Genomic DNA, 144,179 nt, shown 5'->3' on the forward strand with positions numbered 1-144,179 from the left:
AAGGAAAAGATACTTGACATTGGAAAACTCTAGCAAACGAACTATACGATCTTGTGCTATGTTTAGGATTGGGTCTTGTCCATCACATCATTCTCCTAATGATGTGATCTCGTTATCAATGACATCCAATGTCCATAGTCAGGAAACCATGACTATCTGTTGATCAACGAGCTAGTCAACTAGAGGCTTACTAGGGACATGTTGGTGTCTATTATTCACACGTGTATTACGATTTCCGGATAATACATTTATAGCATGAATAAAGACAATTATCATGAACAAAGAAATATAATAATAATGCTTTTATTATTGCCTCTAGGGCATATTTCCAACAGTCTCCCACTTGCACTAGAGTCAATAATCTAGTTACATTGTGATGAATCGAACACCCATGGAATTCTGGTGTTGATCATGTTTTGCTCTAGGGAGAGGTTTAGTCAACGGATCTGCTACATTCAGGTCTGTATGTACTTTACAAATCTCTATGTCTCCATCTTGAACATTTTCACGAATGGAGTTGAAGCGACACTTGATGTGCCTTGTCTTCTTGTGAAACCTGGGCTCCTTTGCAAGAGCAATAGCTCCAGTGTTGTCACAGAAGATCTTGATTGGCCCCGACGCATTGGGTATGACTCCTAGGTCGGTGATGAACTCCTTCACCCAAATTGCTTCATGTGCTGCCTCCGAGGTTGCCATGTACTCCGCTTCACATGTAGATCCCGCCACGACGCTCTGCTTGCAACTGCACCAGCTTACTGCCCCACCATTAAAAATATACACGTATCCGGTTTGTGACTTTGAGTCATCCAGATCTGTGTCGAAGCTAGCATCGACGTAACCCTTTACGACGAGCTCTTCGTCACCTCCATAAACGAGAAACATTTCCTTAGTCCTTTTCAGGTACTTCAGGATATTCTTGACCAATGTCCAGTGTTCCTTGCCGGGATTACTTTGGTACCTTCCTACCAAACTTACGGCAAGGTTTACATCAGGTCTGGTACACAGCATGGCATACATAATAGAACCTATGGCTGAGGCATAGGGGATGACAATCATCTCTTCTATATCTTCTGCCGTGGTCGGACATTGAGCCGAGCTCAATTTCACACCTTGTAACACATGCAAGAACCCCTTCTTAGAATGATCCATATTGAATTTCTTCAATATCTTATCAAGGTATGTGCTTTGTGAAAGACCTATGAGGCGTCTTGATCTATCTCTATAGATCTTGATGCCTAATATATAAGCAGCTTCACCAAGGTCCTTCATTGAAAAACTTTTATTCAAGTAGGCCCTAATGCCGTCCAAGAGTTCTATATCATTTCCCATCAAAAGTATGTCATCTACATATAATATGAGAAATGCTACAGAGCTCCCACTCACTTTCTTGTAAACGCAGGCTTCTCCATAAGTCTGCGTAAACCCAAACGCTTTGATCATCTCATCAAAGCGAATGTTCCAACTCCGAGATGCTTGCACCAGCCCATAAATCGAGCGTTGGAGCTTGCACACCTTGTCAGCATTCTTAGGATCGACAAAACCTTCCAGCTGCATCATATACAATTCTTCCTTAAGGAAACCATTAAGGAATGCCGTTTTGACGTCCATCTGCCATATCTCATAATCATAAAATGCGGCAATTGCTAACATGATTCGGACGGACTTCAGCTTCGCTACCGGTGAGAAAGTCTCATCGTAGTCAACCCCTTGAACTTGTCGATAACCCTCGACAAGCCGAGCTTTATAGATGGTCACATTACCATCCGCGTCTGTCTTCTTCTTAAAGATCCATTTATTTTCTATGGCTCGCCGTTCAACGGGCAAGTCAGTCAAAGTCCATACTTCGTTTTCATACATGGATCCTATCTCGGATTTCATGGCTTCTAGCCATTTGTCGGAATCCGGGCCCGCCATCGCTTCTTCATAGTTCGAAGGTTCATCGTTGTCTAACAACATGATTTCCAAGACAGGGTTGCCGTACCACTCTGGTGCGGAACGTGTCCTTGTGGACCTTCGAATTTCAGTAGGAGCTTGATCAGAAGTATCTTGATCATCATCAATAACTTCCTCTCTAGTCGGTGCAGGCACCTCAGGAACATTTTCTTGAGTTGCGCCATTTTCCGGTTCAAGAGGTAATACTTCATAAAGTTCTACTTTCCTCCCACTTACTTCTTTCGAGAGAAACTCTTTCTCTAGAAAAGACCCATTCTTGGCAACAAAGATCTTGCCTTCGGATCTGAGGTAGAAGATATACCCAATAGTTTCTTTAGGGTATCCTATGAAGACGCATTTTTCCGATTTGCGTTCGAGCTTTTCAGGTTGAAGTTTCCTGACATAAGCATCGCATCCCCAAACTTTTAGAAACGACAGCTTAGGTTTCTTCCCAAACCATAATTCAAACGGTGTCGTCTCAACGGATTTCGACGGTGCCCTATTTAAAGTGAATGCGGCAGTCTCTAAAGCATAGCCCCAAAAAGATAGTGGTAAATTGGCAAGAGACATCATAGATCGCACCATATCTAATAGAGTGCGATTACGATGTTCAGACATACCATTACGCTGAGGTGTTCCAGGCGGCGTGAGTTGTGAAACTATTCCACATTTTCTTAAGTGTGTACCAAACTCGTGACTCAAGTATTCTCCTCCACGATCTGATCGCAGGAACTTGATTTTCCTGTCACGTTGATTTTCAACTTCACTCTGAAATTCCTTGAACTTTTCAAAGGGCTCAGACTTGTGTTTCATTAAGTAGACATACCCATATCTACTCAAGTCATCAGTGAGGGTGAGAACATAACGATAGCCACCGCGAGCCTCAACACTCATTGGACCGCACACATCAGTATGTATGATTTCCAATAAGTTGGTTGCTCGCTCCATTGTTCCTGAGAATGGAGTCTTGGTCATTTTACCCATGAGGCATGGTTCGCACGTGTCAAATGATTCATAATCAAGAGACTCTAAAAGTCCATCAGCATGGAGCTTCTTCATGCGTTTGACACCTATGTGACCAAGGCGGCAGTGCCACAAGTATGTGGGACTATCATTATCAATCTTACATCTTTTGGTACTTACACTATGAATATGTGTAGCATTACGCTCGAGATTCATAAAGAATAAACCATTCACCATCTGAGCATGACCATAAAACATATCTCTCATATAAATAGAACAACCATTATTCTCGGATTTAAATGAGTAGCCATCTCGAATTAAACGAGATCCTGATACAATGTTCATGCTCAAACTTGGCACTAAATAACAATTATTGAGGTTCAAAACTAATCCCGTAGGTAAATGTAGAGGTAGCGTGCCGACGGCGATCACATCGACCTTGGAACCATTCCCGACGTGCATCGTCACCTCGTCCTTCGCCAGTCTCCGTTTATTCCGCAGCTCCTGTTTTGAGTTACAAATGTGAGCAACCGCACCGGTATCAAATACCCAGGAGCTACTACGGGTACTGGTAAGGTACACATCAATTACATGTATATCACATATACCTTTAGTTTTGCCGGCCTTCTTGTCCGCTAAGTATTTGGGGCAGTTCCGCTTCCAGTGACCACTTTCCTTGCAATAAAAGCACTCAGTCTCGGGCTTGGGTCCATTCTTTGGCTTCTTCCCGGCAGCTTGCTTGTCGGGCGCAGCAACTCCCTTGCCGTCCTTCTTGAAGTTCTTTTTACCCTTGCCCTTCTTGAACTTAGTGGTTTTATTGACCATCAACACTTGATGTTCCTTCTTGACTTCTACCTCTGCTGATTTCAGCATAGCTAATACTTCAGGAATGGTATTTTCCATCCCCTGCATATTGAAGTTCATCACAAAGCTCTTGTAGCTTGGTGGAAGCGACTGGAGGATTCTGTCAATGACCGCGTCATCTAGGAGATTAACTCCCAACTGAGTCAAGCGGTTATGTAACCCAGACATAGTGAGTATGTGCTCACTGACAGAACTATTTTCCTCCATCTTACAGCTGAAGAATTTGTCGGAGACTTCATATCTCTCGACTCGGGCATGAGCGTGAAAAACCATTTTCAGCTCTTCGAACATCTCATATGCTCCATGTCTCTCAAAACGCTTTTGGAGCCCCGGCTCTAAGCTGTAAAGCATGCCGCACTGAACGAGGGAGTAGTCATCGGTACGTGCCTGCCAAGCGTTCATAACGTCTTGTTCTGCAGGGAGAACAGGTGCATCACCTAGCGGTGCTTGTAGGACATAATCTTTCTTGGCAGCTATGAGGATGATCCTCAGGTTCCGGACCCAGTCCGTGTAGTTGCTGCCATCGTCTTTCAGCTTGGTTTTCTCTAGGAACGCGTTGAAGTTGAGGACTACGTTGGCCATTTGATCTACAAGACATACTGTAAAATATTTAGACTAAGTTCATGATAATTAAGTTCATCTAATCAAATTATAATGAACTCCCACTTAGATAGACACCCCTCTTCTAGTCATCTAAGTATAACATGATCCGAGTTAGCTAGGCCGTGTCCGATCATCACGTGAGACGGACTAGTCAACGTCGGTGAACATCTTCATGTTGATCGTATCTTCTATACGACTCATGCTCGACCTTTCGGTCTTCTGTGTTCCGAGGCCATGTCTATGCACATGCTAGGCTCGTCAAGTCAACCTAAGTGTATTGCGTGTGTAAATCTGTCTTACACCCGTTGTATGTGAACATAAGGATCTATCACACCCGATCATCACGTGGTGCTTCGAAACGACGAACTTTAGCAACGGTGCACAGTTAGGGGGAACACTTTCTTGAAATTATTATGAGGGATCATCTTATTTACTACCGTCGTTCTAAGCAAACAAGATGCAAAACATGATAAACATCACATGCAATCAAATAATAATAGTGACATGATATGGCCAATATCACATAGCTCCTTTGATCTCCATCTTGGGGCTCCATGATCATCTTGTCATCGTCATACTCATCGACATGTAAGTTGTGATTCCTATTACAATAGCATGAACATCTCATACATCACATATAGATCATTCATCATTCATTTTGGCCATATCATATCACAAAGCACTTGCTGCAAAAACAAGTTAGACGTCCTCTAATTGTTGTTGCAAGTTTTACGTGGCTGAAGTAGGGTTCTAGCAAGAATGTTTTCTTACCTACGTGAAAGCCACAACATGATTTTTCAACTTCTATTTACCCTTCATAAGGACCCTTTTCATCGAATCCGCTCCAACTAAAGTAGGAGAGACAGACACCCGCCAGCCACCTTATGCAACTTGTGCATGTTAGTCGGTGGAACCGGTCTCACGTAAGCGTACGTGTAAGGTTGGTCCAGGCCGCTTCATCCCACAATACAGTTGAAGCAAGATAAGACTAGTAGCGGCAAGAAAGTTGACAACATCTACGCCCACAAAAAATTGTGTTCTACTCGCGCAAGAAGAACTACGCATAGACCTAGCTCATGATGCCACTGTTGGGGAACGTTGCAGAAAACAAAAATTTTCCTACGGTTTCACCAAGATCCATCTAGGAGTTCATCTAGCAACGAATGATTAGATGCATCTACGTACCTTGTAGATCACGAGCGGAAGCGTTCAAAGAACGTGGATGAGGGAGTCGTACTCGACGTGATTCGAATCACCGAAGATCCTAGCACCGAACGGACGGCACCTCCGCGTTCAACACACGTACGGAACAGCCACGTCTCCTTCTTCTTGATCCAGCAAGGGGAAAGGAGAGGTTGAGGGAGATGGCACCAGCAGCAGCACGACGGCGTGGTGATGATGGAGCTGCAGTACTCCGGCAGGGCTTCGCCAAGCACTATGGAGGAGGAGGAGGTGTTGGAGAGGGAGAAGGAGGCAACCAAAGGCGTGGGATGAAAGCCCTCCTTCCCCCACTATATATAGGAGGGCCAAGGGGGGGGGCGCCGGCCCTAGGAGATCCAATCTCCTAGGGGGGTGCGGCCAAGGGGGAGGAATCCCTCCTCCCCAAGGCACCTAGGAGGTGCCTTCCCCTCCTAGGACTCTTCCTCCTTGAAACCCTAGGCGCATGGGCCTCTTGGGGCTGGTGCCCTTGGCCCATGTAGGCCAAGGCGCACCCCCTACAGCCCATGTGGCCCCCCGGGACAGGTGGCCCCACCCGGTGGGCCCCCGGGACCCTTCCGGTGGTCCCGGTACAATACCGATAACCCCGAAACTTGTCCCGATGGCCAAAATAGTACTTCCTATATATAATTCTTTACCTCCGGACCATTCCGGAACTCCTCGTGACATCCGGGATCTCATCCGGGACTCCGAACAACATTCGGGTTACTGCATATACATATCCCTACAACCCTAGCGTCACCGAACCTTAAGTGTGTAGACCCTACGGGTTCGGGAGACATGTAGACATGACCGAGATCGCTCTCCGGTCAATAACCAACAGCGGGATCTGGATACCCATGTTGGCTCCCACATGCTCCTCGATGATCTCATCGGATGAACCACGATGTCGAGGATTCAAACAACCCCGTATACAATTCCCTTTGTCAATCGGTATGTTACTTGCTCGAGATCCGATCGTCGGTATCCCAATACCTCGTTCAATCTCGTTACCAGCAAGTCACTTTACTCGTACCGTAATGCATGATCCCGTGACCAAACACTTGGTCACTTTGAGCTCATTATGATGATGCATTACTGAGTGGGCCCGGTGATACCTCTCCGTCATACAGAGTGACAAATCCCCGTCTTGATCCATGTCAACCCAACAGACACTTTCGGAGATACCCGTAGTATACCTTTATAGTCACCCAGTTACGTTGTGACGTTTGGCACACCCAAAGCACTCCTACGGTATCCGGGAGTTACACGATCTCATGGTCTAAGGAAAAGATACTTGACATTGGAAAACTCTAGCAAACGAACTATACGATCTTGTGCTATGTTTAGGATTGGGTCTTGTCCATCACATCATTCTCCTAATGATGTGACCTCGTTATCAATGACATCCAATGTCCATAGTCAGGAAACCATGACTATCTGTTGATCAACGAGCTAGTCAACTAGAGGCTTACTAGGGACATGTTGGTGTCTATTATTCACACGTGTATTACGATTTCCGGATAATACAGTTATAGCATGAATAAAGACAATTATCATGAACAAAGAAATATAATAATAATGCTTTTATTATTGCATCTAGGGCATATTTCCAACATCAAGCTCAGGCCGCCTTGCTGCAGCAGTTCACCCAGGAGTTCCTGTCGACGCGAGCCGCCATCCGGGTGAGTCCTTCATTCTTGGCCGCTTTGATCTCTTGATTTCTTCCGTGGGGGCGCGTCAGCGCACCCACTGGGTGTAGTCCCCGAGATTCGGGCCGACTGCTGCGCAGTCGGGTCGGATCTTTCTTGACGACTACCTTATTTTTGCTTCCTGTCTGAACTTCCAGGAATATCATAATTCCCGCGCTGCCGCCTTCAACTCCCAGGCTCGGGAGTTGAGTCGGAGGACCGACGACCTGGCCGACAGCCGAAGTAAGTGCTTGATCTTGTCCGTCTTCCTGTGGGGGCGCGTCAGCGCACCCACTGGGTGTAGTCCCCGAGATTCAGGCCGGCTGCTGAGCAGTCGGGTCGGATCTTCCTTGGTGACTTTTTCCTTATTGGTTTTTCTTTTTCTTTGTCTTCAGGGGCCAACGCCGACTTGAGGAAGGAGCTCGGCGAAGCGCAGGCCGCCCTTCATACCAAGGATGCTGAGTACGCAGCCTTGGTCCAGGAGCGTGACCGCCTGGCGAAGAAGCTGGCCGACCAAGAGGGGAGCCACAAGGCGGCCCTGCAGAAAGCGCAGGATAGCGAGGCCGCTCTGAAGGCAGAGTTTGAGACCGAGGCGGCAAGCTGGGCTGAGACCCTGCGAGCGCTGGATGAAGGCTTCGGCCGCATCGAGGACTTGATCGACGGTAAGCCACCTTCCTCTCTCCTCTCCTGCCCCTTATCGCCTGGGTCTTGGACTAACTTGTGCTGCTGCCTATTTTCTTGTGCAGACTACTTTCCCGGCTACTCCACCTTCGCCGCCCAAACCATCGAGGCCCATCGCGAGGCGCACCGTCAGGCGGGGGCCAACATCGCGTCGGACGCGAACCGGACGCTTGAGGAGCAGCTCTTGGCTGTCCAGGCGCGGCTGCAGCCGGCTCATCGGATGCTTCGCCGGCTCCAACGTGCCGGGGCGCAGGTGTTGGCCGCCCTCTGGCCCGGCGAGGCGATTCCCCGCACCCCTAGCCGGACTGCCGACTGGCTGGAGGTCGCAGTCGGTCGCTTTGAGGCTTGGAAGGCGTCGGCGGCCCGTCTCGGAGCTGGGCGGGCGTTGGAGTTCGTTCGGGCTTGGTACCCAGGGCTGAACCTGGACCAGCTGCGCACTTGGCGGCTGGAGGCCGACACGGAGCTGGAGGAGGTGCGGCCGGCTATCGCCCAGCGTGCTTCGACGATCGCCGAGTGCACCGACATCAGCGTTTTTGCCCCTGAAATTAATGATGACGGCGTTGCCAAGCCGGAGGAGTGGTTCGGGCTGAACCCGGCGGTGGGCGAGGACTCGGCAGAGGAGATCGCCTCCAGCGACGAGGGCGAGGATGACGAAGAAGAGGACGTGAAGACGTCGAGCCGGCTGGTGGAACAACCGGCCGGCCTCAGGCCAACCGTGCCTCCAGCAACGAGGCGCGTGGAAGCGCGCCCTCTGCGGGAGGCGGTGATCAAGCCGAGGTCCGCTAGCCGGCCGCTCCTTCAGCCGGCACAACCGTCTCTGCCGACCAGCCCGGCTCGTCGGTCGCTCCGCCAGCTTGACCTGCCGTCCTTCTTTTCCTGTTTGTTGTCTTTTGAACAATCTTTATTAAGCTTTCGCAGTTCCACCCACTGGGGGTGTATCCAAACTATGTTGAATGCTGGCCTCTCGGAGGTCTTTTATGTAAATATTTTTATGTGCATGTTTGGTTTCCATTCGCGTATGCTTTTTATCCTTAGGCTTTTTCCTTTGCCGCCTTCCCTCTTTGGGGAGGCAAGTACTCGAGCTTTTTTGGATTGAAGTGAAGTGAATGGAAACCGGCCGGCCGGCCGCTCTGGTAGCCGGTCGGCGGTGGGAGGAAAAACCGGCTTTTGTTATATTAGTCCGTTAGTCCCTAGCTGTTTTTCGTGTGGGCATCCTTTCCTGCTTTTGACTCTTGCCAGCCGGACAGCCGGTTCTTCGAATTGTGACTTTGGCAAGAGCTAAGCCTGGGTGTCGGCACACTACTTGTCTGACCGCGGGTAGGACTTCTAATATAACTCCAGTCGGCCAGTCCCCGGGCCGACTAGTCGAACCCGGTGCCGGACGGAACAAGTAAATGAAATGACAAGGTCATAAGCATGATACTTTTCATTCATAGATAAAAGATGGCAGTCCCCGAGCTCTCCTCGGGGGGCCTATTGTCTTGTACTTAGTAGAAAAGTTAGCGTGATACATACTGCATTTCAACTGTAAAATCTTCGAAGGAGGTTGGCGTTTCATGGTCGTTCCGACTCCTTGCCGGAGTCGTCTCTCTTGCGTGCCTTCGGCTTCTGCGCGTCGATCAGGTAGTAGGAGTCGTTGCCTAGAGCTCTGTTGATGACGAAGGGGCCCTCCCAAAGGGCCGAGAGCTTGTGCTGGACGGCTGTTCACTGGATCAGCCGAAGCACAAGATCGCCCTCTTGGAAAGATTTTGGCCTGACCTTCCGACTGTGGTAGCGGCGCAAACCCTGCTGGTAGATGGCAGACCGGCTGAGGGCTAATAGCCGGCCTTCTTCCAGCAGGTCGACGCCGTCTTCTCGTGCTTCCTTGGCCTCCGCTTCCGTGTACATGGTTACTCGAGGCGAGTCGAACTCGATGTCAGTTGGGATGACCGCCTTGGCACCATACACAAGGAAGAAAGGGGTGAAGCCGGTTGACTTGTTTGGTGTAGTGCGCAGACTCCAGAGGACAGCCGGCAGCTCATCGAGCCAACAGCCGGCTGAACGCTCCAGAGGTACGACCAGTCGGGGCTTGATGCCGGAGAGGATGAGGCCGTTGGCTCGCTCGAACTGGCCGTTTGACTGCGGGTGGGCGATGGACGCTAAGTCCAGCCGGATACCTTGGGCTGCGCAGAAACGCGCCAAGGCTCCTTTGGCAAAATTCGTGCCATTGTCGGTGATGATGCTGTGTGGCACGCCGTACCGAGTTGTTATGTCTGCGATGAATGTCACAGCAGTTGGCCCATTCAGCTTCTTGATCGGCTTTGCCTCAATCCACTTGGTGAATTTGTCCACGGCGACGAGAAAATGCGTCATGCCACCGCGCGCCGTCTTGAATGGCCCCACCATGTCCAGTCCCCAAATGGCAAAGGGCCAGGTGAGGGGAATGGTCTTGAGTGCCGAAGCCGGCATGTGTTGCTTGGAGCTGAAGAGTTGGCACCCTTTGCAATATTTGACTAATTCTTTGGCGTCATTCAAAGCAGTCGGCCAGAAGAAACCATGGCGGAAAGCTTTGGCGACGAGTGATCTTGAAGCTGCATGGTGGCCGCATTCTCCTTGGTGAATGTCTGTGAGGATTGCGATGCCCTTCTCTTGCTCGACGCACCGTTGGAGGACTCCAGTGACACTGCGCTTGACGAGTTCTCTGTTGACGATTGTGTATGCTCCGGCTCGACGTTGGACTTGTCTTGCCTCTGTTTCGTCAGCCGGCAGATCTTGGTTTACTAGGAAGTTGAGGATGGACTGAGCCCATGAAGGAGCCGCGACTTCTCCTACTGCCAATGTGGCTACTGCCACCAGGGTGGGCGGGCTGGGTGGTGAAATGCTGGAGTCGGCCGCCGGCTGTTGTGCTGGTGCAGTCCCCGAGCCGGGTGTGGCAGTCCCCGCGCCGGTTGCCGAAGTCCCCGGGCCGACTACTGAAGTCCCGGAGTCGCCTGCTTGGTTCTTCGAGCCGGACCCGGCCGCGTCGGGGTCAGGCGGTACGAAGATGGAATCGGACTCTGGAGACGGCTTGATGGACGGCTTGAGGAGGCGTTGTAGAGCGACGCCGGTTGGTATTGCTTGCCGAGTGGAGCCTATTCGAGCTAGGGCATCGGCTGGCTCGTTGTCGGCTGACGGTACGTGAAGGAACTCGCATCCTTCAAAGTATCCGCTGAGTTGTTGAACCAGGAAGCGGTAGCTTGCCATATTTGCGTCCTTGGCGTCCCAGTCGCCGGATGATTGCTGAACCACCAAGTCTGAGTCGCCATAACATAGGATCCGGCGGATGCCAAGTTCTTTGGCAAGCCGGAGCCCGTGTATGAGCGCCTCGTACTCGGCTACGTTGTTGGAGGTGGCAAAGTGAATCTGCAGCGTGTATCTGAGCTTGTCGCCTTTGGGAGAGGTAAGGACGACGCCGGCTCCCAAACCGGTGCGCATCTTGGACCCGTCGAAGTGCATGCGCCAATGGGTGGAGTCGGGAGCCGGTGGCAGGTACTGGGTCTCGGCCCAGTCGACGAGGAAGTCGGCCAGTGCTTGGGACTTGATGGCGGTGCGGGGCTGGTAGAAGATCGTGTAAGGGGCCAGCTAGATGGCCCATTTCGCCACCCGGCCGGATGCGTCCCGGCTGCCTATGATCTCGGCCAGCGGGGCGGTGCATACGACCGTGATGGGATGCTCTTGGAAGTAGGGCTTCAGCTTCTTGGCGGTGAAGTACACACCGTAACACATCTTCTGGTAGTGCGGGTAGTTCTGCTTTGAAGCGGACAGCACCTCGCTCAAATAATACACCAGCCTCTGGACCGGCTGGGCTCGGCCTTCTTCTGGGCGTTGGACTACGATGACGGTGCTGACCACCCGGCTGGTTGCGGCAATGTAAAGGAGCATGGGATCTTTCTCAGTCGGCGCCGCTAGGACAGGCGGCGTGGCCAGCATCTTCTTCAGCTCGCGAAAAGCTTGGTCGGCCTGGTCGTTCCACTCGAAGTGAGTGCTCTTCTTCATGAGGCGGTAGAGGGGGAGAGCTTTCTCTCCGAGCCGGCTGATGAAGCGGTTCAAGGAGGCCAAGCATCCGGTGAACTTTTGGATGTCTCGAAGCTTGGTGGGGATCGCCATTCTCTCGATGGCCTTGATCTTCACCGGGTTGCATTCGATGCCGCGTTCGGAGACCAGGAAGCCTAGGAGCTGGCCGGCTGGCACTCCGAACACGCATTTCTCGGGGTTGAGCTTGATTTGGAACCGGCGTAGGTTCTCAAATGTTTCCTTGAGGTCTCCCAACAAGGTGTCACGCTTCTCCGTCTTCACCACAATGTCGTCCACGTAGACGTGAGCGTTTCTGCCGAGTTGCTTGAGGAGGCACTTCTGCATGCAACGCTGAAAACTGGCACCGGCATTTCTTAAGCCGAATGTCATAGTCAGGTAGCAGAAGGCTCCAAATGGCGTGATGAAGGCGGTCTTCAGGCGGTCGTCCGGATCTAGCTTTATCTGGTGATATCCTGAGTAAGCATCCAAGAAACTCAACAGCTCGCATCCGGCCGTGGAGTCTATCACTTGGTCAATCCTCGGCAGGGCAAAGGGATCTTTGGGGCAGGCCTTGTTGAGGCTCGTGTAGTCTATACACATGTGCCACTTGTTGTTCTTCTTTAGCACAAGGACCGGGTTGGCGAGCCACTCTGGAAAGAAAACTTCCATGATGAAGCCGGCTGCCAGAAGCCGGGCTATCTCCTCTCCCACAATCCTGCGTTTCTCCTCTGACAGTCGGCGAAGTGGTTGTTTGACTGGCTTTGCGTCTTCTCGGACATGTAGTTTGTGCTCGGCGAATTCCTTCGGAACACCCGGCATGTCCTTGGGGGACCATGCAAAGATGTCCCGATTCTCACGGAGGAAATCGGCGAGCTCGCCTTCCTATTTGCTGCTCAGGCTTGCCCCGATGACGGCAAACCTCTCTAGGTGCTCTGGGTCAAGAGGTATCTTCTTCGTCTCCTTGGCCAGCTGGAAAGATCCTTGAGCATCATGCTCCTTGGGATCGGGGGACACGGCCGACTGCGTGCCGGCTATGGCCACGACTCGGTCCAACATCTTCTTTTCTTCGGCAATCACAAGAGACTCGGCCAGCCGGCTGCCGGCTGCTGCGCACTCAGAGGACTTCTTGTAATCACCGGCTACGGTGATGACGCCTTTGGTGCTTGGTATCTTCATCTTGAGGTATGCATAGTGGGGAACTGCCATGAATTTGGCCAAGGCGGGCCGGCCAAGCAATGCATGGTAAGGGCTTTCCAGGTCAACCACTTCAAACCAGACCGCTTCCCGGCGGAAATGCTCCTTGTCCCCAAAAAGTACATCAATCTTGATCTTGCCAATGGGGGCGCAGGACAGGCCGGGTACGATGCCATGGAACACTGTCCGTGTAGGCATGAGCTGTTTCGTCCTGACATTTAGCTTCTCCAGGGTGTCACGGTACAGGATGTTGATGCTGCTCCCGCCGTCTATCAGCACGCGGGAGAAGCGGGCTGCGCGTCTATCCGTCGCGAGGGTGGCTTCCAGGACTAGCGCATAAGAGCCGGGAGACGGCATCACCTCAGGATGGTCGGCTCGGCTCCAGCTGATGGGTTTTTCTGACCAATGCATGTGTCCGGTGGGGTTGGCAGCAACCACGCCGACTTCCTGGTGCTCTCGGCGTTTGCTGCGCCGGTCTTCGGGCTGGCTTGTAAAGACGATGTAGGTTGCCTGCTCGTCGGGGAATTCGTCGTGCATGGCTCCGACTGCAGGCCGAGCGGCCGGAGGCGGCGGAGCCGGAGGCGGCGGGCCGGTAGGCGGAGGCGGCGCGAGCCCCTCGCCTTTGGAGATTCGGGTGAGCCAATGGCACTTCCGGGTTGTGTGGTTGGACGGCTTCGCGCCGCTGTGGAACTTGCACGGGGCGTCGAGAGTTTGCTCGTAGGAGAAAGCCGGCTGCCAAGCCGGCCTGCCGCCCTTGGGTTTCTTGGGCGCGGGCCGCCCTTCGGGTGGCACGTCTTCAACTGTGGCCACCTGCCGACTAGCGGGAGGCGGCGCGGGGCCCTTGCGCTTGTGGTCGTTCGAGTGTGGGCGTCGGCCGGAATCCCCAGCGGGCGTCTTGGGCGCCGGGTTGAGTACTTTTCCGGACGCGTCTGCCCGAAGCTCGGTCTTCATCGAAGAGTCGGCGGTGGCGTACTTGTCCGCTATGTCCAGAACCTCGTCGAGGGTAGTCGGCTCGTCGCAGAGGAGCTTGTGCTTGAGGAGGGTGCCTTCTCGGCATCCGGCTGTGAAGTATTCTATGGCTTGCACCTCCTGCACCCCTTCGCAAGAATTGCGGAGCTCGGCCCAACGCGTGAGGTAGTTGCGAGTGGACTCGGCCGGGCCCTGTACGCACAGGGAGAGCTGCCTGGGCTTGGGGGCCCGCTTGTAGGTGCTGGTGAAGTTGCGGATGAAAGCTTCGGTGAAATCTAGCCAGCTGTTGATGCTGAGAGGCTTGAGGATGTTGTGCCAGGTCCGCGCCGTGCCTTGCAGCATGAGGGGCACGTACTTCACGGCAATGCGCCGGTTGCCGTTGGCTATGCTGACCGCCGTGGAGTAGTCGATCAACCAATCTTCCGGCTTCACGGAGCCGTTGTACTTGGGCGTGTCTCTTGGGAGTGAGAACCCTTTGGGGAAAGGCTCGTCGCGGATGCGGGGGCCGAAACAAGGCGGGCTGACATCGTCTTCTTCTTCCAGCGCCAGGGATCGCGCCAGGCGGTCAATCCGATGGCGGGCGTCATTCTCGCCGACTCCTTCGCGGCGACCTAGTCGGCCGCTGAGAGTCGGGTGTGCCACTAGCGGCGGGGTGGGATATCTCTCTCCACGGGGTTGAGGCGGAGGCGGGTTGCCCCGCCATTCCATGGCTCGGGGATGGCCGTCCGCGTCTCGCTCGATGGAGATTCAGGTCCGGCTTCGGCTGGCCGCCGGCTCTTTCTCGCGCCGCGCACGGGCGTTGCTCGTAGTCGGTGTCCGGGACGTCGCACCGTGATCTCGGCGCGGGGGAGGGCTTCCCGCGCGGGCGTCGGCTTCGTGCCGCCGTGCGGCCGCGTCAATCAGTTGCTGGATGCGCCGGGTCATGTGGGGGAGGTCTTCAGCCTCCAAGCCGTCCAACTCGTCTACGGCCGCCTGGGCGGCACGCAAGTTCTCGAGCGGAGTGGCATAGACCGGGTGGTCGACCCCCAGCGTGTCAGCGATGACGGCGCCCGTTTCTTGACAAGGCTGGCCCGGCTTGGCCCGCCTGGGGCCAGCGTGCCGAAGGCGGCGCGGTCAGCTTTGCGCTGGTAGGCCTCTGTGAGGCGTCCCACGGAAGCCAGCCTCCGGCCCTCTGCAAGGAGGGCGAGGCGGCGTGCCTCCAGTGCTTCGTCGTCGGCATTAGCCGGGAGGGGGGTGGACAAGTCGTGGGCCGCCGCGTGCGGGGCGTCGTGGGCGCTCTCGTCGGCCGGGCCGCCGTGGCCGACGACCATCACTTCGGTGGTGACAGTATCACGGCCGTCGGTCCGAGGAAGCGGGTCGTTGTAGATCGCGACGTTGGTGGGGAAGGTGTCGAAGGAGGCCGTGTCGGAGTCGACAGGCATCGGGTCGGTGGAGCCAACCGACTCCAGATCCACAGCGGGCTCGTTGGAGACATGGAGCTGGCCGAGGAGGTTGGCGAGGTGGTCGGTGCCCGCATCGAAGGCGAGCTCGTCGGAGATGAGGGTTTCGTCGAGGAGATTGGCGAGGCTGCTCGCCGCACAGATGCTGGTGACGCCCTGCAGCGCATCGTGGCAAGCGCCATCGGGCATGCTGGGCTGGCTACGCTCGCTGGGGAGGAAGAGGGTTCCCGTCCAGAACAGGTCTCCGGATGACGGTGCACCTGGCCCCACGGTGGGCGCCAAATATCGGGTGGTAGGTGCGACATATGCCAACGGGTGGCTTATCATTGTGGGAGCCAGTAAGACGTCGCCGGTGCCTGGAAACGGGATGAGGCGAAGACATGCACGCCGGCGAATCTTACCCGGCTTCGGGGCTCTCCGCGGAGATAACACCCCTACTGCTGCTTTGCGGGGTCTCCGCATGATCACTAGATGGACAAGTAGCTACACAATGCTCCTTGAGCTGTTCGGTGGGAAGAGGAAGAAGGCCGCGGCTAGCTTGCTTCTTCTCCTTGCGTGGTGTCTAAAACTAGCTGTGGGTCGAACCCTTTGCATGGGTGCCCCAGGGGGTTTATATAGGCCTACCCCCCGGGGGTACAATGGTAATCCGACTGGGCGCGGGGCCCAGCCGTCTGTGACTGCGCTCGCCGGCTTCTGTGCCGACTGCTGGGGCCCGCCGGCTGCCAACTCCTTGGCGACAGACAAGCCCCACTGCCAAGGGTCTTGTCGGTGGCTGGTTACTGTTGCCTCAACCTGATGACGAGGGCTTCGTCAAGGTAAGCGTGGCTACAGTGCCGCCGTCCTGTGGGCGATCACTGTAGGCTTACCGCGTCTTGTCTCCCTAATGGGCCGTCTTCTTCGAGGGGGAAGCGAGCCGGCTGCGGGGAGCCGGCCCCGTCTCGGGCCGACTGGGGGAGGCCCGGCCGCCTTCGGGCATCTCTCTGCCTGAAGGGGCCCACCGCTCGTGGGCCGCGCTGGCAGCCCGTCGTGGGTGACATCAGGGTCAACATGGCAACAGTGCCGCGCCGGACGGGTCATGGCCACTCCGTACGGTGCATTGTGCCAGGTGTGCTCCGTGATTCGGGGGTGGCAGGCTTTACTGTAGCCACGCCCTGTCTCATCGCCGTTAGGTGGATGCAAACTTTGAGGGTACGGTCTCGACCGCTTTATGGGAGCCGGCTTCTTGGAGTCGGCCTCCTCGTGGCCGGCTTCTTGGAGTCGGCCTCCTCGCGGCCGGCTTCTTGGAGTCGGCCTCCCATGGCTTTCTTTATGAGGGCTAAAGTCGGGCTGCCTTCCGAAAGCCGACCTGGGTGACAGCCAGCAAGGGGAAGGCGTCCCCATGTCTTGGATTCTTGAGGGCCGGGCGGGCTCGTAATTTTTTCAGAAGGGCCAGGGGAAGCCGGCTAGGCTACCCATGGCTATTAACTGAACCCGATCGAGCGATTCCTTCGCTACTGCTGCTAACTGAAGCCGATCGATTGGATGAACAGTGAGCGTTGTGTGGGGGGGGGGGGTTGGATGAACAGTGAGTGGTGGCGTTGCCTCTGGATGAACAGGACACCGTGGTGTGGAGGGCTAGATGAACAGTAGACGGTGGAGGGGTGGTTGAACAGGACCCCGTGGTGTGGAGGGCTGGATGAACAGTAGATGGTGGAGGGGTGCCCGTGGAGGGGTGGTTGAACAGTAGTCGGTGGAGTAGTGCGCGGTGGAGGCTGGATGAACAGGAGCCCGTGGAGGCTGGAGGAGGTCGACGGTAGCCTGTGGAGGCTGGAGGAGGTCGACGGTGGAGATGAACAGTATCCCGTGGAGTCCCGTTTTGCGGTACGCAACACCCCTCCCGATCAATAGGACCCCTGTTTCGACCATAGCGCTCCAACATAAGTCCGTTTCCTCCGTTTTGCGGTACGCCACACCCCTCCCGATCAACAGGACCCCCGTTTCGACCGTAGGAGGTCCGTTTCCTCCGTTTTGCGGTACACCAGACCCCTCCCGATGAACAAGATCCCGTTTCGAACGTGGCCGGTCGAACACAAGGCCGTTTCCTCCGTTTTGTGGTACGCCAGGCCTCGTTTCCATCGCCTGTTCCGTCCAAGCCCTCCCGATGAACACGACCACGCATTCCGTTCTGACCCAGCCGGTTGGCTCCCACGCGTTCCGTTGCCTCCCGATGAACACGACGCATTCCGTTGCCTCCCCATGAACACGCCACATTCCGTTGCCTCCCCATGAACACGACGACGACGTTGTTTCTCCGTTCCGACCCAGCCATGTACACGAGCCCTGGCCGTACGTATGCGCGAGTAGGCGTTCGAGACCCTGCCCGTATGTACGTATGTGGCCGTATTTTATTTCTTGCACCCTGTCCGCTGTATGTACGTGTACATGCTACGTGCGCGCCTCTACTACGACACGTACACGCCTCTACTACGACACGTGCGCGCCTCTACATCGACCAGTATATATGTACGTACACGTTCGCGACCAGAATGACAACGCTACATACGCTTCGACCAGGTGGGTCCCGACTGTCAGGCACTTCCTTGTCTGCGGAGATGTAGCTGGTGGGTCCCAGCAGTCAGGGGGGCGAATCATTTTGTTTTTGTTTTTTTTGCCCGGACACAGTTCCTTGCATGCGAAGGTGTAGCTGCTGGGTCCCAGTAGTCAGGGGGGAATCGTTTTGTTTTTTTGCCCAGACGCACTTCCTTGCGTGCGAAGATGTAGATGGTGGGTCCCAGCAGTCAGGGGGGCGAATCATTTTTTCGGACGCACTTCCTTGCGTGCGAAGATGTAGCTTGTGGGTCGCAGCAGTCAGGGGGGCGAATCGTTTTTTTCGAACGCACTTCCTTGCGTGCGAAGATGTAGCTGGTGGGTCCCAGCAATCAGGGGGAAACGTTTTTTTCACGAAATACGATGGCCCGTCCGGTGGGTCCCCGCTATCAGGTGGAGGAATAATTATTTTGCGCGTAATAAGGAGGCACTTCCTTGCTGCGTCCGTGGACCCAGCTGTCAGCCTCTCCATGTACAGTCCACGTCCGATGGAAGCCATTCCTTGACCATGTTTACCACGCCGCGCCGAGAGCACCAGGGCGGTGGACGACAGCGAGGCCTAGGAAGGGGATGACGCGGAGCCGGGGAAGACGCGGCAGTGGATGCCCACGCGTAGAGGAGTATGAGGGTTCACTCGTCCGGCCGCGGTGTGAGGCTGCCGTCGCCGCAGAATAACAGGGGGTGTGGGTGCGTAGAGGGATGGCCTGGCCAACGGTGGGAGTAGTAGGGGGCGGTGAGGCCTCCGCGGCATCACAACCGGCCATGGGCGGCAGTAGCAGGCGGCACGACCGGCGCTGCTTTGGGCGGCTGGAGCAAGAAGACCAGAGGTTGAAGAAGCACTACGACCGTTGGATGGACATCGTACGGTCACTGGAGCTAGAATCGTTCATATATTGACTAAAGTTGACAAAGGCCTCCGTCCTAGTCAACTTAGTAGGCCCACAAGTCAGCCTCCCACCAAGGTGGGTCCCAGCTAGCAGGGGGTATTCATTTTTTTGTGCGTAATAAGGAGGCACTTCCGGTGGGTCCGAGCTGATAGTGGGGGGAACGTTTTTTTCGCGAAATACGGTGGCCTGTCCTATGGGTCCCAGCAGTCAGGGGGAAACGTTTTTTTGCGAAATACTATGGCCCGTCCAGTGGGTCCTTGCTGTTAGGTGGAGGAATAATTATTTTCTGTGTAATAAGGAGGCACCTCCTTGCGGCTGCCGTGGACCCAACTGTCAGCCTCTCCACGTACAGTACTCTTCCGGTGGAAGTTGGTCGTTGACCACATTGACCACGCCGCGCCGAGAGCACCACAACGGTGGATGACGGCGAGGCCTAGGAAGGGGACGACGCGGAGCCGGGGAAGACGCGACAGTGGAAGCCCGCGCGAAGAGGAGTACGAGGGTTCACCGGTTCGGCTGCGGTGTGAGGCTGCCGTCACCGCAGAATAACAGGGGGTGTGGGTGAGTAGAGGGATGCCCTGGCCAGCAGTGGGAGTAGTAGGGGGCGCTGAGGCCTGCAATGCAGCACATCCGGCCACGGGAGGCGGGAGTAGGCGGTCCCGCCGGCGCTGCTTTGGCGGCTGGAGCAAGAAGATCAGAGATTGAAGAAACACGACGGCCGTTGGATTGACATTCAACGGTTACGTCTGCTAGAATCGTTTGTTGACGTATATAATAATTAAAAAAAATATTGCATACGCGTCAACTAAACAGGCCCACAAGTCAGACCACTCCCTCTTTTTAAATAATTTTTATATAGCTCATGGCAACTTCTTATGCAATTTATTGCAGTCGTTTTTTTGGTTGGCCAGGGCCAATTTCGCATATTTCTGTGTGTTCCAAACTATTTTTAATACCGAAATGTCGAGCCAGATTTAAAGTACTTTGAATATATATTTAAATTAGGTTAATGCCCAATGAAATAGGAATCTGAAAATGTGATTTTTTAGAAATTATAAAGTAATTACCAATTTGTCATCTGTTTTTATATTTACAACCCATTTCATATTACTTTCAAGATTTGCAGGCATCTTGAAAGAGTTGCAGCCCATCAGGGTGTAGAAAAATAAGTAGGCCTGGATTGGGTATTCTTCAGAAAAAATAAACTGGGCTCATTTTCACAAAGAAAAAATAGCTGGGCTGGTCACATGGTGAACATAAAATATAAGCCTGGGCTAGACGGGCCACAACCCAGTTCAAACCCTGCTCCGTCTCAACAATACCAAACAAAAAAAATACTGCTCGAGTAGCTACGTCCCAGGTGTCAGCCGATCTTGTGCTCTTCTCTTGTCTATTGACTATATACGCTCACAATGTCGGGGGCCCAGATGTTAGGAAAACACTAGGAGGAAGCATTTTATTTTTCCATACGCTGACATGGTGGGCCCCTACTGTCATCCTCTCCACGTACTTTTGCTAATTCCTGTTGTTTGTTGACCATGTTGACAACACGAGTGCACCAAAGCGCGCGGAGGACGTCGGCATTAACGATTTAGGAGACGGTGGGGCGGCAATGTGTGCGCTGAGGCGCAGCCAGCCGTGGGAGGCGGAAGCAGGCGGCCCCGCCGACGTTGGTTTGGTTTTGGCGGCTGGAGGAAGACAGGACTGAAGAAACACGACAGACTGTAAAAGCAGCAGGAGTACTTAACAACCTTAACTGAAACCAGCAGGGGCACTTAACAACCAAAGCTGAAAGCAGTATAAGTACTTATACAGGTTCAACCATACAAAGCACACCTCGAACAGTGCTAATTTGCCTACAGTTTACCAAGGGTGAGGCCGCCAAGCCCCAGGACAAGGCCCAGGTGCCACCCTGCGCATCCACAACCTTCTGAAAGCGTCTTCATCTCACAACGTGGTCAATAAACAGGATATTCGCTTTAGAGCCATGGAAAAGCATGAACATAATCTTTTGTCCTATTCTCCAAGATGGACGGGCCTTCATAATTTGAGACCACCCATGAATAAGTATCTTTTCACCTCCAAGTGGAATTGAGTAGGTCGACATAAACATCATGTTGTGACCAAGCGCAAGTCTGACCCGACCATGGTCAGGCATCTGTATAGGAACAATAGAACTCGGCAGTTCCTGTTTCAAGAAGATCACAGCTGTAAAACTGTGTATAAGCAATAGTTTATGAACAATGTATATAACAGAAAACAACTCATACCATAAGTTTCTTGACACAGTTGGACCTGTTCAATGAGTGCAGCAATGGCACACATATCCCACGTGGCCTTCCACCATTGAAACGCCCCACAAGGACCTCAAGACGATCAATAAAGTGTAGGAACTTGTGGATGTCGATCCAGTCAACTTTAGTGCCATTAGTAACAGCCGAGTTATTACAGAGTAACAAACGAGCAGACTGCTTAACTCTGAAAAAACCTACACGTGCCACCAATTATAAGAAAATATTAGTTAGAAGTAGCATCTTCGTGAGAGATTCGTTGCTACTTCTAAAGTTAAATTGTGATTAGTTAGACAGAATAGGTGGATTAAGAAGTAATCGAGGCAACAAGCAAGAACCAGATACAAAACTAACATGGATGAACAATTGGAACGACATCGGGGTGGAAGATCGCAGTGAAGATGAGACCAGGTTCTGCTATTTCCATCAACATTCGTGCGCCAACTTTCAGTCCGTAACACTTGAGAAAGTTTATCCAAGTTCAACCATAAAAAAACAGCGATCTTCTTGGTTCATGAACCCCACCCGGAACTTATATCCATGGCTTGTCTTCACTGTGACCATTAAACTAGTGTATTCAGTTATGGCAAGGCCGAGCATCTTGAGTACATGTGTTCTGGCAGAGCAAATAATACACTGCAGGAAAAATAATATGAGAACACAGCATGTTCAAAAAAACCCCACCCTCCCGGATAGAAAAGAGGATTCTAGGAACATACTGTGCGTGTTTCAAAATGCTGTGTTAGGATGAGAAGGAACAAGTGTGGCGTCTCGCCGAGGGCACAGAAACCTGTAGGGTACTCGCACTTTGGGCACTGCAAATGAAACACACTAGATTCAGTAGGAAGAAAAATGCATCAACGGCGGCGGCTGCCATCCTAGCATTACCTGCGACCAAGGGACTTGGATTTATCGGGGATGGATGAAGAATTTGTACCTAGTTCTCCATGAGAAAACCCTATGCAATCGCCGAGAGGGGGTTTTCTCTGAACAAGCAGACGAGGGAGAAGGGGATTCAGGCCTAGTGAAATATTGCCGCTTCGTCCGTGCAGCTTACTGCTAAAGCTTGAAAGGGGGGTTGTGATTTGATGGCTCATTGGACATTACTGCGGCGCTACAACCGAGGTGTGTCTACCGTGAAGTTGTGCACTCTAATTTGTGCATATGGCACGTGGACCCCGTTGCCGGTTGCCCCACATATCAGCGAAAGGAAGTAGAAAGACAGGAGTAACTAGTTACACATAAATATATTTTTTGACAGAGAGATACTCCCTCTGTAAAGAAATATACAAATCTTTTATATCACAGTCTCACCTTACCGAGAAATATACTCCCTCTGCAACACACGGGCATTATGGGGGTTCAGCTTTTTTTATGGGGGTTCAGCTGAGAATATAATACTCAGACATGCTCATGGTTCTGGACTTTGGGCCGCAGGCCGACCCTGCATGTTTGGGGGCCCATGTGTTCTACCTCAGTGCTTTTCATATTGCAAGTGATCGGTACGGCGCTGGTTTTAGATGCCGTCGCAAGGCGAATACACAAAATTGAATAAAGCACGATAGCTGTTGGAATGAAATCGAACGACGGTTCCTAACCAGCAATCAGAGTTGCAATTCTATCAATGATATACCATGTGATAAATAATACTGTCGTACTACTTATACACACAGGACACTTGTTTCACCATGCCAGATTATTACATCACAATCTCTCGGAGGATAGATCAGTTCGGCAGTTGTGTGCTGCTACTGAAGAATTTCAAAGTTGATTTGGACCAGCTCTCCTTGCCGAGAAAGTTCGGTTTTGACATCATCCCCTACCGCGAGATATGATTTAGATTTGAACCTTGACCATCCTTTAGCATCAATCATCATGCGACCATCCTTTGTACTTACCGTATATTGAGCAGGTTCATTCACACCAAGGCTGTGCATGGTAAGAGAAACTTGGACGGGTCGCCCGGATTGTTGAACAACTCCCTCATTGCTCTAAGAATTCTCTGTTTGCAAACAAGAAGACATACCCAAACAGTTAGATCAACATAGTGAATCATGTGAAACAACATGGAAAGAAAAAAGAACGAAGCACTTGGGCGGCAAATGCTTACCAAGAAGGTGGACATGTCGGTTTTTGTAAGGACTTTGGTATATGAAGTGTGAACTGCAGCCCAGTCTGTTGCCAGTGCAACTGCACGGGCCGGAGCAGATGCAAGTGCAGGTGCCGAAGCCGCCGCTGCTGCTGGAGATGGTGCTCCTTGTAGAGCTGGTGACGGTGTCGATGCCCGATCCTCTGGTAGATCAGACTGATCCGCTGACGCGGTCGGTGCCCAATCCTCAGCTGGATCAGACTGAGCTGCTGCCGCTGTCAGTGCTAGAGCAACTGCCGGTGCTTGATCAGTGCGAGACAGCGGCGATCGTGTCTGGTCTGCTATGATCAGCTTTCTAACTTGACTAGGATCCGTGACCGTGATCCAGTTTTTTTCTTCATTTCTTTTAAACACGAGAAGGACTAATTGTGGTGTTTTTGTTAAACCAAACCGCAGTTCATCATAGGGATTCAGCTTGTACTCAGACAACAGACTGATCCAATTTTATCCAGTAATATAAGTGATGGACAGTGCCTTCATTACTGACAGGACATAAGAAGTGAAACGTGCAAAAATAGCCATCATAGAGCAAACCAAATGGTTTATTCTGTGATGAATGTCACATGGCAAAACCTGCATCGTAAAATTGCAGGAAAAGAAAGAAAACATGACATTAAATCAATAAGATTTAGACAGTAAATCAATAAGATTTACTTGATGTGACACGAGTGAATCCTTACCAGGAAATCACTATGTTGAAGTACTAAACAGAAGATTGATCGTCCAACTACGCGTGGCATGCAGGGGCCCCCCTACTCCCCCAAGCAGGACAGTCCAAAGGTCGTGACAAATCGTATGGACCAAACATCCATGGGACTGGAAATCCTGGTGGGTGCGATAAACCCTGCAATGCATACAGATATTGGAGTGTAACCATAATTGATAAACCGTCCTCACAAAAAATATGATCTGGATACTCAAAATATACAGACTGAATTGAGTGGACAGACATTAACATAGACCATTCTCAGGACTGACCACACACCAAAAGCGGCAGTACTAATAAACAATACAGGGTTCACAAACACAAATCAAGTACTGAACAATAGTACTTACTACAGACAAGCAAAGTTGCACTAACTAAACTCTGCAGACTATTTCTTGCCACCGACCTACGGGATGAACCCCACATAACTGACTAGGCCATGGACTTCGTGTGAGATGTCTACATGCACCATCACCATCTTGTCAACATTGGAGAAGCTAATAGGGTGGTATTTCCACTCATAAACATGATGATGAAGACAGGCCGCATCGGATTTGTCGGGAAGCTTTACAAGAACCACACCCTTCGTAATCGAAGGCACAACCAGGAAATTGTTGTGGTCAAGTATAGCCTAGAGAACACGCCTGCCAACAATGCTACAGGAAAACACTAGTTCAGGACACGTGGCGATAAGGACACAACAACTGGATAGTTCAGCAGTAGAACTCATCATCAGGTCTTCCAGTTCACACGGCATGACTTTGAGAACTTCATCTCCACCACGGACCTGGTTCTTATTCAAACAGAAACCATATTTTATTACTACCTCCGTTCAGAAATATAAGATGATTTTCGATATTATACTCCATATATGACTACATATACGCACAGAAATGAGTGAACAAAGACACTAGAACATGTCTTCAAAGGCATGAGAGCAGAGGGATTACATGCAATATCCATAACACAAGTTATTGAGGCAAATATACCCTCTTAAAAGGTAGCATTGATGTTCATAAAGTACTCCCTCCGTCCCAAAGTTCTTGTCTTAGATTTGTCTAGATACGGATGTATCAAGTCACATTTTAGTATTAGATACATCTGTATCTAGACAAATCTAAGACAAGAAATTTGGGACAGAGGGAGTAGTTGAAAGTAATCTATAAGAAATCAGTGTCAACCTCTCGCATGTTTTGGTCAAAAGAGGAATTTAAAACCGTCATTTGGCACACTAAAATCACATGCAAGATCACCCAGAAAGTTGTACTACCAGTACTAGTACTGCATGTTAGATGGAAAAACACGATCAAGATCGAGAAAAAGATCGTCAACAAGAGACATTACCTGGACTTGCTTAATGAGGGATCCCGGAGAGGGGGGCTTGGACAGGGCGATGGCTTTGAGCTTGTCTGCGGTAGTCTCGGCGGGGTGCTTGCGCTTCTTCGTACCATGAGCCTCGACGGTTTTGGCCAGAGCCATAGACATCACGTCGGCCGGTGCTCCGGCGTCCATCCAAGAGAGGAAGCTGAGAGAGAAGAGTGAAAGGAGGAACAAGATGAGGGAGAAGCGAAGCAAGTGGGGGTTTTCTTCAAGAGAGGAAGCTGAGAGAGAAGAGTGAAATGATGGTTGCTTTGTCCGTCCAACTTACTGCTGGAAAGGAGGGGGTTTTGTGATTTGACGGCTCATTGGGCATTACCGCGGCGGTTCGATCGGGGTAGTCTACCATCACTCTACTACGGAGTAATTTAGTGCATGGCTGGTGGACCCAGGTGATGGCTGTCCCACACGTTGGTGAAAGTGAGTAATTTAGTGCATGGCTAGAGGAGGATGCGCACAGTAGAGCATGTCCACTGTTTTTCTGAAGAAGAAAATGATTACAGCAAGCGTTTCCACTCTTACGACGGAGAAGTGCGAAACACGGCAGCCACTTGAACATACACATTGCTCCTACTACTAGGCATGTGCAGTGGTTCATATGTCAGTAGTACACAATCTTGTTGCTAGTGTAGTAAGATATGACGATAACAAATGATGTTGTGCGGATGTCAACTACTCCTATATGTAACATAGTACCGCCTTTTCTACTGTCCGGTCGAGAATGAACGGTGAGATCAATGTTAACAGAACTAGGTCCACAGCGCACGAAGAGTACGGTGCTATAGTACTCCACAAAACATGAACCATATGAAGCACGAATAGTGTTAGGCAGGGTGTATGAAGGGTGCATGGGATGGGAGCAAAAGTTCCTTTCTCGACCCACTTTTGGGTGTTTGGCAGAGTGCATGAAGGGTGCATGAGTCCACACTAGTAGGTTGACAAAAATACACGAAGAGGAAACAACTATATTGAGATGAGAATGCAACCAAACACACCCACATGCTTTGTGCTACAGTGACTGATCTGCACCATATGAGTTTGATTCAACGGTCATGTTGCGCCGAGACATGGACATGCCCATGCAGAGGGCGCCTAAGCACCACCGAAGTCCCTCTGCTTCTCGAGGCACACGATGTTGGTGATGCAGGGTGCAACCGCCCGCAGAGCCCGCTCCCGGTCGACGGGAGCCAGTGTCAGGCGCCTCACCTCGGACTCCGTGATCTGTTGCGCCGCCATGGCACCAGGTAGAAGCAATGGGGAGAGGAAGCAAAGGGGGCGAAACGGCTGAAAGGCAATGCAATCTACGGGAAGGCGGAGGGAGCGGGGAATCTTTTGGTTTTCACCACGGTAAAACACCAGTCGACGACTTCCCACATCAGGGAGCAGTGGGTTTTTATAGGCGGAGTCATTGTGACTAATTGCTACCGCGCCTGCTCCCGTCAATCAAAAAATTAAAAATCCTGCCGCGCCTGCTCCCGTCAATCAAAAAAATTAAAAATCCTGCCGCACCCAAACACCAGAGCAATGCCGCGGTGGATATTTAAATTTACCTGCCGGCAAGTAGATAAAAAAGGGGTGAAAAAACAAATGTGGCGGCAGCCTAGCTAATCGGTCGAACTAGACCAACTAGCTAGCCACCGTGCATCATTGATGTACTCGGCGGGAAAGGTGGTCTTTCGTGATTTGATGACTCATTTACATGCTTCGGCGCTACGACCGAGGAGGACCCAGAAAACGCGCGGTAGGGCATCCCACATCAGGAAGAATATATGCGTGCACCACCCGGGAGGACCCCAAAACCGCGCGGTAGGGTGTGCCACGTCTCAGCACGGAGGAAAAATGTGCGTGTAAAAATATACTGTATCAGACGTAGTACCTATGGTTCGACCTCGGGACCCAGCCAGTCGGTCGAAAACACCCCACTAGCCACACGGCTTCATCATGCAAACGTGGCACGGAGGATAGATGGGTTAGCTCCGTCTCGACCAGCCACAACGTCTCTTGTTCTAGGAAATTCTTCTATTTTCCAAGCTTTTTTTAGTTGTAATAACACCACGGCAAGCTAGCGCTGCTCTTCGTGTGTGCCCGTGCAAAGGTTAGACGATGGAGAGAAGAGAGATTGAGATCGCAGACCTGGGACCCACCAGTAAGTGAGACAACGGTCATGCACGTCTTGACGAGGCACTCCCTCTACTCTACTCAACACAAGTACTGTATAAAATCAAGTTATGGGACAAAGCCGACAACCTTTCATTTTTTCAGGCTATCGACTTACGCTTTGTAGTCCAGGTTGCCAGTTTGAATCTCGTCTTTTCAGATTTGTTAGTTTTAGGTCCAAATTTGATTAATGACAAGTGGGACCCCCGTGTGTTGTTCGATATTTCAGTGTAGGATGGTTTTTTTGAACAAACACTTTGCGCGATTAGACACGTAACGACACAAGTTACACGTTTTTTGCAAGTTTACGAACAAAAATGACAGCAGCATAGAATATCACATCCACCCCGCAGCTTAGATACTATGGTGATACGAGTTTTTACACCGTTGGAAGTGAGATCCAATGGCTTGGGAGTAGTCTTTGTAATTATGCGCAATTTCCAAACTCTCCAAAGGTTTTTTGCAAATAAAACATTCAGGCCTCGTGTGTGCCGCTGCATCTTCGATCCAACGGCTCCCCGGTGCTCATATTAATTAGGTGCTCCCCGTAGCTTAATTACCCGCTACGGTGATATGAGCATCTAGGTCGTATGATCAGTGATCAGATGGCACATCCGTAGTACTTGTACTTTCTGCGCATTTCCCAAACTCTATCAGCCGTATATTGCAAAAACATTCAAACCTCCTACTGTGGGCCGTTAGATCTCAGTGAACTCGTATCACCATAGAATCTACGGTGCGGGAGCACCTCATACTCTCTCGTGCGAGAAAACATAAGGTTCTATCGCAGCTTGGATGCTACGGTGATACGAGCTTGGAGGTCGTTTGATCTGAGATCCAATTGCATCTGAGTAGTCTTTGTGCTTGTAAGTAGTGGCCGAACTCTTTTGGGGCTTTTCTGCAAAAAAACATTCAAACCACCGAGGAGGTGTTGGGTCACAAATTCAACGCCTCCAAAGAGCTTGTATCACCAAAGCATCTAAGATGTGGTAGCACATGATATTCTTACATACAGGAGAATATGATGTCCTCCTTCATCTTAGATGCTACGGTGATACGAGCTTCGAGGTCGTTGGATATGGGATCAAAGGGCATCTAAGTAGTTTTTGTACAAATTGTGTGCAATTCTCAAACTCATCAAGGTTTCCTGCAAAAATATTAAGACACATCATGTGAGCTGCTATATCTCAGATCTACAAGCTCCAAGCAACTCGTATCGGCATATAGCATCTAAGGTATGGGGGCACATGATATTCTCCCGGGGAGGAGGGGTGCACAACCAATCGGTGGTTGGGAGGGTGGGGACAAATATAATCTAAACAACCCTAAACAGAGTTCCACAATTTTATCTAAGGTCGAGGGGTTGACCCCCGACAATCATAGCTCTGCCTAAACACAACATTTGCATGTACTGTAGTACTAGACTTAATATTCATGTTTCAGTTTCATGTTCATTTTAAATATTGAACTGAGGACCATGGATGTCTTACATTTTACTCTCTTCGTTCCTAAATATTAGTCTTTTTTAGAGGCTTCAAATGGACTAGCACATACATATGTATATAGACAAATTTTAGAGTCTAGATTCACTCATTTTGCTCCGTATGTAGTCACTTTTTGAACTCTCTAAAAGACTAATATTTAGGAATAGGAGGAGTATTTTTGAATTCGTGTCATACATGCATGGTTTGGAAAAATAGACACACTATACTTATTGGATTGTTGTTGTGTTCGTGCGTGTGTGTCTCTGTGTGTGTGTGTGGTCATATGCTTGATACATACAAAGTTTTCTCACCTCCATATTGTTCATCTTTTAAATTTGAATTTGCATTGGAAAACTTACTAGGGATACCATGAAATGTGAAATCCACGTTGAGATCACTATATCACAAACTCACTCTAATTCAACAACTCGTCATAAATCAATTACCACGTTGAGATTAGTATTTGCAAGGAAAATACGGGTATTGTAATACACATAGATTCGTTCGGCAATTTAAAAGGTTCCTTTCGTATTCTCGAATGGTAGGACCCAACGGCGTACCAGCCAGACCTTGGCTTGTGTTGATCCTAAAAAAACCGGGCTCGTGTCCTTCGGTGGCGTGCATGGTACGCACATTAGGCAACCCCAACCAGTCAAGCCTCAGCATTTCAAGTCGAAATATCTGGCAGCCAGAATTCCAGCCCTAGGAAATTCCCCTCATGTCCCCGGTCCATAATGACTACCGATGAACAACAGAGGGATGCTTTAGTAACTAGACAACGTTACCTACCGTGCCGAGCACGGTTCAATTCCCTCGGTCGCCGCTCGTCAAGGTCACCCGTCAACTGCATTACCTAGTACTACTACTACTACACCAGGATGAGCACAGAATTGAGCCCGTTTGTTCGTGCCTAGTACTTGAGTTAATATATCAGGCAATGCACTGGTACGGAGGGATTATCCTTTTACTCTGCATATATAACTTGTCTGAAGTCTAACTAAGCAAAATGTTTGACCAAATCCTTTCTTAAGAAATACAACGTGACAGATGTACGGCTTGAAAATTTATTGCATGATGCAGGTTATGATATTGTTTCGAATCCTGGATCTTAAATTTCAGAAAATCCAAAAGTGAGCATAAATTCTTGAAACTAAGCATGGTCACGTGATATGGCACAAATATTACTTCGTAAGTTTTTTCTTCAATTTGAGACAAGCTGCTTATGACAAGTTGCACAAATGAAGAGCCAAGGTATTTTGGAACAAAGACCTGTCACGTTAAGGCGAACGCTTTCACTATTGAAACCGTGGGCATTTACGTGCCGCCATGAGTCCCCGCTTCTCATCGGCAGGTGCCGTCCGAGCAAGCATGTGAGTCGACAGGAGGCGTGCGAGCAGGCCGCTGCGCCGGCTGTCAGGGAGGCGTGCGAGCAGACCACTGTGCAGGCTCACCGGGAGGCGAGCCCTTTGACCCGGCTCCGCTGCCCACCGTCGTCCCAACTGCTCCCACTTTTAATGTCGCCGGCGCCACAGTTTAAAATCAACCCCGCACTACCCGGTATCGCTACAATCCTCTCTCTTCCTCTCCGATTCTCCTGTCGTCTACCTCCAACTAGCCAAACCTAAACGTACGCCATGCCACATCACGATGGTCTACCATTAGTGTTCCAGTTTCCTGAGGAAGACACCCAGCCGGAGTCTCAAGAACATAAGGCGCTTTGGGACGAGCTTGAACTGGCCTTGCGGGAAGACGCCGCGCCTGTCCCCGCTCCCGTTCCAGCTCCCGTAGCACCGACTGCGCCAGCGCCCATCCCCGTGGTATTGATGGGCTGGGAGCCACACATTGTCGCCGAGCTTGATCCCACGGGGTACCACAAGGTCCCTGCCGACTTTCACGCGCCCGTGCACCTGTCAGCGCATGCGCCTGCGCGTGCACTGATGCGCACGCCCGTGCTGGTGCCCGTGCAGCTGCCAGCGCCTGCGCCTGCGCGTGCACTAACGTGCGCGCCCGTGCCGGTGCCCGTGCACACGAATGTCTCCGCCGCGCTGTTGACAGCGCCTGGCCCCGCGCGGGTGCCAGTGCCCCCCTCAGTGGCATGGATGGCCGCCGTCGACCGCTTCCTTGCACCAACGCCAGTCGCCTCCTCCCGCCAGTTGACTCTCTCCGAAGTCCAGAACATTTTGGCCTTCCTTGAAGCTAGGACAACGTCCAGGAGTACGCCAACAACGGTGCAAGACGCCGCCGTCGCCGTTGGTCAGTGGCCCGACGACACACAGAGCACGGCAGAAGAGCCGCTTCCCACCGCGAGACGCCCCCGTCGCCGCCGCGTATTCTAAATTTTCCATGAAAAACGTTCAGATTGCCATGCTTAAAATCCAAACATTTATCATTTCCATTTATTTTATATCGATCCTCGTATAATTTAAAGTCGGAGTCAGACTGAACAAAATGTATGGTTTGATCGATTGAATGTTCTGCTAGAGCCGTATCAAATTAAATATAAAACATCATCAAGCCACATGTATTCTTTGTCATCCAACGTCCTAGACTGCTTCAATCTCGAGCGCTCAACACGTTTAGCGTGCAGTTAATTTCATGCCAAAAATAGTGCTAATCACATGACAACACGCAAATAATATCCTAATAGTTAATATCCGCATGCACTTAATATACTTCCAAATTAACGTGCATTGCACGTACACACTGACTAGTGCTGCTAGTACGTGAAACTGGTGCGGTGACTTGTGAACGCGTCTAGATATGGTCAACGGCAACATCGCCCGCGAGTTCTTCCTGTTTACCCGTGCGCCTAAACGCAGAAGGGGAGGAAAGAGAGAGAGAGCACACATGGAACCCACCAGTAAGTGAAGGTGAATAGTACTAAAAATAATATTACATGTTATCCATTAATTAGGCTATGGTAATATAAAAACATTATGTGAACAAAGGGGGTACAACAAACATTGCTATTCTACGTATGTTGCCTATTGACGTGCGGCTTGAAGGCCCGGTCGCATGTTCGATCCTCGTCCTTTATTTTTTAATTTGTATATGGGTCCAAATTTGTTTCATGACATGTGGGCCCCTCGGTGTGTAGCTTTTAGCACTTTAATTTGTGGGTCGAAATTTGTTCCATTCCAAGTGGACTATCGGTGTGTAGTTTTGTAGTTTATTTATAATAATTAAAGAGAACAACATATTTTTTTCAACAATACCATGGTGCGACGTTGAAGGCGAGAAATGACGTGCGAGAGAGCGATGACCGAGCCAGAGGGAAATCAACTAGGGGAGTTGCGTGGGTTGCAACGGTGTTTGGAGTAGTTGTGGGCCGAATGCTATGAAAATACAATCTAAACCGACCGGAATAAATGCCTACACAAATTAATCCAAGGTTGGAGTGCGCCTCGCAATGTAAATAGCTCCGGCTTTGCGAGGGATGGAGAGGTAGTAGCTTCAACGCGTGGAAGATATGGTGTGAGAAAGCGAGGTCAATCGAGAGACATATAGATAGAGAGACAAAGTGAGTGTGGTCCGACATTCATTGAACAAATATATATGCTCTGGAGAGATATTGTCCGATTGAGCTTTTTGGCAAGGGTGAGGGCTATAAGATAGAGCTTGAGAGATGATCCAGTCACATACGTGTAGATATATTTTGTGCATGGGAGGAAGCAAGGTCAACCAATCACATAGGGTCGCTGAGGGAGTCCTGGATTAGGGGGTGTTCGGGTAGCCGGACTATACCTTCAGCCGAACTCCTGGACTATGAAGATACTTCATCCCGTGTCCGGATGGGACTTTCCTTGGCGTGGAAGGCAAGCTTGGCGATGCGGATATTCAAGATCTCCTACCATTGTAACCGACTCTATGTAACCCTAACCCTATCTGGTGTCTATATAAACCGGAGGGTTGTAGTCCGTAGGCAATCAACTCCATACACAACAATCATACCATAGGCTAGCTTCTAGGGTTTAGCCTCCTTGATCTCATGGTAGATCTACTCTTGTACTACCCATATCATCAATATTAATCAAGGAGGAGTAGGGTATTACCTCCATCGAGAGGGCCCGAACCTGGGTAAAAAACATCTTGTCCCTTGTCTCCTGTTACCATCCGGCCTTGACGCACAGTTCGGGACCCCCTACCCGAGATCCACCGGTTTTGACACCGACATTGGTGCTTTCATTGAGAGTTCCTTTGTGCCGTCACAATCAGGAAGGATGCCTCCTCCGGTCTTTAAAGACGGCGCCGTTGCTAAGGGAGCCTTGGCTGTCGGCCAAACCCTCCGGCTAGGTGGTTTCCTCATGACCGCATGTTCGGCTGTTGCGCTGACGGTGACCTCTCGGGTCATCAAAAGCAACCTACATGTCAGCTCGGAGCTCGTCGAGCAGCTAGATCCAATGGAGCTCTCTTCCGTAAACGAGCTCTTGGATCACATCGCCGCCCTGGGGGTCGCTACGGATTACGACCAGGTTGGGCTTAAACCCGATCTAAGAGAAATTAACTCTCCCCAAGTCACCCACCACGTTGCCGTGGTAGAGGCGCAGTGCGGCGACCCTTCATCTATTTTAAGGACTAGCTACGTCCGAATTCCCGACTCCTCCAAGTCGGATACCCATGGAGAGGAGGATGTAACTCAAGACCTGAGCTTAGGATCAGGCAACAGGCTAGATTCGTTGGACAACATCCAAGAATCCGAACTTCAGAGTTCGGAAACTCTTCGGCCTTCGAATATTGGATTGGGCGAGGTTTCAGATTCAACGACACCCGCCCACCCGAACATAAGCGATCTCTCCCAAATCAGGCAGAGGCCCGAGGAAACAGTACATCATTACTGGGCCAGATTCCTCCTGGTTATGAACAGGATAAAGGATTGCCGCGAGGGAGACGCAATCTCAATTTTCTGCAGTAATTGCACGGACGAGGGAATCCTTAACGCCATAAGTCGTCGTGATATTACATGCTTCACTGACTTGGCATCCATAGTACAAAAATACTGTGCGATGGAAAGCGCCTGGAAAACTGAAATAAAGTTTTGGGATAATCCGGCCTTGAATAGTAATCCCGTCCGAACTAAGAGGGTGCATCATCATAGGACACCCGGGATAAACACCAAAAAACCAAAACCCTCTACAGGGCATGGAACCGTACTGGAAAGGTGGCTTGATGGACCCTGTAGAATTCACAGTACAGAGGACGCCACACCAACTCACAGCCTTAGAGCATGTTGGATACTCCGACAGGTGGCCAAAATTGGCGAGGACCTCTTAATTCTGGAGGCCGCAGAAAGCCAGCCCGAGGACACCAGTACCGTTCTCACAGTCTTCGAGACTTTCGCATCAAACAATATGCGAAAAAGAACACTCCGCAGCCTCGCCGAAGTCTATCAAGTTGCAACAATAAATCCATGGAGCGACACTACTATTACCTTCAACGCAAGTGATGAACCTAGATTCCGAACAGCCCGAGCACCAGCCGCATTGGTCCTCAGTCCCATAGTGGACGGCTTTCGCCTCACCAAGGTGCTCATGGATGGAGGCAGCGGACTGAACCTCATTCATGAGGAAACCCTTCAAAAAATGGAAATAGACTGGAACCGCATCAAGCGAAGCAGCACAACCTTTAGAGGAATAATCCCCAGTCGGGAAGCGCGCTGCATAGGAAAAATCACACTAGATGTGGTGTTCGGCACGCCGGATAATTACAGGTCCGAAGAAGTCACGTTTCAGGTGGCCCCGTTTAAGAGCAGATATAACGCTTTACTAGGGCGAGAAGCATTCACAATCTTCCAAGCAATACCCCATTACGGGTACATGAAGCTTAAGATGCTCGGGCCGAATGGAATTATCACTCTAGCTAGTGATCCAGACATAGCACTCCGTGCCGAAAACAAGACGGCCGCATTAGCCCTTGAGGCGCTATCCGAAGCCTTAGTGGCCGAGGAACTGACTGTGCTGCGCTCCACGGTTAACAGGGATGATGTGATACTTGATAAGAGATCCAAATCCACATCCTTTAAGCCAGCCAACGAAATAGTCAAATTCCAGGTCCATCCAACGGACCCCAATAAAACAGCTTCAATCGGGGCACGACTAATCCCTGATGCAGACGCCGCACTACGAGAGTTCCTACGAGAGAACCGGGACATCTTCGCCTGGCACCCTTCAGACATGCCAGGGATCCCACGCAGGCTGGCCGAACACAACTTAAATATCCTAAAAGGATTTAAACCTGTCAAACAAGCCCTTCGGCGTTTTTCCGAACCCAAGAGACAGGCTATGGGAGAGGAGCTAGCCAAGCTATTGGAGGCCGGATTCATCAGAGACATAAAACATCCGGACTGGCTAGCAAACCTGGTGATGGTACTAAAGAAGGACAAATCCTGGCGCCCGTGTGTCGACTTTAAATACCTTAACAAGGCTTGCCCAAAGGATCCCTTCCCCCTCCCCCGCATCGACCAAATTATCGATGCCACCGCAGGACACGATTTGTTGTGTTTCCTCGACGCATACTCCGGTTACCATCAAATCAAGATGGCAGAATCAGACCAAGCTGCAACAGCATTCATCATACCATACGGCCCATTCTGCTTCAACACAATGCCCTTCGGGCTAAAAAACGCCGGCGCAACATATCAGCGCATGATCCAGACATGTCTGGCAAATCAGATCGGCAAAACAGTGGAGGCGTATGTGGACGATGTGGTCGTCAAATCAAGACATGTCGAATCTCTAGTAGACGACTTGAGGCTTACATTCGATAACCTCCGAAAATATGACATCAAGCTCAACCCAGAAAAATGCGTCTTCGGCGTTCCAGCCGGAAAGCTCTTGGGCTTCATTGTATCAGGTAGAGGAATTGAAGCAAATCCAGCCAAGATCCGAGCTTTGTCACAATTGGATATCCCAAAGGACCTCAAACAAATACAAAAATTAACCGGATGCGTGGCGGCTTTAAGCCGCTTCATCTCCCGCTTGGGAGAAAAGGCACTACCCCTCTATCGCCTCCTTCGACGCACCGAACACTTTGAGTGGATGGATGCCGCCACGGCCGGACTTGATGAAATAAAAGCCATATTGGCAACAAACCCAGTCCTGGCCGCGCCGAACACCGGCGAACCAATGTTATTGTACATTGCAGCAACACATCAAGTTGTCAGCGCAGTACTCGTTGTCGAGCGGGAAACGGATGGACACAAATTCCCCCTTCAAAGGCCGGTCTACTACGTATCCACCGTCCTCACTCCATGCAAATCACGGTACCCGCATTATCAAAAGATTGCATACACGGTATTCATGGCATCCCGGAAGCTACGACACTACTTTCAAGAGTGTTCCATAACAGTAGCCTTGGAAGTACCACTCAACGATATTATCAACAACCGCGACGCAACGGGCCGGATTGCAAAATGGGCCATCGAGCTTCTCCCGTTCGTTATAACCTATAAGCCACGGCGAGCTATTAAATCGCAAGTTTTGGCCGACTTCGTCGCAGAATGGACGGAGGCCGAGCTCCCTAAAGAGTACGGCACATATTCAAACTGGATTATGCATTTCGACGGCTCCAAAATGTTGGCCGGACTGGGGGCTGGCGTCGTCCTGACGTCCCCCACAGGAGACACAGTCCAATATGTGCTCCAGATCATGTACATGGATTCCAACAATGCAGCCGAATATGAGGCCCTCCTACATGGCCTCCGGATAGCAGTATCCATGGGTATCCAGCGCCTAGAGGTACGCGTGGATTCAAACCTCGCGATATCCCAAATAAATGGAGACTTCGACACCGAGGACCCAAAAATGGCAGCTTACCGCAATGCCGTCCTAAAAATGTCAGCTCGGTTCGAAGGGCTGGAGTTTCACCATATAGCCCGAGAAAACAATCAAGCAGCGGACGCCCTGGCACGCATCGGAGCAAGACGCGATGCAGTCCCCCCCCCAACATCTTTTTGGAAAGATTGTTCAAGCCATCCGTAGCATGGGAGGGGGAACCCGCAAATAACAGCCCGGACCCAGCCGCACCACTCGACGCCGAACAATCTGACACAATTGGAGGCTCTACCAATGAAATTACACCTTCAGCCCACGTAATAATGGCGGTCATCGCCCCGTGGACAGAACCATTCCTAGCCTACCTTACTAGGCAGGAACTCCCGGAGGACCAAAACGAGGCCCGCTGCATAGTGCGGCGATCTAAAGCCTATAGAGTCCATGAGGGAGAGCTTTATAAGAAAAGCACTACCGAAGTCCTTCAAAGGTGCATCTCTGAAGAGGAAGGGCGGAACCTTCTGGCTGAAATTCATGCCGGACTCGGTGGTCACCACGCCGCTGCTCGGTCCCTTGTTAGCAAGGCTTTCCGTACAGGGTTTTATTGGCCGACGGCCTGGGCAGACGCTCAGGACCTAGTCCAACGATGCGCTGGTTGCCAACTTTTTGCCAACCAAAGCCATATGCCACCCACCGCACTCCAAACTATACCCATCACCTGGCCTTTTGCGGTCTGGGGGCTTGACATGGTCGGACCCCTTAAAGGTGGGACCGATAGGAAAAAATACTTACTGGTCATGGTGGATAAATTCACCAAATGGATAGAAGCCAAGCCTGTTAAAAAGGCCGAATCCGGACCTGTGATAGACTTCATATCCGGGGTTGTACACCGTTATGGCGTCCCCCACAGCATCATAACCGATAACGGTACAAACTTTACCGCCGACGAGGTAAAACTCTGGTGCAAAAACATGGGCATCAAGCTCGATTATGCTTCCGTCTATCACCCACAAACCAACGGCCAGGTCGAACGTGCAAATGGTCTTATCATGAGCGGCATTAAACCTAGACTGGTGCGGTCCCTCAAGGAATCTAACACGCACTGGGTAGAGGAGCTCGACTCCGTGCTATGGGGGCTGCGGACCACGCCAAATCGCACCACCGGATACACACCATTTTTTATGGTGTACGGCGCAGAGGCAGTTCTGCCCTGCGACATAATTCATGACTCACCTAGAGTGCGCATGTACGAAGAAAGAGAAGCCGAGCTCGATCGGCAGGACAACTTGGACGCCCTGGAGGAGGAGTGTGACGTGGCAAAAGCCCGTTCCGCATTTTATCAACAGCAGGCCCAAAGATATCAAAGCAGAGAAGTACGGGCCAAAAATTACAATGTTGGCGAACTAGTTCTACGCCTGCCGGATAAGAAAAAGGACAAACTCAAGCCCAAGTGGGAAGGTCCATTCATAATCGACCAAGTCCTGACTGGCGGGGCGTACCGCCTGCGAGATGCTTTGGATAACCGACTCGAGCCAAACCCGTGGAACGCCACCCGTCTCCGAAGATTCTTTGCCTAGCGCCGGACTCTGTGTTCGTCTCCTTCCTCTGTCCATTTTTTGCATTTTTCTGTCTTACATTTCTCTCCTTCCCTTCTTTTCTTTTATAGCCCTTAAAGGCTCATCTAGTGACGCGCCACTCGCGCTCATTAAACCTGGGGGTTTCTTTAACAGAAGCTTATTTATACGGGCTTCACGCCCAACACATGCGTCAAACTTCCGCATGTACCTTTTTTTTCACCATTATATGCATCGATATGACTTAAGTTTTGGCCAAGCTGGGTTGCCTGGCTCCTGTGCTTACCCCTACGTTCCCGATTGTTCGGCTAGGCGGTAAAGGGAGCACCTCTGCGATTATTACTGCCGGGTCAGCCGGATGTGTACCTCAGACTGGGTGAAGCCGAAAGCTAGCATTCTTAAGGGAATATTCGGTCAGTGAGATAAAAGATGATCTTTTTACTCATTCTATGCGCCCCCAGATGCTTTTTTCTGCGTCTTTTTACGCAGTCCGGACATGCACTTTAGGGCATGCCTCCCAGCGAAAGGAACCCCTAACGGAACTATTCTCTCTGGAAGATGTTTCTTACTAACCATGTAATATAACATAACTAGTTGGGCACTTGTCTGATAAAGCACTAATGACCCCTACGTCTGGTCTCCACGCATACCACGGTTCTTATATAACCGCTATGGTATTCGGACACACTCCGGACCGTCAGGTCCCGAGGTTGAAGCGAAAAGGTCGGCAACGACAAACGATCTACAATCCGGCTAGAAGGCATTACACATGTCAATTCAAAATTACATAGTCATTCTGACTGATTGTATTCCTCTTCTATACCATCTAACAGGCTGTCTAATTTACAGTCCTGCTGGGAATACTTCGCGGCCAACTCTACTTGGCCGTATACTAAGCTCACAGGGATCTCCTTCCCGTCAGGCCTCACTGGTCCGACCTCGGTCATGTGGTTTGGGTCAGACTTCGTAAAACGGGTCTTCACCATGGTCCAGGCTTCCCTAGCGCCTTGTCGGCAGGCCGATATCTTCCACAACCGGAAGCGCCGCCGAGCTCCCTTCAGCTTCTCCGCAAGCTCTCCAAGGCCCTCGGGCATGGAGTGGGCAGGCCATAAGGCTTGGGCAACACCTCACATCGCCTGCTGAATTCGCTCGTGCAGTTGCATGAGTTCGGGAAGAAGGTCACCCATAGAACCGAGCATCTCCTCTGCAGGACGACCTGTGAGCATACCTACAGACATTACTCTGTTAGTCGACTTCCTCGCCGAACTCTTTTTTCAAAGTTCGTTCAAGCACTTACTAAATATGCCGCGTCGAAGCCGCTGATTCTCCTTCGTGGAGTCCGACAGCTGGCCACGAACATCTTTAAGTTCGACGTCCAGCCTGGTGTTGGCATCCTGAAGATCATTCTTCTCTCGCCTCACCTTTGTCAACGTACTCTCACCGGCCTTTAGCCGGCGTAAGAGTTGTTGCTTTTCCGGATAGAGTCCGGCGCCATCTGCAACATGATTTGTCAGATTTGCACCCACACTGCACAATACTAATCTTTCGAAGTGTATCTTACCCGAGGGGGTCTCTTTGGACTCCCCTGCTGCGGCTAGTGCGGCCTCTAGTTGGGCCTTGCACTTTTCCAGCTCCTGGGACAGTATAGTATTCTTCTCTGTAAGAACCTGAATATTAAATGATCCTTAAATCAGTTGCTCTAACTGTTTCAAGTCTTGGGGGCTACGGGTATATATATATATATTTGACCAAAATTTTCTTACCCGTATGTCTTTTACATACTGCTCCGTGGCTCTGGCTAAACCATTTTGAGCGGCACGGAGGTACGCATCTCCCAAATTAAAGGCATCTAAAGCCTCTTGGGAGAAACAAGCGTCGCGTAGAACTGTCCGACGACGCCTGTGGTTCATGGCACTCTCCACTTTAGAATTTGTGGCAGACAGCCTGTCCGCATCCTTTGTCGGAGGAGCGTCCGGTGCGCGCCTTGTGCTCGCCTCCGCTTCCTGGCCAGACGTTGGAGCCTGGCTGGTGGAGGCGCGATTGGCAACCTCTCCGGATATAGTCCGGTGAGGTCTCTTCGTTCTGAAGATAGCACGAATGTTAATATGCCCGGACAGAATAACACCAGGGAAGCAGAGGGTGTGCTATACCTTTGCGCCGGCATCTCAGTCCAGACTACATTCCTTTTTGCCCCACGGGGCCCTACGGCCCCTCGTTGGCTATCCACCGCAGGTTCGGCCTCCTGCCTCGGAAATCTCCCCTGCAAAACACGATTGTCGTCAGAAACACTGGAATACGTGAGAGTGGAATCTCTCTCAAGGGAATGAGACTCCGGTTTCTGTCACCTGGGAGGCCGGGATTAACCCTGGGTAATCAGCTGTGATGGCTACCAAGGTATTGTCCTTGCTTAGCTGATGGAACACCCCATCGATAAGCTCCACCGATATGTCCGGATCCTCTTCGGAGTCCAGATCGAGGGACCGTTCTAGGTCCTCGGGTTGTGGAAGGCGACTGTTTATATCCTTTACCACCTATCGCAGTTCCTGCATTGAAGTCATTAGACTACATATCTAACCGTGGGAGTACAAAACAAACGGGCCAGCGCAGTTGTTCACTTACCCAACTTGGAGGATCGTACATAGTAAATCCGGCCTGCGGGTTGACGCGGAGGAATTCCTCCTTTTCTCCCTTGTACAAAGAGGATAAGATCTTTACTAGGGCGGCAGCTGAAGCCGGCCCCTTACGACCGTAACGGGTGGCGTCATCCTCCCCGTTGAAATCCCACATGGGGTGGCCTCTATATTGAAGTGGCTGCACCCCCCGCATAATGCATGCGGCCATGACTCCAATCATGGTTAGTCCGGAATGAGCCAACAGTCTTATCCGGCCCATCAGGTAAAGGACGTCTCTGTCGCTTTCTCTTTGAGAGCTCCGCGGACGCCAGCTCAAGCGTTTCTTCAATGGAGCACTGTTGAACTCAGGGAGACCGACCCGGATAGGGTCCGGTAGTGGGACGTCATCTATATAAAACCATTCCGAAGGCCAGTCCTCGGACGCCTTCTTCGGGGTTCCGGATAGGTATCTGGTCCCGGCGATGCGCCATACTTCGGCTCCGCCCACTTGGTATATAGACCCCTCTTTAGAACGGGGCACCAGGCAGAATAACCTCTTCCACAACGCAAAATGAGCCTCAACGCCTAAAAATAGCTCGCAAAGGGCGACGAAACCCGCAATATGCAATACGGAGGCGGGCGTGAGGTTGTGCAGCTGGAGGCCGTAGAACTCCAGAAGCCCGCAGAGAAATGGGTGAATTGGAAATCCCAGTCCCCTTATTAGATAGGGGACGAGGCACACCCGCTCTCCTTTAGAAGGATTGGGGGTGCTCTCCGCTTGTTTTCCGCCATTATAGGTGGCGAGACCGGCTCGGACCGGGACCATGTATGCTTGAGGGAGAAATCCCTTGGCCTGAAGTGACGCTAACTCGCTATGCGGGATGGTGCAACTCTCCCAGTCCCCGGGTTTGGGACCGGAGGGGCGAGGGGAGGAGCTGCGACGGCTGGTCATGTTGGAATGGACCTTTGCTGGAAGCGCTCTGATGATAACTCGCGGAAAGGATAAGATGTGGTTTGGACCTAAATCCCCATCCCGTTAAATAGGCGGCTCATTTATACAGCTAGGGGTGTGGATGTAAAAACACCCTGGCTTTTCGCATTCGTTTGAACACGTGGAAGACGGCCATTATTGGGCGTGGAAGCCGAGGAGCACTACATTACAAAAATCGGACATTATTCCTACAGGTACACAAGATTTGGAGAGGAACCCGCCTTGCAATGCCGAACAATCTGCGCGCCAGACTCATCGTCATTGAAGCCTGGTTCGGGGGCTACTGAGGGAGTCCTGGATTAGGGGGTGCTCGGGTAGCCGGACTATACCTTCAGCCGGACTCCTAGACTATGAAGATACAAGATTGAAGACTTCGTCCCGTGTCCGGATGGGACTTTCCTTGGCGTGGAAGGCAAGCTTGGCGATGCAGATATTCAAGATCTCCTACCATTGTAACCGACTCTATGTAACCCTAACCCTATCCGGTGTCTATATAAACCGGAGGGTTGTAGTCCGTAGGCAATCAACTCCATACACAACAATCATACCATAGGCTAGCTTCTAGGGTTTAGCCTCCTTGATCTCATGGTAGATCTACTCTTGTACTACCCATATATCAATATTAGTCAAGTAGGAGTAGGGTATTACCTCCATCGAGAGGGCCCGAACCTGGGTAAAAAACATCTTGTCCCTTGTCTCCTGTTACCATCCGACCTTGGCGCACAGTTCGGGACCCCCTACCCGAGATCCGCCGGTTTTGACACCGACAGTTGCCGTGCGATCGAAAGAGTGAGACGGGTTGGAGAGAGTGACCTAGATAGACGATGTGTGTGAGAGAGTATACAATGTGAATAGGTCGAATTGGGCTCAAACATGGTGATATATCGTTTTTGTCCGAGAAAGAGCGAGGTCAATCGAGACATACAGAGAGAGAGATTGAGTGAGCATGGCCCACCATGAGGTCGAAAGAGTGGCGGCGGCTTGGATGGACTGACCTAGATAGAAAATCTACGTGAGAGAGTATAGAGTGTGTCGATCGAGGCCCGAACAGGGAGATATATCATTTGTGTGTGAAAGAAAACGAGGTTAAACGAGACTCAGATAAAGAGAGTGAGATTGAGCGAGTGTGGCCCGCCGTGCGGAAGAAAGAGTGAGACAGTCTCGAGGGAGTGACCTAGATATACAACGTGCGTGCTTGCGCACGAGAGGTTGGGAGGGCTAGATAGGCAATGCATGTATTTAGCGTGAGAGGGTGAGAGGGAGGGGGGGGAGAGAGAGAGAGCTCGACATGGGGTGCAATGGCGGGTGTGTGAGGTAAATAAATTTGGTAGCAGAGTGGAAAAAGGGGTTGTGTAGTTGAGAGACTTAGAGATCGAAACATGGAGAGAAAGAATGAACTTGTGTTGGAAACCTATAGCTTCCGAAGGTGGTTAGGAGAGGAAGATTGACCGATACAGGAAGTATGTAGCGTTTGTGCGGCGGGGGGGGGGGGCTAAAAACAACATTTGAATATACATAGTACGAGACTTAATATCGATTTTTCAATTCGGTGTACATTGTAAGATTTGAACCAAGGACTAGGCATACGGGTAATTATTTCGAAATCGTGCCATACTAAGTTTCGAAAAGTTGACATTGACTCAGTTTGTTGTGCTATTTTGTAGGTCATATGTTTGAATCCATCCAAAAGTTTTCTCACTACCATGGTGTTCATCGTATACATATGAATTTGTATTAAAAAAGTAGCATGGATACAGTGAAATGCGAAATCCACATTAGAATTGGAGATCGCTACGTGACACACACTCTAATTCAAATAACTAACTACGTGACACACACTCTAATTCAAATAACTAATTATGTGACACACACTCTAATCCATGTTAACGTGGGTACCGTTTCGATTTTTTTTCAAATAACTCCTCATTAATTAATTTATAGTACTCCCTCTATTCACTTTTATAAGACCTTGAAGACATTTCAGACAATGTGCAAAACAGTTCATTTTAAGTTGTCTGAAACGACTTACAAAAGTGAACGGATGGAGTATCTCGTTTCGAATGACTAATTATTGCAAGGAAAACACGGGCATGGTAATACATACAGATTCGTTTGCAAATGAAAGAAGATTCGTTTGCATTCTCAAATGTAGGCGCACCGGGCATACCAGGGTCATGTCAGGGTGGACGCTGCTTCGGTGCCTTAAAGGCAACTGCCTTTGGGTCACTGACATGTGGGCCAGCCACCTGTTGGGCCCACATGTCATGGACACAAAGGCAGGTGCCTTAAGGCACCGAAGCATAGTCCTGTTGGGGTGGTCGCGTGTGTCGGACAGACGCGTAGCACCCATCCACCCAGCCCCCCCCCCCCAAAAAGGACAACGACAATATAAGTTCGCGCTTCCACGTTTCGGATTGAAATATTTGGCGGCCCCAATTCCAGCCCTGCAAAATCTCTCTTCTCCACCGTCCCCTTCCGCGCCCAGATTTTGCTCAAATCCCTAATTCGCCGCCAACCCTTGAATCGCCCCTCGTCTCGTCTCTTTCCCCACCGTTCCCCACCTCTGTGCTGGATGACGACGACGAAGTCGACAGTCGCGCTTCACCGCCGCACCGGAGCTACCTCATCTACGCCCTCGTCCACCACACCGGGTGGTCCACCGACAACGTCGGCCGCCGCAACCGACGTGCCTCACAGACACCGAGTTCCACCGCATCAGGTGCACTTCACCGACGCCGTCTCCCAGCTCACCGGGGCTACTTCACCGAGCACATCGTCACACCTCCGCCCCTCGAGGCCGTTGGGGCTTCACCAACGGTCTTGTCCACCGCATCGTAGCGCTCCGTTGCCACTCAAGATCTGCATCCGTGCGCAGCTAGCCAACACCAGCGCATCACCCTCAATGGCTCTGAAGTGACCCGCACTCTAGCTAGGCGAGCATGCCCAAACGCCGGACCGAACTAGGTATCCACACATCACTCCCTTGTGCACTGTTTCAACGATGTTTGGATATCCTTTCACTGCTCTCTTAGCTTACACGCCTATGCAACTCTGACTTTAACTCTTATTTCTTCTAGAGATATCATCTGAAACAAGAAAATCTATTTTTTAGCGAAGCATGACGACGCTACGGGATCTGGTACACATCCTGCACACCCGTATAACCTTGTAAGTATCTGTCCTCCAGTACAACATCAAGGTCGATTCCTCTTATTTGATCAACCATTCTCCGTGTGAAAAATGCAGAGGAAGATGTAAGGAGCACAAGGCCTGCACATCCAAGCAAGTGGTAACATGGACTTGTACATGGAACATCCCAAGCGCAAGCAGAGCAGCAGTGAGCCCGTACAACGAGCTACCGTAAGTCCCTGCATTTCATTTAATTCGTACTGGCATTCATGTATGATTTGTGTGCAGTGGCTGATCCACGAATTCAAGTTACCAAGGGCGAACATTTAACTTAAAAAATACGAAGGCACTTGCACTCCGGAAATCAACATAACTTGAGAAATGTGAAGCTACATGCACTTTGAAAACCAGGTAATGATCCAAAGTAGTTTAGATTATAAACACTAAATGATGCAAGCACCAAAAAACACAAAATGCAACATGGTGTACAAGGACTACAAACATGGTCTGTACCTGCTTGAATTATTTGTTCTCTGGCTGAAAATATCGAAGTGTAATTGCACGTATAACCAGTGCGCAAACTGCATATCAATATATCTATCCTGCACAAGTATGCCAATAGTTTCAAACAACAGATTAGAAAAGTATTTATGCTATGTTGTCATGATACGGGGACTTTCTGGTAGATGGCCTCGACGTTTCCTCAAGCTATGAAAATGCACTATAATTTGCTTGTCATCAATGCCTACAAATCTCTGTCTCTCTCAACATAGTATATCATCATTAGACATTAAATCCTTCAATGAGCTTGCAAAATGCTTGCATTAGATCCCTCATTAGACACTATATATGTTCATCACCAGTAGCATGTAAAATGTTTGCATCAAATCCTTCATTAGCAGTCTGTTCATTAGACACTTCAGGCTCAAGAACAACATGAGCTTGTATGTTTGCACCGGAAACTTGATTAGATACATCAGATTCAGTCAGTTCAATATTGATTGGGGGAGTTATAAAATAAGTAGAAATTGGTTTCATTTTCTCATAGATTCCCTACATACAAGCAGTTTTACAACACCGTCAGGTTTAACTATTGGCCAGAAATTGAAGAGTTGAATTAGATATATTCAGGGATGTGATGTACCTGCTCGTTGCGCATGCTACTCTTGCAAGCTGCGACTGTCCGTTTGCGCAAGCTCGATGCCATGCCTGTGCTGCCGCCGCTGCCTCCCATGCAGGCTACACCCAGGGTTGGATCTTCATCTTCTTGTCCTTCCGTTCACTTGAAGCCCGGCGACCGCCCTCCAACGAGGGCGCGAGGAAGTGCTGTGTCGGTCTGTCCAGCGGCGGCTAGGTTAGAAGCGAACCAGACTGGAGGCTGGAGCGAATGAATTGGGATTTTTCCTGCTGTCGATCGATATGGGAGGCGCTCGTTTGGGCCGCGAGCCTGCTATAGGGCCTGCCTTGCACTTATGTTATTGGCCCATCCAAATTGAAACATTTTTCTTCATTTTTTACATTGCCTGCTCGTGCGTTGGGATGAACAAAACTAGCGTGGGCCAACCTGGACAACTCAAACTAGGTGCACACTTTCCAGCCACCTAAGGCGGCCGCCCATACCAGCCCCTATGGTGGCGTCGCCCCTTTTTGCGTGTATGATTGGATAGTGAAAAATATTCCAGTGGCGCTTTTGATTTACCCACAGAATGGTTGAATTGCTTGTTTCTATGAACTGAGTTCGCCAATAATGTGAAGGATGCCCGTCTTTTCATCCTATTGTAGATTGCTTAGATCTCGATATGCCAAAAGTAATCGCATGAAATATACAGTAAAAGCCAGTGTGATGTGTTTGGCTACAACTAGTCTGACTACACGTCCTCATATAACATATCAAGGACGCACCATCTTACCAGATTAACCATTCGACTTACCCATGTAGTGTGGGAAGAAAGAAGTATTGGGACTACGTATCCAAGAAATTGATGCCATGGACTCCTTCGTACAACCTTGTAAGCGAAAAAGAAGTTGCAGTGTGCCTGTACAAAGAACTAGCGTAAGTTCAGTTACCTGCTTCTCAGAATTTTAGTTAGCCACTTATTGCAAAATTGTTCAATTATGTTGCTTGGCTTAATTTAGTTTGCTACTGATTACATAATGGCACAGTCTGTTAATCATATTGTAGACTGCGCCTATCTATGTGTTTGATACTTACTGTTAAGAATTACCTGTTTGCCTTAACTTAAATATCTACTTGTTTGTTTAACTGCTTTGCTGCTGCAACAGCGGTTTACAATGATGTTAATAACTACTTTTCAGCATCCAATTGAAACTCTTTAATTCCTTGTTTGTTTAACTGGTTTACTGTTATAACTCCCAGTTGAGATGTTTTGCTAACTTCAACTTTTCTGAATCCAATCAGAACTTTAATGGCAAAACAGGTTAGCCCAAGATCAAAGAGCGAGGTCCCCATGGACGTTGCATCATCCCACAGCAGTGGCACCGACCCAATCGTGCATTATGAATTGCCAACTACTGATGCTCTAGAGGCTAAACTAGTAGTAGAAAGAGATTCTGCTTCTGCACTTAGAGATGAAGTTGACATGTTGAGGAAGCAAACAACACAATAACAAGCAGTACTCAAGACAACCATTAAATACTTGGTGGATTTCAAAACGAAGCAAGCTGAGACTGACCAGATTGTTAAGGTCTTGAAGGAAAAAAGGAAATTAAATTCCTACTTGGTAAATCATAGGTGAAATGTTCTTTCCATAGTTGAATAACCTTTGTGTTGTCTATTCATGTAATCAATCAAACCATTTGTTTTAGAGATCATGTAATAATTGTTTTTTTGGTTTGTAATTTTATTTGAGCACAAGTCTGTATTAATTGATAAGACTCGGAGACATTTCATTTGGATTGCTGTGCCAGACCTACAAATATGCCAATCGGGCTGAATGTGCATTCAACAATAGTAGTAGTATAGATGGACCATAAGTGGCACGCATCGGAAAGGGCCAAGATGCTGGCTAAAAAAAGGATACTGTTGTAGCCAAAAAAAGTATAGCGGCCTGGCTTATGTATGTTAGTTGGTATTATTGATCCATATACTCTATAAGTGTTTATACGTCTGTTAGTTCTGTACATTCTTGGTTGATTGACTCGGTATTTGAATCTTGATACATCGCTTGTGTACATATCTAAATGGGAGTACACATTATGCTACGTGTGACATTTGAGTTGGACATGAAGTGTTCCAAATATTCGAATTCACCTTAAACTGGATTCTAGTTTCTGAATTTGAGTATCGGCATTTGTAAACCATATTCATATATGACAGTGGAATACATCTTTGTCGTCCTTTTGAAGATATATAAAAACACATAGAATGATTTATAAAGATTCATATAGGAATACAAAATGGATTCGAATTTAGTTGCCAGGGTAAACGTGGATGCTTATTGTCCCAAAATTCGAAAGAAGCAGCAAAATGTCCACTCCCACGTCGGCTGCCCGAAGCCAAGTGTTTAGGAGATGGAAATTACTGTCTACCCATTACACGGACAATCCATCGGCCCAATTTCCACTGCTCTAAATAGGGGTAGGTTATTAAGTTCAATTAGACGTGACACGACCGCCTCTGAGCCCATTCCGACACGGTGGGCGTCAAACATGGGCGGCAAAACTCATTTGATTCAAGCTCGTCTGAAAGACCTCTGTTTCTCCCTCCATTCCCCATTCATACACGGTGGGCGGCAAAACAAACTCGACTCGGCCGAAATCAATGTAGGAAAATATTTTCAATAGGGGCAGGTTTGTAACTTCACTCAGACGTGACACAACCGCCCCTACCTGTCAGCCCCGTTCATACACCGTGGGCGCCAACCATGGGCACCAACCACCCTCTCCTCGCCCGAAAACACTCTGGGAAAATATTGGCGAGATGCGAGATTACCGTCCTATCCCCAACCGACGAGACGTCCAAATTTTAAACGGGGGCTAAGTTCGTAACTTTCCCATATTTCAGACAGGCCCGTCCCAAAAACATGGTTCCCCATACCTCTCCCTCCATTTTCCCATTCATACACCGTCCGCGCTAGAACACCCCATCCCCACACCAGCCTCCGTCCGCCACCCCATCCATCACCGCCGTCCTCCACCACATCCATCGCCATCGTCCTCCACCATGCTGGAGCGCCTACCAAGACCGCGTCGTCCACTGCTAGAGATGGACGGTTCTCATCCATGGCGACGGACCAATAGCCTTGCATCGCGTCCTCTCGCTTCATCGGCGTCGTCGTCCTCTTTGCCGGGGCCGCTCACACAACCTTCTCTTCCACCGCAATGAGACTTATCCCCCGATGCACCCGTCTACCATCGTAGATCTGCTTCAACGCCACCGACAGCCATCGCACCCCCGATGCCTACACGGCGCCGCAAGAGAGGTGGTACTTCATATCTCCTCTACTTTTTGATCTCAACCAGAAAATAGATCTTAACTTGGTTACTCTACTTTCTTTTCAGCTCTTAGAATTTAGTTCTTAGTTCAAAGCAAACAATGGATGCTAAATATCATTTCTCCGGTTTGCAGCTTCAAATCTGCCATGGCACAGCCATAATACGATTTAATTGATCATGCTTAGGGTTTAATTGATCATGTTGGTTCCGTGGTGGTTTCTTTAATTGTCAATATTATTTTAGGGTGGACCACCCTGTTTCTAAATACTGGAACCGTAGACATGAGTGAATAGTATTTCTCTATGTGATCTCTTCCATCATGTGTGGGTAACAAACACTGCATTGTATAGAAAGAAAGTGTCATTTCCAGCTTTTACATAGGTTTCGATCTTTTACATGGAATACAATCTGCCTACTTGCTTTGTGTCGCACTACCAACACTCCACCCTTGACGCTAAACATTACGCCACTCATAATTGCTTAGTTTATTTGTTCAAATACAAATTTCATATGATTCTAATGTTCCTACTTCAGTTTTGAAATGTGTGCCTGCCTGTTATAGAGACATAAGGGGTTTGTATTTTTGTGTGTGGTCTGGTCAGCACGGTTGGGGAAGTGAACTTTGCATATGCAGGGGTTTATAGGGAGACACTCTCCGAGTTGAATCTGCAATGCATTCCATAGATAAACTGACTACTTTTTATGTTTTCATGAATCTCAGATTCTGAATAGCATCATAATGATTATGAGCTTGCGCGCATGAAAAGAATAAAGCAGAACAATGCCATGGCTGTCAGACTTGGCATTAAGGGACTGAAATCAAGTCTGGATGCAATGCAATGCAAATGCTCTCCACCTGCAGATTCATGCTCAGAATATGATCCTAACAGTGATTCTGAGCTAGAGGGAGACCTAAGTCAATGTAGCTCCCTAGTGGAGGAGTCAGAGGAAGATGCCCTATCTTATTCACCCATCAAGGTACTTGCTCGAACTTTCCAAGGTTACATTGCTCGCACATATCTTGCAACTGATGCTTTGCATTGCTTCTACTTTATTGAACTGCCATTAGCTTAGTTTACACATCGTGTATGTGAATACGCCCTGCCTATCCATTTTCAGTACATATTCCATCTGTCATCATACCATATTTATCCATTCAAATGCTGTTCTTGTGTATCAGACGTTCAAAAGGAAGAGGGCGATTGCTGATCGTGGAGGAGCACAAGCAAACTATTTGGAAAAGGTAGTGGCACCTGATAAATCAAATAGCCCATTAGGTGTAGTTGCAATATCACCTGACCCACAAAATACCCCAACTCTAGCAGACTCTAGCCCTACTACACTGATCATTTCTGATGCCCCAACTCAGCAGACCCCAACTACAGCAAACAATATGATTATGCCAGTTGACATAGCACTAGTTGTACGGCGCAAAACCCCCATTCCAACAAAGAGTACACCAAATCCATTTGCCAAATCCCTTTTCGAACCAGAGAGAGCCCCAATTGCAGCAAATAGGACCCATGTTCCACTTCTTCCCAGTTTAGAAGACGAAGCTTATGTTGTTGTTAGGAACTTTGTGCGCATCTTTCCTTCATGGAAAGATTATACCGCAGAGAGAGAACAATTTCCAGTCTTCCTCCGCAACTTACGCGTAAGTAATGTACTAATGTTATTCATGGTCATTACTGCATATGTTTCTACTAACAGAAGACACAAGATTTCATTCTTTTAAATAGGCGAGGAGCAAACTGGATTGTGATGACGAGCAAGGGTTGGTTGCGCTTTTCAAGCACTCGTTGATGAAGTATCGCTCCTACCTGAGGCAAGCACACTTCGATGGCAAGCCTCTGAACGAAATTTCTGTAAAGTCTCCGGTGCTACATTTATCCGACGGTGACTGGAATAATCTTGTTACACATTGGTCTCGGCTGCAGCATAAGGTACTGTCTATGATATCACATCACAATTTGAACTACATTTCTGCATTTGCCTTAATGTCTCACTTGTACGAAAACTGTTAGCAGAAGAACATTCGTTCTCAAGGGACCACAGAATCTCGCAACTATACTGCACACTGCATTGCTCTTGTGAGTACCTCTTGCCCTGTATGACCATACTTACTTTCATAGCTGTTTGATTATGTAGCATCACTCCACATGTTAGCCTCGTAATCGTCCATTTGGTGGACATTATAAGATCCGTATGGACTCTTACATAAATTTAGAATCAACCCAATGCTTTTGAAGAGGTTTAGCTCTGCAGTCCTCTTGTAAGGACCGAACGTGGTCTATCACTGTACTTACATTAACAGCTACTCCCTCTGTCCCATAATATAAGAATGTTTTGTACAGTACACCAGTGTTCAAAACACTCTTGTATTATGGGAAGAGGGATTGGTTCATTTTGTAGCATTCTGCATCTTATCTCCCTCGCCCACCATTTACTAAAAAAGATCAGATCTATATTTAATCTTACCAACAAGTAGAATACACAGACAATGCCAGTGCAGAAGTGTAGCCCATTGCTCTTGTCAGTACATTTTGTCCTGTAACGCTTGTACTTCCAGGGATTGGTAGTTGATTATGTAGCATCAATATGCATCTTATCTTCATTATCCCCTATCCCTTCTAGTATTATCATATCTATAATTACTCTCTACAAAATGTAGAGTACAGGCAATGCTTATGAAGAAGATTCTGTGTTGAAATTCTTGAGTTATCCTTCCCTTGACATGGAGAAGGGCATTATAAAGCCGGTGTTAACTGTTAATGCAAGTCAGTCCTTCTAAAGCCTTTATCCTCAACTGCTGTTTAATTTGCTCATACTCCCTATCGTTTACTGCTGTTTAGTTTGTTGTTTCTACCAAAATTCATGTTCGTAAGAACCGTAAGTTCTAAGTTTTACTTGCAAAACCAAATTCCTTATTCATACCATGCACATTACTTAATACTCCCTATATGTATGCTTGTTTTTGTGGATCTATAATCCAGTGTGTGGTGAAGCAGCCCACGTTTGCACCTTGTCATCTCCTGTTTTATCTTACTGATGTGGCTGATGATATGAACAACATGCCATGCACATTATCCAAAATAGATACAATGATTTTCTTTGCCCTTCATCTATGCTTGTTATGTTGACATGGTAATCCAGTAGTGTGGTGAAGCTCCCCGCATTATGAATAATGCCAAATTATGCTATTGATATTTTGAACTTACTCTTTATTTTCTAATTTGAAATTGGATAGAATTGACAGAACAGTTATTATCTTTGTTTATACACGTGCAAAACCTGTCATCTCTATGCTTTGTTTCAGGGTGATATGCCTGATGGCATGCACAAGTCTGCTGAAGGTTGTGAGACAAACCCAACATATATTGCAGCAAAGAAGGCAAAACATCTTGAAGATAGCGAGACAACCCCAAAGTCTTGTCTTGATGCGGTGTTCAAGTTACTTGAGACTAACAGTCAGACAAGCTCATAGAATTCGTTGTCTGAATCAGTTTGACTTCTTCAGTCCCAAGTTCTAGCAGAAAGGCATTCTACAACTCAACTTCAACTTGAAGTCCTATCTCTAAGAAAGATTGCGGAGAACACCAATGAGAACCTCATCGCTAAACAGCTACACCTGGAAGCTATGACTAACATGTTAGGCCGGTCTCACAGCCTTGCTCAGCAGCTTGCGCAGCAGTTCCCCCGCAAGGCTAACCTTTCTTGAACTGTCTTGGAAGTGGTCTTGGTTCAGTATTATTTTGTTACGCTGCAATGGTGCCCAGTTTTTGTAATCTGCTTCTTCGTTGCGCTTTATGATCACTGGTGGCGAACTTCGATGCCTAGTGGATGTAATATACCTTAAATCCTTTATTGCATAGTGTAGGTTTATTCTTAGTTACTATGCTGTAATTTCTTTATTGTATAGAGTAGGTTTGTTCTTAATTCCTACTAGTTACTGCCATCATTCGCTATCTGAAAAAAAATTAGATGTAGTCGACCGGACCGAAACATTCGACTCTAACGAGCCAGGTTTTTAGCGGGCCACAATTGGGCCGGCCTGCGTCTTTCTTGGGCCCGAATGATTGGGGCCTTCACACATTGCGCCAGGCCCAAACTTACACTGGCCTATATTTTAGTTGGGCCTTTTGTCGACCCAGCACTTAGTTTGGCCCAGGTAGCGTTGGGCCATTAACAGGCTGAATATTGTACTGGCCTGTTACAGCCGAGATGAAACCACGGGCCTTTAGCAGGCCAAAATGCACGTTGGGCCTCAATTTTCACTAGTCGTCGACGGGCCTTCAGCAGGCCCAAATGTAGACCGGGCCATTTTGGGCCCAGTTAGCTCACGGGCCATTACCAGGCCGAAACATATCTCGGGCCTTAGTTGGCCCACTGATATCATGGGCCTTTAAGAGGCTGAAAGCTTAGCACAGGCATCAACGGGTCGAATTACGCGACATGCCTTTAACAGGCCCAAAGTCATGTTGGGCTTAACTGTTGCCACCTTTAGCATGGGCTGTTAGTGGGACCAATGTCCCGTCAGACCATATATGGCCCATGGGCAGCACGGGCCATTCCCAGGCCGAAAGTCACACCGGGCTGAAATGGGCCCATGTCTACATCAGGCCTCTAACAGGCCGAAAGTCACTGGGCTATAGTTGGGCCCAAATATTTGGCGAACAATTAACAGGCCAAATCCGACTTCGGGCCACAAATGGTCCCAACTATTGGGCGAACAATTAACGGGCCAAACCTGGCTTCAGGCCATAAATGGGCCCAAATATTGGGAGAACAATTAACGGGCCAAATCTGGCTTCGGCCCGTAAATGGGCCTTTATTAAGCAGGCCGTTATTGGGCTGGCCCACTAGTACCTGATTAAGTTCTATGAGCCTTTGACTGGGTTGGCCTTTTTAACCTATATGGACCTCCGTTGGGCCTAGCCATGTGTCAACGTATCATAGGCATGTCTCCTCCAATGGACGGGCAACATCTGGCCACTGACGAGCTGACAGGTGTTCCCTTCGGCCAATCAGAATTTTACATGTGGAAATTTCCCATTGGTCAGGGCTGTTAACGGGTTATCGGATCCAAAATCCGACCCGATAGCTTAACGGTGTTCCGTTACGGTGGATGCCACGTGTCGGTCACCCTTGACGAAAGCACTTCTGTGATGCGCGATTTATCGTCAAGGAAGTGGACACTTCCGTGATGATAATTTTGGTAATGTCATGGAACACTTCTACGACAACACAGGTATGACTATCTTGATTCTGTCATAAACTCGTCATGGATGTACATGCATGACAAAAAACGCGACCTACTGTGACAAACACGTATCATCACGGAAGTGTATTTTTTTGTAGTGCTAATGATGAGAAAACCCGCTATTACTTTATCCTTAAGTTATTTCCGTTCTCATTAAAGGGTGGTACTAAAACATGGTTTAATTCTCTTGATCCTGGTTCTGTGCGTAGTCCCCAGGATATGATTTATTACTTCTCTGCTAAATATTTCCCAGCTCATAAGAAACAAGCCGCCTTAAGGGAATATATAATTTTGTGCAAATTGAAGAAGAGAGTCTCCCACAAGCTTGGGGGAGGCTTCTCCAATTACTTAATGCTTTGCCTGATCATCCTCTCAAGAAAAATGAAATACTTGATATCTTTTATAATGGACTAACCGATGCTTTCAGAGACTACCTGGATAGTTGTGCTGGTTGTGTTTTCAGGGAAAGAACTGTTGATTAAGCCGAGTTGCTATTGAATAATATGTTGAGTAATGAAAAATGATTGGGCACTTCCTGAACCAACTCCTAAGCCAACTCCGAAGAAAAGGGGTATTCTATTTCTCAGTCCTGAAGATATGCAAGAGGCAAAGAAATCTATGAAAGAAAAAGGTATTAAAGGTGAAAGATGTTAAGAATTTACCACCTATTGAAGAAATACATGGTTTTGATAACCCGACACAGGTACTAAAGGTAAATTCTCTCTATAGATTTGATAAAGGTGATATTCCTCGTTATAAGTCTGCTAACCAATGCTTAGATGAGTTTGATAATTTTATTGTTAAACAAGAAAACTTCAATGCTTATGTTGGTAGACAATTGAAACGCAATGCTGATATGCTTGAACACTTGAGTGATTATATGTCTAGAGTTAAATGTGAACTTAAACTTATTAGTAAACATGCTTCTATGGTTACCACTCAAGTAGAACAAGCACTTAAGGCTCAGAATGATTTGCTCAATGAATTAAATAATAAGAAAAATGATAATGCTGTTAGAGTTATGACTAGAGGGGGTAAAATGACTCAGGAACCTTTGTATCCCGAGGGCCACCCTAAGAGAATTGAGCAAGATTCCCAGAGAATTAATGTTGATGCACCTAGTTCTTCTAAGAAGAAGAAGAAAAATGATAGGACTTTGCATGCTTCTAGTGAACCTGTTGTTGACACACCTGAGAATCCCAATGATATTTCTATTTCTGATGCTGAAACGCAATCTGGTAATGAACATGAACCTAGTGATAATGTTAATGATGATGTTCATGTTGATGCTCAACCTAGCAATGATAATGATGTAGAGATCGAACCTGCTATTGATCTTGATAACCCACAATCAAAGAATCAACGTTATGATAAGTGAGACTTTGTTGCTAGGAAGCACGGTAAGGAAAGCGAACCATGGTTTCAGAAATCCATGCCTTTTCCTCCTAAACCATCCAAGAAAAAGGATGATGGGGATTTTGAGCACTTTGCTGAAATGATTAGACCTATCTTTTTGCGTATGCGTGTGACTGATATGCTTAAAATGAACCATTATGCTAAATACATGAAAGATATTGTTACTAATAAAAGAAAGATACTGGAAGCTGAAATTTACACCATGCTTGCTAATTACACTTTTAAGGGTGGAATACCAAAGAAACTTGGAGATCCAGGAGTACCAACTACACCATGCTCCATTAAAAGAAACTATGTTAAAACTTCTTTATGTGATCTTGGAGCCGGTGTTAGTGTTATGCCTCTCTCTTTATATCGTAGACTTGATTTGAATAAGTTGACACCTACTGAAATATCTTTGCAAATGGCTGATAAATCAACTGCTATACCTGTCGGTATTTGTGAGGATGTGCCTGTTGTGGTTGCAAACGTTACTATTTTAATGGACTTTGTTATTCTTGATATTCCCGAGGACGATAGTATGTCGATTATCCTTGGTAGACCATTTTTGAATACTGCAGGGGCTGTTATTGATTGCAACAAAGGCGATGTCACTTTTCATGTTAATGGTAATGAGCATACGGTACACTTTCCGAGGAAACAACCTCAAGTCCACAGTATCAATTCTATTGGAAAATTTTCAACAATCACTATTGGAGGTTCTGAATTTCCTGTTCCTACTGTCAAGAATAAATATAATATTCTTATTGTTGGGGATGTGCATATCCCCGTTGAGGTAACCTAATGTTATTAAAAATTTCTCCGGTTTCATGTTATTCGAAATGATTTGTTAACAAGACCTGATCAACCTTGTTAGTGGATTCCTTTTGATGAGCATGAGATGGATGAAGTTAGAAGGCACAACCTTCTGTACCCTCCTTTACTTTCTGTTATTTATATTAAATAAAGCAAAAATAGTATTTTCTGTCTATTTTCTGAATTATCCTTGCAATAAAAAATACCCCGAAAATAAAAGTTCTCCAAATGTCCTGAAAGTGAAATATGATTTTTTTCCAGCATATTTAAGAATTATTGGCACTGAGAACACACCAGGGGGACCCACCATGTGCTCACGAGGGTGGAGGGCGCGCCCACACCCTGGGCGCGCCCCCTGCCTCGTGGACCCCACATGGGTCCCCTCCACTTATCCTTGCACCCACACACTTCGTCTTGCTCCAGAAAAAAATCATCCACCAGCTTAAACCCGAGTTCTTGCTCATATTGCTGCCATTTTCGATCTCCTTGCTCAAAGCTCCATTCACAAATCTGCTTTGGGGGATTGTTCTTTGGTACGTGACTCCTCCAATGGCCCAATTAGTTTTTGTTCTATTGCTTTATTTATTGCAATTTTTTGCTGCTTAGGTGACCCTGTTCTTGAGCTTGCATGTCAAATTTATGTGGTCAAAAGTAGTTTTAATGCATGATATAGCCTCTAGGCACTTGTAGGAGTAGTTGCTATCAATTTTGTTTAGTTTGGTTCACTTTTATTTTAAGTTACTAAAAATTTCATAAATTTTCAGAAAAAGATGAAGAGATTTTTGAGGGGCTCATCGAGCTGAAGCTCTAAGGATAAGCAAAGTGAAGAGAATAAGAAGCCCAAGTATAATCTCCCTCGTGTGGCGGAGGTTCGGCCATGTGAATGGCCTTGTGATGAGTTCTTGAGAGAAGCCGGGATTCATGAAGATTTTTATTATTTGGCTGAGAATGCAGGCCTCACCGACTCCCTCCACGACCAATGCGAATAGTATCTCTTACTCACCAATATTTTTGTGCAAAATTTTCATTTCCATGCTAGGAGATCACCACCTTTGGTGGAATTTTATTTATATGATGAGCATAAGGAGATGTCGCTTTATGATTTTTGCCGGGTTTGTAGGATACCCTTTGAGGGCGGCATAGAGGAACCACATCATAATGATGGGGAGGGATTTATTGATACAATTGCTGTAGGGGAAGCGAGGAAAGTTTCCGATGCAAGAATCACTAGCGTACATTTTCCTGTTCTACGTTACTTTGCAATATTTGCTAGCAGATGCTTAATTGGTCGCAGGAACTACGGAAATCTTAGTGCCCCTGATATTGTTATTCTGTGGCATGCTTTGTTTCGTGATACCACTTTCAGTTTAGGCGCTATTGGTGCTATACGGTTAAATCTGAATCGTACAAAGGGTCCCATCTTGGGAGGCATCTTCGCCTCACGCCTTGCTGCACAGTTTAACATACCTATTAGGCATTATGAGAAAGAGGAAAAGATGCTGCCTCATATTTTGCTAGATTATAAGATCATGTTAGCACATGATTTTATTGTTAAGAATAAGAAGAAGATGCTTAAATATAGACTGATGTTTGATAAGAAACACGTTGAGACTATTACCTTTCCTGCTACCTCTTTGTTTGACATATTTTCAGGCAGGTACCTTATTCTGCTGGAAGCCGTTTAGGAATACCAGAGCCTGACATCAGCTCCAGAGCCGGAGCCACTATCTGATCCTCACCGTCAGTCTGTTTATCAGTGGGATCCGGAGGAGATCGCTAATCAGTGGCACCCCAAAGACCCTCCTCAGTACGATCCATGGGCATAGACCAACGTAGGCCAAAAGCCTAAGCTTGGGGGAGTACGTATTTCTCACCGACATTACATTTATGTTCACACACTCATGCCAGTTGTCGACGCTCATACTTTTTCATTGTATCATCCATGCTAGTTTATTTTCTTTTTAAGCTTTCTTCTTGTGTGCTTGAAAAACTTTAAGAAAAACAAAAAAATTAGCTGTAGCTTTTAGTTAGTTTACTTTCCATGCCTGTAGTAGTAATTAAAAAGAAAACCCAAAAAGATTTCTCGTTCTTCTTTTGCTTGTTGGGAGCTTTCCTCTGTAAATAGTTTTGTTTCTTTTCTTTTCTTTGGGGGTTGAGAGGAGAAGACCTTAATGAAAATGTTGAGTGGCTCTCATATGCATTATTGTTGATGTAACAAAGAGCCCATATTACTTTTTCTTCTCTCCTGAGTTGAATGCTTGCAGATTCCAGCTTAGTCCAATGCACGTGCACGATTATTATTATCCACACTATTCAGTTGTGCAAGTGAAAGGCAATAATGACGATATATGATGAACTGGTTGAGATGAGGAAAGCTGGTATGAACTCGACCTCTCTTGTTTTTGTAAATATGATTAGTCCATCATTCCTGATTCAGCCTATTATGAATGAGACATGTTTGCAATGACAATTAGAGATTATAGTTGCTTATGCCATGCTTAATTTGCTAGGAGTTTATAATGGTTTACCTTGCGTGCCAACATGCTATTAAAATGGTTGTGATGTGGTATGATAGGGTGTTATCCTCCTTTGAATGATTCGAGTGGCTTGACTTGGCACATGTTCACACATGTAGTTGAAACAAAATCAACATAGCCTCCATGATACTTATGTTCATGGTGAATTATATCCTACTCATGCTTGCATTCAGTGTTGATTAATTTTAATGCATGTTCATGGCTGTTGTCGCTCTCTAGCTGGTTGCTTCCCAGTCTCTTTCTAGCCTTCATTGTACTAAGCGGGAATACTGCTTGTGCATCCACTTCCATAAACCCCAAAAGTTATTCCATATGAGTCCACCATACCTTCCTATATGCGGTATCTACCTGCCGTTCCAAGTAAATTTGTATGTGCCAAACTCGAAACCTTCAAATGAAATTCTGTTTTGTATGCTTGAATAGCTCATGTATCAACTAGGGTTGTCTGTATCTTCCATGCTAGGCGGGTTATTCTCAAGAGGAGTGGACTCCGCTCCTCGCTCATGAGAAAATGGCTGGTCACCGGGATGCCCGGTCCCATGCTCAAATCAAATCAAAATAATTGCAAACAAAACTCCCCCAGGATTGTTGTTAGTTGGAGGCACCCGTTGTTTCGGGCAAGCCATGGATTGATGTTTGTTGGTGGTGGGGGAGTATAAACTTTACCATTCTGCTTGGGAACCGCCTATAATGTGTGTAGCATGGAAGATATCGAGATCTCTCGGTTGTTATGTTGACAATGAAAGTATACCGCTCAAAATATTATTCATCTCTATTTCAAAACCGAGCTCTGGCACCTCTATAAATCCATGCTTCCCTATGCGAAGGGCCTATCCATTTACTTTTATGTTGAGTCATCATCCTCTTATTAAAAAGCACCGGTTGGAGAGCACCACTATCATTTGCATGTATTACTATTACTTTACATTGAGTATGACTGTGACTGGATCTCTTTTACCATGAATTAAAATTTCCAGTCAGCCCTTGATCTTCAGGGGTGCTCTGCATTTATATTTTGTAGTCTCAGAAAGGGTTAGCGAGATACCATCTTGTTATATCATATTATGATTGTTTTGAGAAAGTGCTGTCATCCGAGATTTATTATTATTGCTCGCTAGTTGATTATGCCATTGATATGAGTAAACATGAGACCTAAATGTTATTTTGAATATGGTTAGTTCATAATCTTTGCTGAAAACTTGAATGTTGGCTTTACATATTTACAAGAACAAGAGCAAACAGAGTTTGTAAAAGTTTTTCTTTATCACTTTCAGTTTGTCAACTGAATTGCTTGAGGACAAGCAAAGGTTTAAGCTTGGGAGAGTTGATACGTCTCCAACGTATCTACTTTTCCAAACACTTGTGCCCTTGTTTTGGACTCTAACTTGCATGATTTGAATGGAACTAACCCGGACTGACGTTGTTTTCACCAGAATTGCCATGGTGTTATTTTTGTGCAGAAATAAAAGTTCTTGGAATGACCTGAAAATCAACGGAGATTATTTTTGGAATATATAAAAATACTGGCGAAAAAATTAAGGCCAGGGGGCCCACACCCTATCCACGAGGGTGGGGGGCGCGCCTACCCCCTGGGCGCGCCCCCTGCCTCGTGGGCCCACTGGTGCTCCTCCGACCTCAACTCTAACTCTATATATTTGTGTTCGGGGAGAAAAAAATCAGGGAGAAGGATTCATTGCGTTTTACGATACGGAGCCGCTGCCAAGCCCTAAACTCTCCCGAGAGGGCTGATCTGGAGTCCGTTCGGGGCTCCGGAGAGGGGAATCCGTCGCCATCGTCATCATCAACCTTCCTCCATCACCAATTTCATGATGCTCACCGCCGTGCGTGAGTAATTCCATCGTAGGCTTGCTGGACGGTGATGGGTTGGATGATATTTATCATGTAATCGAGTTAGTTTTGTTAGGGTTTGATCCCTAGTATCCACTATGTTCTGAGATTGATGTTGCTATGACTTTGCTATGCTTAATGCTTGTCACTAGGGCCCGAGTGCCATGATTTCAGATCTGAACCTATTATGTTTTCATGAATATATGTGAGTTCTCGATCCTATCTTGCAAGTCTATAGTCACCTATTATGTGTTATGATCCGTTAACCCCGAAGTGACAATAATCGGGACACTTACCGGTGATGACCGTAGTTTGAGGAGTTCATGTATTTACTATGTGTTAATGCTTTGGTCCGGTACTCTATTAAAAGGAGGCCTTAATATCCCTTAGTTTCCAATAGGACCCCGCTGTCACGGGAGGGTAGAACAAAAGATGTCATGCAAGTTCTTTTCCATAAGCACGTATGACTATATTCGAAATACATGCCTACATTACATTGATGAACTGGAGCTAGTTCTGTGTCACCCTATGTTATAACTATTGCATGAGGAATCGCATCCGACATAATTATCCATCACTGATCCGTTGCCTACGAGCTTTTCATATATTGATATTTTCTTATTTAATTTTTTGTTGTTACTGTTACAATCACTATAAAACCAAAACCGTTACTTTTGCCACCATTACCACTACTATCATATTACTTTGCTACTAAATACTTTGCTGCAGATATTAAGTTTCCAGGTGTGGTTGAATTGACAACTCAGCTGCTAATACTTGAGAATATTCTTTGGCTCCCCTTGTGTCAAATCAATATATTTGGGTTGAATACTCTACCCTCGAAAACTATTGCGATCCCCTATACTTGTGGGTTATCACACCCACATATCAAATTATCAAAGTAACGAACGTGAATCATATGAGCATGATGAAAACTAACTTGGCAACAATTCCCATGTGTCCTCGGGAGCGCTTTGCTTTATATAAGAGTTCGTCCAGGCTTGTCCTTTGCTACAAAAAGGATTGGGCCACTGTGACGCCCCCGATTCAATCATACACTAATCATACATGCAAACGTGTACGATCAAGATTAGGGACTCACGGGAAGATATCACAACACAAATCTAAAAATAAATAAGTCATGCAAGCATCATAATACAGGCTAGGGGCCTCGAGGGCTCAAATACAAGTGCTCGATCATAGACGAGTCAGCGGAAGCAACAATATCTGAGTACAGACATAAGTTAAACAAGTTGCCATAAGATGGCTATCACAAACGGGGATATAGATCGAAAGAGGCGCAAGCCTCCTGCCTGGGATCCCCCTAAACTACTTTTGGTCGCCGTTGGCGGCCTGCATGTTGTAGTAGGCACCCTCGATGTAGTAGGAGTCGTCGAAGGTGGCGTCTGGCTCCTAGGCTCCAGCATCTGATTGCGACAACCGAGAAGAATGGAAAGGGGGAAAATAGGGAGCAAAGCAAGCGTGAGTACTCATCCAAAGTACTCGCAAGGAAGGATCTACACTACATATGCAATGGTATCAATGAAATGGGTAGTATTTGTGGACTGAAGTGCAGAATGCCAGAATAAGAGGGGGATAGCTAGTCCTAGCGAAGACTACGCTTCTAGCAGCCTCCATCTTGAAGCATATAGAAGAGAGTAGCTAGTAAGTTCTCCAAGTATCATCGTATAGCATAATCCTACTCGACGATCCTCTCCTCGTCGCCCTGTGAGAGAGCGATCACCGGGTTGTATCTGGCACTTGAAAGGGTGCATTTTATTAAGTATCCGATTCTAGTTGTCATAAGGTCGAGGTACAACTCCGGGTCGTCCTTTTATCGAGGGACACGACTACTCGAGTAGATAAAATTCCCTGCAGGGGTGCACCACATTGCCCAACATGCTTGACCCCTCTGGCCGGACACACTTTCCTGGGTCATGCCCGGCCTCGGAAGATCAACACGTCACAGCCCCACCTAGACTCAACAGAGAGGTCAGCAAGCCGGTCTAAATCCTAAGCGCGCAGGGGTCTGGGCCCATCGCCCATTACACTCCTTCACATTATGAGGGCGGACGGAAGCAGACCTAGCCCCCTTAATACAAGCGCAGGCTTACGGTACAATCCGGTGCGCGCCCCTCCGTCGCTGATGTCAAAAGAGCTTCGGCTGCTACCACGATGTCGAGTGCCCATAACTGTTCCCGCGTAGTTGGTTAGTGCGTATAGGCTCGTAGCCAGACTCATATCAAATACCAAGATCTCATTAAGCGTGTTATTTGGAAGTAACCGCGGACGCCGACCAGGGCCAGACCCACCTCTCACCTAGGTGGTCTCAACATGCCCTGTCGCTCCACCACAAAGATCCACCCAGAGGGCCGTCGGGACAAATGTCCTTTCAGCCCCCAATCCATGAATCACTCGCGGGTACTCTACGAGCCGACCCGACTTTAGTCACCACATGTATCATAAAATATGTATGTAAGTATATACCCGTGATCACCTCCCGAGTGATCACGACCCAATAGTATAGCATGGCAGACGGACAAGAATGTAGGGCTACTGATGATAAACTAGCATCCTATACTAAGCATTTAGGATTGCAGGTAAAGGTAACAACAGTAGTAGCAAAGATGACAATGCAGCAGAATAGGATTAACCGAAAGCAGTAACATGCTACACTACTCTAATGCAAGCAGTAGAGAGATGGAATAGTTGATATCAGGTTGATCAAGGAGGGGCTTGCCTGGTTGCTCTGGCAAGGAGTGCTCGTCGTCGATGTAGTCAATCATGGGGGTATCGGCGGCGGTCTAGAGGTCTACCGGAAATAAGTAATGGAGGGGGGAACACAAATAAATAATAGAGAAAACAAAGCAACACAAAGCATGACAAAGCAAAACATGGTGCTAAGGGTGACCAAACGCAATGCTACACATTGCATATGAAGAGGGAAAACATCCGGGAATGTTTTCCTACCGTTTGGTGATGTCTACTACACAACCTTCTTCTTGTAGACGTTGTTGGGCCTCCAAGTGCAGAGGTTTGTAGGACAATAGCAAATTTCCCTCAAGTGGATGAACTAAGGTTTATCAATCCGTAGGAGGCATAGGATGAAGATGGTCTCTCTCAAGCAACCCTGCAACCAAATAACAAAGAGTCTCTTGTGTCCCCAACACACCCAATACAATGGTAGATTGTATAGGTGCACTAGTTCGGTGAAGAGATGGTGATACAAGTGTATATGGATGGTAGATAATAGTTTTTGTAATCTGAAAATATAAAAACAGCAAGGTAACTAATGATAAAAATAAGCATAAACGGTATTGCAATGATAGTAAACAAGGCCTAGGGTTCATACTTTCACTAGTGCAAGTCCTATCAACAATAATAACATAATTGGATCACATAACTATCCTTCAACATGCAACAAAGAGTCACTCCAAAGTCATTAATAGCGGAGAACAAACGAAGAGATTATGGTAGGGTACGAAACCACCTCAAAGTTATTCTTTCCAATCAATCTGTTGGGCTATTCCTATAGGTGTCACAAACAGCCCTAGAGTTCGTACTAGAATAACACCTTAAGACACAAATCAACCAAAACCCTAATGTCACCTAGATACTCCAATCTCACCTCAAGTATCCGTGGGTATGATTATACGATATGCATCACACAATCTCAGATTCATCTATTCAACCAACACATAGAACCTCAAAGAGTGCCCCAAAGTTTCTACCGGAGAATCACGACGAAAACGTGTGCCAACCCCTATGCATAGGTTCATGGGCGAAACCCGCAAGTTGATCACCAAAACATACATCAAGTGAATCACGTGATATCCCATTGTCACCATAGATACGCACGGCAAGACATACATCAAGTGTTCTCAAATCTTTAAAGACTCAATCCGATAAGGTAACTTCAAAGGGGAAACTCAATCCATTACAAGAGAGTAGAGGGGGAGAAAACATCATAAGATCCAACTATAATAGCAAAGCTCGCGATACATCAAGATCGTACCACCTCAAGAACACGAGAGAGAGAGAGAGAGATCAAACACATAGCTACTGGTACATACCCTCAGCCCCGAGGGAGAACTACTCCCTCCTCGTCATGGAGAGCACCGGGATGATGAAGATGGCCACCGGAGAGGGATTGCCCCCTCCAGCAGGGTGCCGGAACGGCTCTAGATTGGTTTTTGGTGGCTATGGAGGCTTCTAGCGGCGGAACTCCCGATCTATTCTGCTCCCGATAGTTTTAGGGTATATGGAGATATATAGGAGGAAGAAGTATGTCAGGGGAGCCACGAGGGGCCCACGAGGGTGGAGGGCGCGCCCCCTACCTCGTGGCTTCCTCGACGCTTCCTTGACATGGACTCCAAGTCTCCCGGGTTGCTTTCCTTCCAAATATAACTTCCGTGAAGTTTCAGGTCAATTGGACTCCATTTGATTTTCCTTTTCTACGATACTCTAAAACAAGGAAAAAACAAAAACTGGCACTGGGCTCTGGGTTAATAGGTTAGTCCCAAAAATAATATAAAAGTGTATAATAAAGCCCATAAACATCCAAAGTTGATAATATAATAGCATGGAACAATAAAAAATTATAGATACGTTGGAGACGTATCATTTGGCATTTTTCGGACAGATGAATCAAAGTGGACGGATCCATGTTCGCTATGCTAGGGGCATCTAACAGATGAACAGATGGCATATTTGGATTCGTCATATTTTTTTGATCAATTTTCATATATAAATTATTTTCATCTGAATTATAGATTATTTTATATGATTTTTCAAAGTTTAACTCATTTCTTTTAATTTTTATAATTATCATTATTTTGAAAATAATAGGATAATTTTTTGGTACACCCAGAAGTGTACCCAACCAGTGGCTGACTAGTGGGACCAAGTAAACTGCCTAGTCATCCTTGACCGGTCAAAGTGAACAGTGCATGTGGGTCCGCATGTCATTGACTTAGATCTTTTAATCTAATTTTAGCATATTGATCTAACGGTTGGTCCCACATGTCATTGACTGGACTTTTAACTAATGGGTTATTTAGTGTGAGGGACCACTTGTCACAAACCCATAGGCTATTTAACATATAAAGTAGTAGTCCTAAACTAATCTAATTAGTAGTACTAACTAATCTGGATAGGGCCGGCCTCATACCCAGAACACGCATGCACACCACACAACACACTCGGCCATGGTATGGTAGTGGTCATGGCCTGTTGCAGTAGCAACCGGCGGTAGCAGTAGCTAGCAACAACAACTAGTGGAGCAGGGCAGCACGGCAACAAGTAGCAGCAGCAGCTAAAACAGAGCAGCGGTTGTATGGGCGGTGGCGGCGCGAGCGAAGCGGGAGGCGGTGGCGCGGGATGCGGCGGCGCGCGACCAGATGGAGCAGGACGAGGGCGGCCTCGTCCCGGAGCGGCGATGCAGGGGCGTGACGGGCGTCAGAGGGGGCGAGGCTAGGCGCGCGGGCCGCGGGCAGGGGCTTACGCTGGAGCAGCACACACGTGCGGGCGCGACCATGGGCACAGACGGGCCAAGCAGTCTACGGCGTCGGACCAAAGGGGAAAACAGGGGGATATGGAGGAGAAGCTCACTGCAAGCTCGATGGCGAGGTTGGGGAGGCCGGAGGTGGACTGGACTGGCAGGAATCGACGGCGGACGACGATGATGTACAAGATGAAGATGGTGGCGATGGCGAGTGTACGGGCCGTCCCCGCTTGATTCGGTCCTCAGGATGGACGAAGTGGACCGTGGCGGTTCTCCTGGACGCCTTCTCGCAGTGCGGGGAGCACGGTGGTCGCGGCCATGGCGACGATAGCGGCGGTTTCACGCGGGGAAAAGAGAGCGAGCAGGGGAAAGGGGGAAGTGGGGTGCTAGGGTTCGTTTGGCGTCGAGGGGGAGAGCATCTTGTTGGCGGACAGGGGGCCGGGCCGGATCACTGGCACGTGGCCACGACCGGCCATGGTGCCGCGGATGCAGTGCCACGATCCCCTATGAACAGGAGGAGGAAGAAAACAGGGGGGTTGAGCTGGGCTGCCATTGTAGACTTACGACCCAAATAGCATAGTAGGTTTCAGCTATTTTTCCTTTTTTTCTAATTTCTGTTATAATGCTTCAACTCTATTTTCTATTTCTTTTTCCTAGCAAATGATTCTTGCTTAATATGAAACTTCGCACATAAATTCTAGTCAACACTAAAGGGTTTCAGAAAAAGTTTGAGGTCAAATTGGAACTGTTCAACTTTACTTTCAAATTTAAATATGTTTGTTTAATGCTGGCTGCGCTGTTTTAAATAGTTTAATTTCATTTAATTATTTCAAAAGACGTTGGTTCCTACATGACAATTACCTAGTGAATATTTGCAACTCATCAAACATTTTTGTTTTATTGTTTGAATAATTAAAACTTTGACATGCAATTTAAATTTGAATTCGAACTGGGTTCTAGTGAGGTTTCGCCAAATAATTTTGATGACATGGCATCATTAGGGTGAGGTTACTGTAGCATAACTTTAAGGGTGTTACAAATCTCCTCCACTACAAGAAATCTCGTCCTGGGATTTAAGAGGTAGAGTAGGGGGAAAGGTCTGGTAACGAAGTTCTAACAGATCTTCTCGTTCTTGGTTGCCCTTCTCGAAGAAGTTGATCCCGACGTTGATGTCTTCATTTCTCTGCTTCAATGCATCATGATGAAGTTGTCGTCCTTCCTTCAGGATCTCCATCGTACTTACGGAAAGGATAAGGGGTAGCTTCGAAAGGATGGACCTCTACAAGGTTCCTTATCTGGTAGATATATCGGGGAAGGTGGCGGAAAGTAACTCTCGAATTGAAACTTAAGAAATTATCGAGAGCAAAGTAAGAAGGTGCAAAATAGAAGTTTCAAGCGCATAGGCAATTATTCGACGCCTGTAATAGGGCATGAAAAGGGATTTAGAGCAGCGGGAATAAGTATTGTGTCTGATACCAGAATAGATCATCTCTAGGAAGGTGACCCGCGTATTTCATACGGTGTCAAACACGAGGAATAACTTTCGCAACAGGTGTGTACAAGAGAGTCAGGTTTCGATCCTGTGGAACTATGGGTTATGAACCCACCATGTGGGTTAAAAGTAGAAGGAACGGTGACATCTTGCATAGTGATGGTGGCAGGGCACGTTAGAAGATAGCCTGTAAGTTATGTTGGCAACAACATGGGTACCAAGGGCGAGGGACAAAGAGAACCATTTTCCTGCTCGTTGAAACGAGGCGGACCAATAGGCAAAGTTCGCATCCATCAGCGGCTACCGAAATGTCATCAACAATAGGAACAGGGTCTTACTGGCAGAGCTGTACACCGAGGTGTTTGCATAAGCAGAAAAAATTACTGCTTAGATCATATAGATCACAAGAAAGGTTAAACAAGACAATGGAAAGGAAAATGTGATTATCAGATTAAATAGGAACAATGGAAAGGAAAATGTGTTTAAACACATATTTCGGGGGTATATCCTTCTCAAGGACAAGCAGAGAAGAAATATCCATGAGAGGATATAAAGAAGAAAACCCTTTAGGTAAGGGGAGAGAAATTTCATGATATTACCCATACAACGGTGTTTGGATATTTGAGAAAGAAAATTTTTCATTGCGCTTCCAATATTCTTGTTGATGAATGGAGTACGACACACATGCTTCGAGATTGCATTGACATGGTTTTCAGGTAAAGGTCAGACTTTGGATACACAAAGGATCCACCAGGAACAACCTATAGAATAAGTCTTACAAGTTTCCTCGTGGAAGAATGGCTAACTTTGCTAAATGGAAACTATAACAATAAGTCCTCCGGCTAGGTGCTCTAGGCATGACATCACCTTACCGGGTCATATAAAGATCAATGTTATAACTCTTGGAAATATGTTCCAACCATCATATCTGACCGAGATTCAGATCTGATTGGTGTTAGGATACCTCAGACTTAGGATGCCTGAGAAGAAAAGGTGCAACACAAATTGACGAGACGACATTGTAAGATTCTCGGGAAATGTACTATGGAAGCGAGTTCATCAGTAAACCAAGGAGAGGATGAGGGGAGGATGAGGGGGTGGCTGATGGACTCAACGACAATTCCTCGAGGTTTCCAAAAAGACGGATTCCCACAATTATGAGAACAAGAAGATAACATTTGTCAAATCAAATGATATATTGATGTATGCTCGAGGAAAACATACACAATTAAACATTGGTTGAAAGGTGCATGCGAGATATGGTCTTAGGTAGCATGATCAATGCAAGAATGGTGATTCAATAAATAATAGTCTAAGAATGAACTATCGGCCATTAACTTCAAAGCAATAGGGTTGCTAGAAGTACAGAATCCAAACAACACCCTTCACTTCTTTGTAGCCCGGTTAGAATCAACACGAGAACCGAGAAAGAATGGTGATGGTGAGAAGTATCACTATTTCAAGAATTCTTAAGAGGTGGAGCAATCCTCACAACATCCTTGACGTAAAAGATGGTAATAATCCAAGGTAGAACATAACATAAGCTGGATAGCAAGGAGCTCCACAACATGAACACGTTTGTGTTGGAGGGAAGGCAATAATGTTGTTGATGATAACACAATCATTGAGGGACAAGGATGGTATTTCCCATCATGAATTTGATTGGCATCCTGGAAGAGCTCAAAATGTTGATGATGACCACGACACAATTGTCGAGAGATTTCATGCAGGTGTAATCGATCGACGATGACATCAAGTCAAAGGAATGATGAAGCGAAAGGTTATTGGTACCAAGGATAGGACACATACTTGAAATCAAGCTTGCCATTCGAGGTGAAACGATAAGACAAGGAAGATCGATGAAAGGTTAGCTCATCATCAAAAATTGTGCTCCGAGAAGAAGGATCAGGTAGCACAGTTAAAATCAGCACGATAATGATGTAACCGATCAAGCTAGGCATGACTTGAAGGATTATGAAACTCATAAGCAACGAAGACTACTTAGAGTTATCGAACCAGAGTGCGGAATCGGTTCACTTACGGGTGTTCTTGAGGGACTAACAACTCAGAACCCATGAAAAATTGGAATTAGTGAGAAATAATAGCTGATGAAGAACTCATAAGATGCAACGCAGTTCTTAGATATTCTCAAGATACCAGAGAGTCATACTCAATGGTAGATCAAAGTAGAGGTTGGACTGGCGTATTGACTTGCAAAAGACAAGTGCTTTAACTTGTCCGAGAAATGGGATCAAAGAAGAACAATCATGGTCAGAACCACAGTTGCAAAAGACTAGATCCCGGGTATAATATGAACTTATCCAAAGGGAATAATTAATTTAAGAGAAGTTTTCATAATAAGATCTACATCATGTCCATGGGCATGAACACAAAGTCCAAGGTCGACTCCCACTTCTCCAATGCATGACCATTCATTAACTGCTCTATTAAAATGAGTTGAGTGTGAAAACCTACCTGGTGAATTACCAAAGGAGTATGACCCGTGAAAACTTCCTGGTTCACACAGATTAAGGAAGGCATAGGTTCAACCCATCGCGGCATCTTAGAAACATATACCACAAGCTTCAAGAGTAAATATCACCAACTCGAAAGCGGAGCTGGTTGGCCAATTCAGAGAATAGGAATTACCAATGGCATTATGTATCAGGGAAAGAGCTTCTAAAGTGATTGAATATGAAGGACGCTGCCGGATAAAATCCAACAAAGGATCTGGTGGTCCTCAAGGGATCTGAAGTGAGCATCGATACTCAACCAGAGGAAGAAAGAATGTAAGGAGATCATATTATAGAAACAACTGACTAATTCAAAGCTCAAATGCAAAAGAATTATGATTTCCAAATCAAGGGATCAGAAGCAAATACTCTGATTAAGGATGGATATGCTGGGCCGGCTTAGGGGTACAATCGATGGCAATTGATTGGTCGAGATGCAACCCATGTTTTAAAAAAGCTTCTGAGCCGAAAGGATGAATTCTAGGATCTGATTGAGGATTGCGAGCATTCGCAACATATTGAATCAAAGGACACAAAATGATAATGACAAAGGATGCCAATAAGATCACCAGACTTATGGGATTAATCATAATGCAAGCAAGCAAGAATTTCAAGAGCAATAGGTTGTCGAGGATTTTTAGAAGATCAAATGGTATTTCAAAGACTTTTGTGAAATACATGAATCAACTGGGGATGAGCGGATACTCGATAAGTGCAAGGAATTATCCGTAGGGGTATTCATGCGTCAAAGATCTGTAAGGCAGTGGCTCAAGAGATTCTTAAAAGTCAAAGAATAACTCAATGCATCTTGTAATAACAAGAGCAGCTGGGAATGAAAGTAAGAAGGACATGTGTAAGTATTTATCCATAGGGATGTATCAGAGGTAGGGGATTGCAAAAGCGACGAGCACAGAGTCTCAAGAGAACATCAGAGAGTATCTTCGGAATCTTCTGATGTAGCAGGCGATCCTCTGTAATAGGGGGCTCTCCGGGTGGATGCGATCACGAGATCCTAATGTCAGCGTTAGCAAATTTGTTTAACCCGAATAGTAGAGAGATCAGAGTCCCAGAGTAAAGGTGGGGACTAAAAGATCCTAATACCACCCAAATGGCGACGTGAGCCCGTAAGCCACACAACCATGTTAGTAAAAGTTTTGCAATGACTAGACTCAACTTTGGTCAAGGAGTTGGAAAGGGGGATTCCTACAGGCAGTCGGCTCCAATACCAACTTGTGATGCCCCCGATTCAATCGTGCACTAATCATACACGCAAACGTGTACGGTCAAGATCAGGGACTCACGGGAAGATATCACAACACAACTCTAAAAATAAACAAGTCATACAAGCATCATAATACAAGCCAGGGCCTCAAGAGCTCGAATACAAGTGCTCGATCATAGACGAGTCAGCGGAAGCAAAAATATCCGAGTACAGACATAAGTTAAACAAGTTGCCATAAGATGGCTAGCACAAATGGGGATACAGACCGAAAGAGGCGCAAGCCTCCTGCCTGGGATCCTTCTAAACTACTCCTAGTCGTCGTTGGCAGCCTGCACGTAGTAGTAGGCACCCTCGGTGTAGTAGGAGTCGTCGAAGGTGGCGTCTGGCTCCTGGGCTCCAGCAAATGGTTGCGACAACCGAGAAGAATGGAAAGGGGGGAAAGAGGGAGTGAAGCAACCGTGAGTACTCATCCAAAGTACTCGCAAGCAAGGATCTACACTACATATGCAATGGTATCAATGAAATGGGTAGTATTTGTGGACTGAACTGCAAAATGCCAAAATAAGAGGGGGATAGCTAGCCCTAGCGAAGACTACGCTTCTGGCAGCCTCCGTCTTGAAGCATATAGAAGAGAGTAGCTGGTAAGTTCACCAAGTATCATCGTATAGCATAATCCTACCCAACGATCCTCTCCTCGTCGCCCTGTGAGAGAGCGATCATCGGGTTGTATATGGCACTTGAAAGGGTGTGTTTTATTAAGTATCCAGTTCTAGTTGTCATAAGGTCGAGGTACAACTCGGGGTCGTCCTTTTAATGAGGGACACAGCTATTCGAATAGATAAAATTCCCTGCAGGGGTGCACCACATTGCCCAACACGCTTGATCCCTCTGGACGGACACACTTTCCTGGGTCATGCCCGGCCTCGGAAGATCAACACGTCACAGCCCCACCTAGACTCAACAGAGAGGTCAGCACGCCGGTCTAAATCCTAAGCGCGCAGGGGCCTGGGCCCATCGCCCATTGCACTCCTGCCCATTGCGAGGGCGACCAGAAGTAGACCCCCTTAGTACAAGCACAGGCTAACGGTCCAATCTGGCGCGTGCCGCTCCGTCGCTGACGTCAAAAGAGCTTCGGCTGATACCACGACGTCGAGTGCCCATAAATGTTCCCGCGTAGTTGGTTAGTGCGTATAGGCTCGTAGCCAGACTCAGATCAAAAATCAAGATCTCATTAAGCGTGTTATTTAGAAGTAACCGCGGACGCCGACCAGGGCCAGGCCCACCTCTCACCTAGGTGGTCTCAACCTGCCCTATCGCTCCGGCACAAAGATCCACCCAGACCATCGGGACAAATGTCCTTTCAGCCCCAATCCGTGAATCACTCGCCGGTACTCTACGAGCCGACCCGACTTTAGTCACCACATGCATTATATAATATGTATGTAAGTATATACCCATGATCACCTCCCAAGTGATCATGACCCGATAGTATAGCATGGCAGATGGACAAGAATGTAGGGCCACTGGTGATAAACTAGCATCCTATACTAAGCATTTGGGATTCCAGGTAAAGGTAGCAACAGTAGTAGCAAAGATGGTAATGCAGTAGAATAGGATTAACCGAAAGCAGTAAGATGCTACACTACTCTAATGCAAGCAGTAGAGAGAAGGAATAGGCGATATCATGTTGATCAAGGGAGGGGCTTGCCTGGTTGCTCTGGCAAGAAGGAGTGGTCGTCGTCGATGTAGTCGATCATGGGGGTGTCGGCGGCGGTCTCGAGGTCCACCAAAAAGAAGTAACGGAGGGTGAACACAAATAAATAATAGAGAAAACAAAGCAACACAAAGCATGACAAAGCAAAACATGGTGGTAGGAGTGACCTAACGCAATGCTACACGTTGTAGACGAAGAAGGAAAACATCCGAGAATGTTTTCCCAGCGTTTGGAATTTTTCAGACAGATGAATCAAAGGGGACGGATCCATGTTCGCTATGCTACGGGCATCTAACAGATGAACAGATGGCATATTCGGATTCTTCATATTTTTCTGATCGGTTTTCATATATAAATTATTTTCATCTGACTTACAAATTATTTTATATGATTTTTCAAAGTTTAACTCATTTCTTTTAATTTCTATAATTATCATTATTTCGAAAATAATAGGATAATTGTTACGTACACCCAAAAGTGTACCCAACCAGTGGCTGACTGGTGGGACCAAGTAAACTGCCTAGTCATCCTTGAGTGGTCAAAGTGAACAGTGCATGTGGGTCCGCATGTCATTGACATAGATGTTTTAATCTAATTTTAGCATATTAATCTAATAGTTGGTCCCACATGTCATTGACTGGCCTTTTCACTAATGGGTTATTTAGTGTGAAGGACCACCTGTCACAAACCCATAGGCTATTTAACATATAAAGTAGCAGCCCTAAACTAATCTAATTAGTAGTACTAACTAATCTGGATAGGGCCGGGCTCATACCCAAAACACACACGCACGCACACCACACAACACACTCGGCCATGGTAGTGGCCATGGCCTGTAGCAGTAGCAACCCGCGGTAGCAGTAGCTAGCAGCAGCAACTAGTGGAGCAGGGCAGCAAATAGCAGTGGCAGCTAAAACAGAGCAACGACAGCGGCGACCGGAAGCAGCAGCGCGACAGCGGCAGCTAAAACAGAGCAACGACAACGGCGACCGGAAGCAGCAGCGCGAAAGCGGCGACCGGAAGCAGCAGCGCGACAGCGGCTGCAGGGGCGGTGGCGGCGTGAGTGAAGCTGGAGGCAGTGGCGCGGGATGCGGCGGCATGCGACCGGATGGAGCAGGACGGGGGCGGCCTCGGTCCGGAGCGGCGATGCAGGGGCGCGACGGGCGCCAACGGGGGCGAGGCTAAGTGCGCGGGCCGCGGGCAGGGGCTTACGCTGGAGCAGCACATGCGTGCGGGCGCGACCATGGGCACGGACAGGCTGAGCAGTCTACGGTGTCGGATCGAAGGGGAAAACATGGGGATATGGAGGAGAAGCTCACTGCGAGCTCGATGGCGAGGTCGGGGAGGCCGGAGGTGGACCGGAGTGGCGGGAATCGACGGCGGACGATGATGATGTACATGATGAAGATGGTGGCGATGGCGAGTGTACGGGTCGTCCCCGCTCGACTCAGTCCTTAGGATGGACGAAGTGGACCGTGGCGGTTCTCTTGGACGTCTTCTCGCAGCGCAGGGAGCACGTGGTCGCGGCCATGGCGATGGCAGCGGCGGTTTCACGCGGGGAAAAGAGAGCGAGCGGGGGAAAGGGGGAAGTGGGGTGCTAGGGTTCCCCTAGCGTCAAGGGGGGGCATCTTGTCGGCGGACGGGGGGGGGGGGGGGGGGGGGGGGGGGGGATCGCTGGCACATGGCCACGGCCGGCCATGGTGTCATGGATGCGCTGCCACGGCCGGCCATGGTGCCGTGGATGCGCTGCCACGATCCGCTGTGAATAGGAGGAGGAAGAAAATAGGGGGTTTGGGCTGGGCTGCCATTGTAGACTTACGACCAAGATAGCATAGTAGGTTTCAGTTGTTTTCCCCTTTTTCTAATTTCTGTTATAATGCTTCAACTCTATTTTCTATTTATTTTTCCTAGCAAATGATTCTTGCTTAATATGTAACTTTGCACATAAATTCTAGTCAACACTAAAGGGTTTCAAAAAAAAGTTTGAGGTCAAATTGGAACTGTTCAACTTTACTTGTGAATTTAAATAAGTTTGTTTAATGCTGGCTGTGCTGTTTTAAATAGTTTAATGGCATTTAATTATTTCAAAAGACGTTGGTTCCTACATGACAATTACCTAGTGAATATTTGCAACTCATCGAACATTTTTGTTTTATTGTTTGAATTATTAAAACTTTGACATGCAATTTAAATTTAAAATCGAACTGGGTTTTGATCAAGTGAGGTTTAGCCAAATAATTTTGATGACATGGCATCATTAGGGTGATGTTACTATAGCATAACTATCGGGGTGATACAGCCACCTTGCTGCACCGTAGTTACTTTTGTTACATGTTACCCGCTATGAATTATCTTATCACACAACTATCTGTTACCGGTAATTTCAGTGCTTGCAGAGAATACCTTGCTAAAAACTGCTTGTCATTTTCTTTCGCTCCTCATTGGGTTCGACCTCTTACTTATCGAAAGGACTACGATAAATCCCCTATACTTGTGGGTCATCAAGACTCTGTTCTGGCGCCGTTGCCGGGGGAGTGAAGCGCCTTTGGTGAGTGGAATTTGGTAAGGAAACATTTATATTACGTGCTAAAATTTACTGTCACTTACTCAACATCTAGCCCAGGTTCCCACCATGCCTCTCCCACCCCCACCCCGGCGATCTCCTCCCCTAGCCACCAATTTTTCGTTTCCCTCCAATAGATCTCTCTGGCGTTCTGTGATCTATACTCCAATACCCATCTTCCATGGGTTCTATTGATGGATCCACCCTTGGCTTGGACTTCCCCAAGGGTTTGGTTTTTGCAGATAAGGTTTTTCAATCTACGGGCTTTTCGGTGCACCCCATGGATGACACAGGCTTCTTGACCATGGTGGTTTCTTTTGGTCACCATGACTTTCGTTTGGATGAAGATTCAGTGGCGGTGGCTCTTGAGGCGGCCATTGGAGGTTCGGCCATCGAGTTTATGGTTTTCTTGATCAATCATAAGGTTTTTGTCTTTCAAGTGTCTTGCAAGGTAGTAGCTATGATCATTCTCAATCTTCGATCATTCTCTTGTGATCATTTTAAATGTTTTTTCATCTATGGGGGAATGGTGGCCCAAATTGGGGCCGTGAGTTCAAGCTTTGGAAATTGGAATGTGATGCTGAGTGGATCATTGTTAGTCCTTCTAAACGTCGTGCTGCCCTTGGTTTGTTGGTTATGCACTCCAAGCCATCAAACCTCGGAAAGATCTTCTCATGCCACTGCCAAGAAGCTTTCTTTTTCAATATTTCAGAACTATCCTGCTTGTCGTGGTTATCGTTATCCGGCCATGCAAAATTGCATTCAAACTATTGAAGATGCGGGGTACACGCTTCATGTGCATGAGAGGGTGGTCATTCATCCCTCGCCGCCGGCTGAACTCCGGTGGACGTCAACGAGGCCTTCCATATCTTTTGGCATGGTTCTGGATCTGCTTCCCACGGCGGATCAGACGCCGTCCATCTCGGGCGGGAATGTTGGTACTTTGAATGTGGATGCGTTAGCCCATGCTGGGCCGTCAACTGCACATGCCACGGTCCAGGTTGAGCCGGTGAAATCTACTGGGCCTTCTGATATTCCTTCATCTCAGCAAGCAAAGAAAGATTTTGATAATTTGGTTTCGGGTATGGCTGAGGAAATTTTTACGTGTCAAAAGTGCTTGAGAAAGGGCCATTTTGCTGCTGCATGCACGTCCAAGCATCGTTGTAATTCTTGTCTACGGGTGGGCCATGTTAAAAAAGATTGTAACAGGTTTGCACGGATCTTGGGTCTGGTATGTCAACCAAAAACCGATAAATTGCAACTTTCGAGGATCGCTCAACTCCTACCGAGAATATCTCTCTGACACAGCTTTTACCAAACTTGGACCTCCCTTGCACTTCAACATTTACTCCATCGACTAGTTCCATCAGCCCCGGTCCCAATACACCTTCGACCGCGCCGCCTGAAACCCCTCCTCCGCCGGAGTACTCGCCGTATGCGGTGAGCCCTGGGTGCTCTGCGTTGATGGCCAACTTCCACCTTGACCCCTTGCCGTATGTGCCAGCGGGCCATCACATTGTGGATGGCGGCGATGCTCGTATGCCTTGGACCTTTGTGACGCCACATACCCCAATTGTGCGCCGCCACGAGGAGTTCATGTTAGCTGAGGTAATGCCCATCCCCCCTGATCAGATTGGTGCTGCTAGAGAAGAAGTTGTTCAATGGCTTCAAGCTCATGGGGTTTTGGTGAGGTTTTCTCAACCTTGGATTCGGTCTGTTGGTCTTTTTGAGCTTCGAGATGCAGCAGTTAGATTCTTGCTTCTGTAGTTGCCACCCCAGCCTCTTGGCAATGATCGCTTTGTTTGATTCATGAAGCATGATGAGGGTGAATCTTTTCGGGGTGCCCAGGGTTTCCGTCAGGGACTGCTCATGTTCTTGGGGATTCTGCTTGATCTCCGCAACACTGAATGTATCAGGGCAACTGTCAACACCTTTGGGAAATTTCAGCATTGGATTAGTGAGGACCCATACCTTGTTCGAACCCTAGTATTTGCTTCCTTTCCATAGGATATACTAGTACCCAGGGATGTGGTTTTTATGGATTTTGCTTCTTGGGGAGGGGCTAGGGTGTCTTGGACGGCACCCCTTTATATCCTTGGTGCAAATTTTGCAGAGCAAATGCCCCAAGATGAGGATTGGATGCCCATCAATGGCATTCCTCACCTAGTTCCTGGTGTGCCATTCCCGGAGATGCCGCCATTTATTTTGCCTCCTTACCCAGCTCTGGGCTGGAATGATGTGCCACCCCCTTCGCCTGAACCTGCACATAATGAAGTGGAAGATGACAATTGGGGGAAGTGGAATGAGCCTGCTGACCAACCTGTTGTCCAATATCAGGAATCAATGGTGGTTAATCCCTCTACTCAGCCAAGCTCTGATGTGCAGCAACAGGTGCATCCTGCTCCTGTCATCCTTATTGACGAGGCTCAACCTGAAAACCAAGATGATCCGATGGAGGTTGAATAGGATATGGTGGATAACAACTCGGCACTTGTGGTCTATCAACCTCCTATGATTGAGGTTGAAGAGGTGAATCTACCTGTTGTTGCGGTTCCCCTTGGGCCGCCCCTGTGTAACTCCCCAGATGTAACTTACCATATTTGTACTCAAACTCTTGCCATTTTCGGCTTTAAGTTATGATTTCCCTTCATGGTTGGGTTTGTCTTCATTTTGCATTTTGTTAATGTCATGCATTTCATATCATGTCATTATGTGCATCGCATTTGCATACGTGTTCGTCTCATGCATCCGAGCATTTTCCCCGTTGTCCGTTTTGCAATCCGACACTCCTACGCCCTCCGGCACCCCTTTTGTCTCTTTTCGTGTGTGGGTGTTAAACCTTCTCAGAATGGACCGAGATTTGCCAAGCGGCCTTGGTACACCACCGGTAGACCGCCTGTCAAGTTTTGTGCCATTTGGAGTTCGTTTGATACTCCAACGGTTAACCGGGGAACCGGAAAGGCCTCGTGTGTGTTGCAGCCCAACACCCCTCCAAAGTGGCCCAATAACCCATCCAAACCCCCTCCATCCTCTCGGCCATTCGATCACGATCGTGTGGCCGAAAACCGCACCTCATTTGGACTCTCTAGCTCCCTCTACCTATATATCTGCACCCCCCCCCCCCGAAATTTCGCGGTGCAAACCCTAGATCTTCCCCTCTCGCCCGCCGGACATGTCCGTCCCGGACCGGACGTAATCGCGCCGCCGCCTGCCGCCGCGCCGGCCCGCTCGGCCCAGGAAGAGCCTAGTCGGGGCGATCGGGGACCTATGCATTTGGGGTTGTCTTTATTTTGGTTCCATAGTCGGACCTTGATTGTATCTGGATGATGTAATGCTATATTTATGTATTGTGTGAAGTGGCGATTGTAAGCCAAGTCTTTATCTCTTTCTTATTGAGTACATGGGATGTGTAAAGATTACCCCTCTTGCAACATGCCTACTATGCGGTTATGCCTCTAAGTCGTGCTCCGACACGTGGGAGATATAGCCGCATCGTGGGTGTTTCAAGTTGGTAATCAGAGCCTTCCCCGACTTAGGAGCCCCCTGCTTGATCGAATCGTTGACGTTGTTGAGTCTAGAAAAAAATGTTTTGAGTCTTATAGGATTATATATATATAAGAGAGTAGGATTCTTTTTACTCCTCAGTCCCTTCGTCACTCTGGTGAGGCCTCCTGACGTAGAGTTTTGACTCTTCTCTCCTCAAATTTCACTAATTTTTTTGGATCACGCGGGTATCTTGGAATCGTTTCGATGGTTTTGTGATGAGAACATTGTTCTTCGTGCCTCCTGACATTTAGGGGTTGTGGCAGTGTTTGTCGTCACAATTTTATCGTTGCAGTTCTGGAATACCTGAGTTCGCCGACATCGAAAATCTCTTTTATGTAGTTGTTGGTGAGATAACCTCGACGCCACCCAGTACTGGGGCGGGAGTTCAGGAGTATTGCCATAACTCGTATAACGGATGCTTTTCGAAGGTTGAGGTAAATGATTTCCGAAGGTTTCTTGGTTATGTGTTGAAGGATGGATACAGCTGGATGTAGGATTTGCTAGTATTGGGTGAGATATTATGCTTCCCCTGTATCCCCAACACCTGATTGCATAACCGGAAAGTTTCGGGAGTTTCATAGGTGGGAATTCATGTAGCTCTAGTATTTCTTCCCGCAGATATTTGGTTTGTGATTCGGTAATCCTTACCAATTATTTGTTCATATCCGTACCTTGTTGTTTTATTCATCTACCTTTATCTAAGTGGCTTCTCAACCTTATGGAAGTGTGATCATTTACTTTGGAATTCATTCGTTCATCCTTGTTCGAATGTTAAGGCTATATGTTGCAATTTCGATCCATTTATTCAACTTGAATATATGTCTTTCAAGATGCTAACGGATGTCACCCTCTTCAGGATGGCTCCTCCAACGCGTCAGAATCTGAAACCTCCACCACCACCTCCACCTCCGGAGGCATGGCAAGCTGTCATGGCCGCCACCAACGCCAACATGCAGATGCTTTTGCAACTCTTGCAAGAGCGTAACCGAGGAAATCAAGGCCAAAGCAACAATCAAGCTCAGTTTGCTACCCTCAATCAGTTCCTCGCAAACCAGCAGAAGTCCTTCAGTAATTGTGTCGAGGCCACAGACGCTGACGATTGGCTCGTGGATATCTGCAAACATTTTGAGTGTAGCAACGTTAGGCCTGAGGACTTTGTCAAGTTTGCTTCATTCCAACTCAAAGACCAAGCTGCTGAGTGGTATCAACAATACAAAGATTCCAGAGGAGGTAGTGTGATTACCTGGGATGATTTCCGCCGAGACTTCAAAGCTCACCACATTCCTCAAAGTGTTGCTGAGAGTAAGCGTGAGGAGTTCCGCAATCTGAAGCAAGGCAGCATGTCTGTTTACCAATACAACATCCTGTTTCAGAGGCTCGCTCGCTTCGCTAAACAAGACGTCCCTGACGAGAAGATCATGATTTATCAATTCAGAGGTGGCCTCAGAGAAGATCTGCAACTAGCTCTCGTGCTTTTTGAGCCGACCGAGTATGATGAGTTCTACAACATGGCACTAAAGCAAGAGGCTGCTCAGCTCAAGTGCGATGCTTCTAAGAAGAGAGTCAGGGATGCAACTCAATCGTCTTCTTCAACTCAAGTGGCAGCTAAGCAGCAAAAGTTCTGGTTGCCTCCTCCTCCTCCTCCGTTCCGTCAGCCATATCAGCAGAAGAGTAAAGGTGGTAATGGATCTTCCCACCCACCCAACCCAGGCTATCAGAACAAAGCTCCGTCTCATGCTCAAAGGTCAAGTGCTCCTTATCATCGTCCGCTCTCAGAGGTTACTTGCAACAAGTGTCAACAGAAAGGGCACTATGCAAACAAATGCTTCAACCAAAGGCGCCTTCCGCCTCCTCCTCCTGTGAGATCTGCCAGCAATGCAGTGGTCAAGCATAATCCCAAGTTTGCAAAGGTCAACATGATGAACGCAGCTCAGGCAGAGGAATCTTCAGAAGTGATCATGGGTAACCTTCCTGTTAATGATATTCCTGCAGAAGTCCTTTTTGATACTAGTGCATCGCATTCTTTCATTTCAAGACCTTTTGTGGCTATGCATGATTTGGTTACTCAAGTATTGCCGAGAACTTTGTCTATTGTTTCTCCGGCCCAACAAATGACTTCTCGAGTTTTCGTTCCGGATGTGTCTATCAAGATGGACGACTATAAGTTTCTGTCTTCTCCTATTGTTCTTGGTGACTCGGATATTGATCTAATTCTCGGCATGGACTGGCTTTCTAAGCACAAGGCTCAACTTGATTGTGCTACCAGGCAGATTCAGTTGACACACTCGTCTGAGGATGTGATCATCTATGCCACTCGTGATGATACCATTCGACTGTTTTCTCTCAATGAGAAGGGCGAGTTGAATGCCATCTCTCATATTCTAGTCATTTGTGAATATCAAGACGTCTTTCCAGAAGAGCTTCCAGGAATGCCTCCTCACTGGCCAGTTGAATTCGTCATCGATCTTGAGCCTGGCACGGAACCTGTTTGCAAACGTCTTTACAAGCTTGGACCAGAAGAGTTGAAGGAGCTGAAGAAACAACTCGATGTACAATAGCATATGGGTCTGATCCGACCGAGTTCTTCTCCATGGGGTTGTGGTGTTCTTTTTGTCAAGAAGGATGGCATGGACCGACTTTGTGTCGACTACTGCCCATTGAAGAAGAAGACCATAAAGAACAAGTACCCACTACCCAACATCAATGAGCTTTTCGAACAACTCAAAGGTGCTCAAGTATTCTCCAAGCTTGACCTCCGTATGGGCTATCATCAGATTCGCATTCGTGAACAAGATATCCCCAAGACAGCATTCAGAACAAGCTATGGTTCTTACGAATACACTGTCATGTCTTTCGGCCTTGTCAATGCTCCTCCAACATTCTCTCGCATGATGAACTTCATCTTCAACCCTTACGCAAATGATTTCGTCTTGGTGTATCTCGATGATATTTTGGTCTTTTCCAAGAACAAGGAGGATCATGCCAACCACTTGAGATTGGTGCTGGACAAACTCAGAGAACATCAGTTCTATGAGAAGTTTTCAAAGTGTGAGTTTTGGCTCGATGAGGTTCTCTACCTTTGCCATATCATCTCAGCAAAGGGCATTGCGGTTAATCCTGAGAAGGTGTCTGCAATTGTGAATTGGGAACTGCCTCAGAATGTGAAGCAGCTCCGCAGTTTCCTTGGGCTTGCAAGCTATTGTCGAAGATTCGTTGAGAATTTCTCTAAGATTGCAAAGCCTATTTCCAACCTCCTCCAGAAGCATGTGAAGTATGTCTAGACGCCTGGATGTGACATCGCTTTCAACACCCTCAAAGAGAAGTTAGTCACATCTCTAGTTCTGACTCCTCCTGATGAATCCAAACCATTCGAAGTTTTCTGTGATGCTTCCCTGCAAGGTCTCGATGCTGTGTTAATGCAAGAGAAGAAAGTTGTGGCCTATATCGCTCGCCAGTTGAAGCCCAACGAAAAGAACTACCCCACTCATGACCTCGAGATGGCAGCAGTTGTCCATGCTCTTTTAACATTGAGACACCTCTTGTTGGGAAGGAAAGTGGACATCTTCACTAATCATAAGAGCCTCAAGTACATCTTCACTCAACCCAACCTCAAGCTCAGGCAGACTCGTTGGGTCGAAATGATTCAAGAGTATAATCCGAGTATTGAATATACTCCAGGCAAGGCCAATGTCATTACAGACGCTTTGAGCAGGAAGGCTTACTGCAACAGTTTGATTCTCAAGCCCTTCCAACCAGATCTTTGTGAAGCTTTCCGCAAACTTAATCTCCAAGTTGTTCCTCAAGGATTCCTTTCCAACCTCCAAGTCTCTCCTACTTTGGAAGATCAAATTCGTGAGGCACAACTTCTTGATGCAATGGTGAAGAAGGTGAAGATTGGTATTGCCAAGAGCCAACCCAAGTACAAGTGCTATCGCCTTCATGACAAAGATACTCTATTCTTCGAGGATCGAATTGTTGTTCCTAAGGGTGCTCTCTGTAAAGTCATTATGAACGAGGCTCACAATTCACTCCTTTCTATTCATCCTGAAAGTACAAAGATGTACCATGACCTCAAGCAGTCGTATTGGTGGACTCGAATCAAGCGAGAAATTGCACAGTTCGTGAATGAATGCGATGTCTGCAAAAGAGTGAAAGCAGAACATTAACGACCAGTCGGTCTCCTCCAACCTCTTGCCATTCCAGAATAGAAGTTTGACCATATTGAGATGGACTTCATGACTGGATTTCCCAAGTCCAAACATGGAAATGATGCTATCTTTGTTGTCATCGACAAGCTTACTAAAGTGTCTCATTTTCTTCCTATCAAAGAATCTATCACAGCAGCTCAGTTGGCAGAGCTATATACCTCTAGGATTGTCTCCTTGCACGGCATTCCGCAATTGATATCTTCAGATCATGGAAGCATCTTTTCTTCTAAGTTCTGGGACTCCTTCCAGAAGGCCACGGGCACCAGCATTCGCTTCAGCACAGCCTTCCATCCTCAAACTAGTGGCCAAGTCGAGCGAGTTAATCAAATCCTTGAAGATATGCTCAGGGCTTGTGTCATTTCTTTCGGTATGAAGTGGGAAGATTGTCTTCCATATGCCGAGTTCTCCTACAACAACAGTTTCCAAGTGAGTTCGGGCAAGGCCCCATTCGAGATTCTCTATGGCAGAAAGTGCCGTACTCCTCTTAATTGGTCAGAGACTGGTGAACGCCAACTTCTTGGCAATGACTTAATCACAGAAGCTGAAGAAATGTGCAAAGTCATTCGTGAAGATCTCAAAGCCGCGCAATCGTGCCAGAAGAGTTACTATGATAGCAAGCATCATGACTTGGATTTCGAGATCGGAGACCATGTCTACCTCCGTGTCTCTCTAATGAAAGGTACTCGTCGCTTCGGTATCAAAGGGAAGCTTGCCCCTAGATATGTGGGTCCTTTCAAGATCATTGGAAAAAGAGGCGATCTCGCCTATCAACTTGAGCTTCCATCCAACTTTGCAAACGTGCATGACGTGTTTCACGTGTCACAGCTTCGCAAGTGTTTCAAGACTCTTGACCGCACCATCAACTTTGAAGAGATTGATCTCCAAGAAGACATGTCTTATCATGAGCATCCCGTTGCTATTCTTGAAGAAACTGAGCGCAAGACTCGCAACAAGTCTATCAAATTCATGAAAGTGAAGTGGTCACACCATTCCGATCGAGAAGCCACCTGGGAACATGAGGACCACCTCCGTTCCGAATATTTTGAGTTCTTTCAGTCCTAGATCTCGGGACGAGATCATTTCGTAGTGGTGGAGTGTTGTAACGCCCTGGATCTAACTTACCATATTTGTACTCCAACTCTTGCCATTTTCGGCATTAAGTTATGATTTCCCTTTGTGGTTGGGTTTGCCTTTGTTTTGCATTTTGTTCATGTCATGCATTTCATATCATGTCATTATGTGCATCACATTTGCATACATGTTCGTCTCATGCATCCGAGCATTTTCCCCTTTGTCCGTTTTGCAATCCGACACTCCTACGCCCTCCGGCACCCCTTTTGTCTCTTTTCGTGTGTGGGTGTTAAACCTTCTCAGAATGGACCGAGATTTGCCAAGCGGCCTTGGTACACCACCGGTAGACCGCCTGTCAAGTTTTGTGCCATTTGGAGTTCGTTTGATACTCCAACGGTTAACCGGGGAACCGGAAAGGCCTCGTGTGTGTTGCAGCCCAACACCCCTCCAAAGTGGCCCAATAACCCATCCAAACCCCCTCCATCCTCTCGGCCGTTCGATCACGATCGCGTGGCCGAAAACCGCACCTCATTTGGACTCTCCTAGCTCCCTCTACCTATATATTTGCACCTCCCCCCGAAATTTCGCGGTGCAAACCCTAGATCTTCCCCTCTCGCCCGCCGGACATGTCCGTCCCGGACCGGACGTAATCGCGCCGCCGCGCCGGCCCGCTCGGCCCAGGAAGAGCCCAGTCGGGGCAATCGGGGACCTATGCATTTGGGGTTGTCTTTATTTTGGTTCCGTAGTCGGACCTTGATTGTATCTGGATAATGTAATGCTATATTTATGTATTGTGTGAAGTGGCGATTGTAAGCCAAGTCTTTATCTCTTTCTTATTCAGTACATGGGATGTGTAAAGATTACCCCTCTTGCGACATGCCTACTATGCGGTTATGCCTCTAAGTAGCGCTCCGACACGTGGGAGATATAGTCGCATCGTGGGTGTTACACCCTGCCCCCTGATATGATCTGGAGGCGTTCTTTTAAAAATCTTCTGAATGCACCTGCTGTGTTTGAGGTGCCAAAACCCTTGCTGCCTCGGCCTCTGTCTCCTATAATTTTATCAAAGAGAAACTAGGATTTTGCATTCCGGCAAGATGATATTCCTCTGCTGACATGGAAGGAGCAGGAGCCTGCTCGACCTGTTGCTCGAGCTATGTTTGTGGATGACACTGAGAGAGATGCACATGATGCTATCCATTCTCCCTCGGTGCGTTCAAAATCAAGGAGGCCCCGCAAGACTTTGGCACCAACGCCTCTCATTGAAACTTCAGTTTGAAGATGCACCAGAAGCTCGGCCCAGCGTGATGGGTTTAAGCCCACTTTCCATGAGCTAGCTATACAGCCCAAGAAGAAGAAGCCCAAGGCCAAGCCCCTCTCTACTGAGATGCCTGATGACCCTGCGCATGCAGATGTTCCTCCACCTACTCCCATCAGTCACCTGCAGGCAATTGGGAAGGAGCTGGAAATTCATGCCAAGCTACTGACTGTGTAACATCCCAAATTTTCAATTTGGAATGTTATACATTAGATCATCTATGCATATCATATTTTATTTTCCATTTTGGTTGATCCTAGAAATTTCTACGCAACTCAAGGACCCACGGAGAGAGTTGGAAAATTCTTTATTTTCATATTTGAGTTTTCTCAAATTTTGAGAATAGGATCATTTGATTTAAATTATTTTATCATCAATTATTTCTATTACAAAAATATGAGAGAGGGAATAAAATGACTTTCCCAAAATAAAGAAATATTGAGGATTTAATAAAAAATCAAATAAGATTTTATTTCGGAGTTTTCGTTATTTTATTTGAATTTAGGAAAAAATGTGCGTTTTTCAAAATTGCATTTAGGCCCCAAATAAATGTTCACCTTGTGCGGCTTGATTTTAGAATCCCGGGAAAATTTATTTCGGGATTTTTGGAGTCCGTTTAGTATTTCTTTTTATTTTTCTTGTGCGCGTAATTAAAAAAAGAACAAACCGACCTAGGGGCCGTGTCCGACCCGGACTCCCGGCCCGCTAGGCTTTATAAGCCGGGGGGGAGGCCCAGCTCAGCCAAACCCTAGCCCCAACCCCAGCCCCGCCCGAGCCGCCGCCGCCGCCCGCTCGCGCCGCCGCCGCACGCCGCGCCGCCGCCGCCCGCCGCGCCATCGCCGCCGCCCGCCGCGCCATCGCCGCGCCATCGCCGTCGCCGGACGCCGCCGCCGCCGACCCGCCGCCCGAGGTTCGCCTCGCCTTGAAATCCGCGACGCCGTTTTTTTTATTTTTTTTCAAAAAAACCGTTCGTTTTTTCCATCGGTTTTTCGTCGGTTTTTTAGTTTCGGTTTTTTTAATAGATCGGTTTTTCCGATTTATTTAATTAGCGAGTGTTTGTCCGTTCGTTCGTTCTAGCGAACGTTCGTCGTTTTTCTTTTTCTCGGATTAAATCCGCGATTTTTCTGTTCGCGATTCCTGATCCGATTTTCGTTTTAGTATAACTTTTCGCTCGTTTGTCGGAATCAGGCGATTCAAGCGCCTGGAGTTTCGTCTCGAAACCCTCTATCCGTTTAACCAACTTAAACAAGTTTTTGCTACTGTAAAATTTGACTTAGATCCAGATTAGTAGAACGAAGTTGTTTTCTTTCGCCGTTTTATTTTCGTTGCTTTGTTCGATTTGATTCTTTTTGCCAACCGGAGTTCTTAAGTTGAACCTTATGGTTAGATCTCTTATTTGAGTTTTACCCGTGCATTAGATGAGTACTTATTGTATGGTTGTTTGTTTGTCTGTGATAGAATACCCGGAGTGCGCCGCTTGTTACTGCGAATCTCTAGGTTTCGCGGATCATCAGCAAGGCAAGTAACACTTTGATCATACCTTTTCTACTACCCAGTTTTATTGCATTATATCAATCCTCACACATTGCATGATTAGGATCTAGTTAAACTGTGGGATGGGAAGTAGTTGAGGTAGTACCTATTACCTGTTTTATTATCAAACCTTTGGGAGTTACTTCTACGTTTGCCATTATGCTATGCTATGCTAGTAGACGTGAATTGGGTGAGTGATATTCATGACAGATGTGAGTTTGTTTATTAATGGTTTATCTAAGGTGGCAACTTAAACACACATCTGGGTGGATTGAGGTACCTGGGTATTCCAGGATTACCTGTTTCTTTTGGACCGCCACCCAGACTCAAAGGGATCATGTGATTATTCATACTAGAAACTTCCGTGTGCAGCCACAAGCCATTATGGGCTCTGGCATAGTTGAATAAGTCGTGCGAACTCTTACAGGGTAGACTAGCATATGTAGGGGAAAGTAGGTGTAACGGTCTATCCATCGTAAGGTGCCAGCGCTTCTGAAAGACTGTGTCTCGGTCATCCGTCTTCGCAAACACCATGAAGTGCGAGAAACCGAACGGAGGCGATCGAGTCTTGTGGGGAAAAGTGCGCAAACCTCTGCAGAGTGTAATAAACTAATCATGATTAGCCGTGTCCACGGTTATGGACATCTTGAGTATCTAGTACCTGGATTATCATATGAATCTCAACATGTTACTCTAAATTAATTTTGTTGGGTTTTGTTTAATGATGATGCTTAATTGGGATTGAGAATGCTGTCAACCATTCTCAATGTTTAACAACTACCATGATAGTTAAATAAATTTATTCCTTTGTAGTAGGGAAAAATTGGCTTTACGCAAAACTGTAACCATAGAGCTTTCCACTAGCCAAATATGCATATAGTATAGCTGTTTCATTCCATTACTCTTTATGTGTTACCTTGCCAGCATATTCCATGTGCTGACCCGTTTCGGGCTGCAACGTTAATGTTGCAGACTTTTCAGATGACGATTAAGGAGTTTTTAGGTTGTGGTTCTATACTCAGTGATGCCGTTGGAGTTGATGGACTCACTTATCTTCCAAGTCTTCCGCTGTTATCGTTATTAGATGGCCTTAAGTCATATTTATTGTAATAAGTTCTCTTTTGAGACACTCGATGTAATAAGTGTGTGATTACAACTCTGTTATAAATCCTCCGAGTACTGTGTGGTGTCAGCATTACTGATCCAGGGATGACACCGAAGCACAGAGATCAGACTGTTTGAGGTCTGGTCGCTACAGACTATGGATGCACTTATGGTGGATCCTGCTAATGCTGAAAATGCTGCCACTAATGCTTAGTGTGCTTATATTCTGCTGGGTTTTGCAAGCCCCTAAATTTGCTCTCTGCTTTTGGTTTTTATGTTCAGACTTATGGTGTACTCTGCAATGTAATAATGTTGGTTCAGACTTATTTGTACATTTTGGACATATGGCATTGTGTGCCATATGGTTTGTGGACCTGTTAAATATCTTTATTTATGAGTACTCCATGTAGAAGCTGGAATGTTTTGTGTTGGAATGTCAGGGGTTTAAATTTTGAGAATAGGCAAAGAGCTGTTAGACAAAAAATTGATGAAAGTAACTGTGCTATTGCTTGCTTACAAGAAACTAAATGCACCTCATTTGATTCCAAAGAAATTAAAAGTTTCTGTCCTAAGAGATTTGACAGTTTTGCCTTCTCACCTTCTTTGGGGGCCTCTGGTGGAATTATTGTTGTTTGGAACTCTCCTGTCTTTGCTGGGACTTTATTGGAAGTCCAACAATTTGCAGTGGTGATTGAGTTTTTTTCCAGGAAAAACAATGAGAGATGGACTTTAGTAGTTGTTTATGGTCCTTGCTAGGGGGAAGCCAGGGATAATTTTGTCAACTGGTTGTACCATTTGAATATTCCTGTGGAAGAAAATTGGTTGCTGCTAGGGGATTTTAATTTTTTGAGATCCTTGGATAATAGAAACTTACCTGGTGGTGATTTGAATGACATGTTCATCTTCAATGAGATCATTGGGCACTTGGGCCTATTGGAGTTACCTATCAAAGGTAGATCTTACACTTGGTCAAACATGCAGGATAATCCACTTCTTGAGCAGCTAGACTGGTTTTTCACCTCTGTTGATTGGATATCTGACTATCCTATGACTGAGGTGCTACCTCTTGCTAAAACTGCATCTGCTCATGTGCCTTGTGTGGTTACCATTAAAACTTCTATTCCCAAGTCTAACCTCTTTAGGTTTGAGAATTATTGGATTGAGTTGGATGGTTTTATGGATTGTGTTGATTCTTCATGGAAAAAACAATCCAGGAAGGGGCATATCACTGCTAGGATAGCTGATAAATTTAAGTCCTTGAGAATGTGTCTTAAGAGGTGGCAAAAGGACATTTCCAAACTGAAAACCCTGGTCTGTAAATGTAATAATGTTATTCTGCTCTTGGATGAGCTTGAGGAATACAGGCCCCTCTACAGACATGAATTCAATTTCAGAAAAGTGGTCAAGATCCATGTGGAGCAGTTGCTTCACCTCCAATTCCTTTATTGGAAGAAACGATGCACTATCAGGTACATCAAAGTGGGAGGTGAAAACACAATTTTTTTCCATGCTATGGCTACTGAGAGACACAGAAGAAACTCCATTGCCAGTTTAAAATTATCTGATGGGACTGTGGTGACTGGCCACTCACAAATGGAGGGTATTATCTGGAATTGTTTTAAAATAGAATGGGTTCTTCCAGGGGAATTGTCATGGGTTTCGACCTCTCCTCCCTCATTACTCTTGTGGAGGGTTTAGATATTTTAACTAAGCCTTTTGAGAAGGAGGAAATGGATAATGTTGTCAAGAACATGCCTATGGATAAAGCCCTAGGTCCTGATGGTTTTAATGGTTTGTTCTTTAAGAAGTGCTGGCACATAATTTCTAAGGATTTTTATGACCTGGCCCAGGCTTTCTTTGATGGCTCTGCTAAGCAGGAAAATATTAGTGACTCATATATCACTCTGGTGCCTAAAAAACTCTCACCTGAAGAGGTGGGAGATTTTAGACCTATCTCCTTAACTGGAATGGGTCTAAAATTTCTCTCCAAGATGGCAGCTAATAGGTTCCAAGATGTAATTATGTAGTGTGTTCACAGAAACCAGTATGGTTTCATAAAAAGCAGAACAATTCAGGATTGCATTGGATGGACTTTTGAGTATTTGCATCAGTGTCACCAATCCAAGAGGCCAAATGTAATTCTTAAGCTGGATTTTGAGAAGGCTTTTGATTCCCTGAAGCATGAGGCCATAGTTCAAATTTTGAGATATAAGGGTTTTAATGAGAAGTGGATTCTTTGGATGAAGCAGCTATTGTCCACTAGCACCTCATCTGTTTTGCTTAATGGAGTTCCTGGAAGGAAATTTCTCTTCAAAAAGGGAGTTAGACAGGGGGATCCTGTCTCCCCACTTCTTTTTGTCCTAGCTGCTGATCTTTTACAGACTGTCATTCATGACATGTTTAGAAGAGGCATCCTTCATCTGACTATACCTTGTCATGACCAAGATTACCCTGTGATTCAGTATGCTGATGACACACTGATTATTTTGCCTGCTGACAAGAATCAAATTGTTGCTTTGATGGATATGCTGCAGGTCTTCTCTTTGTCTACTGGTCTTGATGTAAACTATATATCACAAATCCTTCATTATACCAATCAATGTGGACTCTGCTTTGATGACTAAATTAGCTGCTGCTTTTGGGTGTCAGATTGGAAAAATGCCTTTTACTTATCTTGGGCTGCCTGTGGGAACTACTAGTCCAAGAATGGTTGATTTTATGCCATTGGTGGACTACATGGAGAGAAGAATGACAATTAGCTCCTCATTTTTAAACCAAGGAGAAAGATTACAGTTTTTGAACTCTGCCTTGTCCTCTATGCCCATTTTTTCCTTTGCAGTTTGGCTGTTCCTGCTGGAATTTTAAAGCAATTGGAAATAATTCAGAGATAATGCCTCTGGAGGAAACATAGGGGTGAGCCTGCTCCTTCCCTTGCTATCTGGGATCTTATTTTTAGACCAAAAACAAGGGAGGTCTTGGTATTCTTAGCCTTGGTGTCCATAATGTGGCTCTTCTACTCAGACATGCAAACAATTTTCTCCATAAGAAGAATCTTCCCTGGGTGTCTTTAATCTGGGACTCTTACTATCTTGGCAGGGTGCCCCAGGGAACTTCTGATTGTGTCTCTTTCTGGTGGAAAGATATATGTAAGATTATGAAAAGCTTTAGAGAGTTCTCTTGGGTGCAGATAAATGAGGGAGACACTGCTCTAATGTGGTCAGACAACTGAGGTTTCTACTCTTCAGTACAGATTTCCCAGGCTCTTTCATATGCTAAGGACCCTTGGATCACCGTTAAAGAGTTTGTTGACTCACAAGACATGTTGCAACACTTCCATCTTCCTTTGTCTGCCCAAGCTTTTGATAACCTGAACCTTCTGCAATCTATGATGGAAGACCACAATCGAACACCTGGGTCCAAGGATGTCTAGTTCTAGCATGGCACTTCCAAGGGATACAAACCCAAGATGTTTTACTCCCATACTTTTGCATCACAGTCCTTTAACCCCTTGACCTCCTGGATTTGGAAGTCTTCTTACACAATGAAAATCAAGGTGTTTGCTTGGATTCTCATTATGGATAGATTAAACACAAATGACATGGTGGAGAGGAGGCAATGGCATCTGGATGATGGGGTGAATTTTGTTCTTTTCCCTTTGCAGGCTAGGGAAACCAGTGATCATCTGTTTTTCAATTGCAACTTCAGTATCAGAGTATGGAATTATTTGCAAGTTGATTGGTCCTCTGGTGACTCTATGGCTGATTTGGTTATCAATGCTAGAAGAAGTTTTGGGAAGCCCTTCTTCACTAAAGTGGTTTTCATTGCCTGTTGGAATATCTGGATCATCAGAAATGCTAAAGTTTCAGGCATGAGAGAACTATGTTTAATAAATGGAGATGTGCTTTCATTCATGATACCATTCTTATGCAATACAGAGTGAAAGCTGCCTACAAGGATGAGCTCCTGAGATGGGTTTCTTTTTTGCCTCCTTGAGGCCCCTTGTTTTGTAATCTTCTATTTCTTTCTTCTTTAGGTTAGTTTGATTACCCCTTGTATTTGTTAATTCTTTTCAATAAAGCTTTTGATATGCTGTGGGGTTTTTGTCCTACAGTTCCCAGTCAAAAAAAATATTGTCACTTGTCACTATGGAAATTAATCCTTTGAGGGGCTTGTTCGGGGTATCTTCACCTCGACTGGTAGAGCAAGAAGTTGCTCCTCAACCTACTGAACCTACTGAAAATATCTATTTTGAAATTCCTTCGGGTATGATAGAGAAACTGTTAGCTAATCCTTATGTAGGAGATGGAACACTACATCCTGATATACATCTAATCTATGTGGATGAAGTTTGCGGATTATTTAAGCTTGCAGGTTTTCCCGAGGATGATGTAAATAAGAAGGTCTTCCCTTTATCTTTCAAGGTAAAGGCATTGACATGGTATAGGCTATGTGATGATATTGGATCTTGGAACCACAACCGATTGAAATTGGAATTTCATCAGAAGTTTTATCCTATGCATCTGGTTCATTGTGATCGGAATTATATTTATAATTTTTGGCCTCGTGAAGGAGAAAGTATTGATCAAGCTTGGGGGAGGCTTAAGTCAATGTTATATTCATGCCCCAATCATGAGCTCTCAGGAGAAATTATTATTTAGAATTTTTATGCTCAGCTTTCTTGTAATGATCAATCCATGCTCGATACTTCTTGTACTAGTTCTTTTATGAAGAAGACTATTGAATTCAAATGGGATTTATTAGAAAGAATTAAACACAACTCTGAAGATTGGGAACTCGACAAAGGTAATGAGTCAGGTATAAACCTCAAGTTTGATTGTGTTAAATCTTTCATGGATACCGATGTTTTTCGTGAATTTAGCACTAAATATGGACTTGATTCTGAGATAGTAGCTTCTTTTTGTGAATCATTTGCTACTCATGTTGATCTTCCTAAGGAGAAGTGGTTTAAATATCATCCACCCATTGAAGTGAAAGTAGTAGAACCTATTAAAGTTGAAACAGAAACTGTTACTTATAATGTTGATCCTATTATTCCTACTACTTACTTTGAGAAACCACCTTTCCCTATTAGGATAAGGGATCATGCTAAAGCTTCAACTGTGGTCCGTAAGAGTTATACTAGAACACCTACACCCCCTGAACAAATTAAAGTTGAACCTAGTATTACTATGGTTAAAGATCTCTTGGTTGATAATATTGATGGGCATGTTATTTATTTCTATGATGAAGCTGCTAGAATTGCTAGACCTGATACTAAAGACAAACATAGACCTATTGTTGGCATGCCTGTTGTTTCTGTTGAAATAGGAGATCATTGTTATCATGGCTTATGTGATGTGGGTGCTAGCGTGAGTGAAATTCCCTTTACATTATATCAAGAAATTATGAATGATATTGCACCTGCTGAGGTAGAAGATATTGATGTTACTATTAAGCTTGCTAATAGAGATACTATATCACCAATTCGGATTGTTAGAGATGTTGAAATCTTGTGTGGGAAAATGAATACCCTACTGATTTTCTTGTTCTTGGTTCCCCACAATATGATTTTTGTCCCATTATATTTGGTAGACCTTTCTTGAATACTGTTAATGATATGATAGATTGCGAGAAAGAAATTGTTACTGTAAGTTTTGGGGATATGTCTCATGATTTTAGTTTCTCTAAATTTTGTAGACAACCCCATGATAAAGAAGTGTCTAGTAAGGATGCAATAATTGGTCTTGCTTCTATTGTCGTGCCTCCTACTGATCCTTTAGAACAATATTTGCTAGACCATGAAAATGATATGTTTATGAATGAAAGAAGGGAACTAGATGAAATATTCTTTGACCAAATGCCTTTTCTGAAACACAACTTGCCTGTTTAGATTCTTGTGGATCCTCCTCCACCCAAGGGTGATCCCGTGTTTGAGCTTACACAATTACCTGATACATTGAAATATGCTTATCTTGATGAAAAGAAGATATATCCTGTTATTATTAGTGTTAACCTTTCAGAGCATGAAGAAAAGAAATTATTGAGAACTCTGAAGAAGCATCGTGCCAATATTGGATATACTCTTGATGATCTTAAGGGCATTAGTCCCACTCTATGTCAGCACAAAATTAATATGGAGCCTGATGCTAAACCAATTTTTGATCACTAATGACGGTTAAGACCTAAGCTGGAAGAAGTGGTAAGAAACGAAATACTAAAGCTTCTGGAGGCAGGTATAATTTATCCTATTGCTGATAGTAGATAGGTAAGTCCTGTTAATTGTGTCCCCAAGAAGGGAGGTATTACTGTTGTTCCTAATGATAAGAATGAATTGATTCCACAAAGAATTGTTACATGTTATAGGATGGTAATTAATTTTCGCAAATAACAAAGCTACTAGAAAAGATCACTATCCTCTACCTTTTATTGATCAAATGCTAGAAAGACTATCCAAACATACACATTTTTGCTTTCTAGATGGTTATTCTGGTTTTTCTCAAATACCTATGTCAAAAGAGGATAAAGAAAAAAAATTACTTTTACATGCCCTTTCGGTACTTTTGCTTATAGACGTATGCCTTTTGGTTTATGCAATGCACATGCTACATTTCAAAGATGTATGACTGCTATATTCTCTGACTTTTGTGTGAAAAGATTGTTGAGGTTTTCATGGATGATTTCTCCATTTACGGAACTTATTTTGATGATTGCTTAAGCAACCTTGATCGAGTTTTATAGAGATGTGAAGAAACAAATCATATCTTGAATTGGGAGAAGTGCCACTTTATGGTTAATGAAAGTATTGTCTTGGCGCATAAACTTTCCGAAAGAGGTATTGAAGTTGATAAAGCTAAAGCAGATGCTATTGAAAAGATGTCGTGTCCTAAAGATATCAAAGGTATAAGAAGTTTCCTTGGTCATGCTGGTTTCTATAGGAGGTTTGTTAAAGACTTCTCTAAAATTTCTAGGCCTCTCACTAATCTCTTGCAAAAATATTCCCTTTTGTTTTTGATGATGATTCTATAAAAGCATTTGAAATACTTAAGAAAGCCTTGATTTCTGCACCTATTGTTCAACCACCTGATTGGAATCTACCCTTTGAAATTATGTGTGATGCTAGTGATTATGCGGTTGGTGTTGTTCTAGGACAAAGAGTTGATAAGAAATTGAATGTTATCCATTATGCTAGTAAAAATCTAAATAGTGCCCGGAGAAATTATGCTACTACTGAAAAGGAATTTTTAGGAGTTGTCTTTGCTTGTGATAAGTTCAGATCTTATTGTAGGAAATATGCCCTAGAGGCAATAATAAATTTGTTATTTATATTTCCTTATATCATGATAAATGTTTATTATTCATGCTAGAATTGTATTAACCGGAAACTTGATACATGTGTGGATACATAGACAAAACAAAGTGTCCCTAGTAAGCCTCTACTAGACTAGCTTGTTAATCAAAGATGGTTAAGTTTGCTGACCATACACATGTGTTGTCATTTGATTAACGGGATCACATCATTAGGAGAATGATGTGATGGACAAGACCTATCCATTAGCTTAGCATAATGATCGTTAAGTTTTATTGCTATTGCTTTCTTCATAACTTATACATATTCCTTTGACTATGAGATTATGCAACTCCCGAATACCGGAGGAACACCTTGTGTGCTATCAAACGTCACAACATAACTGGGTGATTATAAATATGCTCTATAGGTGTCTCTGAAGGTGTTTGTTGGGTTGGCATAGATCAAGATTAGGATTTGTCACTCCGAGTATCGGAGAGGTATCTCTAGGCCCTCTCGGTAATGCACATCATGATAAGCCTTGCAAGCAATGTGACTAATGAGTTAGTTACGGGATGATGCATTACGGAACGAGTAAAGAGACTTGCCGGTAACGAGATTGAACTAGGTATGAAGATACCAACGATCGAATCTCGGGCAAGTAACATACCGATGACAAAGGGACTGATGTATGTTATCATTGTGGTTTGACCAATAAATATCTTTGTAGAATATGTAGGAACCAATATGATCATCCAGGTTCCGCTGTTGGTTATTGATCGGAGATGTGTCTCAGTCATGTCTACATAGTTCTCGAACCTGTAGGGTCTGCACGCTGAACGTTCGATGACGATTTGTACTATGAGTTATGTGTTTTGGTGACCGAAGATTGTTCGGAGTCCTGTATGAGATCACGGACATGATGAGGAGTCTTGAAATGGTCGAGAGGTAAATATTGATATATTGGACGATGGTATTCAGACACCAGAATAGTTTCAGAGTGTTTCAGATATATTTCGGAGTACCGAGGGGTTATCGGAACCCCCCGGGAAAGTAATGGGCCAACATGGGCCATATGGGAGAGAGCAGAGAGCCCACAAGGGGTGGTGCACGCCCCCCAGGGGCAGTCCAAATTGGACAAGGGGAAGGGGTGCGGCCCTGAGCGAGTCCTGGGTTAGGGGGTCTCCGGACAGCCGAACTATATCCTTTGGCCGGACTGTTGGACTATGAAGATACGAGATTGAAGACTTCGTCCCGTGTCCGGATGGGACTCTACTTGGCGTGGAAGGCAAGCTAGGCAATACGGATATGTACATATCCTCCTTTGTAACCGACCTTGTGTAACCCTAGCCCCCTCCGGTGTCTATATAAACCGGAGGGTTTTAGTCCGGAGGACGACATACAATCCTACCATAGGCTAGCTTCTAGGGTTTAGCCTCTCTGATCTCGCGGTAGATCAACTCTTGTAATACTCATATCATCAAGAACAATCAAGCAGGACGTAGGGTATTACCACCATCAAGAGGGCCCGAAACTGGGTAAACATTGTGTCCCCTGCCTCCTGTTACCATCCGCCTTAGACGCACAGTTCGGGACCCCCTACCCGAGATCCGCCGGTTTTGACACCGACATTGGTGCTTTCATTGTGAGTTCCACTATGTCGTCACCATAAGGCTTGATGGCTCCTTCGATCATCGCTAGCGATGCGGTCCAGGGTGAGGCTTTCCTCCCCGGACAGATCTTCGTATTCGGCGGCTTCGCACTTCGGGCCAATTCGCTTGGCCATCTGGAGCAGATCGAGAGCTACGCCCTTGGCCATCAGGTCAGATTTGGAAACTTGAACTACATGGCCGACATCCGCGGAGACTTGATCTTCGACGGATTCGAGCCCATGTCAGACGCGCCACATAGTCGCGACGAGCATGACGTAACTCTGCCGTCAGACAATGTTCAGGAGATCGCATCCGCAACTACTCCGGCCATCAATCCGGAGCAAGTCGCACCATCCGAGAGCGGAGGGATGGACCCCTCCATGGAGGCCGCAATCTCAGTGGTGATAGAGCTGGATACTGACTTCACCCTTACAAGAGCCGTGTCGCCGAACCACTGGATTCATCTCCGGCCACGGACTCCGAGCCGCTCACATCCGTGCCCATCGAGTCCGACTAGGCGCCGATCATGGAGTTCACCTCCGCGGATATCTTTCAGCACTCACCTTTCGGAGATGTGCTAAACACATTAAGGTCTCTCTCCCTGTCAGGAGAACCTTGGCCGAACTATGCCCGACTAGAATGGGATGCGGACGACGAAGAAATTCGCTGCCCACCCACCACCCACTTAGTAGCCACTATCGACGACTTAACCAACATGCTCGACTTCGACTCCGAAGACTTCGACGGTATGGACGACGAAGCCGGAGACGAACAGGATCCACCGCCCTCGGGGCGCTGGACCACCACCTCATCATATGATATATACATGGTGGACACCCCAAAGAAGCCAATGGCAACGAGACAACGGAGGATGACCCCTCCAAGAAGCAACCCAAGCGCCGGCGTCAACGGCGCCGCTCTAAGTCCCGCCACAGCAAGAGCAGTGATACCGGCACAGGAGATAATAACACTCCGGATAGCGCCAAAGACAACAACAATCCCCTCCAGCACGGTGTAGATCTAGAGGACGAACAAGCTAGCCCTCCAGAGCAGGCAGCAGATGGAGAACCGGAGGAGGAAAATTACATGCCTCTCTTCGAAGACGAGGCGAGCCTCAGTGACGACGAGTTTATCATGCCGGAGGACCCCGTCGAGCAAGAGCGCTTCAAGCGCCGGCTTATGGCCACGGCAAATAGCCTGAAGAAAAAACAGCAACAGCTTCAAGCTGATCAAAACTTGCTAGCAGACAGGTGGACCGAAGTCCTTGCGGCCGAGGAGCATGAACTTGAGCACCCGTCCAAGAGTTACCCAAAACGCAGGTTGCTACCTCACCTGGAGGAGGAAACATTGAAACCTGATTCACCAGTGTACGATGCGACTGACCGGCCACTACGCGACCGAGCCAGAGAGGCGTTTCAGCCTAAAGTTCAGACCGCACCCCGTCGCCACTCAGTCAAAAATACTAAGGCCCGGGGCAACACAGAGGACCTACGAGACATCTTGGACAGTAAGGCAAAAATCACAAGGTTAATATACAGGACACAGGCACGTGCGCCCACACGGGACGATGATCGTCGCTCGGATACACCAAGAGTAAATCCGCCCTGACCGAAAACAGCAGACAAGACTCATACGAACTACGTCGGGATATAGCCCGCCACAGAGGTGCTGCACACCCCTATGCTTCACTGATGAAGTTATGAATCATGAATTCCCGGAGGGTTTCAAACCTGTAAATATCGAATCATACGATGGCACAACAGATCCCGCTGTATGGATTGAGGATTTCCTCCTTCACATGCACATGGCTCGCGGTGATGATCTACATGCCATCAAGTACCTCCCACTAAAACTCAAAGGACCAGCTCGGCATTGGCTGAATAGCTTGCCAGCAGATTCCGTCGGCAGTTGGGAGGATCTGGAAGACGCATTTCTTCACAACTTCCAGGGCACTTATGTGCGGCCACCGGATGTTGATGATTTGAGCCACATAACCCACCAACCAGGGGAATCGGCCAGACAATTCTGGACACGGTTCCTGACTAAGAAAAATAAAATTGTAGACTGTCCGGATGCAGGGGCCCTAGCGGCATTCAAGCATAACATCCGCGACGAGTGGCTCGCCGCCACCTCGGCCAGGAGAAGCCGAAGTCTATGGCAGCCCTCACGACACTCATGACCCGCTTTTGCGTGGGCGAGGACAGCTTGCTGGCTCGCAGCAACAACACATCGAGGAATCCGGATACCTCAGATACCAAAGATGTTAACGGTATGCAGCATCATAATAGACCAAAGCGCCGCAATAACGGCGATAACACCGAAGATACGACAGTCAATGCCGGATTCAGAGGCTCTATATCCGGTCAGCGGAAAAGGCCATTTAAAAGAAATACTCCAGCTCCGTCCAGTCTGGATCGCATACTGGATCGCTCGTGTCAAATCCACAGCACCCCCGATAAGCCAGCCAATCACACCAATAGAGAATGCTGGGTGTTCAAGCAGGCCGGCAAGTTAAATGCCGAGAACAAGGACAAGGGGCTGCATAGCGATGATGAGGAGGAGCCTCGGCCACCGAACACAGGAGGACAGAAGGGGTTTCCCCCTCAAGTGAAGACGGTGAACATGATATACGCAATCCACATTCCCAAGAGGGAGCGGAAGCGTGCACTAAGGGACGTCTATGCGATGGAGCCCGTCGCCCCAAAGTTCAACCCATCATCTGCTTGTCCGATCACCTTCGATCGCAGGGACCACCACACTAGCATCCGTCATGGCGGATCCGCTGCACTGGTCCTAGACCCCATCATTGACGGATTTCACCTCACTCGAGTCCTTATGGACGGCAGCAACAGCCTGAACCTGCTTTATCAGGATACAATGCAAAAAATGGGTATCGATCCCTCAAGGATCAAACCCAGCAAAACCACCTTTAAAGGCGGCATCCCAGGTGTAGAGGCCCATTGCACAGGCTCAATCACACTGGAAGTGGTCTTTGGATCACCGGATAACTTCTGAAGCGAAGAGTTAATCTTCGACATTGTCCTGTTTCGCAGTGGCTATCATGCACTGCTCGGACGGACAATATTTGCAAAATTCAATGTAGTGCCGTATTACGCGTACCTCAAGCTCAAGATGCCAGGACCTCACGGGGTCATAACAGTAAATGGCAACACATGACGCTCGCTCCGTATGGAAGAGCAAACTGCGGCCCTTGAAGCAGAGGCACAAAGCAGCCTGTTCAGGCAGATCACTCATTCGGCGTCACAGCCCCCGGACACCTTCAAGCGAGTCCGGAACAAGCTGCAACAGGATCGCCTAGCATGATCAGAGCTCGCCTAGGAATCCGGCCCCAGTCCCAGTCCCAGTGAAGCAACAAAATCCGTGCCACGCATAGATAACTACGCATTGAAAATATCATGGACATAGGCGGGGGCACAATCAGGAGACGCCCCGCGTTGTGGCTTAACCACACTAGGGGCTGTATACCTTTAACATTCCTTTTCTCTTTCAGGGCCTAACTCTTTGGAAGCCCTTTCCGGTAGTACGATTGCCGGACACATTCCGGAAGCAACAACCAAGGCGGCAAGAAGCTAAGATGAACACGGGAATCGCAAGGTGGTCTCTAGTAATACTTGATATACCCGCTTTTCACTATTTATGCATAGCTTGCCCTGGGATAGGACATTTCGAAGTGTCCTACTTTATGCTTGTTGCACTACTTGTACCAAGTACGCTTCGACGTATTATTCAAATAACAATGCATATCATTAATCTGTCATTGCATTATTTAAGTTTTTCTCTTTCTCTTATATGTCCATTTACGACAATCCGCACCCGCACGTTCGGGTACGGTCAGTACGCCAGGGGCTCTCGTTTACCCCATAATACGGCGCAAGAAGTCCGAACACTTTCGACAGTGCGGCACCCCGAACTTATAGAATTATATGCATCAACTCCGAATCATGTCTTTGGTCAAATGTTGGGTTGCCCGGCTCCCATGCTTTGGTACCTTACGTTACGCTATATCAGCTAAGGTAGCGGTGGGAGAACTACTACGATTGTGTCCCCGTTCTTCCGGATGAGCACCTCAATAGAGAAAGCCAAAAACTGACTGTCATGATAAGGCGAGAGACTGGTCGCTGTTCGAGAGGTCTCAAGTCCTTAAAGAATTTTTCCGCTTCGGGCGAGGAGTCGGCCTTGTCCGGCTTAGGCGTGTATAGCGCCCCAAATTCAGCCCTCCGAATACCAGGGGCTTCGCCAAAAATTTAAAATCATAGAGTTCTATGGCTAAGTGAGAGTGATAAAGCATTATAGTCCGATTGCCTGGTTCGTTGCGCTGAACACCTCCCTTGAAGGACCCAAAATTGGGGTAAAGATTGTTCAGATTTACCCCGAACACCCCAGTACTAGTTACATGGGGGTGGAAGCCGATGACTGGCCAACTCTCGGATTTTATAAACGGCTGCACAGAAGGTAATATTTTAAATTAAGAAAGCGTCGCATGGCGCAAACGAACTCGTTTCATATTACAGGATCACATGAGCATGTTCATTCAAAAATTACATCCTTGGCACACTCATCTGCCACCAAGCGGGAACCCTTCAAGACACTTTCATAGTAATTCTCGGGGCAGCAATGCTCCTTGCCCTCCGGTGGCCCCTCCCTCACCAGCTTCACGGCGTCCATCTTCGCCCAGTGCACCTTCGCCCGGGCAAAAGCCCTGCGTGCACCCTCGATGCAGACGGACCGCTTGATGACTTCAAGCCGTGGGCAGGCTTCCACAAGCCGCCTCACCGGACCGAAGTAGCTGTCGGACAGGGGCTCGCCAGGCCACATCCGGACTATAAGGCCCCTCATGGCCTGTTCGGCCACCTTGTGAAGTTTGACCAACTGCTTCAGCTGGTCGCTCAAGGACACGGGGTGTTCGGTCCCAGTATACTGAGACAAGAACAACTTCTATGTTGAGCTCCCCTCCTCAGCCCGGTAAAACTCCACGGCATCCAGTACACTGCGGGGAAGATCCTCAAACGCTCCTGGAGAGCTCCAAACTCGGGTAAGAAAAAGGAAAGTCTCCTTCACATGCTTGCTTTGCATATTGAATGCCTTACCCGCTGCTATCTTCTTCACCGCATCAATCTCCTGGAGGGCCCTGTGGGCCTCGGCCTTGGCGCTCCGGACGCTTTCAAGCGCCTGCGCGAGCTCGGACTCTCACTTCTTGGAGTCAAGCTCCAAGGACTCGTGCTTTTTGGAGAGAGCCTCGAGCTCTTGCTGCACCTCGCCTACTCAGGCTTCTTGTTTCTCCCGTTCCATGCGTTCTTTGGCCGCTTTGTCTTCGGCCTCGGACAACGCCTTCCTCAGGGTCTCCACCTCGGTCGTGGCCCCTGACAAATTCATGATGATCCTATTACTTTACACCCAAACTTCTTTTTAACTATATAGACATGGGTATATCTTACCTTTGCTCTCTTCGAGCTGCCTCTTGGTAAGGCCGAGCTCGTCCTCGGACCGCTTTAGGGCCCGCTTCAGCGCAGAGACCTCTGCAGTATGTGCGGTAGCGGCCAGCAGTGAAGCCTGCACATACACATAGACATACTCTAATTAGACTCCTGAGTTATCATTTGATCCTCTATTCGGTTTTTCTTTGCGAACGCCGAACAGAGCATCAGGGGCTACTATCTATGCGGTAATATTTTCTTATATTTTGATTGCTTACCTCAAAGCCTGTTAGGAGGCTGGCGCAAGCTTCGGTCAGTCCATTTTTGGCGGACTGAACCTTCTCGACCACCGCACTCATAATAGTGCGGTGCTCTTCATCGATGGAAGCGCTGTGAAGCGCTTCCAGCAAGTTGTCCGGTGCCTCTGGATGGACAGAGGACACCGGCACGGATGGTTGGCCCCCCTTAATGGGGGACCGCCTGCCGGAGTCCGGAACCATCGAAGGTTCCGGCGCAGTGTCCGGCTGGAGCCCGAACTCGAAGCCCGTAGGAGCCTCGCTCCCTTGGTACCCAGGGTCTGGGAGGTCTCCGTGAGGTGCCCCCAGGATCACCTCCCCTTGGATCGGTGACTTTTGAGACAACACCTCGGCGTTGTCCGTAGGGCGAGGGGTGGAAGCGGTCGGAGGAGAACCGCAGTTCATATCCGACGAGTCCAAAGAGCCGCTCGACGAGGGCACGTCGAGATGAGCTTGGGACGGACTGCATAATCATGTTCGGCATGAGGAAAGGCAGTACAATAAAACATACCATGAAGCACTATGGTGTCCGAACACTTACGACTTCGCCAGGGGCTTGTCCCTGGGTAGCCACTCGTCGCTGCTATCGGCGACCGTCGTGGCACAGTCCGGAGGGAGGGTCCTTCCCTTCTTGGACCCTTCGGCCTCCCCGGATGGGTCGGCCTTCCTTTTCTTGTCTCCCTTGGCTGGGGGGAGAACTTTTCTCCTCCTCCTCGTTTCCGTGGGAGGAGTGCGCGTCGGAGTCATCGGACGATGAGTCGGATATAACCTTGTGCCGGAGACCCTTTTGGGTCCCCGTCTTCTTGGCCTTCTTTGCCAGCACCTCGTAAGGTGTCGGAGTCAGCATCTTTGTTAGAAGAGCATCTGTAGGATCTTCGGGCAGGGGGGCTGGGTAATCAAGCTGCTCCGCTGTCTCTATCCGGTCCTATTAATGACATGAAAGCTTAGATCCAGCACATAACTAAACCGGGGCAAATAAATACCCTGGGAGATATAAAAGCCTACCGGATGGGTGCGGCGCTTTGCGCTAAGTCCGCGGTCCTCAGTGAGGGAGGGAGGCATCACGGCGCTCTTGAACAGCACCCTCCAAACGTCCTCGTGCGTCGTGTCGTAGAGCTCTCGTAGCGTCTGGTGCTTGGCCGAGTCGAACTCCCACAAAACAAATGCCCATCGTTGGCACAGAAGGATCTGGCGGAAGAGCATAACCTTGACCACGTTGACGAGCTTGATTTTCTTGTTCGTCATGTTCTGGATGCAGGTCTGGAGTCCGGTCAGCTCTACCGAAGCGCCCTAGGACAGGCCCTTCTTTTTCCAGGAGGTGAGCCGCGTGGGGATTCCGTATCAAAATTTGGGGGCCGCCACCCAGTTGGAGTCGCGGGGCTCGGTGATGTAGAACCACCCCGATTGCCACCCCTTTATGGTATCCACATAGGTGCCCTCGAGCCAGGTGACATTAGGCATCTTGCCCACCATGGCGCCCCCGCACTCTACTTGCTGGCCACCCACCACCTTCGGTTTGACATTGAAGGTTTTCAGCCATAGGCCGAAGTGGGGCCTGATGCAGAGGAAGGCCTCGCACACGACGATAAACCACGATATGTTGAGGATGAAATTGGGGGCCAGATCATGAAAATCCAGCCCATAGTAGAACATGAGCCCGCAGACAAATAGGTGGAGAGGAAATCCCAATCCACAGACGAAATGGGTAAGAAAAACTACCCTCTCATGGGGTTCGGGCATGGGGATGATTTGCCCCGCATTTGGCAGCCGGTGCGCGATATCCGCGGCCAAGTATCCGGCTTCCCGTAACTTTTTGATGTTCTCCTCCATGACGGAGGAGACCATCCACTTGCCTCCTACTTCGGAAATGCTTGGAGTGGTTTGAGAAGAAGAATGCGAGCTTGGGCACTAGAGCTCGAGTGTGTGGGAATGGGTAAGCGAGGAGGAAGAAGGCATGGGTGAAAAAAGTAAATCTTTGTCCCTTTATAAGGGCGGAAGAGGCGATGTGTCTCCCCACTTGCCTGGCAAAACCACTTATTCCCCAGGCACCGTAATTGATGGTGCGGTTGGGTTACCCACGTCCGTATTGATGAGAATCCTGTGATAAGGGGAACACGATCTGTGCTTTGACAAGACGTGTCAAGAAAACCGCCTCGCGATATGTGTGGAGCTGGTTAAGAAAAGCGGTTCGAATAAAAACCGGGCCATGGTGTGATGTCATACTGTCAAAACGTGTCAACAGATTAGATTTGTGGAAATATTATTCTCTCTACGGTGGTATGTGGAACTCATTTTGTAGGGTCGGACACTATACTTGTATTCAAACTCTTCTATGGTGTATTCGGAGGAGGAGCCCGCCTTGCAATGCCGGAGACAATACTGCGCGCCTGACTCATCGTCATTGAAGCCTAGTTCAGCGGCTACTAAGGGAGTCCTGGGTTAGGGGGTCTCCGCATAGCCGGACTATATCCTTTGGCCGGACTGTTGGACTATGAAGATACGAGATTGAATACTTGGTCCCGTGTCCGGATGGGACTCTACTTGGCGTGGAAGGCAAGCTAGGCAATACGGATATGTACATCTCCTCCTTTGTATCCGACCTTGTGTAACCCTAGCCCCCTCCGGTGTCTATATAAACCAGAGGGTTTTAGTCCATAGGACGACATACAATCATACTATAGGCTAGCTTCTAGGGTTTAGCCTCTCTAATCTCGCGGTAGATCAACTCTTGTAATACTCATATCATCAAGAACAATCAAGCAGGACGTAGGGTATTACCTCCATCAAGATGGCCCGAACTTGGGTAAACATTGTGTCCCCTGCCTCCTGTTACCATTCGCCTTAGACGCACACTTTGGGACCCCCTACCCGGGATCCGCTGGTTTTGACACCGACAGGCCCCCTTTCCTTCTCCATCTCCCTCTCCTTCCCTTTCCCCCCTCTGAAAGAAAGGAAGGGGGCCGACTAGGACTAGGAGTCCTAGTCGGTCCCCCCCCACTTGGGCGCGCCCATAGGGCCGGCCTCCTCCCCTCCTCCTTTGTATAAGGGGGCAGGGGGCACCCCAAAGCACATCAATTGTTCTCTTAGCCGTATGTGGTGCCCCCCTCCACATTATACTCCTCCGGTCATATTGTCGTAGTGCTTAGGCGAAGCCTTGCACGGATCACATCACCATCACCATCACCACGCCATCGTGCTGATGAAACTGTCCCTTGACACTTTGCTGGATCAAGAGTTTGAGGGATGTCATCGAGCTAAACGTGTGCTGAACTTAGAGTTGTCATACGTTCGGTGCTTGATCGGTTGGATCGCGAAGACGCTCGACTACATCAACCGCGTTAACCTAACGCTTCTGCTTTCGGTCTACGAGGATACGTGGACACACTCTCCCCCTCTCGTTGCTATGCATCTCCTAGATAGATCTTGCGTGATCATAGGATTTTTTTTGAAATTGCATGCTACGTTCCCCAACAGTGGCATCCGAGCCAGGTCCATATGTAGATGATATAAACGAGTAGAACACAAAGAGTTGTGGGCGATAATAGTCATACTGCTTACCACCAACGTCTTATTTTGATTCGGCGGTATTGTTGGATGAAGCGGCCCGGACCAACCTTACATGACCACGTTCATGAGACCGGTTCCACCGACAGACATGCAACTTGTTTTGCATAAAGGTGGCTGGCGGGTGTCTGTTTCTCCAACTTTAGTTGACTCGAATTTGACTACGGCCGGTCCTTGTTGAAGGTTAAAACAACACACTTGACGAAAAATTGTTGTGGTTTTGATGCGTAGGTAAGAACGGTTCTTTCTAGAAGCCCGTAGCAGCAACGTAAAATTTGCAACAACAAAGTAGAGGACGCCTAACTTGTTTTTGCAGGGCATGTTGTGATGTGATATGGTCAAGACATGATGTGATAAAAGTTATTGTATGAGATGATCATGTTTTGTAAAAGTTATCGGCAACTGGCAGGAGCCTTATGGTTGTCGCTTTATTGTGTGAAATACAATCGCCAAGTAATTGCTTTACTTTATCACTATGCGGTAGCGATAGTTGTAGAAGGAATAGTTGGCGAGACGACAACGACGCTCCAATGGAGATCAAAGGTGTCAAGCCGGTGACGATGGAGATCATGAAGGTGCTTTGGAGATGGAGATCAAAGGCACAAGATGATGATGGCCATATCATGTCACATATTTTGATTGCATGTGATGTTTATCTTTTATGCATCTTATTTTTCTTAGTACGGCGGTAGCATTATAAGATGATTCCTCACTAAATTTCAAGGTATAAGTGTTCTCCCTGAGCATGCACTATTGCTACAGTTCGTCGTGCCGAGACACCACTTGATGATCGGGTGTGATAAGCTCTACGTTCACATACAACGGGTGTAAGACAGTTTTTCACGTGCAGAATACTTGTGTTAAACTTGACGAGCCTAGCATATGCAGATATGGCCTCAGAACACTGAGACCGAATGGTCTAACGTGAATCATATAGTAGATATGATCAACATATCGATGTTCACCATTGAAAACTACTCCATCTCACGTGATGATCGGACATGGTTTAGTTGATATGGATCACGTAATCATTTAGATGACTAGAGGGATGTCTATCTAAGTGGGAGTTCTTAAGTAATATTATTAAATGAACTTAAATTTATTAAGAACTTAGTCCTGATAGTTTTTGCATATCTATGTTGTTGTAGATCAATGGCTCGTGCTACCGTTCCCTTGGATTTTAATGCGTTCCTAGAGACAGCTAAGTTGAAAGATGATGGTAGCAACTACACAGACTGGGTCTGTAACTTGAGGATTATCCTTATTGCTGCACAAAAGAATTACGTCCTAGAAGCACCTCTAGGTGCAAGACCCACTGCTGGAGCAACTCCATACGTTATGAATGTCTGGCAGACTAAAGCTGATGACTACTCAATAGTTCAGTGTGCCATGCTTTACGGCTTAGAATGGGGACTTCAAAGACTTTTTGAATGCCATGGAGCATATCGGATGTTCCAGGAGGTGAAGTTAATATTTCAAGCAAATGCCTGAGTTGAGAGATATGAAGTATCCAACAAGTTCTAAAGCTGCAAAATGGAGGAGAATAGTTCTGTTAGTGAACACATACTCAGAATGTTTGGGTACCATAACCACCTGACTCAGCTGGGAGTTAATCTTCCTGATGATAGTGTCATTGACAGAGTTCTTCAATCACTGCCACCAAGCTATAAAGGCTTAATAATGAACTATAATATGCAAGGGATGGAAAAGACAATTCCCGAGCTCTTCGTAATGCTAAAGACTGCGGAGGTAGAAATCAAGAAGGAGCATCAAATGTTGATGGTTAACAAGACCACTAGTTTAAAGAAAAAGGGCAAAGGGAAGAAGGGGAACTTTAAGAAGAATAGCAAGCATGTTGCTACTCCCAGGAAGAAGCCCAAGTCTAGACCTAAGCCTAAAACTAAGTGCTTCTACTGCAAAGGGACTGGTCACTAGAAGCGGAACTGCCCCAAGTATTTGGCGGATAAGAAGGATGGCAAAGTGAAAGGTGAACGAAATATGCCCTAGAGGCAATAATAAAGTTGTTATTTATATTTCCTTATATCATGATAAATGTTTATTATTCATGCTAGAATTGTATTGACCGAAAACTTGATACATGTGTGGATACATAGACAAAACAGAGTATCCCTTGTAAGCCTCTACTAGACTAGCTCGTTGATAAATATGGTTAAGTTTCCTAACCATAGACATGTGTTGTCATTTGATGAACAAGATCACATCATTAGGAGAATGATGTGATGGGCAAGACTCATCCGTTAGCTTAGCATAATGATCATTAAGTTTTATTGCTATTGCTTTCTTCATGACTTATACATGTTCCTTTGACTATGAGATTATGCAACTCCCGGATACCGGAGGAATACCTTGTGTGCTATCAAACGTCACAAAGTAACTGGGTGATTATAAAGATGCTCTACATGTATCTCCGAAGGTGTTTGTTGGGTTGGCGTAGATCGAGATTAGGATTTGTCACTCCGAGTATTGGAGAGGTATCTCTAGGCCCTCTCGGTAATGCACATCATAATAAGCCTTGTAAGCAATGTTGTCGGTGTTCTGGGAACGGGGGTCCCCAGACTTGCCTGCCTGCGGCCCACGGCGTGGCTTTGCTAGCAGGCCTGTACGGCCCATCTTCATCAACAAGGAATCAAGACCCCCATGAGGGGCCAAGCCTCGCGAGGCAGATGACACAAGACCTCCTCAGGAGCGGCCTCACCAGGCTGGCTCATGAGGGGCGGAGAGTTCAAGGCCGGGCAAACCTCGCGAGGTTCTCGTGACATGAGCCATGACGATCGAGACCAGGCGGGCGTCAGCGCGCGCATCGTCCTTGTTTCCTCTTTGGTGCTAAGGGGGCAAGCGCAGGCACGGAGTACCGAGGCATCAAGCAAAGGTTTCCATATTGGTGCAATGAGACCAAGACCAGAAGGATGGCAAGATGGAGGTCACCGTGGAGCCCAAGACGGCGTCACCACCAGAGCCTTTGGCAGGCGAAGACTGCTTTTGTTAGTATAGCTTGTACTAGCTGTCCCCTTTCAAATTGGCCGTTGTTGGCTCCCTTCCTGCTCAATATTTGGGGAGAGGACCAAGACTACTATAAATAGAACTAGCCACCACCGTAGCTAGGGGGAGAGATCGGAGATGGGAGGAGAGATGGGAGATTGGAGGAGAGATCCGAGATTGGAGCCACCACATCCTTGGCAGCACAGCCACCAAGCACAAGAACACCTCAACCTCAGGAGGCTGTTCTTCCCCTTGTACTGTTCATCCTCAGCCCGAGAGGCAATCCACCACCACACTGGAGTAGGGTATTACACCACAACGGTGGCCCGAACCAGTATAAATCTTGTGTCCATTGTGTTGTGAGTTCGTCGAGTTAGTTCGTGAGATCTTAGCTAAGTCAGGACGTCGAACGATAGGGGGGAGATCTTTGCACGCACCCAAGTGTTCGAACCTTAAGGGTTTTGCCGGAACCCGTGATCCAACATTTGGCGCGCCAAGTTGGGGTGCACCGAAGCTTCCTTCCTGTCGCTCCATGTCACATCGCTTCATCGTCTCCATGGCGGACGCATGTTGCGCCCTCACCAAGCGCCAGGCTGTCCTCGCCACCCGCGTTGCTCAGACGGCCCCTGTCGGCGGGCCACCCCGTCGCTCTCCGTCGCGTGCCACCAGCGCCGCCACCGGACCGGCGGGGAACGAGCAGCAAGCATCCTCACTGCACCCCTCGGTGCGACAGGACGGCCGCACCACCACTCCATCCCTGACCCCCGCTGGTTCGTCGTCTCATGCTCGTTGCGTTCCCATGGACGCACGGGCTGCACTCCTCATGGCGCACAAGCTCCTGCGCTACCGCCCAGTCGACGACCTCTACGAGGACTGGCTTGACCGCATCACCGAGCTCGTCCGCGCCGTAGGGGGCTCCCCTGTGCCGTCCAACTCTCCGCCTCGCCCTCCGCTAGCCACGGGCGACGCAGCTCATGAAGCACCTCCACCACCTCTGCAACAAGACGGCGACCTAGCGCCAAGGCACACGGCTCCACCGCACGACCCACCGCGTCCGGCGCCCGCGCGTGAAGAAAGAAGCTGTCAAGAAGTCCCTCGACTGCAAGTGAATGCTCCGCCACTCCTCGCACCACCGTGCCAGGATCGTTTGCTGCGGCAAGGCCTCGCGCCGCTTGCCGTAGTGTCGCGCGGGCGCCAAGACCAAGCTCCACCTCCAAGGCGGGCCTCGGTGACCACGGCCGGCTGCTGCGCCTTCACCTCGAGCTGCGCCAGCGTCGCCTGGCCGGGCAAGTTCAAGCCAGATCTGCCTCCTCGCTACGACGGCACCCCCGGCCCCACGGAGTTCCTACAACTCTACGAGCTGAGCATCTAGGCGGCCAACGGTGACGAGAAAGTCATGGCGAACTGGTTTCCCATGGCTCTCAAGGATGGGCCCCGCTCCTGGCTCCTGAACCTGCCTCCAGGATCAATTTCCTCCTGGGACGAGATGCGCAACCGCTTCATCGCCAACTTCCAGGGCACTCGCGACCGCCCCCCGGTCGCGGGTGACCTGCGCCGCATCAAGCAACAACTAGGAGAGACCCTGCAGAAGTACATCCAGCGCTTCAACATTGCGTGAATCAAGATCCCCAAGGTAACCAACGAGGCCATCATCTTGGCATTCTCCGACGGCGTCCGCGACGTCAAGATGAAGGAGGAGCTCGCCATCCATGAGGAGCTGTGCACGACCTTGGAGCTGTTCAACATCGTGACTAAGTGTGCAAGAGTTGAGGAGGGGCGCCTCTCCCTCCTCGAGCTCCCTTCTGCAGACCTAGAGGAGAAGAAGACCAAGGCAAAGGACGTGAAGCGCAAGAGAGCAGCCGTGCTCGCGGCGGAGCCAGACACCAAGCACGGTAGAGACCAGCCGGAGTCATCCAAGGGCAGTCGACCGTTCTGTGCCTTCCATAACCTGCATACCCACAACACCAGTGACTGTCAAGAGCTCAGAGCCATTCGAGAAGGACGCTTCGGTCGATGCCCCGAGCGCAGCGACCGGGGCTACGGCCGGGGAGGAAGACGTGGTGGCAGACGCTAGGACGACCGTGGCCCGCATCAGGAGTGGCACGACCGGCCTCGTGAGGACCGCTGGCAGGATCAGCCTCGCGAGGGCGCCTAGAGGGACCAGCCTCAGGGATGGCACCCGCAAGGTATGGGTACGGGTGGAGCTACCCCATACCCTTACCCATTCACCGTGAGTTTACCCATCACCCATACCCGTACCCGTCAAGGGTACAATTTTTTCCCATACCCGTCACCCGGGAGGGTATATGGGTACCCACGGGTAAAAATACCCGCATTTACAACACATCAATTGAGTAGGAAATAGTTGTAAAAAGCAACATATAATCATAAATTATTAATAGAAAAACATCTTAAACAACAATGTACAACAACATATTGTAACAACAACATATTCTCATAAACAAAAGTACTTGCCTATAAAGTGACATATAAAAATGTTAAACAACAACACATATGCATACACTTTAAGTTCACGAAATCATGATAAATTATAGAAATAATTTGAATACACATTAGAGTTTTTACCTAGCGTGCTTAGGACGGGAAATGAATACATTGGGATATTAACGGAAACCCACATATCAACATTTTAGATGGGTACATGGGTACACGGGCATGGGTTATACGATCCCATACCCGTACCCTCTCTATCCGATGGGTATGATATTCTCCCATTTAAGTACCCATGGGTAATTTTTTGTTCCATACCCTTACCCTAATAGGGTTTTTACCCACAGGGTACATGGGTAATGGGTACCCATTGCCATCCCTAACCAGCCTCGTGAGGCTTGTCCTCAAGGCAACACTGGCCTTCCTCCATTACCGTCGTCACCCAAAAGGAATGACGACCACCATCAAGACGAGGGGGCTGGGGGCTTCCAGGAGCCACGCGCTATCACCTACATCTTGGGCAGAGCTCAAGCCCCAGCCTCGCAGCATATCTTCAAACAATTTTCCCGTGAAGTGAATGTAGTTCTCCCCAAGCTCGAGGCCACACGCCCGCTCAGATGGTCCAGGTGCCCCATCATGTTTAGTTCGGCAGATCAGCTCAAGTGCGCGGCTACTGCAGGCGTCCTCCCAATGCTCTGTTCACCAGTCATCAGCAACATGCAAGTTACCAAGACCCTCGTCGACGGCGGCGCATGGCTCAATGTCCTGTCCGTCGACACCTTTGACAACCTCCAAGTGCCATATGACCAGCTTCAGCCTACCAAGCCTTTCTCAGGAGTGACCAGCAACTCTACTACCCTGATTGGGCAGGTCCGCCTCCCCGTTACCTTCAGAAAAGGCAACAACTACCGCACCGAACTCATTGACTTCGACGTCGCCTACATCCACCTGCCATATAATGCCATCCTCGGGTATCCAGCCCTGGCCAAGTTCATGGCGGTGACCCATCACGGCTACAATGTCCTCAAGCTGTCGGGAAGTGGCGGAATCATCACAGTCCCGTGCGAAGAAAGAGATGCGGTGTGCTCCCTCGAGCGTGCCTTCCAAGCTGCAGAAATCGATGACCCCGACAGTCAAGGCGAGCACCCTCCTGAGGCCACCCCCAAGAAGAAGAAGCCGCGCCATGCAGGGCCTCAGGCAAGCGGCGCCTCGTCAGGACCGGCGCCCGCGCCTGGGGCGCCTCCCTCCATCACATAGGAAAGCGCGCCCAGCTCCCCTCTCAGGCAGGGCTCGAGGGCTCTCTTTTGGAGGGCCTCAGACTTTGCCAACATCACGAGGGAGGCGCTTGGGCACCACTTGGAGGCGTGCTTCGCGGCATGTTTCCCTCAGCAGAACACAAGGAAAGGAGTGCCCACCGCTCAGGAGTTCATCACCAAGACCACTCAGGAACTGCAAGACGCGAGGGCCATGTGCGGCGGCCGCCGCTCACCAGGCGCAGCTCCCCATCCAGGCGAGGATGCCGGACTGCGCGTCTGCATCGACGTCCCAGGGCTCAATCGGGCCGCCGCTCAGGAGCTTTTCTATCCTTCGCGCGTGGGATGCTGCGAGGGCCCACCTCATAGCTACATTCGCATGCCCTTTGGCCTGCCGAGCGTGGCGGCCACCTATCAACGCAACCTGCGGAGCATCCTGGCGGCTCAGGAGGCCAGGCAACACGCTGTGCTGACGGAGATGAAGACGGTCCTCAAGGAACCCCCTGGACCCCAGAGCCTCCCGAGGCCCAGGGCCCCGGTGGCTCATGAGGGGCAGCCCCTCCACCCCACGCCTTCAGCTACCTCAACTCTCCTTCATCAACAGAACCAGGTGACATTTTCCAAAGTTCATTCAGCTGGGAGCGCCCCCAGGGCGGCATCATTCCCAGGCCGCGTGGGTCTGTCCCTGTGGCATGTATCTTTCCTTTTATGTCTTTAGCTTACCCTATTGGGGGCGCCCCTCGGGCTGCATCATCCCCAAGCCACTCGGGCCGGACCCAGTGGCATGCATCTTCCTCGCATTTACTTAAGCCAGTATGCTTTCCATGCTTAATCTATCTATGACTATCACCTTCTTGATTGTCACCCACCATGGGAGCCGTGTGCCGACCGTCTTTCTTCAGGACCCTTCGCGTTGTCTAACCATCTCGCAGGACCAAGACAGCAAACAAGAACCAAGACCAGGCGCAACCCGCCTTGAGGTAGGGCCTCGTGAGTCGTGCGCTGGCTCACTGGTGCCCAGACACACCTCGTCTAGCCCTGACGTGCAAGCCACGTGTCAGGGCGGGGCTGTACACGCCCCGGGGGCTCTCTGTAGTAGGGAGTCCCCTCTCACGTGCCAGAAGCAAACCAGCAATCACCACGGCAACCATTGCCCTTCCTCGCGCTAACTTGCAGGAACTTCCTGAGGGCCACAGCAGGCGGTACCGTGGACTCTCTCTCTTCTCTCATGCGATTCGCTTGCGCGTTAAAAGGGGGGCTCCTGAGCATCGCGCCTCAGGAGCTCTTACTGGCTCTCCAGCCCTAACCGCCTGGCCTTGACCAGGACACGCGACCTGGCATACCAGCGGCGACTGAGCTCGCTCGAGGGCCGGGACCTGAGGACGCATAGCACAAAGAAGGACATGGAGGGGAGGGGGAGGCCTGCACGGGCAGACCTAGCCACACTACAGTGACCGACGTGCGAGTCCGGTACGACTCGAGGAGCCGACCCCAGACAACCAAAGATAAGTTCTCGCTCTAGATCCACCAGTCGCCTGCGGCACGAGACCCTCGCTAATTCCCTTCGCTGCCCTGCTGCGGCAACGTTTTCTTCCTTTCCCATCCTAAGCCAGCTGCTTGCACGCTAAAGGGGACCTCTTGAGCATCGCACCTCAGGAGCTCTTACTATACCTTGGGCCACTCACCTACTGGCCTTACCATGACACGCGACCTGGCATACCAGCGATGGCTGCAGCCTTCCTGGGGACCGAGACCTGTCAGTGCAGAGCACCAAGCTGTCGTGGGATTGGAAAGGGGAGGCCGAGCCTCGGCAGGACATGCACACGCAAATCTTCATAATAAGGGCTATATTGACAAAAGGCATTACAGACGCTTTACACGCCCCCACGGGGTTCATTTCTCGATTCCTTGCAGGGAACAAAAGGGAAGGAATTCCTAGGAGTTCTATCTACACACACCAGATGTCGCCGACGCCATCATCAACAGTCGGGCAGTTGTCGAGGCAGCATGGGGAAGCGGGGACGCCCACGTCCAATCAACTGCCACGCGTCGACCGAGGCCGCAGGCTATTGGGGCTCGCGGTGCTCCGCACTTGACCTTTGGCTTCGCCTCGAAGCCAAGCCCGAGCGCGCCTTGGGTGCGGGGGCTACTGTTGGCGTTCTGGGAACGGGGTCCCAGACTTGCCTGCCTGCGGCCCACGGCATGGCTTCGCTAGCAGGCCTGTACGACCGATCTTCATCAACAAGGAATCAAGACCCTCGCGAGCGGACGACACAAGACCTCCTCAGGAGCGGCCTCACCAGGCTGGCTCGTGAGGGGCGGAGAGTTCAAGGCCGGGCAAACCTCGCGAGGTTCTCGTGATGTGAGCCATGACGATCGAGACCAGGCGGGTGTCAGCGCGCGCAGCGTCCTTGTTTCCTCTTTGGTGCTAAGGGGGCAAGCGCAGGCGCGGTGTACCGAGGCATCAAGCAAAGGTTTCCATATTGGTGCAACGATACCAAGACTAGAAGGACGGCAAGACGGAGGTCACCGTGGAGCCCAAGATGGTGTCACCACCAGAGCCTTTGGCAGGCGAAGACTGCTTTTGTCAGGATAGCTTGTACTAGCTGTCCCCTTTCAAATTGGCCGTTGTTGGCTCCCTTCTCGCTCAATATTTGGGGAGAGGACCAAGGCCACTATATAGAACTAGCCACCACCACATATCTAGGGGGAGAGATCAGATATGGGAGGAGAGATGGGAGATTGGAGGAGAGATCCGAGATTGGAGCCACCACATCCTTGGCAGCACACCCACCAAGCACAAGAATACCTCAACCTCAGGAGGCTGTTCTTCCCCTTGTACTGTTCATCCTCAGCCCAAGAGGCAATCCACCACCACACTAGAGTAGGGTATTACACCACAACGATGGCCCGAACCAGTATAAATCTTGTGTCCTTTATGTTGCGAGTTCGTCGAGTTAGTTCGTGAGATCTTAGCTAAGTTAGGACATGGATCGATAGGGGGAGATCTTCGCGCACACCCCAGTGTTCGAACCTTAAGGGTTTTTCTGGAACCCGTGATCCGACGAATGTGACTAATGAGTTAGTTGCGGGATGATACATTACGGAACGACTAAAGAGACTTGCCGGTAACGAGATTGAACTAGATATGGAGATACCGACGATCGAATCTCGGGCAAGTAACATACCGATGACAAGGGAATAACGTATGTTGTCATAACGGTTTGACCGATAAAGATCTTCGTAGAATATATGCGAGCCAATATGAGCATCCAGGTTCTGCCATTGGTTATTGACAGGAGAGGTGTCTCGGTCATGTCTACATAGTTCTTGAACCCGTAGGGTCCGCACATTTAACGTTCGATGACGATTTGTATTATATGAGTTATGTGATTTGGTGACCAAATGTTGTCCGGAATCCAGGATGAGATCACGGACATGACGAGGAGTCTCGAAATGGTCAAGAGGTAAAGATTCATATATAGGACGATAGTATTTGGACACCGGAAGTGTTTTGGGGGTACCGGGTACGTATCGGGTCAGCGGAAGGGGTTCCGGACAACCCCTGGCAAACTATATAGGCCTTAGTGGGCCAAGAGGGGGACAAACCAGCTCCTAAGGGGCTGGTGTGCCCCTCCCATATGGGCTGGCCAGATTGGAGTAGAAAAGGGGAAGGAGGAAAGGAAAAAGGGAATAGGATTCCCCCTTCCCCCTCTCCCCTTCCTACTCCGAATAGGAATAGGAAAGGGGGGAGGCTGAATTGGGAGGACCCCAAGTAGGATTCCTCCAACTTGGGGCGCCCCTTGGCTGCCTCTCCTGCCCTCCAACCTATATATATAGGGGGAGGGAACCGCTAGAACACACAATTGAAGGAAATATGCCCTAGAGGCAATAATAAAGTTATTATTTATTTCCTTATTTCATGATAAATGTTTATTATTCATGCTAGAATTTTATTAACCAGAAATACAATACATGTGTGAATACATAGACGAACAGAGTGTCACTAGTATGCCTCTACTTGACTAGCTCGTTGATCAAAGATTGTTATGTTTCCTAACCATAGACATGAGTTGTCATTTGATAAATGGTATCACATCATTAGGAGAATTATGTGATTGACTTGACCTATTCCGTTAGCTTAGCACTTGATCATTTTAGTTTACTGCTATTGCTTTCTTCATGACTTATACATGTTCCTATGACTATGAGATTATGCAACTCCCGGTTACCGGAGGAACACTTTGTGTGCTACCAAACGTCACAACATAATTGGTTGATTATAGAGGTGCTCTACAGGTGTCTCGGATGGTACTTGTTGAGTTGGCATAGATCGAGATTAGGATTTTTCACTCCAATTGTCGGAGAGGTATCTCTGCGCCCTCTCGGTAATGCACCTCACTATAAGCCTTGCAAGCAATGCAACTAATGAGTTAGTTGCGGGATGATGCATTACGGAAATGAGTAAAGAGACTTGCCAGTAACGAGATTGAACTAGGTATCGAGATACCGACAATCGAATCTCGGGCAAGTAACATACCGATGACAAAGGGAACAACGTATGTTGTTTTGCGGTTTGACCGATAAAGATCTTCGTAGAATATGTAGGAGCCAATATGAACATCCAGGTTCCGCTATTGGTTATTGACTGGAGACGTGTCTCAGTCATGTCTACATAGTTCTCGAACCCGTAGGGTCCGCACGGTTAACGTTCAGTGACGATCGGTATTATGAGTTTTTGTGATTTGATATACCGAAGGTAGTTCGGAGTCCCGGATGAGATCTGGGACATGATGAGGAGTCTCGAAATGGTCGAGATGTAAAGATCGATATATTGGACGACTATATTCGGATATCATAAAGGTTCCGAGTGATTCGAGTATTTTTTGGAGTACCGGGGAGTTACGGGAAGACAGGAGGCAGGGCACGCGGCCCCCCTAGCCCAAACCGAATTGGACTAGGGTGCCGGCCCTCCTTTCCTCCTTTCCTCCCTCTCCTTCCATCTCCCTCTCCTCCTTACTTTCCCCCTCCTAGTAGGAGTAGGAAAGGGGAGTCCTACTCCTATTAGGAGGAGGACTCCTCCTCCTGGCGGGCCCTGCAAGGGCCGGCCGGCCTCCCCCTTGCTCCTTTATATACGAGGGCAGGGGGCACCTTAGAACACACAAGTTGATTGTTCCAAGCCGTGTGCGGTGCCCCCTCCACCATAATCCACCTTGATCATATCATTTCGGTGCTTAGGCGAAGCCCTGCGTCGGTAGCAACATCATTACCGTCATCACGCCGTCGTGTTGACGGAACTCTCCCGTGAACCTCTGCTGGATCGGAGTTCGTGGGACGTCATCGAGCTAAATGTGTGCTGAACTCGGAGGTGCCGTGCGTTCGATACTTGGATCGGTCGGATCGTGAAGACGTTCGACTACATCAACCGTGTTCTCATAACGCTTCCGCTTACGGTCTATGAGGGTACGTAGACGATACTCTCCCCTCTCATTGCTGTGCATCACCATGATCTTGCATGTGCATAGGAATTTTTTTAAACTACTACGTTCCCCAACAGTGGCATCCGAGCCAGGTTTATGCATAGACGTTATATGCACGAGTAGAACACAAGTGAGTTGTGGGCGATACAAGTCATATTGCTTACCAGCATGTCATACTTTGGTTCGGCGGTATTGTTGGATGAAGCGGCCCGGACCGACATTACGCGTACGCTTACGCAAGACTGGTACTACCGACGTGATTCACACACAGGTGGCTGGCGGGTGTCAGTTCTCCAACTTTAGTTGAACCGAGTGTGACTACGCCCAGTCCTTGTTGAAGGTTAAAACAACACTAACTTGACGAAATATCATTGTGGTTTTGATGCGTAGGTAAGAACGGTTCTGGCTCAGCCCATAGCAGCCACGTAAAACTTGCAACAACAAAGTAGAGGACGTCTAACTTGTTTTTGCAGGGCATGTTGTGATGTGATATGGTCAAGACATGATGCTAAATTTTATTGTATGAGATGATCATGTTTTGTAACACATTTATTGGCAACTGGCAGGAGCCATATGGTTGTCGCTTTATTGTATGAAATTCAATCACCATGTAATTGCTTTACTTTATCACTAAGCGGTAGCAATAGTCGTGGAGGCAATAGTTGGCGTGACGACAACGATGCTTCGATGGAGATCAAGGTGTCAAGCCGGTGATGATGGTGATCATGACGGTGCTTTGGTTTTTGAGATCACAAGCACAAGATGATGATTGCCATATCATATCACTTATATTGATTGCATGTGATGTTTATCCTTTATGCATCTTATTCTGCTTGATTGACGGTAGCATTATAAGATGATCTCTCACTAAATTTCAAGGTACAAGTGTTCTCCCTGAGTATGCACCGTTACCAAAGTTCCTCGTGCCGAGACACCACGTGATGATCAGGTGTGATAAGCTCTACGTTCACATACAACGGGTGCAAGCCAGTTTTGCACACGCAGAAATACTCGGGTTAAACTTGACGAGCCTAGCATATGCAGATATGGCCTCGGAACACTGAGACCGAAAGGTCGAGCATGAATCACCATTGAAAACTACTCCATTTCACGTGATGGTCGGTCATGGTTTAGTTGATATGGATCATGTGATCACTTAGATGATTAGAGGGATGTCTATCTAAGTGGGAGTTCTTAAATATGATTAATTGAACTTTAGTTTATCATGAACTTAGTACCTGATAGTATTTTGCTTGTCTATGTTGTTGTAGATAGATGGCCCATGCTGTTGTTCCATTAAATTTTAATGCGTTCCTTGAGAAAGCAAAGTTGAAAGATGATGGTAGCAATTACACGGACTGGGTCCATAACTTGAGGATTATCCTCATTGTTGCACAGAAGAATTACGTCCTGGAAGCACCGCTAAGTGCCAAACCCGTTGCAGGAGCAACGCCAGATGTTATGAACGTCTGGCAGAGAAAAGTTGATGACTACTCGATAGTTCAGTGTGCCATGCTTTACGGCTTAGACCTGTGACTTCAACAACGTTTTGAATGTCATGGAGCATATGAGATGATCCAAGAGTTGAAGTTAATATTTCAAGAAAATGCCTGGATTGAGAGATATGAAGTCTCAAATAAGTTCTACAGCTGTAAGATCGAGGAGAATAGTTCTGTCAGTGAACATATACTCAGAATGTCTGGGTACTATAACCACTTGATTCAACTAGGAGTTAATCTTCGTGTTGATAGTGTCATTGACAGAGTTCTTAAATCACTGCCACCAAGCAACAAGAGCTTCATGATGAACTATAATATGCAAGGGATGGATAAGACGATTCCTGAGCTCTTCGCAATGCTAAAAGCTGCGGAGTTAGAAATCAAGAAGGAGCATCAAGTGTTGATGGTCAACAAGACCACCAGTTTCAAGAAAAAGGGTAAAGGGAAAAAGAAAGGGAACTTCAAGAAGAACGACAAACAAGTTGCTGCTCAAGAGAAGAAACCCAAGTCTGGACCTAAGCCTGAGACTGATTGCTTCTACTGCAAAGGGACTGGTCACTGGAAGCGGAACTTACCCAAGTATTTGGCGGATAAGAAGGATGGCAAGGTAAACAAAGGTATATGTGATATACATGTTATTGATGTGTACCTTACTAAAGCTCGCAGTAGCACCTGGGTATTTGATATTGGTTCTGTTGCTAATATTTGCAACTTGAAACAGGGACTACGGATTAAGCGAAGATTGGCTAAGGGCGAGGTGACGATGCGCGTGGGAAATGGTTCCAAAGTCGATGTGATCGCCGTCGGCACGCTACCTCTACATCTACCTTCGGGATTAGTTTTAGACCTGAATAATTCTTATTTGGTGCCAGCGTTGAGCATGAACATTATATCTGGATATTGTTTGATGCGAGATGGTTATTCATTTAAATCAGAGAATAATGGTTGTTCTATTTATATGAGTAATATCTTTTATGGTCATGCACCCTTGAAGAGTGGTCTATTTTTAATGAATCTCGATAGTAGTGATACACATATTCATAATGTTGAAGCCAAAAGATGCAGAGTTGATAATGATAGTGCAACTTATTTGTGGCACTGCCGTTTAGGTCATATTGGTGTAAAGCGCATGAAGAAACTCCAGTCTGATGGACTTTTGGAATCACTTGGTACTTGTGAACCATGCCTCATGGGCAAGATGACTAAAACACCGTTCTCCGGAACTATGGAGCAAGCAACAGATTTGTTGGAAATCATACATATTGATGTATGTGGTCCGATGAATGTTGAGGCTCGCGGCGGGTATCGTTATTTTCTCACCTTCACAGATGATTTAAGCAGATATGGGTATATCTACTTGATGATACATAAGTCTGAAACATTTGAAAAGTTCAAAGAATTTCAGAGTGAAGTGGAAAATCATCGTAACAAGAAAATCAAGTTTCTACGATCTGATCGTGGAGGCGAATATTTGAGTTACGAGTTTGGTCTTCATTTGAAGCAATGCGGAGTAGTTTCGCAGCTCATGCCACCCGGAACACCACAGCGTAATTGTCGTGGTTTTGTCACGACATATGTCCTCGTGAAAGGACTTAGTCGTGGAGCCATCGCAAGGGGTTAGCTTGTAGGGGTTAAAGCGGACAAGGGACACAAAGAGTAATACTAGTTCAACCTCTTATGGTGAAGGTAAAAGCCTACGTCCAGCTGTGATGGAATTGCTTGGGTTTCGATGACCAGGGAGCGAATCCGCTTTTCCTGGCTCTCGTGTTATTGTTTGTTGTCCCTAAACCGCCGCCGGGTCGTCCCTTTATATACTTAGGTTGACATCTGTCGGTTTATAGAATCCCGAGGCCGGCTCATAAACGTGTCTGGCTCGGTCTCTACTCTTTCTATCTTACAACACAAGTTGACATATCAATGTCGGTTTATGTCTATAGGCCTTAATCCGCCTTTGGGCCCTGGGCCTTCATAAAGAGCCACCATCTTTGTCTTCATGGGCTTCAAATATAATAACTCATTATGGGGATAACCCGGCCTCTCCCGATCGGTTTATGCTCAGCAGTAATATGCCCAACATTAGGCCCCAGATTGATTTGAACTGGTTCATGTCAATCTTCAATACTTAGGAAAATTTCTTCTTCATCACCATCACGTAAGTCTCATAAACCGCCATGACGTCATCTTCCAGGATCATGATAAACCGCCATGACGCCACCTGTTATTAAAGATTTCATATATCTCACCTTCATTAATGAGCCTCCCGACAATCGAGGCGACAGCGCTGCCACATACCCCAATTTTAGGCTCCTCTCTTCTTGCGCCTGTCACTTATCCATTCATCTTATAAATAAGGCTGAGGCGTCCTTTTCATTTTTCCCCTCCATGCCCCTTCACATCGTGCTCTTCCTCGCGTCGCCCAAACATTGGAGCTCTGCCGCCGCCGTCGACCTTCGCATCTACCCCAGCAACGGCCACTGCATCACCCTGATCGTACCAGAAAGCCGCGGCGCCTCTCCGCTGTTCCTTTGACACTGGTAAGCCTTCTCTCCTCCACCCTAGATCTTATCATTAGGGTTTGTACTCATCGGAGTTCTTCGAAGTTCTAAAGTTGTTCTTCCCTGTTCTTCATTAGATCCTATGCAATGAACTCCAAATTTGATATACTTCCATGCGGTAGTAATGATAACCCTTATTTCGTCATCAAACCATGTTCTTTGTGCATAAAAATCCGATCTGGAACTTCACAAGCTGCTCAGGCATCAACTTTTTAGGTCTAATTATTTTCCTTTTCCTGACATGTGGTAGATCTGAATTTCCAATGTGAACCTGTGAAACTTGTTTTTCGTCACTTAGTCGTTTTTTTGCTTCAGATCTATATTTTCATCGTCCGCGTAGGCGGTTTATCCTTTAGAAAATAATCCTCCATATGCCATTAGTCCCCTCGTAAACCGCCACTCGCCTTACCATCTATAACAGCATCTTCTTCTGGTTTAACAATTTTGCATGCTTGAATGCTTTTTCCTTAACCTGCTACGCTTTATGCTTTGCTAATCATGAGTCTTAAACCGGCATTAATCTTTTCCAGCTCCTTATTCGAAATGGCCAAACAGTTCTATGCTTGTAACTGGGTCCCTTCCCGGGTTACTGAAGAGTAGTTAGATGGATGCGTCAGAACTGGCGCTTTACCAAAATGAAGCGAAATCCACTGGCGAGTTCCCGGTCCAGAGAATCCTCCTACCCCCAAGGATGGCGAGATAGTGGTATTCGTTGATCACATGAGCCGTGGTTTTAAACCGTCCGGGTCCAAGTTTTTCCGTGATGTGCTTGCCAGCTTCCAGATCCACCCTCAAGACATTGGACCTAACTCTGTGTCAAATATTTGCCACTTTCAAGTGTTCTTTGAGGCCTATCTGCAAGAAGAGCCAACCGTTGAATTGTTGAGGGATTTCTTCTACTTGAACCGTCGCACTGAATTTGTAGACGGGCCCACACTGAACTTGGCAGCGTTTCTATTCAGAAAAGGAAGGATGTCAGCTTCCCTCATGCAAAGCTTCATAGTCATCCTAAAGACTGGAACCAGACTTGGTTCTATTGTAAAGACACTTCCTGATGATGAGAACCCTCTATCAGGTTATCGTGCTCACCGGCTTATCAATACACATCCACTTCCACAATGGCTGACTGCCAAGGAACAGTCCACATACGCTCCACAACTCGCCAAGCTCAGAGCCTTTACGGCTAACAGTCTGACAGGAGTTGATTTTGCTCATTGCTGGATAACTTGGAGTATTTTACCATTAAGCCACTGCTCCAATTTAATCAGTACACAGGGGACTTAAAAGATCCTCAATGACACATTGATATTCAGCTAACAGAGGCTGAAGTTACTGAATCTGTTAAGAAGATGTTGGATGAACCGGTGGCTGTCTGCAGCAAAACAGGGCTTAGTCCCTTCTACGTTTCCAATAAACCGCCAGCTGTAAGACTTACCTCACTCCTGCTTGTACTTGATATTCTTATTTGGGTAATATTTTATATCTTCTATCAATCTTTTAACAGGGTGACGACCCATTCTGGAAGAAGAAACCGCAGGAAAAACCGGCCAAGACCCCTCGACCAAAGACGAAGGTTGCTAAAAGACCTGCCAAGAAAAAGGCAGCTGAACCCATCAGGTTAAACCTTGATGATGACCTTGATGACCTGGATGCAGAGGTAGAACTTGACTCTCTTGGTTCATTTCTCATACACCTCATTGACAATGATCATTATCAGGATGACGCCAAAGGCAGCCAGGCTGATGACGCAGAGGTAATTATCCTTTTCTCCGATTCAGACCCTTTGCCAACACAAAAAATCCGTCAAGCAGTCCGGAAAGTAAGATTTTCTTACCCCTAGCTCACTTGGACCAAAACTTTCTTTTCAAGAAGCAGCAACACGAAGCTCGCCGCACAACCCGGCACAGCGACCAAGTAGTCACTTGTAGCGACCAGACCTCAAACGGTCCAATCTATTTGCTCCGGTGTCATCCCTGGATCAGTAATGCTGACACCACACAGTACTTGAAGGATTCATAACAGAGTAGCAGTCACACAATTATTACATCGAGTGTCTCAAAGGAGAACTTATTACAATAAATATGGCTTAAGGCCATCTAATAACGATAACAACGGAAGGCTTGGAAGATAAGTGAGTCCATCAACTCCAAGGGCATCACTGAGTATAGAACCACGACCTAAAAGCACCTTACTCGTCGTCTGAAAAGTCTGCAACATGAACGTTGCAGCCCGAAACGGGTCAGCACATGGAATATGCTGGCAATGTAACACATAGAGAGCAATGAAGGAATAAGACTATACTACATGCATATTTGTCTGGTGGAAAGCTCTATGGTTACAGTTTTGCGTAAAGCCAATTTTTCCCTATTGCAAAGGAATAAATTTTATTTAACTATCATGGTGGTTGTTACACATTGAGAGTGTAGACACCCTCTCAATCCCAATTAAACATCATCATTAAAAACCCAACAAATTAATTAGAGTAACATGATGAGATTCACATGATAATCCAAGTACTAGATACTCAAGATGTCCATAACCGGGGACACGACTAACCATGATTAGTTTATACACTCTGCAGAGGTTTGCGCACTTTTCCCCACAAGACCCGATCTCCTCCGTTGGGATTCTCGCACTACATGGTGTTTGAGAAACGGATGACCGAGACATGGTCTTTCAGAAGCGCTTACACCTTACAAACGTGTAGACCGTTACACCTACTTTCCCCTACATCTGCTAGTCTACCACTGTAAGAGTTCACACAACTTAATCAACTATGCTAGAGCCCATAGTAGCTTGTGGCTGCACACGGAAGTTTCTAGTATGAATAATCTCATGATCCCTTTGAGCCTGGGTGGCAGTCCAAAAGAAAAACAGGCAATCGCTGGAATACCCAGGTGCCTCAGTCCACCCAGATGTGTATTTAAGTTGCCACCTTAGATAAACCATTAATTTAACAAACTCACATCTGTCATGGATTTCACTCACCCAATCCACGTCTACTAACATAACATGGCATAATAAGCAAACGTAGAAGTAACTCCCAAAGGTTTGATAATAAAACAGGTGATAGGTACTACCTCATCTACTTCCCAAACCCACAATTTAATTAGATCCTAATCATGCAATGTGTGAGGATTGATCTAATGCAATAAAAATTGGGTAGTAGGAGGTATGATCAAAGTGTTACTTGCCTTGCTGATGATCCGCAAAACCTAGCGATTCGAAGTAGCAAGCGGCGCACTCCGGGTACTCTATCACAAAAAAACAAGCATACAATAAGTACTCAACTAATGCACAGGTAAAACTCAAATAAGAGATCTAACCAGAAAGTTCAACTTAAGAACTCTGGTTGGCAAAAAGAATCAAATCGAACGAAGCGACGAAAGACAAACGGCAAAAGAAACAAGCTTCATTTACTATTCTGGATCTAGGTCAAATTTTACAGAGGAAAAAACTTGTTTGAGTTGGTTAAACGGAAAGAGGGTTTCGAGACGAAATTGCAGGCGCTTGAATCGCCTGATTCCGATAAACGAACGAAAAGTTATACTAGAACGAAAATCGGATCATGAATCGCGATCAGAAAAATCACGGATTTAATTCGAGAAAAAGAAAAACGACGAACAGATTAACAAACAAACGTTCGTCATCTGGATCTAAATGGTGAACGCGTTCGTTAAAACGAACGAACGAGCGAACGCTCGCTAAATAACTAAACCGAGAAAAGAAAAACCGATCTATCTAAAATAACGAATCTAAAAAAACAAAAAAACCGGTGAAAACCAACGGTTTTCTAACAAAAAACCGGCAGCGGGACAACCTCGTCGGCGGCGGCGGCGCGGGGCGGCTAGGGTTGGGGCGGCGGCGGCTATGGGCTAGGGTGGCCCGGATGGCGCTATATAAAGCCCCCGGCCAGGCGGAGTCCTGGCCGGACACGGCCCAAGGTCGGTTCGGACTTTTTTTAAATAATTATGCTCAGGAAAAAAAACAAAAGGAATACTAAACAGACACCAAAAATCCCAAAATAAATTTTCCCTGGCTTCTAAAATCAAGCCGCACAGGATGAACATTTATTTGGGGCCTAAATGCAATTTTGAAAAACGCGCATTTTTCCTAAATTCAAATAAAATAGCAAATAAATCCAAAATAAAATCTTATTTGATTTTTTATTAAATCCTCAATATTTCTTTATTTTGGGAAAGTCATTTTATTCCCTCTCTCATAATTTGATAATAGAAATAATTGAAGATAAAATAAATAAAATCAAATGATCCTATTTTCAAAATTTGAGAAAACTCAAATATGAAAATAACAAAATCCCCAACTCTCTCCGAGGGTCCTTGAGTTGCATGAAATTTCTGGATCAACCAAAATGCAATAAAATATGATACGCAATGATGATCTAGTGTATAACATTCCAAATTGAAAATTTGGGATGTTACAAACCTACCCCCCTTAAGATGAATCTCGCCCTTGAGATTCGGGTTGGCTAGAAAATAGGTGAGGGTGGTCCTTCAACAGATCTTCCTCTCATTCCCAGGTGGCTTCATCCTCTGTGTGGTGGCTCCACTGAACTTTACAAAACTTAATAACCTTGCTGCGGGTGACTCGGCTGGCATACTCAAGAATCTTAACTGGTTTCTCCTCATAGGTCAAATCACTGTCCAACTGAATCGCTTCCAGCGGCACTGTATCTCTCAGCGGTATATCAGCCATCTCTGCGTGGCACTTCTTCAACTGGGAAACGTGGAACATGTCGTGAACTCCTGACAATCCTTCGGGTAATTCCAACTTATAAGCTACTTCTCCCATACGCTCCAAAACCTGGTATGGTGCTACAAAACGTGGCGCTAACTTTCCCTTAACTCCAAAGCACTTAACTCCTCGAAGTGGAGATACTCAAAGATAAACTCGGTCTCCGACTTTGTAAACTGTCTCCTTGCGTTTGGAATCTGCGTAGCTCTTCTGCCTGGATTGGGCTACCTTGAGCCTATCGCGAATCAATTTTACTTTCTATTCAGACTCCTTAATCAGATCCGGTCCAAACAACCGACGGTCTCCAACTTCATCCCACGACAATGGGGTCCTGCACCTCCTTCCGTACAAGGCTTCGAAAGGGGCCATCTTCAAACTGGATTGATAACTGTTGTTATAAGAGAACTCTGCGTATGGCAAATTCTCGTCCCAACTAGATCCATAATCTAGCGCACAAGCTCTCAGCATATCCTCCAAAATCTGATTGACTCTCTCGGTCTGTCCATCTATCTGCAGATGGAAAGCTGTACTAAACTCTAGCCTGGTACCCAAAGTTTCATGCAACTGATTCCAGAACTTTGAGGTAAACTGGGTTCCTCTATCTGATACAATGCTCCTTGGAACTCCATGCAGACATACGATCCTGGTCATGTATATCTTTGCTAACATAGCACTAGTATAGGTAGTCTTCACTGGGATGAAATGAGCTACCTTTGTCAAACGATCGACTACAACCCATATCGATTCATAGCCTGAACGTGTTCTGGGCAATCCTGTGATAAAATCCATGCCTAACTTATCCCACTTCCATTCGGGTATTGGCAATGGTTGTAGCAATCATGCTGGCTTCTGATGCTCTGCCTTTACTCTCTGACATACATCACAAATTGTTAGATACTCCGCAATATCCTTCTTCATTCCGGTCCACCAGAAAGTATCCTTCAAATCCAAATACATCTTGGTATTTCCTGGGTGAATCGAATATGGTGATTCATGGGCCTCTTGCAGAATTAACTTCCTGATCTCTGAATCATTAGGCACATAAACACGGTCTTCAAACCATAAGGTATCGTGCTCATCCTCACGAAATCCTTTAGCTTTTCCTTTGCTCATTTTCTCCTTAATAGAAGCAATCTCCTTGTCAGTCCTTTGAGCTTCTCTGATCTTATCCATCAAAGTAGACTGAATATCCAATGCTGCTACATAGCCTCTCGGGACTATCTCCAAACATAGCTCATGAAGATTTTGGGCTAACTCCCTTGGTAAATCTCCCGTCATTAGGGTGTTGACATGACTTTTACGGCTCAGCGCATCGGCTACTACGTTAGCCTTTCCGGGGTGATAATGCAATCTCATATCATAATCCTTGATGAGCTCCAACCATCTCCTTTGCCTGAGATTCAACTCCTTCCGAGTGAAAATGTACTTCAAACTCTTGTGATCCGTATACACCTCACAATGGTTTCCAATGAGAAAATGTCTCCAAGTCTTCAATGCATGCACTACGGCTGCTAACTCCAAATCATGCGTGGCATAATTTAACTTATGAGGCTTAAGCTGTCTTGAGGCATATGAAACAACTCTTCCTTCCTGCATAAGCACTGCTCCAAGTCCTCGACGTGAAGCGTCGCAATACACCTCATAATCCTTGGTCTAATCTGGCAAAATCAACACTGGTGATGTAACCAAATGTTTCTTCAACTCCTGGAAACTGGCCTCACATTCCTCGGTCCATATGAACTTGGTATCCTTCTTCAACAACTCCGTCATAGGCTTCGTAATCTTCGAGAAATTTTCAATGAATCTCCGATAGTATCCTGCAAGTCCAAGAAAACTCTGGATCTCTCCAACTGTTGTTGGCGCTTCCCAATTTGTCACAGTGTCAACCTTGGTGGGATCTACTGCTATACCTTCTCCGGATATAACATGTCCGAGAAATCCAACTTCCTTCAACCAAAACTCACATTTGCTAAACTTGGCATATAACTGATGTTCTCTGAGCTTACCAAGTACCAAACGCAAATGCTCCTTATGCTCCTCTTCATTTTTCGAGTAAACCAGAATATCATCAATGAACACTACAATGAACTTATCCAAAAACTCCATAAACACTTCGTTCATCATGTTCATAAAATATGCAGGTGCGTTAGTCAGACCAAATAACGGTATACTCGTACATCCCATACCTGGTGGTAAAAGCCGTCTTAGGTATATCCTGTTCTCGAATCTTCAACTGATGGTATCTTGATCACAGATCGATCTTGGAAAATACCTTAGCTCCTTGCAATCGATCAAACAGATTATTGATCATCGGTAGTGGGTACTTGTTCTTGATGGTTACTTCATTCAATCCTTGATAATCAACAACCATCCTTAATGATCCATCCTTCTTCTCCACTAGAAGTACTGGCGATCCCCAAGGCGAAGAACTTGGGCGAATATAACCTTTATCCAGTAACTCCTTAATCTGCTTTTTAATCTCTTCCAAATCCTTTGCGGGCATCCTATATGGTCTCTTAGATATTGGCCCTGTGCCTGGCAAAAGCTCAATCAAAAACTCAATATCTCTATCCGGTAGCATGCTTGGCAACTCCTCTGGAAATACATCAGGGAAATCCTTCACTACTGGTACTTCCTCCTGCACAACTCCTGTTAACGAATTCACTTGAGTCCTTTTAGGCACATGTCGGGATACATACTTGATCCTTCTTCCTTCTGGGGTGGTAAGCAAAATTGACTTACTAGCGTAATCGATGTTTCCTCCATACATCGATAGCCAATCCATACTCAGAATTACATCCAAACCTTGTGATTCCAAAATGATTAAATCCGAGGGAAACACATGCCTACCTATACTCAACGGCACTTGAAAACATCCCTTACTAGCCATATACTCCGCTCCTGGTGAGCTTACTAACATAGGTGTTCTAAGAACTTTGGTGGGTAGGTTATACTTATCCACAAATCCCCTTGATATGTATGAATGCGATGCACCAGTATCGAAAAGAACGAGTGCAGTAAATGACTTAACCAAAAAATTACCGATTACTGCATCCGGCTGCTCTTCAACCTCCTCCATGTTAACGTGGTTCACCTGTCCCCTATTGAAAGGGTTTGGCTTCTTCCCAGAGCTTCCATTGCCATTTCCATTTTGGGATTCAGGACATTCATTGGCATAATGTCCGGTCTCCTGGCACTTAAAGCAAGTGACTTGGCTCAGGTCTCCCTTGGCTGGGGTTGATGGGTTGGTACGGTTCTGGCCGTTGCTTCCTCCATTCCCATTACCATTCTTGGTGCCGTTATGATTGTGCGAGCTACCTCCTCCATGGGTATGCTGAAAATGTCCTCCTGGTCTAGGGGTAAAACGTGGCTTCTGCTAAGCTCCTGAATTGTACTTTCCTTGGCCATACTTCCTCTTGCGATTCTCAATTTGCTGCTGCTTCCCTTCAATCATAAGAGCACGATCTACCAACTCCTGGTAGTTGTTGAAGGTTGCTACCATCAACTGCATGCTCAACTCATCATTCAGTCCTTCCAGAAACTTCTCCTGCTTAGCTGCATCCGTAGCAACGTCATCTGGGGCATAATGTGCTAGCTTACTAAAGTCCTTCACATACTGGCCAACTGTCCGTCCTCCTTGGCGCAAGTTGTGAAACTCTCGCTTCTTCCTGGCCATACCTCCTGCTGAAACATTGGCAGTATGGAAAGCCTGCTGGAACTGGTCCCATGTGATAGTGTCGATAGGGAAAGTGGCGGTGAAATTCTCCCACCATGATGCTGCAGGTCTGTCAAGCTGATGTGCGGCAAACTTCACCTTTTCCGCATCTGTGCATCCTGCCGTGGTCAACTCCCGTGCTGTCTTGCGGAGCCAATCATCTGCTACTATAGGCTCGGTGCTACTGGAAAACACTGGCGGGTTCAGCCTAAGAAAACGGGCTATGTGGTCAACAGGTGGTGGTGGTGGGTTGTTGTTGTTGTTGTTCCCCTGATTCTGATTCTAGACTAGCAATTGCATCAACGTATTCTGCTGCTAGATCAACTGAGTGAGCTCCGGTGGGAAGGTAAATCCGGGGTCACGTCTCGGAGGCATCTGAGGGTTTAGAAATGATGAGATTTAAGAATAGAGAGGGGTCTAGAGAGAAAACACTACCCTTATGCACATGAGGCAAAAGCAAACAATTCACTTCATTCAATCAGACAAGGGCATACAATCGGTCTAACTATCGCAAAAGTGCTCGGACTACTATATTTACATGGTGGACTATTACTACTGTTGGGATGGTCTACTAGAAATATTCTTTGGTTGTAGACTCCATGATATCTGCTCCAGCTTCATCAACATAGTCATCATCGCTATCATCTGGATCCGAGTCGGTGTCGTCGATGATGATGTAGTCTTCCGAGCGAATCTCCTTGGGTTCCTCGTCTTCTTCTACTGGTGTAGGGCCTCCCATAAATATCCCGATCTTCTTGATCATGTCATCATTCTTCTCCACTAGTACTTCGATTTCCTCTTCATAATCTTCACGTGTAGCCTTGAGTTCTTCCTCCAGTTCCTTGATTCTTGTCCTCGCCTTCTTCAGATCTATCATGCCGGCGCACATCTGGTTCTCCTGACGTCAAATGTGCTGGTTTAACTCCTGGATAAAACCTACAATTGATCTATCCTTCCTGGTGCTGATCATCTCCCAGTGCTCATCTCGGCGACCACAAATCTGGTAGATAGTATCCTTAAGATCATTGCGGTAAACTTCTCCAATGTGTCCCATGGCGATGTGAGCTGCCATGCTCTTTCCTAGACTCCAGGTTGGTACATCAAAGGAAAACTCTATGGGCTCAGTGACTGGCATGAACGTCCTTCCTGGAACTTGAACTTGAATCATCCAGCGCTCTTCTTCAGGTAAAGTGGCGTTGTAAGTCCCGGTGAAGCTTGGTACTCCTATGTTCAGATATCTAGTGACTTCCTTCAAGTGACGTCCAAAGGGTGTATCTTCATCCGGTTGCGTGAACTTGTTCGTTGCATCCGCCATCCTAAAAGAGTAGGAAAAGATGAGGAGTCAGAATGAGAAGAGTGAGTAGTGATCTAGGTCTTTTAGCTTAGTGGTCGTGTCCTACAGTCAGCGTGTGCTCTGATACCATCTTGTAGTGAGCAGACCTCAAACGGTCCAATCTCTATGCTCCGGTGTCATCCCTGGATCAGTAATGCTGACACCACACAGTACTTGAAGGATTTATAACAGAGTAGCAATCACACACTTATTACATCAAGTGTCTCAGAGGAGAACTTATTACAATAAATATGGCTTAAGGCCTTCTAATAACGATAACAGCGGAAGGCTTGGAAGATAAGTGAGTCCGTCAACTCCAACGGCATCACTGAGTATAGAACCACGACCTAAAAGCAACTTACTCGTCATCTGAAAAGTCTGCAACATTAACGTTGCAGCCCGAAACAGGTCAGCACATGGAATATGCTGGCAATGTAACACACAGAGAGCAATGAAGGAATAAGATTATACTACATGCATATTTGTCTGGTGGAAAGCTCTATGGTTACAGTTTTGCGTAAAGCCAATTTTTCCCTACTCCAAAGGAATAAATTTATTTAACTATCATGGTGGTTGTTAAACATTGAGAGTGTAGACACCCTCTCAATCCCAATTAAACATCATCATTAAAAACCAAACAAATCAATTAGAGTAACATGATGAGATTCACATGATAATCCAAGTACTAGATACTCAAGATGTCCATAACCGGGGACACGACTAACCATGATTAGTTTATACACTCTGCAAAGGTTTGCACACATTTCCCCACAAGACCCGATCTCCTCCGTTGGGATTCTCGCACTACATGGTGTTTGAGAAACGGATGACTGATGGCTACTACACAACCTTCTTCTTGTAGACGCTGTTGGGCCTCCAAGTGTAGAGGTTTGTAGGACAGTAGCAAATTTCCCTCAAGTGGATGACCTAAGGTTTATCAATCCGTAGGAGGCGTAGGATGAAGATGGTCTCTCTGAAGCAACCCTGCAACCAAATAACAAAGAGTCTCTTGTGTCCCCAACACACCCAATATAATGGTAAATTGTATAGGTGCACTAGTTCGGCGAAGAGATGGTGATACAAGTGCAATATGGATGGTAGATAAAGGTATTTGTAATCTGAAATTATAAAAACAGCAAGGTAACTAATGATAAAAGTGAGCGTAAACGGTGTTGTAACGCTAGGAAACAAGGCCTAGGGTTCATACTTTCGCTAGTCCAAGTTCCCTCAACAATACTAACATAATTGGATCACATAACTATCCCTCAACATGCAACAAAGAGTCACTCCAAAGTCACTAATAGCGGAGAATGAACGAAGAGATTATGGTAGGGTACGAAACCACCTCAAAGTTATTCTTTCCAATCAATCCGTTGGGCTATTCCTATAAGTGTCACAAACAGCCCTAGAGTTCGTACTAGAATAACACCTTAAGACACAAATCAACCAAAACCCTAATGTCACCTAGATACTCCAATGTCACCTCAAGTATCCGTGGGTATGATTATACGATATGCATCACACAATCTCAGATTCATCTATTCAACCAACACAAAGGACCTCAAAGAGTACCCCAAAGTTTCTACCGGAGAATCACGACGAAAATGTGTGCCAACCCCTATGCATAGGTTCATGGGCGGAACCCGCAAGTTGATCACCAAAACATACATCAAGTGAATCATGTGATATCCCATTGTCACCACAGATATCCACGGCAAGACATACATCAAGTGTTCTCAAATCTTTAAAGACTCAATCCGATAAGATTACTTCAGAGGGGAAACTCAATTCATTACAAGAGAGAAGAGGGGGAGGAGAAACATAAGATCCAACTATAATAGCAAAGCTCGCGATACATCAAGATCGTGCCAAATCAAGAACACGAGAGAGAGAGATCAAACACATAGCTACTGATACATACCCTCAGCCCTGAGGGAGAACTACTCCCTCCTCGTCATGGAGAGCACCGGGATGATGAAGATGGCCACCGGAGAAAGATTGCCCCCTCCGGCAGGGTGCCGGAACGGATCTAGATTGGTTTTCGGTGGCTATGGAGGCTTCTGGCGGTGGAACTCCTGATCTATTGTGCGTTCTGGAAGTTTTAGGGTACGTGGATATATATGGGCAGAAGAAGTACGTCAGGGGAGCCACAAGGACCCCACGAGACAGGGGGCGCGCCCTGGGGGGGGCGCCCCCCACCCTCGTGAGCACCTCGTTCCTTCCTTGACGTGGGGTCGAAGTCCATCAGGTGTGTTTCCTTCCAAAAATAACTTCTCCAGTTGATTTTGTTCCATTTCGACTCCGTCTGATATTCCTTTTCTTCAAAACACTGAAATAGGCATAAAACAACAAATCTGGGTTGGGCCTTCGGTTAATAGGTTAGTCCCAAAAATAATATAAAAGTGGATAATAAAGCTCAATATTGCCTAAAACAGTAGATAATATAGCATGGAGCAATCAAAAATTATAGATACATTGGAGACGTATCAAGCATCCCCAAGCTTAATTCCTGCTCGTCCTCGAGTAGGTAAATGATAAAAAAGATAATTTTTGATGTGGAATGCTAGTTGGCATAATTTCAATGTAATTCTTCTTACTTGTGATATGAATAAAGATTCAAGACAAAAGTTCATATTGACATAAAAATAATAATACTTCAAGCATACTAACTAAGCAATCATGTCTTCTCAAAATAACATGGCCAAAGAAAGCTATCCCTACAAAATCATATAGTCTGGCTATGCTCCATCTTCACCACACAAAATATTTAAATCATGCACAACCCCGATGACAAGCCAAGCAATTGTTTCATACTTTTGATGTTCTCAAACTTTTTCAATCTTCACGCAATACATGAGCGTGAGCCATGGACATAGCACTATAGGTGGAATAGAATGGTGGTTGTGGAGAAGACAAAAAAGGGAGAAGATAGTCTCACATCAACTAGGCATATCAACGGGCTATGGAGATGCCCATCAATAGATATCAATGTGAGTGAGTAGGGATTGCCATGCAACGGATGCACTAGAGCTATAAATGTATGAAAGCTCAACAAAAGAAACTAGTGGGTGTGCATCCAACTTGCTTGCTCACGAAGACCTAGGGAAATTTGAGGAAGCCCATTATTGGAATACAAGCCAAGTTCTATAATGAAAAATTCCCACTAGTATAGGAAAGTGACAACATATGAGACTCTCTATATGAAGAACATGGTGCTACTTTGAAGCACAATATATGAGACTCACTATATCATGGTGCTACTTTGAAGCACAAGTGTGGAAAAAGGATAGTAGCATTGTCCCTTATTATTATTATTTTTTATTTTATTTTATTTTTTATTTGTTCTTTCCCTTTTTTTGGCCTTTCCTTTTTTTATTTTTTATTTGGGAAATGCTCTATTGAATGATGATCATCACACTTCTATTTATTTACAACTCAATGATACAACTCGTTACTAGAACAAAGTATGACTATATGAATGCCTCCGGCGGTGTACCGGGATGTGCGATGATGCATGAGTGACATGTATGAAAGAATTATGAACGGTGGCTTTGCCACAAATACAATGTCAACTACATGATCATGCAAAGCAATATGACAATGATGAAGCGTGTCATAATAACGGAACGGTGGAAAGTTGCATGGCAATATATCTCGGAATGGCTATGGAAATGCCATAATAGGTAGGTATGGTGGCTGTTTTTAGGAAGGTATATGGTGGGTCTATGGGACCGGCGAAAGTTGCGCGGTACTAGAGAGGCTAGCAATGGTGGAAGGCTAAGAGTGCGTATAATCCATGGACTCAACATTAGTCATAAAGAACTCACATACTTGTTGCAAAAATATATTAGTAATCGAAACAAAGTACTATGCGCATGCTCCTAGGGGGATAGATTGGTAGGAAAAGGCCACCGCTCGTCCCCGACCGCCACTCATAAGGAAGGCAATCAATAAATAAATCATGCTCCGACTTCGTCACATAACGGTTCACCATACGTGCATGCTACGGGAATCACAAACTTCAACACAAGTATTTCTCAAATTCATAACCACTCAACTAGCATGACTCTAATATCACCATCTCCATATCTCAAAACAATTATCGAGTATCAAACTTCTCATAGTATTCAACACACTCATAAGAGAATTTTATTATTCTTGAATACCTAGCATATTAGGATTTTAAGCACATTACCATGCTATTTAAGACTCTCAAAATAATCTAAGTGAAGCATGAGAGTTCATCCATTTCTTCAAAATAAAACTACCACCATGCTATAAAAGATATAAGTGAAGCACTAGAGTAAACGACAAACTACTCCGAAAGATATAAGTGAAGATCAATGAGTAGTCGGATAATTATGCAACTATGTGAAGACTCTCTAACATTTAATAATTTCAGATCTTGGTATTTTATTCAAGAAGCAAGCAAAACTAAATAAAATGACATTCTAAGAATGGCAAACATCATGTGAAGAAGCAAAAACTTAGGATCAACCGAAACTAACCGATAGTTGTTGAAGAAGAAATGTGGGGTGCCAACCGGGGCATCCCCAAGCTTAGATGCTTGAGACTTCTTGAAATATTATCTTGGGGTGCCTTGGGCATCCCCAAGCTTGAGCCTTTGTGTCTCCTTAATTCCTCTCATATCACGGTCTCCCTAAATCTCAAAAGCTTCATCCACACAAAACTCAACAAGGACTCGTGCGATAGGTTAGTATAAACCATTGCCAAAACCTTATCATACTCTACTGTAGCAAATCACTAAAATTATTATTCAACATTGCATACTAAATGCCTCTGCATATTTAACAGTCCCATCCTCAAATAGAATCATTAAAGAAGCAAACATATGCAAACAATGCAAACATAACAGCAATCTGCCTAAACAGGATAGTCTGTAAAGAATGCTGCAACATCCATACTTCCCTAGCTCCAAAAATTATTAAAGAAAATTCCCACTGTACTAAATTTATCAGAGCTTAATATGCAAAAGGTTTCAACATTTTATCACATTCTGACTTTTCTAGGGAATTATTGCAACAGCGGTAAACTTTCTGTTATCAAACAGCAACATGAAGACTTGTAACATAGGCATAGTAAAGGCTATCAATGCCACTTTTATTGAAATAAAAGATGCAAAACATTGTTCTAAATAACTGCAAGCAAATCCTAACAAAATAAATTTACGCTCCAAGCAAAACACATATCATGTGGCGAATAAAAATATAGCTCCAAGTAAAGTTACCGATGAACGAAGACGAAAGAGGGGATGCCTTCCGGGGAATCCCCAAGCTTAGGCTCTTGGCTATCCTTGAATATTACCTAGGGGTGACTTGGTCATCCCCAAGCATAGTTTCTTGCCACTCCTTATTCCATAGTCCATCGAATCCTTACCCAAAACTTGAAAACTTCACAACACAAAACTTAACAGAAAACTCGTAAGCTCCGTTAGTATAAGAAAATAAATCACCATCAAGGTACTGTAATGAACTCATTATTTATTTATACTGGTGTTATACCTACTGTATTCCAACTTCTCTATGGTTTATAAACTATTTTACTAGCCATAGATTCATCAAAATAAGCAAACAACACACGAAAAACAGAATCTGTCAAAAACAGAACAGTCTGTAGTAATCTGGATCAAACGTATACTTCTGGTACCCCAAAAATTCTATAATGAATTTCTGGACCTGAGGAATTCATCTATTAATCATCTTCAAAATGAATTAACTAAATATCACTCTCCAAATAAAAATGGCAGCAATTCTCGTGAGCGCTAAAGTTTCTGTTTTTTACAGCATGATCAACAAGACTCTCCCCAAGTCTTCCCAAAGGTTCTACTTGGCACAAACACTAATTAAACACATAAAACCACATATAAACAGAGGCTAGATGAATTATTTATTACTAAACAGGAACAAAAATAAAATTGGGTTGCCTCCCAACAAGCGCTATTGTTTTAACGCCCCTAGCTAGGCATGATGATTTCAACGATGCTCACATAAAAGATAAGAATTGTAACATAAAGAGAGCATCTTGATGAATATGACTAGCACATTTAAGTATAACCCACTTCCTATGCATAGGGATTTTGTGAACAAACAACTTTTGGGAACAATAATCAACTAGCATAGGAAGGTAAAACAAGTATAACTTCAAAACTTTAAGCACATAGAGAGGAAACTTGATATTATTGCAATTCCTACAAGCATATATTTCTCTCTCATAATAATTTTCAGTAGCATCATGAATGAATTCAACAATATAACCATCACCTAAAGCATTATTTTCATGATGCATAAGCATAGAATTTTTATTACTCTCCACATAAGCAAAATTCTTCTCATTCGAATAGTGGGAGTATCATAAGAGACTCGAATACTATAAATTGTTTCCACATTAAAAGAGTAATGTTCAGAAAAGGGGTAATCATAATAATGACAAGTTTTATAAATATAATAAATACTTTTTATAGCATATGTATCATCACAATAATTATCATAAGTAGGAGGCATGCTATCATCATTATAAATTTGCATATCAAAACTTGGGAGACTAAAAAATATCATCTTCATCAAACATAGCTTCCCCAAGCTTGTGGCTTTGCATATCATTAGCATCATGGATATTCAAGGAATTCATACTAACAACATTGCAATCATGCTCATCATTCAAATATTTAGTGCCAAACATTTTATAGATTTCTTCTTCTAGCACTTGAGCACAATTATCCTTTCCATCATACACACGAAAGATATTAAAAAGGTGAAGCGTATGAGACAAACTCAATTCCATTTTTTTAATTTTCTTTTATAAACTAAACTAGTGATAAAACAAGAAACTAAAAGACTTGATTGCAAGATCTAAAGATATACCTTCAAGCACTCACCTCCCCGGCAACGGTGCCAGAAAAGAGCTTAGTTGACGGGGTGTGTTAGTGCCGCTTTCCTTGCCTCCCCGGCAACGGCGCCAGAAAAGAGCTTGATGTCTACTACACAACCTTCTTCTTGTAGACGTTGTTGGGCCTCCAAGTGCAGAGGTTTGTAGGACAGTAGCAAATTTCCCTCAAGTGGATGACCTAAGGTTTATCAATCCGTAGGAGGCGTAGGATGAATATGGTCTCTCTCAAGCAACCCTGCAACCAAATAACAAAGAGTCTCTTGTGTCCCCAACACACCCAATACAATGGTAAATTGTATAGGTGCACTAGTTCGGCGAAGAGATGGTGATACAAGTGCAATATGGATGGTAGATAAAGGTATTTGTAATCTGAAATTATAAAAACAGCAAGGTAACTAATGATAAAAGTGAGCGTAAACGGTATTGCAATGCTAGGAAACAAGGCCTAGGGTTCATACTTTCGCTAGTGCAAGTTCCCTCAACAATACTAACATAATTGGATCACATAACTATCCCTCAACATGCAACAAAGAGTCACTCCAAAGTCACTAATAGCGGAGAACGAACGAAGAGATTATGGTAGGGTACGAAACCACCTCAAAGTTATTCTTTCCAACCAATCCGTTGGGCTATTCCTATAAGTGTCACAAACAGCCCTAGAGTTCATACTAGAATAACACCTTAAGACACAAATCAACCAAAACCCTAATGTCAACTAGATACTCCAATGTCACCTCAAGTATCCATGGTTATGATTATACGATATGCATCACACAATCTTAGATTCATCTATTCAACCAACACAAAGGACCTCAAAGAGTGCCCCAAAGTTTCTACCGGAGAATCACAACGAAAACGTGTGCCAATCCCTATGCATAGGTTCATGGGCGGAACCCGCAAGTTGATCACCAAAACATACATCAAGTGAATCACGTGATATCCCATTATCACCACAGATATCCACGGTAAGACATACATCAAGTGTTCTCAAATCTTTAAAGACTCAATCCGATAAGATTACTTCAAAGGGGAAACTCAATTCATTACAAGAGAGAAGAGGGGGAGGAGAAACATAAGATCCATCTATAATAGCAAATCTCGCGATACATCAAGATCGTGCCAAATCAAGAACACGAGAGAGAGAGAGATCAAACACATAGCTACTGATACATACCCTCAGCCCCGAGGGAGAACTACTCCCTCCTCGTCATGGAGAGCACCGGGATGATGAAGATGGCCACCGGAGAAGGATTGCCCCCTCCGGCAGGGTGCCGGAACGGGTCTAGATTGGTTTTCGGTGGCTACGGAGGCTTCTGGCGGCGGAACTCCCGATCTATTGTGCGTTCTGGAAGTTTTAGGGTACGTGGATATATATGGGCAGAACAAGTACGTCAGGGGAGCCATGAGGGCCCCACGAGACAGGGGGCGCGCCATAGGGGGGTGCCCCCACCCTCGTGAGCACCTCGTTCCTTCCTTAACGTGGGGTCCTTCCAAAAATAACTTCTCCAGTTGATTTCGTTCCGTTTCGACTCCGTCTGATATTTCCTTTTCTTCAAAACACTGAAATAGGCATAAAACAGCAAATCTGGGCTGGGCCTCCAGTTAATAGGTTAGTCCCCAAAATAATATAAAAGTGGATTATAAAGCTCAATATTGCCTAAAATAGTAGATAATGGAGCATGGAGCAATCAAAAATTATAGATACGTTGGAGACATATCAATGACCGAGACATGGTCTTTCAGAAGCGCTTACACCTTACAAACGTGTAGACCGTTACACCTACTTTCCCCTACATCTGCTAGTCTACCACTGTAACAGTTCGCACAACTTAATCAACTATGCTAGAGCCCATAGTAGCTTGTGGCTGCACACGGAAGTTTCTAGTATGAATAATCTCATGATCCCTTTGAGCCTGGGTGGCGGTCCAAAAGAAAAACAGGCAATCACTGGAATACCCAGGTGCCTCAATCCACCCAGATATGTATTTAAGTTGCCACCTTAGATAAACCATTAATTTAACAAACTCACATCTATCATGGATTTCACTCACCCAATCCACGTCTACTAGCATAGCATGGCATAATAAGCAAACGTAGAAGTAACTCCCAAAGGTTTGATAATAAAATAGGTGATAGGTACTACCTCATCTACTTCCCAAACACACAATTTAATTAGATCTAATCATGCAATGTGTGAGGATTGATCTAATGCAATAAAAACTGGGTAGTAGGAGGTATGATCAAAGTGTTACTTGCCTTGATGATGATCAGCAAAACCTAGCGATTCGAGGTAGCAAGCGGCGCACTCCGGGTACTCTATCGCAGACAAACAAGCGTACAATAAGTACTCAACTAATGCACAGCTAAGACTCAAATAAGAGATCTAACCAGAAAGTTCAACTTAAGAACTCTGGTTGGCAAAAAGAATCAAATCGAACGAAGCGACGAAAGACAAACGACAAAAGAAACAAGCTTCGTTTACTATTCTGGATCTAGGTCAAATTTTACAGAGGCAAAAACTTGTTTGAGTTGGTTAAACGGAAAGAGGGTTTCAAGACGAAACTCCAGGCGCTTGAATCGCCTGATTCCGATAAACGAGCGAAAAGTTATACTAGAACGAAAATCGGATCAGGAATCGCGATCAGAAAAATCGCGGATTTAATCCGAGAAAAAGAAAAATGATGAACAGATTAACGACCGAAGTTCGTTATCTGGATCTAAACGATGAACGCGTTCATTAAAACGAACGAACGAGCGAACGCTCGCTAAATAACTAAACCGAGAAAAGAAAAACCGAGCTATCTAAAAAAATGAATCTAAAAAAACCAAAAAAAAACCCGATGAAAACCAACGGTTTTCTAACAAAAAACCGTTGGCGGGACAACCTCGTCGGCGGCGAGCTCCGGCGTCGGCGGGGCGGCGACGCAGGCGGCGGCAGCGGCAGCTAGGGCGGCGGCGCGGGGCGGCTAGGGTTGGGGCGGCGGCTATGGGCTGGGGCGGCCCGGGTGGTGCTATATAAAGCCCCCGGCCAGGCGGAGTCCTGGCCGGACACGGCCCAAGGTCGGTTCAGATTTTTTTAAAATAATTACGCTAAAAAAAAGGAATACTAAACGGACTCCAAAAATCCCGAAATAAATTTTCCCCGGCTTCTAAAATCAAGCCGCACAGGATGAACATTTATTTGGGGGCCTAAATGCAATTTTGAAAAACGCGCATTTTTCCTAAATTCAAATAAAATAGCAAATAAATCCAAAATAAAATCTTATTTGATTTTTTATTAAATCCTCAATATTTCTTTATTTTGGGAAAGTCATTTTATTCCCTCTCTCATAATTTGATAATAGAAATTATTGAAGATAAAATAAATAAAATCAAATGATCCTATTTTCAAAATTTGAGAAAACTCAAATATGAAAATAACGAAATCCCCAACTCTCTCCGAGGGTCCTTGAGTTGCGTGAAATTTCTGGATCAACCAAAATGCAATAAAATATGATATGCAATGATGATCTAGTGTATAACATTCCAAATTGAAAATTTGGGATGTTACATCACTTCGGCCGGTTTACCGAACACGGCGGTTCAGAAGCGTCGATCTGAGGTCTCAAACACTTCTGATACTTCTTAT

This window comes from Triticum urartu, chromosome 2A (assembly GCF_056163025.1).
Source record: "Triticum urartu cultivar PI428250 chromosome 2A, HENAU_Tu73, whole genome shotgun sequence".
In the NCBI taxonomy this organism is placed as follows: Eukaryota; Viridiplantae; Streptophyta; class Magnoliopsida; order Poales; family Poaceae; genus Triticum; species Triticum urartu.